At 50.6% G+C, this 142158-nt stretch overlaps 6 protein-coding genes and 1 long non-coding RNA gene across 8 annotated transcripts in view; 3 read left to right on the forward strand and 4 right to left on the reverse strand.

The window, feature by feature from the left end:
* Positions 1-2437: 2437 nt before the first annotated feature.
* On the forward strand, positions 2438-3984 carry LOC140266828 (probable G-protein coupled receptor 132). The gene has a single exon (XM_072361928.1). It carries the CDS (start codon positions 2494-2496, stop codon positions 3571-3573), a length of 1080 nt encoding a protein of 359 aa, XP_072218029.1. The 5' UTR covers positions 2438-2493; the 3' UTR covers positions 3574-3984.
* A 6411-nt stretch (positions 3985-10395) lies between these two features.
* Positions 10396-49500, reverse strand: cdc42bpb (CDC42 binding protein kinase beta (DMPK-like)). 2 transcript variants are annotated; one of them, XM_072362042.1, is made up of 38 exons: positions 48799-49500; positions 46179-46270; positions 44563-44646; positions 44385-44480; positions 44160-44308; positions 43565-43658; positions 43279-43479; positions 42874-43122; positions 42573-42798; positions 42392-42499; positions 42172-42305; positions 41856-42098; positions 33039-33149; positions 32606-32850; positions 29278-29383; positions 29076-29200; positions 28895-29000; positions 26473-26621; positions 26302-26399; positions 25824-25906; positions 24673-24763; positions 24538-24593; positions 24278-24383; positions 23851-23987; positions 23618-23757; positions 23425-23506; positions 23130-23346; positions 22969-23031; positions 19347-19588; positions 18907-19261; positions 18665-18762; positions 18496-18580; positions 18298-18415; positions 15692-15809; positions 15311-15544; positions 13179-13287; positions 13048-13109; positions 10396-11091 (listed from the first exon to the last, which is right to left on the reverse strand). In XM_072362042.1, exons 1-38 carry the CDS (start codon positions 48965-48967, stop codon positions 10969-10971), a joined length of 5304 nt encoding a protein of 1767 aa, XP_072218143.1. In that variant the 5' UTR covers positions 48968-49500; the 3' UTR covers positions 10396-10968. The 2 variants fall into 2 exon arrangements, with proteins under 2 accessions (XP_072218143.1, XP_072218144.1); XM_072362043.1 differs by lacking the exons at positions 10396-11091; positions 13048-13109; positions 13179-13287; ... (2 more) ...; positions 18298-18415; positions 18496-18580 and having other exon boundaries at positions 18683-18762; positions 18883-19261.
* LOC140266961 (uncharacterized) lies at positions 21456-22179 on the reverse strand. The gene is made up of 3 exons (XR_011907181.1): positions 22108-22179; positions 21732-21783; positions 21456-21523 (listed from the first exon to the last, which is right to left on the reverse strand). It is a non-coding gene; the product is annotated as an uncharacterized lncRNA (long non-coding RNA).
* Positions 49501-53339: 3839 nt separating the features above from the next.
* LOC140267438 (photoreceptor outer segment membrane glycoprotein 2-like) lies at positions 53340-63216 on the forward strand. Its single transcript, XM_072362709.1, has 3 exons — positions 53340-54041; positions 61579-61825; positions 62906-63216. The coding sequence occupies exons 1-3, from the start codon at positions 53461-53463 to the stop codon at positions 63158-63160; spliced, it is 1083 nt and encodes a 360-aa protein (XP_072218810.1). The 5' UTR covers positions 53340-53460; the 3' UTR covers positions 63161-63216.
* A 22133-nt stretch (positions 63217-85349) lies between these two features.
* Positions 85350-98521, forward strand: LOC140267262 (creatine kinase B-type). Its single transcript, XM_072362480.1, has 8 exons — positions 85350-85448; positions 86449-86647; positions 93721-93875; positions 96133-96265; positions 97390-97561; positions 97634-97757; positions 97869-98058; positions 98130-98521. Exons 2-8 carry the CDS (start codon positions 86455-86457, stop codon positions 98306-98308), a joined length of 1146 nt encoding a protein of 381 aa, XP_072218581.1. The 5' UTR covers positions 85350-85448; positions 86449-86454; the 3' UTR covers positions 98309-98521.
* A 6265-nt stretch (positions 98522-104786) lies between these two features.
* On the reverse strand, positions 104787-122134 carry LOC140266697 (MAP/microtubule affinity-regulating kinase 3-like). Its single transcript, XM_072361772.1, has 18 exons — positions 121606-122134; positions 120917-121096; positions 120787-120840; positions 120660-120708; positions 114539-114604; positions 114394-114464; positions 114259-114315; positions 113661-113795; positions 113449-113550; positions 113187-113306; positions 109173-109272; positions 108984-109096; positions 108797-108911; positions 108528-108721; positions 108352-108449; positions 108010-108279; positions 106631-107008; positions 104787-105249 (listed from the first exon to the last, which is right to left on the reverse strand). The coding sequence occupies exons 1-17, from the start codon at positions 121654-121656 to the stop codon at positions 106639-106641; spliced, it is 2145 nt and encodes a 714-aa protein (XP_072217873.1). The 5' UTR covers positions 121657-122134; the 3' UTR covers positions 104787-105249; positions 106631-106638.
* Positions 122135-127590: 5456 nt separating this feature from the next.
* The window catches only part of tnfaip2a (tumor necrosis factor, alpha-induced protein 2a), a 23100-nt gene continuing 8532 nt past the window's right edge, over positions 127591-142158 (reverse strand). The window contains exons 5-14 of the mRNA XM_072362875.1: positions 140707-140918; positions 139391-139505; positions 138310-138432; positions 138140-138234; positions 137691-137783; positions 137457-137583; positions 136333-136458; positions 136113-136262; positions 135705-135820; positions 127591-128144 (exon numbers count right to left, since the gene is read on the reverse strand). Of these exons, the coding sequence (XP_072218976.1) occupies positions 127955-128144; positions 135705-135820; positions 136113-136262; positions 136333-136458; positions 137457-137583; positions 137691-137783; positions 138140-138234; positions 138310-138432; positions 139391-139505; positions 140707-140918 (1347 nt within the window). The 3' untranslated portion in view covers positions 127591-127954. The remainder of the gene's footprint in view (positions 128145-135704; positions 135821-136112; positions 136263-136332; positions 136459-137456; positions 137584-137690; positions 137784-138139; positions 138235-138309; positions 138433-139390; positions 139506-140706; positions 140919-142158) is intronic.

A 142158-nucleotide genomic window follows, 5' to 3' on the forward strand; every position in this document is an offset into this window, starting at 1 on the left:
ATGAGTAGGAAAGGGATTTCAGACCCTGGTTCAGGGAGGGGGTAGAAATAGAAAAGGCAAAGATAAGTAGGAAAGGGATTTCAGACCCTGGTTCAGGGAGGGGGTAGAAATAGAAGAGGTAAAGATAAGTAGGAAAGGGATTTCAGACCCTGGTTCAGGAGGGGGTAGAAATAGAAAAGGCAAAGATAAGCAGGAAAGGGATTTCAGACCCTGGTTCAGGGAGGGGGTAGAAATAGAAGAGGTAAAGATAAGTAGGAAAGGGATTTCAGACCCTGGTTCAGGGAGGGGGTAGAACTAGAAGAGGTAAAGATAAGTAGGAAAGGGATTTCAGACCCTGGTTCAGGGAGGGGGTAGAAATAGAAGAGGTAATCTTTAATAATAATCTTAATTAAACTGTATTAAATCCAGCTGATTAAAAAAATCTTCCACCCCCACAGGACAGGTAATATTTCCAAAAACCCGTCCACAGGAGTAGCAGCGTCACCCAATACGCCGTCTTTTGAAAAAAGTCTCCTTAACACGTCGTCGTTTCCAGAAATCTCTGATCCAAAACGCACACAGCTGTAAAAATATACTAATGGGCCTATTCTGTCACTCCCAGTGGGAAATAACCCACAGAGCTGTATGTTGGTGGCACCTGACTGCACCCTGTAGGATGTCTAAACTGACCTCCTCACACTGACCACCTGTCTGACTGATGCAAACAGCACCTTCCTTCCCAAAAGGTGCTGCACCTTTCGGCTGTTTTTAAGATGCAGGTCACCGCACAGTTACCGGACCGGGAATGAGTCCTGCAGAACTTAGTGTTTGGACCGAGTTTATGTCGGAGCTCGGTTCTTTCTGATGCCCCCACGGGTTTGAGCAACAGAAATACAACCTGAGTGGTGGTCCGGTACCGCCTGTGAAATGATTAAGTCACGTGACTCACAGAACAATCATTGACAGGTAACAGGACATCACCTGGTTCTGAGTCTGGGCTCCGACCGGTACCTGACAGTCTGAAACCATCACCTTCAGTCCAACAGCTCAGATCTGGTGACCGCGGGATCAATCAGAGGCTGCGCATGCTCAGTTCTATGTGAACGCCGATCAGATCAGTATTGATCATCAGCTCTCTGTTCCGGATCAATTAACGGATGAATTTAACAGGAACATAAATAAATGATGCCGGGAGTCACGTGACTGGCGCCGCTTAGAAGGAGGCGGCGTCACATCAGATCAGTCAGCATCCGCACGAGGACGGAGACGGACGATGCGCGAGACCGTGGTGAGTTTTTACCTGTACGGAAAACAGTTCTGTGTATGTGTGTGTTCTAGAGAAAATATAAACTATACAATCTATCTGCTGCACGTGCCTTTATGGCACTTTTTATCTGAAATGCATCCGGTAATTATGCCTCAGTCGTACTGAAGGCTGATCAATATGATTGATTTCCATCCTGAAACAATCAGTCAGTGAGGATGAAGAGGAGAACAGGAACATTTACTACAGAACTGATCCAAAGTACTTGTTGGTCTGATGGCTGCTGTTAACTCATCAATAATCACATAAATTGATCTCTGATTATTTTTTAATTGCTAAGAGTTTGATTAAATTATTTTTTCGATTCAGTTTATTTATAAAGTGCCAAATCAAAACAAATGTCATCTCAGGACACTTCAATAATACAGTCCAATTCAAGCCAATTAGAGTCAATCATAATCATAATCCAATCAAATCAAATTAATTAAATTCCAAATGAGTCAAACTCATTCATTCAGAGCCAATTTAAAACAGTTTCACAGCTCAGGAAACCAGCAGATTGCACTGAAACTTCTCTCTGACCCAATCCCCGTCCTGAGCTGTGGAGAGAAAAAACTCCCTTTAACAGAAAGAAACCTCCATCAGAACCAGAACCAGGAAGGGTCCATCTGCCTGGACCAGCTGGGGCTGAGAGGACAGGAAAGAGGGGACAACAAGCAGCGTAACACCAGGCCAGAGACACCTGCTGAGAGGACAGGAAAGAGGGGACAACATTCGTTCTTCAGCTGAAATCAGTCAGAACGTCTCCAGACTTCCTACTGAGCTGCATACATGCTGTCCCCGTCTGTTTTTATCTCTGAGCTCACAAATGATTTCAGTCTCAGACAGAAGTTTCAACTGAATTCTGATAAAAACTGAACTCTGAATCAACTTCCTGTTCGACATCCTCACCTCACACGTCTGACACGTTTTCAACAGGAAGCAGAAAAACCTGGCTTGAGTTTTACAGAACTCGAACCACAGAAGTTTTAGTGCATGAGGAAACAGTTTCAGTTCTCACTCAGTCCTCAGCACCTCAGCATCTGAGGATGGAGACATTTAAGACTTAATTCCCAGATTTGAAACTAAAAAATGATCAAAAACAGCTTCAGACCTTTTCTCTTTGTTTTTCTTCCCCTACAGACTCTTATCTGATTTCTGATTGGCTCTCCATACCAGCAGCCTCTGATCCTCTGAACTGATTGGCCGTCATGCTGCCGGTTACGGGGGCGGTCTCCCCGATGGCCAACCAGAGTTGGCTGGTGTGCAAGCCGCTGTACGATGAGGGTCGGCTGCCACTGATGCTGCTTTACAGCGCTGTGCTGATTGTTGGCTTTCCCGCCAACCTGCTGACCGTGTTCCTCACCTGGCTGCAGGTGCGCAGGAAGAATGTTCTGGGCGTGTACCTGTGGGGCCTGTCGCTGTGTGACCTGACCTACTTGTGCACGCTGCCGCTGTGGGCGGACTACGTGGGCCGAGGTCACTGCTGGCGGTGGAGTTCGGGCGCTTGCAAACTGACAGGCTTTATCTTCTTCACCAACATGTATATCAGCATCTTCTTGCTTTGCTGCGTCTCCTGGGACCGCTACATGGCCGTGGCGTACAGCCTGGAGGTGCGTGGCTTGCGGCGACAGCGCCATGCTGCACTCCTCGTGGTCGCCATTGTCATTGTGGTAGCTGTCGGCCACATCCCTGTCTTCACCATGAAGGAGGGCGACACTGCCGACGGCTTGCGGCGCTGCTTTGAACCGAGTCAGAGCAACGCCACGGTGGCAGGCTTCAACTACGCCCGCTTCACCATTGGCTTCCTGCTGCCGCTGCTGCTGCTGGTGGTGACCAACCGCCGCGTCCTGGCAAACGTTCAGCGCAGCACAGGCCTGCAGCACAGTCAGAAGCTCCGGGTGAGGCGGCTGGTGGTGGCGGTAGTGCTGCTGTTCCTGGTCTGCTTTGCCCCATACCACCTGATCCTGCTGGTCCGAGCCATCGTCTTCCACCTGCCGTACCGGGATGGCACCACCTGCTTGTTTGAGACGACCTTGTACACCCCCTACACCATCTCCCTCGGCCTGTCCACCGTCAACAGCGCCATCAACCCCATCCTCTACGTCCTGTCCAGCAAGAACATCCGCAAGGAGCTGCGCCAAGGACTAGAGCAAGTATGTGGTCAGGCCCGGCCCACGCCACCGTCCAATACCAGCCAGAACCAGATCCAGGCCTCCGACAAGTCCATGGAGCTGAACACCCAGGCCGAGACCAACAAACGGGCAACAGGAACAGCAGCAGAGACCTGAGAGAGCTCAAATACTGCAATACTGGACCCAGCTGGACCACCGAGTCCAGAGGCAGAAACCTGGAGTATGGAGGAGACTCTGCTGGATCCTACTGGATCTACTATCCACTGGATCCTATTCTGGTTTAAAAGACATTGAGTCATTAAAATATTATTTATTTTTCATTGAGAATCAGGACCAGAACCAAGACAGAAAGATGTTTGAGCACAACAAACAAAAACAAAAGGTTTGTGATGTTTGAATGAACTCAAACAGTTTTATTTCAGAACCACTTTTTTCAGTCACTGATGTTTGTTGTTATTTGTCGTTTATTATTTACGGACTAAAATGAGCACAAACAACTTTCAGCTACAATGAACTGTGTGATGACTGAATACAAACAGTTTACTGTAAATAAGTGAACAACTGAGTAAATAAACAACGGCAACATGAAAACATTTGTTACAGTTCTTTGAGTCTCTGAGGTAAACAGCCTGGATCAGAACCTTCCAGAAAACATCTGGATTACGTGTCATCAGACATAAAACTTGATGAAGCTGAAAGCAGTGATTCAGTCGGTGAATAAAGCACAGAGGCAGCCTCCATTCAGCCGTGTTTATTCTGGAAGATTTCATCTTAAAGTAAAACAACATTTACTTAAGAAACACGACATCAGAACTGCAGCTGATTCTGTGCTGAAGTTCAGGAGAAGTTGTCACTCACACCTGCAGTTTAACACGTTCTGTAGTTTGAAGTTTTTATCTAATTCTTATAAAAGAATAAAGACAGTGAACATGTAAACAAAGACAGAGAAGTGATGCTAAACATATGAAGAAGAAACAGCTGAACAGACTCGTGTTTTAGTTCTGCCATTAATAACTTCAGAAGCTTTAAGCGCTAATTAGAGACCAAAACCTTCAACTCTAGAAACCTTTGGAACCCCCTCCTAATCCTAGCAGTGGTTCGGTCCGCTTTGCAGGTTCTCATGGGGGTAACCCCTAACCCTACCCTACCCTAACCCTACCCTACCCTACCCTAACCCTACCCTACCCCTACCCCTACCCTACCCTACCCCTACCCTACCCTACCCCTACCCCTACCCTACCCCTACCCTACCCTACCCCTACCCTACCCTACCCTAACCCTAACCCTAACCCTAACCCCTACCCTAACACTAACCCTAACCCTACCCTACCCCTACCCTACCCTACCACTAACCCTAACCCTAGCCTACCCTACCCTAACACTAACCCTACCCTACCCCTACCCTACCCTACCCTACCCCACTGTACCTCTAAAATGGGACATTTGAAACATTAACATCTCATTTTGATAAACTAAGTTGGAAAACAACATGTCTGCCTCCAATTTGACTTGATCCAAACAACAAATGCTCCTCAGCTGTTCTAGAGTTCAGTAAACAGAAGATTTAATGAGCTTAAAACATAATCTGATGCTTTATTAAATCATAGTGATCTGCCTTTCAGAGACATGAATAAGGATCAAAAAGGGGTGCACGGAGATGCTGTCGTGTCGTGAGATTCTGTGAGACTATCGGCAGAATCAAAAACGGTGCAATTCTAATCTAGCAATCAAATCAGCAAGTTAATAACTTCCCCAGCTTTACCTTATTTTATCTTTATCTTACTTTAGTTGAAATGAATATAGTTTCAGAAAAAAAAGTGCCTTATCTTGAACACACTGAAGCATATCGCAGAAAGTCTGGACAGCCAAACGGATTACATTGAAAAGTGTTCTGACAGGATCATCATGGGGAAAACCAACCAAACCCTGTCTGCCAGTAAAACAACCTCAAGCTCCAAATGAAGTCGCAATGAAGAGTCACCCAGAGCGACGTCTCCAACTAGCAATGGTTCAACGGACATTCTGATGTTAATCGAGAAGACATTATCCTGTTTCAATGCCCGTTTGTCTCTAGTAGAAATTGTACATAGGGAGTTTCAGGCATTACAGGAGTCGTTGGGAGAAAGAAAGAAATGGGAACAAATGATGTGTCTTTGTGACAGGCTGCGTCTTATTGCAAGACGTATTGCATCACTTCCTGTTGCTTTGTGTGTGCACTGTGACATTTCTCGCTCCTCTTGAACTACTAATAATCATCTTATTTCACCCTATAATTTACACATCTTGCATAGTTAACTCTATCCCATACTTGTTATATTCTAACGCTCACTCTTACAGATATTTAGTTTTTATTTTTCACTTTTTAGCGGTGTGTCTGGTTCTCTAGCTTAGCATGGCTACCAGTTCTCTTCCTCTATCTCCTGCTTTCACCTGCTCCGTGTGTCAGCTGTTTAGTTACTCCTCTGCCTCCTTTAGTGATAATGGTACATGGAACAAATGTAGTCTTTCTGTAGTTTTGGAGGCAAGGTTATCTGAATTGGAAGCTCGGCTCTGCACTGTTGAAAACCACCCGAAAGCGAGCCAGGCCCCTTTAGTCAGTGCGGAGCCACCTAGCGTAGCTCGCTCTGTTAGCCGTCCCCGAGCAGATCCCGAGCAGCCGGGACTTAAGAGCGGCTGGGTGACTGTCAGGAAGAGGAGTCATAGTCCTAAAGTCAAGCCCGTGGTTCACCATCAACCTGTCCACGTTTCAAATAGATTTTCCACTCAGCGACACACCCGCTGAGGACAAAACCCTGGTAATTGGCAGCTCTATAGTCAGAAACGTGGCATTAGCGACACCAGCGACCATAGTCAAATGCATTCCAGGGGCCAGAGCGGGCGACATAGAATCCTATTTAAAACTGCTGGCTAAGGATAAGCGGAAATACGGTAAAATAGTTATTCATGTCGGCGGTAATGACACCCGGTTACGCCAATCGGAGGTCACTAAAATTAATGTTGCATCGGTGTGTAATTTTGCCAAAACAATGTGGGACTCCGTAGTTTTCTCTGGACCCCTGCCAAATCTGACCAGTGATGACATGTTTAGCCGCATGTCCTCATTCAATCGCTGGTTGTCTAGATGGTGTCCAGCAAACAACGTGGGCTACATAGATAATTGGCAATCTTTCTGGAGAAAACCTGGTCTGATGAGGAGAGACGGCATCCATCCCACTTTGGAAGGAGCGGCTCTCATTTCTAGAAATATGGACGAATTTATTAGTCATCCAAAAACATGACAACCCAGGGTTGAGACCAGGATGCAGAGTTGTAGTCTTACACACTTCTCTGCGGCTTCCCACCTGATGCTGCCCCCCCCAAAAACCACATCATGACTGTCTGCTCCCACACCACCCAAATTAAATATATCAATCAACACAAGAGGAGAAAATAAACTATTAAATGTGGTTTGCTGAATATTAGATCTCTCCCTTTGAAGTCTCTGTTAGTGAATGATTTGATCTGTGATCATCATATTGATATATTTTGTCTTACAGAAACCTGGCTGCAGCAGGAGGATCATGTTAGCATTAATGAATCAACTCCCTCTGACTATTTAAATGTTCATGTCCCTAGAACCACAGGCAGAGGAGGAGGAGTGGCAGCTATCTTCAGATCAGGGTTACTTATCAGTCCTAGACCCAAGATTAGTTTTAGCTCTTTTGAATCTCTGATTCTCAGTTTTTCCCAAAGTGGAAATCACAAAAACCTCTTGTGTTTGTTGTTGTGTATCGTCCACCTGGCCCTTATTCTGAGTTTCTGTCTGAATTCTCAGAGTTTTTATCCCAGTTAGTGCTGAGTACAGATAAAGTCATTGTAGTGGGTGACTTTAATATTCATGTAGATGTTGAAAATGACAGCCTAAATATTAACTTTAATTCTATATTAGACTCTATTGGATTTTCTCAAAGTGTTCACAGACCTACTCACTGCCTTAATCATACCCTTGACCTTTGACTTATGGCATTGAGAGTGAACAGTTAACAGTGTTCCCTCATAACTCTGTCTTGTCTGACCATTTTTTAATAACTTTTGAATTTACATTACTTGACTACACGGTTTCTGAGAAGAATTCTACATATAGAAGGTGTCTGTCAGAGAATGCTGTAACCAGATTTAAAGAGTTGATTTCATCATCCTTTTCTTCACTGCCATGTGCTGATATGACAGAGGACGGCTACCTAAATTTTACTCCAGTAGAACTTGACTCTCTTGTTGACAGCACTATAGCTTCAATGCGTACAACACTGGACAATGTTGCCCCTCTGAAAAGGAAGGTAATCAGTCAGAAGAGGTTGGCTCCTTGGTATAATTCACAGCTGCTTTAAAGCAGACTGCAAGAAAGCTGGAGAGACAGTGGCGTTCCTCTAATTTAGAAGAGTCTCAATTAGTCTGGAAAGATAGTTTAATAACGTATAAGAAAGCCCTTCGTAAAGCTAGAACTGCTTATTATTCATCATTGATAGAAGAGAATAAGAATAATCCCAGGTTTCTTTTCAGCACTGTTGCCAGGCTGACAAAGAGTCCGAGCTCTGCTGAGCCATGTATTCCTTTAACTCTCAGCAGTGATGATTTCATGAGATTCTTCATCAATAAAATTGTTTCTATCAGAGAGAAGATTGATGGAATCCTTCCCATTATTATCACTGATGTATCATCAAGTAGAGCAGCTTTAGAAGTATCTTTAGAACCTGATTTGTATTTAGACAGCTTCTGCCCAGTTGATCTCTCTGAGCTAACAACAGCAATAGTCTCTTCTAAACCATCAACTTGTATTTTAGACCCAATCCCAACCAGACTGTTCAAGGAGGTTTTCCCCTTAATCAATACTTCCATATTGGATCTGATCAATCGGTCTTTGTTGACAGGATATGTACCTCAGACTTTTAAGGTTGCTGTAATTAAACCTTTACTTAAAAAACCTACTCTTGATTCAGAAGTGTTGGCTAATTATCGACCTATATCCAATCTTTGTGATCATTTCCATAGAAATAATCTGAAGAGTTTCAGTCAGGATTCAGAGTGCATCATAGCACAGAAACAGCACTGGTGAAAGTTACCAATGATCTCCTCTTAGCCTCTGATAGCGGACTTGTTTCTTGTCCTGTTGGATCTCAGTGCTGCATTTGATACGATCGATCACAGCATTCTGTTACAGAGACTTGAACATGTTATTGGGATTAAAGGAACTGCATTAGGCTGGTTTAAGTCATATTTATCTGATAGATTCCAGTTTGTTCTTGTAAATGAAGAATCTTCCTCACACATTGGAGTAAGTCATGGAGTTCCTCAGGGTTCTGTGCTCGGACCGATTCTTTTTACTTTATACATGCTTCCATTAGGTAACATTATCAGACAGCAGGGCATAAAGTTCTATTGCTATGCTGATGATACTCAGCTGTACTTATCTATGAAACCAGATGAAACCAACAGGTTGGTCAGACTACAAGCCTGTCTTAAAGACATAAAGACCTGGATGAGTCAGAACTGTCTGCATCTAAATTCAGACAAACTGAAGTTGTTCTCTTCGGACCTGAGCGCTTCAGGGAGAAACTGTCCTGTTATAGAGTTACTCTAGATGGTATTTCCTTGGCTTCTAGTCCTACAGAGAGGAACCTTGGAGTTATTTCTGACCAGGATCTTTGACTCGCATATAAAACAGGGTTCTCGGAACTGGCTCTTTCTGGGCGACACAGCTTCAAAAACCTTTGTCTTTCATACTGTGAGCAGCTTCCTGTGTGGTTATCTGCAGCTGAACCGTTTCTCGCGTTAAATGCAGGTTAAGATTGAAATGTCTCAGTTTAAATACAGACAGGAAGTGAGTAAATCATCACCCACAGAGAGATAAAGACAGAGTGGTTAAATAGTCAGAAACAACCCTCCCATAACCTTTACTGAAAAACATCCTGAGGTTAAAGTCAGATGGAGAAAAACTGCTTCAGCACTCAGCTGTGATTTGGGTCTGAAACTCCAGATGTTCAGTAAATCTTCTCCAGAAACAGCTGCAGATGCTTCATCTGGTGGATCTGATCATGTTGTTACAGGAAGGTTATCTGAGATTATATAGAATATTACTTTATTATCAGAGTTTGGAAGTGAAAAATGAAGATAAAAAGGTAAATATAGTGCAGTCACATGCCAAAGGTTCTGAAAACGCTGTCGGACCGGGCCCCGAAGGTTCTGAACACACTGTTGGGAGTTTGTGTTTCAGTTCCTTTAAATCTCAACTTTCCATTTCCGTGTTGAACTGATTTGAACCTGATTGGAGGAAATAAAGATGCAGAGAAGCGGCGCTCAGAGGAAGTTCAACATCTCCAACAGACTCTGACCCCATTCCTGCTGCACTCTGATTGGCTCTGCTGTTGCTACGCTCCGATGCGGACGCTCTGATTGGCCAAGTCAGTGTCACCACCAGACAGCTCGTGAATAATTAACTTGCCTGTCAGTCGTGTCTGAGGACTGAATGAATCATTTATCATGGCACTGAATTAAATATGACAAAAACAGAAGCATCCGACTCGCTGATGATGTCCCATTGTCACCATAGCAACAAGGAATGTAGCAGTTTCACCTGTTCTTACCTCATGTATGTGTGGAGGCTGCATCCGGATCACCTGTGCAGGTGAGAGGCAGAAACCTTCTGCTCCCAGTCCATAAATCTGATATTCACTTTATATTTATAAATCCAATTCACTCAGATTCAACCAGAACCAGCTTCCAGAGCAATCCAGAAGTTCTAATTTAAGAACTAGAAGCAACTAATTATCTGCAGGATCCGAAGTCCCATTCACCCTGACCCACTCACTAATACTGAGACTCCTGTTTTATTTCATGGCACCGTCTGAGTTTCCTCATTTTGATGTTTTTATTTCCTTCTTCGATGGAAAGCAACGTGCCGCTCAGCTTTGGACACATTTTCTAGAGTGACTGAGGCTCAGGTTTTCTTTAGGTTGGTTTATTTGGGTTTTGGCTGCTAACAGTTTATCGTTACAAAGATTCTTTAACCGGTGATTCTGGAAGAAGCCAAAGCAGTAGTGTTCAGGTGTGACACCCCTAATCTGCCCCTGGGGGCAGGCTGAGGGGGGCAAGAGAAAAGATCATGACTGACGAAATCAAAGATTTTTCTCTACAACAACCATGATGATGATGTGCAACTTCAACAAACTTTAAAATTATTTAATACAGTGTTTTTTCTTCAGAGTGAGACCTCGCGTCTTAGCCTCAGTTAGCACAGTGGCTAATACACGCTAAAGCTTAACAGGAAGTTATTCAATACAGATGAAGAAGAAGAACAGGAAGCGACTGGTCCCACGGCCAATCCAGATAAGATCAAAGGTCAACCAATGGCCATCAGCAGGGGTTAAAACCAGGGGGCGGGGCTTCCCAGCAGGTAAAATCCAACAAAATAAAAGCAGCAGGAATCTCAGGCTCACCCCGCCACAATAAAATCCACAAAGTAAAAGCTAAACTCTGATTGGTTCAAAGGGACACAGTCAGGTGTGGGGGCGGGGCTCAGGGCTCAGAGTCCAGACCGTCCAGGGTGAGCTGGCTGCGGTGGGGGGAGTTGGGGCTGGGGGGGCTGCTGGGGTTGGAGCTGTTGGAGGGGGTCGAATGTTTGGTGGAGTCCGAGTCCGGCTGGGGGGGGGGGACACATGCAGAGAGAGAGAGAGATCAATACATCCTTCTGACTGACAGCAGGGCTGCAGGTGAGTGTGTGAGTGTGTGTGAGAGTGAGTGTGTGTGTGTGTGTGTGAGAGTGAGTGTGAGTGTGTGTGTGTGAGAGTGAGTGTGTGTGTGTGTGTGTGAGAGTGAGTGTGTGTGTGTGAGAGAGTGAGTGTGAGAGAGTGAGTGTGAGTGTGAGAGTGAGTGTGTGAGAGTGAGTGTGTGTGTGAGAGAGTGAGTGTGTGTGTGTGTGAGAGAGTGAGTGTGAGAGAGTGAGTGTGAGTGTGTGAGAGTGAGTGAGTGTGTGTGTGAGAGAGTGAGTGTGAGAGAGTGAGTGTGAGTGTGTGTGAGAGAGTGAGTGTGTGTGTGAGAGAGTGAGTGTGAGTGTGTGTGAGAGAGTGAGTGTGAGAAAGTGAGTGTGAGTGTGTGTGAGAGAGTGAGTGTGAGTGTGTGAGAGTGAGTGTGTGAGAGTGAGTGTGTGAGAGTGAGTGTGTGTGTGTGAGAGAGTGAGTGTGAGAGAGTGAGTGTGAGAGAGTGAGTGTGAGAGAGTGAGTGTGAGAGAGTGAGTGTGTGTGTGAGAGAGTGAGTGTGAGAGAGTGAGTGAGTGTGTGTGTGAGAGAGTGAGTGTGAGAGAGTGTGTGTGAGAGAGTGAGTGTGAGAGAGTGAGTGTGAGAGTGTGTGTGAGAGTGAGTGTGAGTGAGTGTGTGTGTGTGAGAGTGAGTGTGTGAGAGTGAGTGTGTGTGTGTGAGAGAGTGAGTGTGAGTGTGTGTGAGAGAGTGAGTGTGTGTGTGAGAGTGAGTGTGTGAGAGTGAGTGAGTGTGTGTGTGAGAGAGTGAGTGTGAGAGAGTGAGTGTGTGAGAGTGAGTGAGTGTGAGTGTGTGAGAGTGTGTGTGTGTGAGAGTGAGTGAGTGAGAGAGTGAGTGTGAGTGTGTGAGAGTGTGTGAGTGAGAGAGTGAGTGTGAGTGTGTGTGTGTGAGAGTGAGTGAGTGTGTGTGTGAGTGTGTGTGTGTGAGAGTGAGTGAGTGTGTGTGTGAGTGTGTGTGTGTGTGAGAGTGTGTGAGTGTGTGTGTGTGAGAGTGAGTGTGTGTGTGAGTGAGAGTGTGTGAGAGTGAGTGTGTGTGTGTGAGAGTGTGTGAGAGTGAGTGTGTGTGTGTGTGAGAGTGAGTGTGTGTGAGAGAGTGAGTGTGTGTGTGTGAGAGTGAGTGAGTGTGTGTGTGTGAGAGTGAGTGTGTGTGTGAGTGAGAGTGTGTGAGAGTGAGTGTGTGTGTGTGAGAGTGTGTGTGAGTGTGTGTGTGTGTGTGAGAGTGAGTGTGTGTGTGAGAGTGAGTGTGTGTGTGTGTGAGAGTGTGTGAGAGTGTGTGAGAGTGAGTGTGTGTGTGTGAGAGTGTGAGAGTGTGTGTGAGAGTGAGTGTGTGTGTGTGTGTGAGAGTGTGTGAGAGTGAGTGTGTGTGTGTGAGAGTGTGTGAGTGTGTGTGAGAGTGTGTGAGTGTGTGTGTGTGTGTGTGAGAGTGAGTGTGTGTGTGTGTGTGTGAGAGTGAGTGTGTGTGTGTGTGAGAGTGAGTGTGTGTGTGAGAGTGAGTGTGTGTGTGTGTGAGAGTGTGTGAGAGTGAGTGTGTGTGTGTGAGAGTGTGTGAGTGTGAGAGTGAGTGTGTGTGTGTGTGAGAGACTGAGTGTGTGTGTGTGTGCGAGTGTGTGTGTGTGTGTGAGAGTGTGTGAGTGTGTGTGTGAGAGTGAGTGTGTGTGTGTGTGAGAGAGTGAGTGTGTGTGTGTGTGTGTGTGTGTGTGTGAGTGTGTGAGTGTGTGTGTGTGTGTGTGAGAGTGAGTGTGTGTGTGTGTGAGAGTGAGTGTGTGTGTGTGTGAGAGTGAGTGTGTGTGTGTGTGAGAGTGAGTGTGTGTGTGTGTGAGAGTGTGCACGTGTGTGTGCATTACCTCTCGGTCCGGGTCCTGATCCGGTTCACAGGTGCTGCGGGTAGAGGCTCCGCCCCCAAAATCTGAGCAAATAAACACAGATGAACTCTCAGCTCATGCAGATGGACACATCCAGACAGGTGTGTGTTTACCTGAGGCTGTGCGAGTGATATGAGACTTGCTCCGCTGTTGCCGGGATATGCTGGACAATGGGCGGGGCTTATCTTTAACAGAGTCATCCTGAGGGGAGGGCATCACACTCTGCACACGCACAAACACACAGGAAGCAGGTTACAGACTGACCAAAACATCACTGTGTTCAGCTGCCTTTATGAGGACCGCTCTCAGGTTCTCGCTGGAAGCAACCGATTGGCTGAGGATTATGGGCTTAAATTTGTCTCAAAAATAACTGCAAACGCACAGAGGTGCTCTGCAAATATGCCTCAAGTTTTGCTACCCACAAAAAAACTTGTGTATTTTCCATTTGTAAAACAAAAAGCTGTTTGTGAATCCTGACTCAGCATTTTGGATCAGCAATCACATGTTGGCATTTTTGAGACATTCTTTAATGGCTTGAGATTCACAAACTATCCAGGAGATGGCGCTGTTGCTCACGGATGCATCTGAGGCTCGGCTGAAGAACTACGAAGAAAGAAGATGGCAGATCAGCAGTAACAGAACTTTGAGTTTCGTGGTTCAGAGGCTGCTTCTCCCCCAGAGCAGGACCAGCAGGACCCCTGAGGGGGGGGCAACAGAGGGACTGTAGGACAGGGCCCTGAAAACCTGCAATGATCATCCATCCATCCATCCATCCATCCATCCATCCATCCATCCATCAATCCATCCATCATCCATCATCCATCCATCAATCATCCATCCATCCTCCATCATCCATCCATCCATCCATCCATCCATCATCCATCCTCTATCCATCTATCCTCCATCCATCCATCCATCATCCATCCATCCATCCATCATCCATCCATCCTCTATTCATCCATCATCCATCCATCCATCCATCCATCCATCAATCCATCCATCATCCATCATCCATCCATCCATCCATCAATCATCCATCCATCCATCCATCATCCATCCATCCATCATCCATCCATCCATCCATCATCCATCCATCCATCATCCATCCATCCATCATCCATCCATCCATCATCCATCCATCCATCCATCCATCCATCCATCAATCCATCCATCAATCCATCCATCATCCATCCATCCATCCATCCATCATCCATCATCCATCCATCCATCATCCATCCATCCATCCATCATCCATCCATCCATCATCCATCCATCCATCATCCATCCATCCATCCATCCATCCATCCATCAATCCATCCATCAATCCATCCATCATCCATCCATCCATCCATCCATCATCCATCATCCATCCATCAATCCATCCATCCATCATCCATCCATCCATCCATCATCCATCATCCATCCATCCATCCATCATCCATCAATCATCATCCATCCATCCATCAATCATCCATCCATCCATCCATCATCCATCATCCATCCATCCATCCATCATCCATCCATCCATCCATCCATCCATCCATCCATCCATCCATCCATCAATCATCATCCATCCATCCATCCATCCATCATCCATCCATCCATCCATCCATCATCCATCCATCCATCATCCATCCATCCATCATCCATCCATCTTCCATCCATCCATCCATCCATCATCCATCCATCATCCATCTATCCATCATCCATCCATCCATCATCCATCCATCCATCCATCTTCCATCCATCCATCCATCCATCATCCATCCATCATCCATCTATCCATCATCCATCCATCCATCCATCCATCCATCCATCCATATAGGACATTTGTATTTGTGGATAGCAAAACTCGAGGCGTATTTGCAGTTATTTTTGAGACAAATTTAAGCCCAGAGAGGATGAACAACCTCAGAAAGACATGTGAGAGTGAGGCGCCCCCTGGTGGCGTCTAAAGACATCATCGTTACTGAACTTCAGGAAACAACCGACAGATCAATCAGCAGGCGGTAATCAATACCAGTTAGCCAACATTAAAAGGAGAATGAAGAGCAGATTTATTGATCAGTCGATCAGCAGCAACTGTTAATCCATCAACACCCGATGAACATGTTCTTCCTCAATCTAATAATCGATTGATCGATCAATAAACCATGTGGTTGCGTTCAAGTCATATGTGAGGTCTGACCTGCAGTCATGTGACCTGATCAGCTGACCACTGAGAGGAGGAAAAGAGAGAGCCTACCCTTCCCAGAGAGGAGATGGAGGGAGAGGAGGAGGAAGAGGAGGAGGAAGGCTGCAGGAGGCTCTGCTGGGAGGAGGAAGAGGAGGCGTCTTTCTGCAAGAAGGCGCCGGCCGACGCCGACGTCATGTGATAGACGTGCTCAAAGTTGGAGGGGGGGGAGATGAGGGTGTGACGGGAGGAGGAGGAGGAGGGAGAGGGGGACGGGGAGGGTGAGAGGGAGGTGAGGTCACAAACCTGAACATCAGGGAGGAAGAGGAAGGGTGAGGAAAGAGTGACAGGGGGAGAGAAGAGAGGAGTCAGTGTGATGACCAGAGCTGTCCGGGGGAGGAGGGGGAGGAGGACATGCCGGCAGGAGGAGGAGGAGCAGGGAGGAAGGGTTACCAGAGGGAGGTCCATCAGGACCTGCATGCCGTCTCCTGGTCCCATGTGGGCCACGTGGTTGAAGTTGGTCGGGTTAGAAATCATCTTGGACCTGAGCTCCGGGTCCCTCAGCATCTCCCTGACGACACAAACAACAGGATATAATGGGAAATGTGTTATTTACATCAACAAATCTAACTAATAAATTCTGCTGCCGCATTCTGCCGAGTCAGTGCCGCATTCTGCCGAGTCAGTGGCGCATTCTGCCGAGTCAGTGCCGCATTCTGCCGAGTCAGTGCCGCATTCTGCCGAGTCAGTGCCGCATTCTGCCGAGTCAGTGCCGCATTCTGCCGAGTCAGTGCCGCATTCTGCCGAGTCAGTGTCGCATTCTGCCGAGTCAGTGCCGCATTCTGCCGAGTCAGTGCCGCATTCTGCCGAGTCAGTGTCGCATTCTGCCGAGTCAGTGCCGCATTCTGCCGAGTCAGTGCCGCATTCTGCAGAGTCAGTGGCGCATTCTGCCGAGTCAGTGGCGCATTCTGCCGAGTCAGTGGCGCATTCTGCCGAGTCAGTGCCGCATTCTGCCGAGTCAGTGCCGCATTCTGCCGAGTCAGTGTCGCATTCTGCCGAGTCAGTGCCGCATTCTGCCGAGTCAGTGGCGCATTCTGCCGAGTCAGTGCCGCATTCTGCCGAGTCAGTGCCGCATTCTGCCGAGTCAGTGCCGCATTCTGCCGAGTCAGTGGCGCATTCTGCCGAGTCAGTGGCGCATTCTGCCGAGTCAGTGCTACATTCTGCCGAGTCAGTGCTACATTCTGCCGAGTCAGTGCTACATTCTGCCGAGTCAGTGCCGCATTCTGCCGAGTCAGTGGCGCATTCTGCCGAGTCAGTGGCGCATTCTGCCGAGTCAGTGGCGCATTCTGCCGAGTCAGTGGCGCATTCTGCCGAGTCAGTGGCGCATTCTGCCGAGTCAGTGCCGCATTCTGCCGAGTCAGTGCCGCATTCTGCCGAGTCAGTGTCGCATTCTGCCGAGTCAGTGCCGCATTCTGCCGAGTCAGTGGCGCATTCTGCCGAGTCAGTGGCGCATTCTGCAGAGTCAGTGGCGCATTCTGCAGAGTCAGTGGCGCATTCTGCAGAGTCAGTGCCGCATTCTGCCGAGTCAGTGCCGCATTCTGCCGAGTCAGTGTCGCATTCTGCCGAGTCAGTGCCGCATTCTGCCGAGTCAGTGCCGCATTCTGCAGAGTCAGTGGCGCATTCTGCCGAGTCAGTGGCGCATTCTGCCGAGTCAGTGGCGCATTCTGCCGAGTCAGTGGCGCATTCTGCCGAGTCAGTGGCGCATTCTGCCGAGTCAGTGCCGCATTCTGCCGAGTCAGTGCTACATTCTGCCGAGTCAGTGCTACATTCTGCCGAGTCAGTGCTGCATTCTGCCGAGTCAGTGCCGCATTCTGCCGAGTCAGTGGCGCATTCTGCCGAGTCAGTGGCGCATTCTGCCGAGTCAGTGGCGCATTCTGCCGAGTCAGTGGCGCATTCTGCCGAGTCAGTGGCGCATTCTGCCGAGTCAGTGCCGCATTCTGCCGAGTCAGTGTCGCATTCTGCCGAGTCAGTGCCGCATTCTGCCGAGTCAGTGGCGCATTCTGCAGAGTCAGTGGCGCATTCTGCAGAGTCAGTGCCGCATTCTGCCGAGTCAGTGCCGCATTCTGCCGAGTCAGTGTCGCATTCTGCCGAGTCAGTGCCGCATTCTGCCGAGTCAGTGCCGCATTCTGCCGAGTCAGTGGCGCATTCTGCAGAGTCAGTGGCGCATTCTGCCGAGTCAGTGGCGCATTCTGCCGAGTCAGTGGCGCATTCTGCCGAGTCAGTGCCGCATTCTGCCGAGTCAGTGCCGCATTCTGCCGAGTCAGTGTCGCATTCTGCCGAGTCAGTGCCGCATTCTGCCGAGTCAGTGCCGCATTCTGCCGAGTCAGTGCCGCATTCTGCCGAGTCAGTGCCGCATTCTGCAGAGTCAGTGCCGCATTCTGCCGAGTCAGTGCCGCATTCTGCAGAGTCAGTGCCGCATTCTGCAGAGTCAGTGGCGCATTCTGCCGAGTCAGTGTCGCATTCTGCCGAGTCAGTGCCGCATTCTGCCGAGTCAGTGCCGCATTCTGCCGAGTCAGTGCCACATTCTGCCGAGTCAGTGCCGCATTCTGCTGAGTCAGTGCCGCATTCTGCCGAGTCAGTGGCGCATTCTGCCGAGTCAGTGCCGCATTCTGCCGAGTCAGTGCCGCATTCTGCCGAGTCAGTGCCGCATTCTGCTGAGTCAGTGCCGCATTCTGCTGAGTCAGTGCCGCATTCTGCTGAGTCAGTGGCGCATTCTGCCGAGTCAGTGCTACATTCTGCTGAGTCAGTGCTACATTCTGCTGAGTCAGTGCTACATTCTGCTGAGTCAGTGCCGCATTCTGCTGAGTCAGTGCCGCATTCTGCTGAGTCAGTGCTACATTCTGCTGAGTCAGTGCTACATTCTGCTGAATCAGTGCTACATTCTGCCGAGTCAGTGCTACATTCTGCCGAGTCAGTGCTACATTCTGCTGAGTCAGTGCTACATTCTGCTGAGTCAGTGCTACATTCTGCCGAGTCAGTGCTACATTCTGCTGAGTCACCTCCTCTGCTGTAGTCGCTCTTCTTCAGGAACTTTGAAGAGAAACTTCCTTTTGCTGCGAGTTCGAACCATCAGCTTCCTGCTGTGGTCCGACGTCTCTGGGATGGTGAGGTCACCCTCTGATGACACATAGGTGTTAGTTTCTGCGTTTAGGTACGTCTGAGGGTCAGGTGTATTTGTGGGTAAGGTGTGAAGTTACCTGATGAGGTGTTGCTGAAGTAAATCAAACGAGGAGGTTCTGAACTCAGCAGGTTTAGAGTCCCTTCGATATTCAGAGGTCTGATCTGAGGACAGGTGACAACATCACAGCTTTTCAGAAAGTTCTAAACCTTGATTGGCTGTTTCTGAGCTGAGCTGTGATAGGTTACCTTGCAGAGCGAGATAGTCTGGACCCACTCTGAGGAATGAGAATCAAACACATCAACCCCATACTCGCTGTAGACCGTCAGGTGAGAGGAATTAGAACCTGACGAGAAAACGACAGATGAGAAACCGGCCCATTACAGCTGTCTGACCACATCTGATAACCTGTCTGACCTCACCTGTCGACCTATCTGACTTCACCTGAGAACCTGTCTACACCCACCCTAACATGAAGTAATACACCTACAGCATGCGAGTGGCGTGGCAGGCCACATCAGCTCCTGGGTCCGGGACCGTCGGCCCTGACCGTCCACGTAGACACCGAGCTGGCTAAAGCAGAGCAGCAGCTCGTTGCACCCGACCTCCAGGGCGTGCAGGGCGTCCGTCGGCTGTTGGGACAGGAAGGCCAACGACGGGTCGGCCGGGCTCACCAGGCTGATGGGGGACGACTCCCCCTGCAGGGCCAGCAGGGCGAAACCGGAGGGGTAGCCGACACACAACCGGTCCCGGACCATCCCCAACCACTGCACCCCACCCGGGGCCTGCACCTCCCACAACTTCTTATGGTGGGGTTTCGCTCGAGAGATTTCATAGCAAAGGACCTGAGGGCCAGACAGAACACCAACATTATGACAGTATCAGATCAGAACCACAGGTCTGATGCAGACGAGCCGTCTGTTCTCTGACCTGACGTTTGACGGCAGCCAGCAGGCAGGCGGGGCCTCCGGGTCGGAGCACACCTGTGGTCAGAGCTTGGCAGCCTTTAGTTTCCGCCAGCTTGATGTCAAAGGAGGACTCTGCGCCCTCCAGAACCCCCCAGGGCTGAAGGTGCACATGGCGGTTCCGACCGCACAGCAGGGCCACGATCTTCTCTTTCGGAATCAGGTCAATCTGATACACCTTCTTACTGTCAGCAGCCCGAACGATCACTGCATGGGGGGAAGGCGGGGTCAGTACAACAAGTTCACCTGTCTGTCTGCACATACGTCTACCCGTCTGTCTGTCTGCACATACGTCTACCCGTCTGTCTGTCTGTACGTCTACCTGTCTGTCTGCACATACGTCCACCTGTCTGCCCATATGTCCACCCGTCTGTCTGTCCATACGTCCACCCGTCTGTCTGCCCATACGTCCACCTGTCCGTCTGCCCATACGTCCACCCGTCTGTCTGCCCATACGTCCACCTGTCTGTCTGCCCATACGTCCACCCGTCTGTCTGTCCATACGTCCACCTGTCTGTCTGCCCATACGTCCACCTGTCTGTCTGCCCATACGTCCACCCGTCTGTCTGCCCATACGTCCACCCGTCTGTCTGCCCATACGTCCACCTGTCTGCCCATATGTCCACCCGTCTGTCTGCCCATACGTCCACCTGTCTGTCTGCCCATACGTCCACCTGTCTGCCCATACGTCCACCCGTCTGTCTGCCCATACGTCCACCTGTCTGTCTGCCCATACGTCCACCCGTCTGTCTGTCCATACGTCCACCTGTCTGTCTGCCCATACGTCCACCTGTCTGTCTGCCCATACGTCCACCCGTCTGTCTGCCCATACGTCCACCCGTCTGTCTGCCCATACGTCCACCCGTCTGTCTGCCCATACGTCCACCTGTCTGTCTGCCCATATGTCCACCCGTCTGTCTGCCCATACGTCCACCTGTCTGCCCATATGTCCACCCGTCTGTCTGCCCATACGTCCACCTGTCTGTCTGCCCATACGTCCACCTGTCTGCCCATACGTCCACCCGTCTGTCTGCCCATACGTCCACCTGTCTGTCTGCCCATACGTCCACCCGTCTGTCTGCCCATACGTCCACCTGTCTGCCCATATGTCCACCCGTCTGTCTGCCCATACGTCCACCTGTCTGTCTGCCCATACGTCTACCCGTCTGTCTGCCCATACGTCCACCTGTCTGCCCATATGTCCACCCGTCTGTCTGCCCATACGTCCACCTGTCTGCCCATATGTCCACCCGTCTGTCTGCCCATACGTCCACCTGTCTGCCCATATGTCCACCCGTCTGTCTGCCCATACGTCCACCTGTCTGTCTGCCCATACGTCCACCCGTCTGTCTGCCCATACGTCCACCCGTCTGTCTGCCCATACGTCCACCCGTCTGTCTGCCCATACGTCCACCCGTCTGTCTGCCCATATGTCTACCCGTCTGTCTGCCCATACGTCCACCTGTCTGCCCATATGTCCACCCGTCTGTCTGCCCATACGTCCACCTGTCTGCCCATATGTCCACCCGTCTGTCTGCCCATACGTCCACCTGTCTGCCCATATGTCCACCCGTCTGTCTGCCCATACGTCCACCTGTCTGTCTGCCCATACGTCCACCTGTCTGTCTGCCCATACGTCCACCCGTCTGTCTGCCCATACGTCCACCCGTCTGTCTGCCCATACGTCCACCCGTCTGTCTGCCCATACGTCCACCCGTCTGTCTGCCCATACGTCCACCTGTCTGCCCATATGTCCACCCGTCTGTCTGCCCATACGTCCACCTGTCTTTCTGCCCATACGTCCACCTGTCTGCCCATATGTCCACCCGTCTGTCTGCCCATACGTCCACCCGTCTGTCTGCCCATACGTCCACCTGTCTGTCTGCCCATACGTCCACCTGTCTGTCTGCCCATACGTCCACCCGTCTGTCTGCCCATACGTCCACCTGTCTGCCCATATGTCCACCCGTCTGTCTGCCCATACGTCCACCTGTCTGTCTGCCCATACGTCTACCCGTCTGTCTGCCCATATGTCCACCCGTCTGTCTGCCCATACGTCCACTTGTCTGTCTGCCCATATGTCCACCTGTCTGTCTGCCCATACGTCCACCTGTCTGTCTGTCCATACGTCCACCTGTCTGTCTGCCCATACGTCCACCTGTCTGTCTGCCCATACGTCCACCTGTCTGTCTGCCCATACGTCCACCTGTCTGTCTGCCCATACGTCCATCTGTCTGTCTGCCCATACGTCCACCTGTCTGTCTGCCCATACGTCCACCTGTCTGTCTGCCCATACGTCCACCTGTCTGTCTGCCCATATGTCCACCTGTCTGTCTGCCCATACGTCCACCCGTCTGTCTGTCCATACGTCCACCTGTCTGTCTGCCCATACGTCTACCCGTCTGTCTGTCCATACGTCCACCTGTCTGTCTGCCCATACGTCCACCTGTCTGTCTGCCCATACGTCCACCTGTCTGTCTGCCCATATGTCCACCTGTCTGTCTGCCCATACGTCCACCTGTCTTTCTGCCCATACGTCCACCTGTCTGCCCATATGTCCACCCGTCTGTCTGCCCATACGTCCACCCGTCTGTCTGCCCATACGTCCACCTGTCTGTCTGCCCATACGTCCACCTGTCTGTCTGCCCATACGTCCACCCGTCTGTCTGCCCATACGTCCACCTGTCTGCCCATATGTCCACCCGTCTGTCTGCCCATACGTCCACCTGTCTGTCTGCCCATACGTCTACCCGTCTGTCTGCCCATATGTCCACCCGTCTGTCTGCCCATACGTCCACTTGTCTGTCTGCCCATATGTCCACCTGTCTGTCTGCCCATACGTCCACCTGTCTGTCTGTCCATACGTCCACCTGTCTGTCTGCCCATACGTCCACCTGTCTGTCTGCCCATACGTCCACCTGTCTGTCTGCCCATACGTCCACCTGTCTGTCTGTCCATACGTCCACCTGTCTGTCTGCCCATACGTCCACCTGTCTGTCTGCCCATACGTCCACCTGTCTGTCTGCCCATACGTCTACCCGTCTGTCTGTCCATACGTCCACCTGTCTGTCTGCCCATACGTCCACCTGTCTGTCTGCCCATACGTCCACCTGTCTGTCTGCCCATATGTCCACCTGTCTGTCTGCCCATACGTCCACCTGTCTGTCTGCCCATACGTCCACCTGTCTGTCTGCCCATACGTCCATCTGTCTGTCTGCCCATACGTCCACCTGTCTGTCTGCCCATACGTCTACCCGTCTGTCTGCCCATATGTCCACCTGTCTGTCTGCCCATACGTCCACCTGTCTGTCTGCCCATACGTCCACCTGTCTGTCTGCCCATATGTCCACCTGTCTGTCTGCCCATACGTCCACCTGTCTGTCTGCCCATACGTCCACCTGTCTGTCTGCCCATACGTCCATCTGTCTGTCTGCCCATACGTCCACCTGTCTGTCTACCCGTCTGTCTGCCCATATGTCCACCCGTCTGTCTGCCCATACGTCCACCTGTCTGTCTGCCCATACGTCCACCCGTCTGTCTGCCCATACGTCCACCTGTCTGTCCTTAAATGTCCAGCTGGTTCTCACCGTCTCTGGTCACCTCAACCACAAACAACCCGTCTTCTGTTCCCAGGACGATCCTCTCTCGATCTGCAGAGAAACGATCAAATTACTTGTGAATCAGATTAAACTGATCAATAATCAGAATATTGATGATCCTTCTCAGAACTGGATCCATTTTTACGGACCCAGCACGGCGGCGGACAGTGTGGTCTTGATGATGGGCAGTGAGGCGTCGTAGGCCTCGTGCAGAAGGTGGACCTGCTGGCTCTTCAGCTGATTCTTGGTCAGGATGCTCTGCAGACCCTCCAGGATCCTGACCCACTTCCTCTTCTCCGCCTCGCTCTCAGCCAGAACCAGTAGGGATACGGAGGAGAGCTGCGAGATCAGCTGCGAGGACGTCACCTGATCACAACAACAACAACAGTCAGGACGGAGGCAGCCGGTCAGATGGCGGTGGTTCGGAGAAGTGGGGTCTCCTACCCTGAAGATGCAGGGGATGTCCTTCCTGGTGGCGTGGATGACATCAGACGCCAACACAGAGCTGACAGTCAAGTCTTCGTCTCTGAAACACGGTTTGTTCACATTAATACAAAGAGTTGGGTCATGCTGACCCATGTGGTGGTTCTGGGAACCTGTGTTGCCCTGATCAGAACCAGTAGGTCTGTGGGGTTACCTGAGGTCGAGGACCAGGCTGGCCGCCACACCTGGCTGCGTGGACTTTCCCTCCAGGATGTCGTAGAGAAACAGTTTACAATCCGAGACCACGGCGAACGCTCGCTGCCAGCCCTTCTTCACGCCGCTGGGCTTCGGGACCTGGACCCAAACCAGTTTTTATATTTTCATGTTATTCAGAAAAGAAGGATTTGTCTGCGCGGCAGCAGGACCGGGTCGGGTCAGCGGTCTCACCCTGACGTAGCCCTTGTAGGCGGTGCCGATGCCCCTCTGGACGTCGATACCCTGCGGTCTCTTGGTCTGCTCCACTGGGATTGGACAGACCAGGGGGGCGTGGTCTTTACAGGTCACGTGACAGATGAAGGAGCACGCTGAGGACAGACAGAACCAGACACAACCCTCATGATCAAACCTCTGCTGGGTGAGGTTCTCCTGTTCCTGCAGCTCCACAGACCGGCCCTAACCGGTCTCACCTGTTCAGGTGGTCCTAACAAAGACCGGGTCAGCAACTCTGGCCCGATATGGATACTCAGCTTAGAACTGGTTCAGCAGCGGATCCATCCGAGGAACCTCCAGGTTCATGGTGTTCTGTGTGCGCCGTTAGAGGTGAAACGCCTACTGGGAGGTAGGCGATGACATCACCAGGTGAGCAGAGACTTACCTTCACAGGCGTATCCCTGCCGGCTGAGGCCCACCATCAGGGAGGTGCAGTGGGTGCACTGAGTGGGGCTGGAGAACGTCCTGATGCTCAGGTGGTGGGCTTTGGGCTGTCAACACACAGGGGACGTTATTATCGGTACAGGTGAGAACCGGACGACCAACAGGAAGTAAAACAAAGTACGGAAACAGGTATTTCAGGTAAATCTGACTTCCAGGGAACACAAACTACTGATGAAGAGCAGAGGATCGGCGGTGGCGTACCTTTGGCGCGGTCAGCAGGGAGCTCTGGAAGATGGGGGAGGGGCTTTCAGGGACTGCTTTAGCTTCCTGTTGACCCAAACAGAACTGGCTCAGCTCGGGAAACAAACACTTCTGTAAACACGTGCGTAAACAAACAAAACAAACAACTGACTTCCTGTTCAGAGATGGACGAGGGTGAGGGGGGCGTGGTCTCAGATTTCAGAGGGGTGGAGTCAATGTCTGAAGTCTGCAGGGGGAGATACACAATATTAGTGTTTCAATCAATAAACGATCGATTGATTAATGAATAAAACACACGACAGCTGCAGTATTATTACTATAGTCCTCCTGCAGTATTTAGCCTTCACAGATACTAATGAAGACTGGGGGGCGAAGGGGGCGAAGGGGGCATTCTCCATGAGTGGGAGGAGTTTTCTGAGGCCAGGGTCACCAGAGGTGGGCGTGGCCTGAGGTCTTCCCTCTCATTGGACAGATACAGGAAATCATTCCTGCCACATGCCATCACACCGTTTAATGAAAGCTCGGCTCGTTATTCTCTTTAGTTTCAGATTTATTCCCTGTTGAACAAACTGCTCATTTATACAATAACTGCTGCTGGGACCCTTTAAAACTGCTCATTTATACAATAACTGCTGCTGGGACCCTTTAAAACTGCTCATTTATACAATAACTGCTGCTGGGACCCTTTAAAACTGCTCATTTATACAATAACTGCTGCTGGGACCCTTTAAAACTGCTCATTTATACAATAACTGCTGCTGGGACACTTTAAAACTGCTCATTTATACAATAACTGCTGCTGGGACACATTTTATTGTCTATAGACAATATTTTTACTTGAATCTTATTCGTAATAAAAGGTTGAATTGTACATTTGGTTAATACTACTACTTAATAGTATTTGCTTTGTGCTTTCGTATCCATTTCACTGGGTGTAAATGCTGCTACTGTAAAGTATTTCCCAGTTTGGGATGAAGAAAGTGCTTCTACCTCTATTCTACTCTTCTAGTACGAAGCTAACAGCTATGATGGAGGTCAGACCGGACAGCTACAGGGCAGGTACACTAAGGATGTGAAGTACAGGGGTGCTGAGGATTGTGGGTAACCTGGCAGGTGAACTTACTTCTTCCCAGAGGGCGAGCAGTGAGGAGGCGGAGCAAACCGACGCCTCAACGTTACAAAGAGAAACAAGCAACAATGACTTGAGACACTCAACACCTGCAGCTGTGTGACATCATCATGTAACCTGCTGTGATTGGTCAGTGAGGGAAGGACAGGTGACTCACTCTGAAGGTGAGGTCTGGAGCCAGAGGGGACGTGTTGAAGTACTCAAAGATGGAGTCCTGGAAGTCTGGCAGCTTCAGACCTGCTGAGGCACAGAAGGTTAAACATAGAACGGCGTTTTGGTTGGTTAGTTAGAAGCTGTTTAAATGGGTAACAATTCATTTACTTTTATGGGTTATTTTTGCAATGGGGGGGGGGGGGGGGGGACCAATTCATGTACACTTAATCATTTGGACCAATCACCAACAGAAGGTTCCCCCGTTCTGAGAGAAGTTCTATGAACTATCACAGGGTTAAAAGAAGCTCCCACAGTTCCCAGTAACAAATGTAACCAGATAAAAGCTCCAGAATAACGTCGTCCATCTTCAGCTTCACGGATCGCCTCGGCCTGCCTTTTGGCTTCACACCAGTTCCCACCTGACGCACGGCGCTGAGACTGTAGGCGGAGCTAAAGTCAGGTGGGCTGACAGGAGGCCTCACCTCTGTCGGAGTGGGAGCGGCTCTCATCCATCTCCTTCTTCAAATGGTCCATCTGCTCGGCCACCTCCCTGCTCCTCTCCTCCGACTCCTTCAGCTTACTGCGGACAGACAGAGGAAGGTGAGCACTGACACACAGGTGAGGGGCCGCCGTGCCTCGGTGTGACCGCTGACCTCTCCAGGTTAATGTTGAAAGCCTTGACTTTACGCAGCTCCTCCTGCACCAGCTGCTTGGCTCTGATCTCAGCATCCAGAGCCGACTGCAGCTCCAGACGAGCCGACATGTCCAACTTCTGACTGCGACGCACCTTCCACAGCGGGTCCTGCGTGGGGAGAACAGGGAACATCCTGTGTTAGGTTGGCCTCTGAAAGGGAACCCCGCCCACTTCATGGTGCAGGTTACCGTGGAAACGACCAGGTGGACCCATCAGCCAATCAGAGCAGCCAATGAGCCTTTCAGTGGCAGAGCATGTAATGTGATGTCATGATATGCCTGATGCTGGATGACATCATGAAATGACACCACCTGCCCTGATGACATCATGAAATGACACCACCTGCCCTGATGACATCATGAAATGACACCACCTGCCCTGATGACATCATGAAATGACACCACCTGCCCTGATGCAGGATGAAATGACACCACCTGCCCTGATGCAGGATGACATCATGAAATGACACCACCTGCCCTGATGACATCATGAAATGACACCACCTGCCCTGATGACATCATGAAATGACACCACCTGCCCTGATGCAGGATGACATCATGAAATGACACCACCTGCCCTGATGCAGGATGACATCATGAAATGACACCACCTGCCCTGATGCAGGAACAGACGCCCGAGTGCTTTCCAGTCAAGAGCCAACAAGGGACCTCCGGCCTGTCCAAAGGAAACTTTCCTAAGGATGCTCCAACAGCCTGAAGGACGCTAAAATCTTCACTCCGACCTCAAAGGACCTGAGTTAGAGGAGTGCCTGCCTTTCTGTCCTGACCGTAGATGACCTGCAGAGTGAAACCAGCAATGGACCCCTGACCCATGTGTGACCCCTGACCCATGTGTGAGCCCTGACCCATGTGTGACCCCTGACCCATGTGTGACCCCTGACCCATGTGTGACCCCTGACCCATGTGTGAGCCCTGACCCATGTGTGACCCCTGACCCATGTGTGACCCCTGACCCATGTGTGACCCCTGACCCATGTGTGACCCCCTGACCCATGTGTGACCCCCGACCCATGTGTGACCCCCGACCCATGTGTGACCCCTGACCCATGTGTGACCCCTGACCCATGTGTGACCCCCTGACCCATGTGTGACCCCCGACCCATGTGTGACCCCCGACCCATGTGTGACCCCTGACCCATGTGTGACCCCTGACCCATGTGTGACCCCTGACCCATGTGTGACCCCCTGACCCATGTGTGACCCCTGACCCATGTGTGACCCCCTGACCCATGTGTGAGCCCTGACCCATGTGTGACCCCTGACCCATGTGTGACCCCCTGACCCATGTGTGACCCCCGACCCATGTGTGACCCCTGACCCATGTGTGACCCCTGACCCATGTGTGACCCCCTGACCCATGTGTGACCCCTGACCCATGTGTGAGCGTCCCTGAAGAGTCAGGAGCAGGAAGCTCCACTTTGGGTTAGTGGCGTCGCATCCACCTTCTGAGAGAAACCCACTCATGGCTCACATTGATACGGTGCTGTCAATAAGACCTTTAGAGACCCCCTGAACTGGAGGACCCCTAAAAAACCCTTTTAGGACCAATTGTCCTTAAAGTCCATCTGACTTTTGGATCACTCTAAAAAAAACACTGAAACACCCTTTGAAGAAACTGAAAAGCTAAAAATATAAAAAATCTGACTCTGTCACGGACCCCAGAACACCCTGACATTATTACCTCCACTCAGCTTATCCCTAAAATACTGCGGCCAACTACCTTCAGTTTCCAAAAACCCAACAATCCCTTCAAGGACTCCAGGGTTGTTACGGCCATCTGATACAGACCATCAACAACGACCTCCTGAAAGAGCTCCAGAACATTAAAATTCTTCCTTGTTCCAGTTTAACAACAACCCTGATAAGAAGGTGAGCTGGACTTTTACAATGACTGGCCAACATGCAAGCTTTTTAAACCCACCCAGGACGAGGCAAGTCGGTCCTTATTGGCTGGAAGTGGGGACAAAAGAACTCACCCTCCTGTCTCCACCAATAGGAGGCCTGGGCTTCTTAGGCCACTCCTGACTCAGGCTGAGACAGCAGGTTAAAAAGAACAATCAACACTCAGATACACACTAAAGCACTAGTTCTGATGCAGCCCAGTCACAGCTTCAATAAACATTAGCGTCTCCTTGGATACGAACAAATCTGAACAGGTGGAGATGTTTACCTTTAGAAAAGGCCGTCAAACAAACCTCCTTCACAATAACAAGGAAACCATCAGTTCCATCTAACCAGGTAAGACAACACCTGACACGTAGGTCACATGACATCCCTCAAACAGAACACTAGACTGTGACTCTCCGGCTGGCCTGGAGTTCAGCACCTGTGGGCTGGTTTGGTTCTGTATGGGTTCGTTACCAGAGGTCTGGTTCCCAGGCTGGAGCTGCGCAGGGTCTCCAGCTCCTCGGTCATCTTCGTGGCCAGAGCCTGCAGGTAGCCTCGGGCGTCCTTCTCGTCACTGACCCTGAACAGACGCGGCACCATTAAACATCCAGCGCCCCCTGATGGCCAAGCGCTGCCGGTCCGATAAGCCACTCACCACTGGATGATCTCTGCGATCTGAGCCTCCCAGTGGGCCACGCTCTCCTTCTTAGAAGACAGGTCCTGGAGGTCGTCCTCCAGCTGCCGGTTCTGGGCAGTCAGGTTGTCCACAAATGAACATAACTAGAAAAGAAGGAGACGGTATCAGGCAGGTATGAAGTAAAAGCACTTTTAAGATGGTCCAGAACCGCAGTGCTCACCTTGTCCGTCTCCGCCGTCAGTTTACGGTTTTCCTCTGTCAGAAGGTTCTTCTCTCGTTCGTGTTTGTCCTTCTGAGCAGCAACAGCTTCCTCCATCTCAGATTGCCTGCAGGGACACACACCTGGGTCAGAACCGATCACACCTGGGTCAGGACCGACTACACCTGGGTCAGAACCGATCACACCTGGGTCAGGACGGACTACACCTGGGTCAGGACCGACTACACCTGGGTCAGGACCGACTACACCTGGGTCAGGACCGACTACACCTGGGTCAGGACCGACTACACCTGGGTCAGGACCGACTACACATGGGTCAGGACCGACTACACCTGGGTCAGGACCGATCACACCTGGGTCAGGACCGATCACACCTGGGTCAGGACCGATCACACCTGGGTCAGGACCGACTACACCTGGGTCAGGACCGATCACACCTGGGTCAGGACCGACTACACCTGGGTCAGGACCGACTACACCTGGGTCAGGACCGATCACACCTGGGTCAGGACCGACCACACCTGGGTCAGGACCGACCACACCTGGGTCAGGACCGACCACACCTGGGTCAGGACCGATCACACCTGGGTCAGGACCGATCACACCTGGGTCAGGACCGACTACACATGGGTCAGGACCGACTACACCTGGGTCAGGACCGATCACACCTGGGTCAGGACCGATCACACCTGGGTCAGGACCGATCACACCTGGGTCAGGACCGACTACACCTGGGTCAGGACCGATCACACCTGGGTCAGGACCGACTACACCTGGGTCAGGACCGACTACACCTGGGTCAGGACCGATCACACCTGGGTCAGGACCGACCACACCTGGGTCAGGACCGACCACACCTGGGTCAGGACCGACCACACCTGGGTCAGGACCGATCACACCTGGGTCAGGACCGATCACACCTGGGTCAGGACCGACTACACCTGGGTCAGGACCGATCACACCTGGGTCAGGACCGACTACACCTGGGTCAGGACCGATTACACCTGGGTCAGGACCGACTACACCTGGGTCAGGACCGATCACACCTGGGTCAGGACCGACTACACCTGGGTCAGGACCGATCACAGGACTGATCACACCTGGGTCAGGACTGATCACACCTGGGTCAGGACCGATCACACCTGGGTCAGGACCGATTACACCTGGGTCAGGACCGATCACACATGGGTCAGGACCGACTACACCTGGGTCAGGACCGATCACACCTGGGTCAGGACCGATCACACCTGGGTCAGGACCGACTACACCTGGGTCAGGACCGACCACACCTGGGTCAGGACCGACTACACCTGGGTCAGGACCGATCACACCTGGGTCAGGACGGACTACACCTGGGTCAGGACCGACTACACCTGGGTCAGGACCGACTACACCTGGGTCAGGACCGATCACACCTGGGTCAGGACCGATCACACCTGGGTCAGGACCGATCACACCTGGGTCAGGACCGACTACACCTGGGTCAGGACCGATCACACCTGGGTCAGGACCGACTACACCTGGGTCAGGACCGACTACACCTGGGTCAGGACTGATCACACCTGGGTCAGGACCGACTACACCTGGGTCAGGACCGACTACACCTGGGTCAGGACCGATCACACCTGGGTCAGGACCGATCACACCTGGGTCAGGACCGACTACACCTGGGTCAGGACCGACTACACCTGGGTCAGGACTGATCACACCTGGGTCAGGACTGATCACACCTGGGTCAGGACCGACAACACCTGGGTCAGGACCGATCACACCTGGGTCAGGACCGACTACACCTGGGTCAGGACCGACTACACCTGGGTCAGGACTGACTACACCTGGGTCAGGACCGACTACGCCTGGGTCAGGACCGACAACACCTGGGTCAGGACCGACTACGCCTGGGTCAGGACCGACTACGCCTGGGTCAGGACTGATCACACCTGGGTCAGGACTGATCACACCTGGGTCAGGACCGACTACGCCTGGGTCAGGACCGACTACGCCTGGGTCAGGACCGATCACACCTGGGTCAGGACCGATCACACCTGGGTCAGGACCGATCACACCTGGGTCAGGACCGACTACACCTGGGTCAGGACCGACTACAACTGGGTCAGGACCGATCACACCTGGGTCAGGACTGATCACACCTGGGTCAGGACCGACTAGGCCTGGGTCAGGACCGACTACGCCTGGGTCAGGACCAATCACACCTGGGTCAGGACTGATCACACCTGGGTCAGGACCGACTACACCTGGGTCAGGACTGACTACACCTGGGTCAGGACTGATCACACCTGGGTCAGGACCGACTACGCCTGGGTCAGGACCGATTACACCTGGGTCAGGACTGATCACACCTGGGTCAGGACCGACTACACCTGGGTCAGGACCAATCACACCTGGGTCTGGACTGATTAAACCTGGTTCTGGACGGATTAAACCTGGTTCTGGACTGATTAAACCTGGTTCTGGACGGATTAAACCTGGTTCTGGACGGATTAAACCTGGTTCTGGACTCACCGGTCCCTCTGATTAAACCTGGTTCTGGACGGATTAAACCTGGTTCTGGACTGATTAAACCTGGTTCTGGACGGATTAAACCTGGTTCTGGACGGATTAAACCTGGTTCTGGACTCACCGGTCCCTCTGATTAAACCTGGTTCTGGACGGATTAAACCTGGTTCTGGACGGATTAAACCTGGTTCTGGACGGATTAAACCTGGTTCTGGACTCACCGGTCCCTCTGATTAAACCTGGTTCTGGACGGATTAAACCTGGTTCTGGACGGATTAAACCTGGTTCTGGACTGATTAAACCTGGTTCTGGTCGGATTAAACCCGGTTCTGGACGGATTAAACCTGGTTCTGGACGGATTAAACCTGGTTCTGGACTCACCGGTCCCTCTGATTAAACCTGGTTCTGGACGGATTAAACCCGGTTCTGGACGGATTAAACCTGGTTCTGGACTGATTAAACTTGGTTCTGGACTGATTAAACCTGGTTCTGGACGGATTAAACCTGGTTCTGGACTCACCGGTCCCTCTGATTAAACCTGGTTCTGGACGGATTAAACCTGGTTCTGGACTGATTAAACCTGGTTCTGGACGGATTAAACCTGGTTCTGGACTCACCGGTCCCTCTGATTAAACCTGGTTCTGGACGGATTAAACCTGGTTCTGGACTGATTAAACCTGGTTCTGGACGGATTAAACCTGGTTCTGGACTCACCGGTCCCTCTGATTAAACCTGGTTCTGGACGGATTAAACCTGGTTCTGGACTGATTAAACCTGGTTCTGGACGGATTAAACCCGGTTCTGGACTCACCGGTCCCTCTTGGCCTTGTCCAGCTTGTCCCGGAGCTGCAGGAGCTCCTTGTTGGAGGCGAGCTGCGCCCCTTCGGACTCCTGCAGGTCTTTGCGAAGGTTCTTGATTTCGGTGGAGTGGGCCAGGTCCCTCCTCAGCAGCTCCTCCTCATAGAACAGAACTTTCTTATCAAGCTCCGCCTTCAGGCGAGAGAGCTCCTGCTGAGACTCCGCCCCCTCAGCTGCAGCTCCCCGACCCTGCTGAGACTGGGAGCAGAATCAGGACGACTTCAACCAGGAAGCCAGGTGTGAGGAGGGCCCTCGGCCGGGTTCAGTCCAACTCGGCCAGGTTCAGTCATTTTTGGTAAGACAAGCTTTGTGTTTCTTTCTGTTGGATATAAATGAGTCTTGCAAAGAACAAACAGAATGAAACCTAAAAACTAGTTGCCTCTCACCTTCAGGCTCTGCAGCTCCGTCTCCAGCTGTTTGGAATAGACCTCGCTGTTCTCCCTTAGCTTCCTTTCCTTCGATGCCTCTGCTGTGGCTTCATCCAGCTGGGCCTCAAGCTGTCAAACACAAAAGCCTCGTATCGTGAAAGGCTTTTACCTCCGTCCTGCTACGCTACCACCGACCGACCCGAGAACGGGCCCCCAACCACCGACCGACCCGAGAACGGGCCCCCAACCACCGACCGACCCGAGAACGGGCCCCCGCCCACCGACCGACCCGAGAACGGGCCCCCAACCACCGACCGACCCGAGAACGGGCCCCCAACCACCGACCGTCCCGAGAACGGGCCCCCGCCCACCGACCGACCCGGGGCCGAGAACGGGCCCCCGCCCACCGACCGACCCGAGAACGGGCCCCCAACCACCGACCGACCCGAGAACGGGCCCCCGCACACCGACCGACCCGAGAACGGGCCCCCAACCACCGACCGACCCGAGAACGGGCCCCCAACCACCGACCGAGAACGGGCCCCCAACCACCGACCGAGAACGGGCCCCCGCACACCGACCGAGGCCGAGAACGGGCCCCCGCACACCGACCGAGGCCGAGAACGGGCCCCCGCACACCGACCGAGGCAGAGAACGGGCCCCCAACCACGGACCGACCGAGAACGGGCCCCCGCACACCGACCGACCCGAGAACGGGCCCCCAACCACCGACCGACCCGGGGCCGAGAACGGGCCCCCGCCCACCGACCGACCCGAGAACGGGCCCCCGCCCACCGACCGACCCGAGAACGGGCCCCCGCACACCGACCGACCCGAGAACGGGCCCCCAACCACCGACCGACCCGAGAACGGGCCCCCAACCACCGACCGAGAACGGGCCCCCCGCACACGGACCGACCCGAGAACGGGCCCCCGCACACCGACCGAGGCCGAGAACGGGCCCCCGCACACGGACCGACCCGAGAACGGGCCCCCGCACACCGACCGAGGCCGAGAACGGGCCCCCAACCACCGACCGACCCGGGGCCGAGAACGGGCCCCCGCCCACCGACCGACCCGAGAACGGGCCCCCGCCCACCGACCGACCCGAGAACGGGCCCCCGCACACCGACCGAGAACGGGCCCCCGCACACGGACCGACCCGAGAACGGGCCCCCGCACACCGACCGAGGCCGAGGCCGAGAACGGGCCCCCGCACACCGACCCGAGGCCGAGAACGGGCCCCCGCACACCGACCGAGGCAGAGAACGGGCCCCCGCACACCGACCGAGGCAGAGAACGGGCCCCCCACCGACCTACCGACCCGAGAACGGGCCCCCGCACACCGACCCGAGGCCGAGAACGGGCCCCCGCACACCGACCGAGGCAGAGAACGGGCCCCCCAACCACCCACCGACCCGAGAACGGGCCCCCGCACACCGACCGACCCGAGAACGGGCCCCCGCACACCGACCGAGGCAGAGAACGGGCCCCCAACCACCGACCGACCCGAGAACGGGCCCCCGCACACTGACCGACCCGAGAACGGGCCCCCGCACACTGACCGACCCGAGAACGGGCCCCCGCACACTGACCGACCCGAGAACGGGCCCCCGCACACCGACCGACCCGAGAACGGGCCCCCGCACACCGACCGACCCGAGAACGGGCCCCCAACCACCCACCGACCCGAGAACGGGCCCCCGCACACCGACCGACCCGAGAACGGGCCCCCGCACACCGACCGACCCGAGAACGGGCCCCCGCACACCGACCGACCCGAGAACGGGCCCCCGCACACCGACCGAGAACGGGCCCCCGCACACCGACCGACCCGAGAACGGGCCCCCCGCCCACCGACCGACCCGAGAACGGGCCCCCGCACACCGACCGACCCGAGAACGGGCCCCCGCACACTGACCGACCCGAGAACGGGCCCCCGCACACTGACCGACCCGAGAACCGACTACACCTGGGTCAGGACCGATCACACCTGGGTCAGGACCGATCACACCTGGGTCAGGACCGATCACACCTGGGTCAGGACCGACTACACCTGGGTCAGGACCGATCACACCTGGGTCAGGACCGACTACACCTGGGTCAGGACCGACTACACCTGGGTCAGGACTGATCACACCTGGGTCAGGACCGACTACACCTGGGTCAGGACCGACTACACCTGGGTCAGGACCGATCACACCTGGGTCAGGACCGATCACACCTGGGTCAGGACCGACTACACCTGGGTCAGGACCGACTACACCTGGGTCAGGACTGATCACACCTGGGTCAGGACTGATCACACCTGGGTCAGGACTGATCACACCTGGGTCAGGACCGACAACACCTGGGTCAGGACCGATCACACCTGGGTCAGGACCGACTACACCTGGGTCAGGACCGACTACACCTGGGTCAGGACCGACTACGCCTGGGTCAGGACCGACAACACCTGGGTCAGGACCGACTACGCCTGGGTCAGGACCGACTACGCCTGGGTCAGGACTGATCACACCTGGGTCAGGACTGATCACACCTGGGTCAGGACCGACTACGCCTGGGTCAGGACCGACTACGCCTGGGTCAGGACCGATCACACCTGGGTCAGGACCGATCACACCTGGGTCAGGACCGATCACACCTGGGTCAGGACCGACTACACCTGGGTCAGGACCGACTACAACTGGGTCAGGACCGATCACACCTGGGTCAGGACTGATCACACCTGGGTCAGGACCGACTAGGCCTGGGTCAGGACCGACTACGCCTGGGTCAGGACCAATCACACCTGGGTCAGGACTGATCACACCTGGGTCAGGACCGACTACACCTGGGTCAGGACTGACTACACCTGGGTCAGGACTGATCACACCTGGGTCAGGACCGACTACGCCTGGGTCAGGACCGATTACACCTGGGTCAGGACTGATCACACCTGGGTCAGGACCGACTACACCTGGGTCAGGACCAATCACACCTGGGTCTGGACTGATTAAACCTGGTTCTGGACTGATTAAACCTGGTTCTGGACGGATTAAACCTGGTTCTGGACGGATTAAACCTGGTTCTGGACTCACCGGTCCCTCTGATTAAACCTGGTTCTGGACGGATTAAACCTGGTTCTGGACTGATTAAACCTGGTTCTGGACGGATTAAACCTGGTTCTGGACGGATTAAACCTGGTTCTGGACTCACCGGTCCCTCTGATTAAACCTGGTTCTGGACGGATTAAACCTGGTTCTGGACGGATTAAACCTGGTTCTGGACGGATTAAACCTGGTTCTGGACTCACCGGTCCCTCTGATTAAACCTGGTTCTGGACGGATTAAACCTGGTTCTGGACGGATTAAACCTGGTTCTGGACTGATTAAACCTGGTTCTGGTCGGATTAAACCCGGTTCTGGACGGATTAAACCTGGTTCTGGACGGATTAAACCTGGTTCTGGACTCACCGGTCCCTCTGATTAAACCTGGTTCTGGACGGATTAAACCCGGTTCTGGACGGATTAAACCTGGTTCTGGACTGATTAAACTTGGTTCTGGACTGATTAAACCTGGTTCTGGACGGATTAAACCTGGTTCTGGACTCACCGGTCCCTCTGATTAAACCTGGTTCTGGACGGATTAAACCTGGCCCCCAACCACCGACCGTCCCGAGAACGGGCCCCCGCCCACCGACCGACCCGGGGCCGAGAACGGGCCCCCGCCCACCGACCGACCCGAGAACGGGCCCCCAACCACCGACCGACCCGAGAACGGGCCCCCGCACACCGACCGACCCGAGAACGGGCCCCCAACCACCGACCGACCCGAGAACGGGCCCCCGCCCACCGACCGACCCGAGAACGGGCCCCCAACCACCGACCGACCCGAGAACGGGCCCCCAACCACCGACCGTCCCGAGAACGGGCCCCCAACCACCGACCGACCCGAGAACGGGCCCCCAACCACCGACCGAGAACGGGCCCCCAACCACCGACCGACCCGAGAACGGGCCCCCGCACACCGACCGAGAACGGGCCCCCAACCACCGACCGACCCGAGAACGGGCCCCCAACCACCGACCGACCCGAGAACGGGCCCCCAACCACCGACCGAGAACGGGCCCCCAACCACCGACCGAGAACGGGCCCCCGCACACCGACCGAGGCCGAGAACGGGCCCCCGCACACCGACCGAGGCCGAGAACGGGCCCCCGCACACCGACCGAGGCAGAGAACGGGCCCCCAACCACGGACCGACCGAGAACGGGCCCCCGCACACCGACCGACCCGAGAACGGGCCCCCAACCACCGACCGACCCGGGGCCGAGAACGGGCCCCCGCCCACCGACCGACCCGAGAACGGGCCCCCGCCCACCGACCGACCCGAGAACGGGCCCCCGCACACCGACCGACCCGAGAACGGGCCCCCAACCACCGACCGACCCGAGAACGGGCCCCCAACCACCGACCGAGAACGGGCCCCCGCACACGGACCGACCCGAGAACGGGCCCCCGCACACCGACCGAGGCCGAGAACGGGCCCCCGCACACGGACCGACCCGAGAACGGGCCCCCGCACACCGACCGAGGCCGAGAACGGGCCCCCAACCACCGACCGACCCGGGGCCGAGAACGGGCCCCCGCCCACCGACCGACCCGAGAACGGGCCCCCGCCCACCGACCGACCCGAGAACGGGCCCCCGCACACCGACCGAGAACGGGCCCCCGCACACGGACCGACCCGAGAACGGGCCCCCGCACACCGACCGAGGCCGAGAACGGGCCCCCAACCACCGACCGACCCGAGAACGGGCCCCCAACCACCGACCGAGAACGGGCCCCCGCACACGGACCGACCCGAGAACGGGCCCCCGCACACGGACCGACCCGAGAACGGGCCCCCGCACACCGACCGAGGCCGAGAACGGGCCCCCGCACACCGACCGAGGCAGAGAACGGGCCCCCAACCACGGACCGACCGAGAACGGGCCCCCAACCACCGACCGACCCGGGGCCGAGAACGGGCCCCCCGCCCACCGACCGACCCGAGAACGGGCCCCCCGCACACCGACCGACCCGAGAACGGGCCCCCGCACACCGACCGACCCGAGAACGGGCCCCCGCACACCGACCGAGAACGGGCCCCCGCACACCGACCGACCCGAGAACGGGCCCCCGCCCACCGACCGACCCGAGAACGGGCCCCCGCACACCGACCGACCCGAGAACGGGCCCCCGCACACCGACCGACCCGAGAACGGGCCCCCGCACACCGACCCGAGGCCGAGAACGGGCCCCCGCACACCGACCGAGGCCGAGGCCGAGAACGGGCCCCCGCACACCGACCCGAGGCCGAGAACGGGCCCCCGCACACCGACCGAGGCAGAGAACGGGCCCCCGCACACCGACCGAGGCAGAGAACGGGCCCCCAACCACCCACCGACCCGAGAACGGGCCCCCGCACACTGACCGACCCGAGAACGGGCCCCCGCACACCGACCCGAGGCCGAGAACGGGCCCCCGCACACCGACCGAGGCAGAGAACGGGCCCCCAACCACCCACCGACCCGAGAACGGGCCCCCGCACACCGACCGACCCGAGAACGGGCCCCCGCACACCGACCGAGGCAGAGAACGGGCCCCCAACCACCGACCGACCCGAGAACGGGCCCCCGCACACTGACCGACCCGAGAACGGGCCCCCGCACACTGACCGACCCGAGAACGGGCCCCCGCACACCGACCGACCCGAGAACGGGCCCCCGCACACCGACCGACCCGAGAACGGGCCCCCAACCACCCACCGACCCGAGAACGGGCCCCCGCACACCGACCGACCCGAGAACGGGCCCCCGCACACCGACCGACCCGAGAACGGGCCCCCGCACACCGACCGACCCGAGAACGGGCCCCCGCACACCGACCGAGAACGGGCCCCCGCACACCGACCGAGAACGGGCCCCCGCACACCGACCCGAGGCCGAGAACGGGCCCCCGCACACCGACCGAGGCAGAGAACGGGCCCCCGCACACCGACCGAGGCAGAGAACGGGCCCCCAACCACCCACCGACCCGAGAACGGGCCCCCGCACACTGACCGACCCGAGAACGGGCCCCCGCACACCGACCCGAGGCCGAGAACGGGCCCCCGCACACCGACCGAGGCAGAGAACGGGCCCCCAACCACCCACCGACCCGAGAACGGGCCCCCGCACACCGACCGACCCGAGAACGGGCCCCCGCACACCGACCGAGGCAGAGAACGGGCCCCCAACCACCGACCGACCCGAGAACGGGCCCCCGCACACTGACCGACCCGAGAACGGGCCCCCGCACACTGACCGACCCGAGAACGGGCCCCCGCACACTGACCGACCCGAGAACGGGCCCCCGCACACCGACCGACCCGAGAACGGGCCCCCGCACACCGACCGACCCGAGAACGGGCCCCCAACCACCCACCGACCCGAGAACGGGCCCCCGCACACCGACCGACCCGAGAACGGGCCCCCGCACACCGACCGACCCGAGAACGGGCCCCCGCACACCGACCGACCCGAGAACGGGCCCCCGCACACCGACCGAGAACGGGCCCCCGCACACCGACCGACCCGAGAACGGGCCCCCGCCCACCGACCGACCCGAGAACGGGCCCCCGCACACCGACCGACCCGAGAACGGGCCCCCGCACACTGACCGACCCGAGAACGGGCCCCCGCACACTGACCGACCCGAGAACGGGCCCCCGCACACCGACCGACCCGAGAACGGGCCCCCGCACACCGACCGAGGCCGAGAACGGGCCCCCGCACACCGACCGACCCGAGAACGGGCCCCCGCACACCGACCGACCCGAGAACGGGCCCCCAACCACCGACCGACCCGAGAACGGGCCCCCCACCGACCAACCGACCCGAGAACGGGCCCCCGCACACCGACCGAGGCAGAGAACGGGCCCCCAACCACCCACCGACCCGAGAACGGGCCCCCGCACACCGACCGACCCGAGAACGGGCCCCCGCACACCGACCGACCCGAGAACGGGCCCCCGCACACCGACCGACCAGAGAACGGGCCCCCGCACACCGACCGACCCGAGAACGGGCCCCCGCACACCGACCGACCCGAGAACGGGCCCCCAACCACCGACCGACCCGAGAACGGGCCCCCCACCGACCAACCGACCCGAGAACGGGCCCCCGCACACCGACCGAGGCAGAGAACGGGCCCCCAACCACCCACCGACCCGAGAACGGGCCCCCGCACACCGACCGACCCGAGAACGGGCCCCCGCACACCGACCGACCAGAGAACGGGCCCCCACACACCGACCGACCCGAGAACGGGCCCCCGCACACCGACCGAGGCAGAGAACGGGCCCCCGCACACCGACCGACCCGAGAACGGGCCCCCGCACACCAACCGACCCGAGAACGGGCCCCCGCACACCGACCGAGGCAGAGAACGGGCCCCCGCACACCGACCCGAGAACGGGCCCCCGCACACCGACCCGAGAACGGGCCCCCGCACACCGACCGACCAGAGAACGGGCCCCCGCAAACCGACCGACCCGAGAACGGGCCCCCGCACACCGACCGACCCGAGAACGGGCCCCCAACCACCGACCGACCCGAGAACGGGCCCCCGCACACCGACCGACCCGAGAACGGGCCCCCGCACACCGACCGACCCGAGAACGGGCCCCCGCACACCGACCGACCCGAGAACGGGCCCCCGCACACCGACCCGAGGCCGAGAACGGGCCCCCGCACACCGACCGAGGCCGAGGCCGAGAACGGGCCCCCGCACACCGACCCGAGGCCGAGAACGGGCCCCCGCACACCGACCGAGGCCGAGGCCGAGAACGGGCCCCCGCACACCGACCGAGGCAGAGAACGGGCCCCCCACCGACCAACCGACCCGAGAACGGGCCCCCGCACACCGACCCGAGGCCGAGAACGGGCCCCCAACCACCCACCGACCCGAGAACGGGCCCCCGCACACCGACCGACCCGAGAACGGGCCCCCGCACACCGACCGAGGCAGAGAACGGGCCCCCAACCACCCACCGACCCGAGAACGGGCCCCCGCACACCGACCGACCCGAGAACGGGCCCCCGCACACCGACCGAGGCAGAGAACGGGCCCCCAACCACCGACCGACCCGAGAACGGGCCCCCGCACACTGACCGACCCGAGAACGGGCCCCCGCACACTGACCGACCCGAGAACGGGCCCCCGCACACCGACCGAGGCAGAGAACGGGCCCCCAACCACCGACCGACCCGAGAACGGGCCCCCGCACACCGACCGACCCGAGAACGGGCCCCCGCACATGTGGATAAAATGACAAAAAAAAAACATGAAAAACATAAAATTAAGATCGAATTCATTCTCATGCAGAACCGAGAATTTGTCCTCCGCTTTTAGCCCATCCAGGTTGGCACCTGCTGACCCAAATGCACAGAGTCATGCTGTCAGTTTCACCAACCTTTCCTTTCATCTCAGATCATGTTTAATCTGCAGCCTGTTGGAACCTGTATTTAACTTTAAGGGTTAAATATGCGTCATAATCAATAACACCGATCAGTCCATCGTGTTGCTATGGTAACACACGGAATCAGAAAAATACCTGCATTACATTAAAGTCTATTTGAGCTTAAAGGCAGAAGTTTCCTGGATAAAGGAGTAAGCTGCGCTGACCCCTGCTGGCCAACAGGTGAACTGTTTCCAGCAGAAGCTCCAAACCTTACTGACAGCAAGCGTTAAAGACTCGAAGCGTTCCTAACGGCTTTCTAAGAGTTATTTACTCTTGCTGCGACCGTATTTTCACGCCCCCCCTCCTGACCTCCTTGCGGTTCTTCTCGGTCTTGCGGATTTCCTGCCTCATGGCGTCCATCTTCTGCAGGAGCGCGTCCATCTCCTCCTCTTTGTCCCGCAGCTGGCGACCCAGACGCTGCTTGGAGGAGCGGAGTTCGGCCATCCTCTCCGACAGCTCTGAGGACTCCTGCAGGGCCAGCTTCCTCTGAGAGTGCGCCTCCTTCAGCTCCTTCGTCTGACTCCTCAGGCGCTCCAGAGAGTCAGAAAGCTGCTGCTCACAGGAGGAGGAAGATCAGAGCTCCGCCTCAGGCTCCAGGCTCGGGGTCACAACCTGCTGATGTTACCTTGTGGACTTCGTCCTTCTCCTGCCGCAGCGTCTTCACCTGCCTCTCCAGCGTCTTCAGCTTGGAGGCGGAGCTCTCGTAGTCCTGCCTGAGGGTCACCGCCTCCTCCAGCTGGTGCTCCAGCCTGTCAGAGTCTGTGACATCACAGGGTGGGTCTCATGAATGCCATGCTGTTAAACATCTGCACGCCTATGTGTGCTGGTTCTGATCAACCTCTGACCTGCCAGCTTCTTCTTCAGCCGCTCGATCTCCTCGTTCAGCTTCTTGATCTCTTTGTCCCGGGTCAGAGTTCCTCCCCGAGCCGGCGCCGCCAGGGCCAGGGTGGACTCTGTTTGAGACACAACACGGTTAGGGGGAAGACCCCAGCGGCAGAACCCCAACCGCCAAGATCTGGGCCTCACCCTGCAGCCTGCGGTTCAGCTCCTGCTTCTCCTGCTCCAGGCGCCGGATCCTCCTCTCGAACGCCTCCACCTCCTGCCCCCCCGCCGCCTCCTCCTGTCCAACCCCCGGCGCCACCCGGCTGATGAAGCAGCGGTCTGAGAAGCAGCTATCAGTGGTGAAGGTGAAGCCGACGAACGGGAGGTGCTGGCCGGTGAAGCCCGTGTGAGACACCGGAGGTCCAATGTCCTGCAGGGAACGCCACATCAGATCACCGTAACACTGAGACACACCCGCTGCACGCCAAAGGGTGCCGATCCTCACCGGGTTCTTCAGAACATCGTCATCCACGTCGAAGTTGGAGGTGTCGGTGGGCGAGGACACGTCAGGGATGTAGGGCGCCTCTGTGGACCGGATGTTGTCCCAGTCGATCCCGCTGAAGAACGGGTGGCTCTTGAAGTCGGAGATCCCGTTGAGCCCGAGTCGGCGCTCCCTGGAGCAGAGCAGGCGCTGGATCAGGTCCTTGGCGTGCTCGGACACGTCGCTCACATGGGCGGGAAACTGGAAGCGATCCTGGAAACAGAGCAGAGGCGAGCGTTCAGACAGGAAGTGGGTGTCCATCCCCTGAGGGTTCTGATTTAGAAAAGAGGAACTGGGTCGAGAGTCTGGAGACGAGCACAGCCTGGAAACAGAAGTAGTCCGATTACTCAGAGAGGAGGCAGCGCTCACCTCGTGGTTCATGATCTTCCCGTAGGTTTCCACCAGTGACTCGGCGTAGAACGGCGTCTCCCCGTACAGCATCTCGTACACGCACACTCCCAGCGACCACCAGTCGCACTCGGGGCCGTAGCGGCCCATGCCGTCTTCCATCGCCTGCAGGATCTCGGGGGAGATGTAGTCTGGGGTCCCCACCGCCACCGAGGACTGCACCTGCAGCGAATGAGCAGAGGAGGCGGAGCTGTGACACACCTGTCCCATCTCGCCTGTTAACCGTTTCTGTGTGTGCGCGCGTTACCGTGCCGTCCTCCATCATCCGGAGACACGAGCCGAAGTCAGCGAGCCGAATATGACCGTTGGCGTCCAGCAGGATGTTGTCTGGTTTGATGTCTCTGAGAAAAACCACAAACAGTGACATCACAGGTGACATCACGGGTGACATCACGGGTGACATCACGGGTGACGTCACGGGTGACATCACCTGTGACATCACAGGTGACATCACAGGTGACACCACAGGTGACATCACGGGTGACATCACGGGTGACATCACAGGTGACGTCACGGGTGACATCACAGGTGACGTCACGGGTGACATCACCTGTGACATCACAGGTGACATCACAGGTGACACCACAGGTGACATCACGGGTGACATCACAGGTGACATCACAGGTGACATCACAGGTGACATCACAGGTGACATCAGTCCTTCCACCTGCATTTAGCAACGTTTTAAATAAAGTTTTCTCTCTTTGAACACGAGGCAGGATGCGACTACATTTCCCAGAAGGCACTGCTCACAAAAACAGCACTTCCTGTCTGAAAGGGCCACCCTGGCAGAACTTCTCACAGTGTGGACCCTGTACACCTTAGCTCAGCCCAGGTGGTACCTGTGGATGTAGTGCTGCAGGTGAATGGAGTGGATGGCCAGAACCATCTCCGCCACGTAGAACCGGGCCATGTCCTCAGGGAGTCGGTCCTCAAACTTACTGAGCAGGGTCAGCAGGTCTCCGCCCACGTAGTAGTCCATCACCAGGTACTGCCAACATAGGGACAGGTGAGGTCAGCAGGGGGACTGAGCCCAAGCAGCAGCAGAACCAGGACCGAGTTCTTACCAGGAAGTTGTCGTCCTGAAAGGCGTAGTGCAGGGTGGTGATCCACTGACTGTCCCCTCTGACCAAGACGTCCCGCTCCTCACGGAAACACGCCGTCTGCACACAGAACACAGCAACATCACGCCTCAGCTACACGCCATCTGCAGCCCGAGGAAGAGGAGGAGGAAGAGCAGCCCACCTCAGCTCGCTTCAGCATCTCCCACTTATTCAGGATCTTCATGGCATAGACCTGCTCCGAGTTCTTCAACTTCACCACGGCGACCTGAGAGAGGGGGTGGGGCATCAACAGGTTAGTTGGTTAGTTAGTGAGAAAGACAGAGCCTGGGTTAGGTAAAATGTTCTTCTTCTTCAGTTTCAGAAATCAGGTTTTTCTTTGGACTTTTCTGAATTAAACTCCATCTTTGGTTCAGGTGATGGGGCCGAGGTTCCATGGTCTCTGGGTGGATGGAGGAGAGCTTCACCCAGCAGGGGTGGAGGAGGATCTTTGTTTTTTACAGTCCTGTTAAAATATAAAATATCTTCTATAGTCTCTTCTTCTGTGAGCTAAGAATAAAACCACCGTCCCTCGCTGCACCCCCAGTTCACTGATGTTCTGATTCTGTGGTTTTCATTCAGAACCAGCAGCAGGGCGGAACCAAACCTATACGGAGGCCTGAAAAGGCCAAAATCCCAAATAAAAGTGTTTCTGAAATAAATTAATTATTGATCCAGGCCCCGCCCCTCATTTGCATAACAAAGTGGAAACAGGAACTCAGACTTTACACCTGGTAGGAATAAATGGATCAATAACAGCTGCTTTTAGATCCCGACCAACCAGAGGCGCGTTCCCACGGTAGGAACCTTCTGCAGTTCCTAGAACCTTTTCAGGGACAGGGACATTTCTTCCCCACATTCGGACTTACAGGAACCAGGAACCAGGGGCCGCGGCCCTCAGGAACCAGGGGCCGCGGCCCTCAGGAACCAGGGGCCACGGCCCTCAGGAACCAGGGGCGGCGGCCCTCAGTTCCTGGAACCAGGGGCCGCGGCCCTCAGTTCCTGGAACCAGGGGCCGCGGCCCTCAGTTCCTGGAACCAGGGGCCGCGGCCCTCAGTTCCTGGAACCATTTCAGCTCCTTCAGGGTCTTTTCTGGGTTCCACAGGAACATGCCGGAGGTGTTTGGTGGCTGTAGCTCCGCCCCTTCTCTGAAATGTTTCCTCATACGACACGGACCCAACCGGCGCCTGTTTAATAAGTTAAACTTCGTCTCCTTTGTCTGCGGCGCTCTGCTCTCCTTCTTCCCTCCATGAAAGGAAGAAGTATGGCCCGCTGCTGGATTCTCCGTCTCCTGACTCTCGCTGTGAGCTCTTCCAGCCTCCATCTTAGACGCCTGATGTGATCGTCCATGATTAATATCACCGCCATGCAGACTCCATGTTAGCTTCTTGTGTTGTTTTCTTCTCTCCTTACTTTAGCGGGTTCTGTTCTGTTGCTGAGCGGCGCTAAAGTAACTCGTCTGTCGGCGGCGGCGTCACATCAGAACATCAGAACCGAGGTCCGGTTGATTCCAGGTCGTCAGAACCGAGGTCCGGTTGATTCCAGGGCGTCAGAACCGAGGTCCGGTTGATTCCAGGGCGTCGGAACCGAGGTCCGGTTGATTCCAGATGTGAAACAACATGCTCAGGTGGGCGCCATGTCACGGCACTTCCTGTTTCATGCTTTAAGAGGGAAGGTGGAAACCAACCTGCAGGTGTGTTACAGACAGAATGACACGTGCACACAGAAGTCAGAGGGGGCGGAGTCAACAGGGAGTCTCACCTCTCCAAAGGCTCCTCGTCCAATCACCTTCAGCATCTCAAAGTCATCTCTGTGCAGCCGCATGTCCTTCACTGTGGTGGTGAAGGGCTTCACTACATGTGCACACACACACACACACACACACACACACACGCACACACACACACAGTCACACACACACGCACACACATGCACACGCACGTTAGCACAAGTTCTGAAACACAAACTGAACATCATGAGAGGCAGGCACTAGGACCCTGGAGACCATCTGTAATTCATCTGATCTGAGACCAGATTTATCTGGGTCACACACACACACACACACACACACAGAGTCACACACACACACAGAGTCACACACACACACAGAGTCACACACACACACACACACACACACACACACACACACACACACACACACACACACACGCCCAGAATAGAAACCCATCGGTGGCCTCCAGAGACTCGGGCCGAACAGAACCTGGATCCAGGAGAATCTGCAGGCTTCTGATGGATCCCTGTCTGCTGTGGTTCTGAACTCCTCAGATCAGATCCAATCAGGGTCCGGATTCAGGATCAGGACCGCTGTGGGTCAGATAATCCTGAACTGGGCAACACCAGAGGACTTGCTCTCAGCAGGTGTGTTCATCCATCACCGTGGTAACAGAAACAGCTGGTTCTGCTCAGCTCTAATCCTGATAATCAGACAGTAAAATCGGTCATCAGAACCTCTGGTATCAGAACCACACTGACCCGATACTGGACCATCAGGACCATCATCCAGGCCACACAAACCAGGACAAACTGGGCCAGCAACAGCCTCCATCTGCACTGCAGCCTGACCCAGAACCACAACCAGGTCCTGGAAAACCTGATCCCAGAATTCCAAACCCAAACTGAAAAGGTCATTTGAATCCCTGGAATTCTTCAGAACCTTGAATCTACTGAGAAGTGAAAGCTGAAACCTCTCCTGGAATCTGCCTGGACCTCATTCAGGGACTCCACCCACAGGCCCTGGCCCTGTTTAAAACCCAAAACCTTCTGCATTACTTCCAGAACCACACCCACTGTGGTGGTCTCTGCCGTTCTGAAAGGCAGCTTCCACCGGTCCCTCCGACCCGCTTTATCAGGATCCTGAACTCTCCTCCGAACCTCCAAAATACCAACAAACAAAGTCCTTGAATCTTCCTGGGAACATCTGGACACCTTTCAAGGACCTGAAAACCTAACAGACTCCCGGTCCTGGACCGATGCAGCCTTTTACCGGACCTTCCAGGTGCGTTGGAAGCTCCTGTGGAGCAACTGCCACCACTCCTGAACCTCGGAACCCGGTTCTTACCCCGCTCCGGGCGGAACCTGTTCCCACCCCGCTCCGGGAGGGGCCCGGTATCTTACTCCGCTCCGGGAGGAACCCGGTATCTTACCCCGCTCCGGGAGGGGCCCGGTTGTCACCCCGCTCCGGGAGGAACCCGGTATCTTACCCCGCTCCGGGAGGAACCCGGTTCTCACCCCGCTCCGGGAGGAACCCGGTATCTTACCCCGCTCCGGGAGGAACCCGGTATCTTACCCCGCTCCGGGAGGAACCCGGTATCTTACCCCACTCTGGGAGGAACCCGGTATCTTACCCCACTCTGGGAGGAACCCGGTATCTTACCCCACTCTGGGAGGAACCCGGTATCTTACCCCACTCCGGGAGGAACCCGGTATCTTACCCCACTCCGGGAGGAACCCGTTCTTACCCCACTCCGGGAGGAACCCGGTTCTCACCCCACTCCGGGAGGAACCCGGTTCTTACCCCACTCTGGGAGGAACCCGGTATCTTACCCCACTCCGGGAGGAACCCGGTATCTTACCCCACTCCGGGAGGAACCCGGTATCTTACCCCACTCCGGGAGGAACCCGGTTCTCACCCCACTCCGGGAGGAACCCGGTTCTTACCCCACTCCGGGAGGAACCCGGTATCTTACCCCACTCCGGGAGGAACCCGGTATCTTACCCCACTCCGGGAGGAACCCGGTTCTCACCCCACTCCGGGAGGAACCCGGTGCTTACCCCACTCCGGGTGGAACCCGGTTCTTACCCCACTCCGGGAGGAACCCGGTTCTCACCCCACTCCGGGAGGAACCCGGTTCTTACCCCACTCTGGGAGGAACCCGGTTCTCACCCCACTCCGGGAGGAACCCGGTTCTTACCCCACTCTGGGAGGAACCCGGTTCTTACCCCACTCTGGGAGGAACCCGGTATCTTACCCCACTCCGGGAGGAACCCGGTATCTTACCCCACTCCGGGAGGAACCCGGTTCTCACCCCACTCCGGGAGGAACCCGGTTCTTACCCCACTCTGGGAGGAACCCGGTTCTTACCCCACTCTGGGAGGAACCCGGTTCTTACCCCACTCTGGGAGGAACCCGGTATCTCACCCCACTCTGGGAGGAACCCGGTATCTCACCCCACTCTGGGAGGAACCCGGTATCTCACCCCACTCCGGGAGGAACCCGTTCTTACCCCACTCCGGGAGGAACCCGGTATCTTACCCCACTCCAGGCGGAACCCGTTCTTACCCCACTCCGGGAGGAACCCGTTCTTACCCCACTCCAGGCGGAACCCGTTCTTACCCCACTCCAGGCGGAACCCGTTCTTACCCCACTCCAGGAAGTCGGTGACGTGCTTCTCCCTCTTCAGCGGGCAGTTGGAGCACTCCGAGTACAGGCAGAGCAGCAGGTCCAGCAGCGCCTCCACGCTCAGGCAGCCCGCCGCCCTCTGCCCCAGCAGCAGCTCCTCCAGCCGCTTCAGCCGCTCCTGAGCCGACATCCTGCCGGGGATCTCCGTCCGCTGTCCGCTTGGTGTCCCACCGCCGCTCCGTCCGAGTGCGCGCTGCCGCCGGGTCTCCGCTTCCTGCCGAGAGTGCTAGCAGCAGCTAGCCTGTTAGCTCCGGGTGGACATTCCCGACATTTTGGGGCTCCGGGCGTCGGTCAGTCGCTGAGTGTCCGCCGGTTACCGTCGCTGCGTCGCGTCGTGAGCCGAACAGCCTGCGGGCCCGCGTCGTTCTGCCCTCCGCATCGGTTTTAATCCGGTAAATCTGGACTTTCCTCTCGGAAATCGGGACGTCGGGAACAGCGTCGCCTCTCAGGTTGGCCGCTGCTGTTTCATGTCCGCCGCTCGGAGTATCGGCCCGGGAACGAGTCCGGGAGCTTCGGTTTCGACTCGGCTGGACTCAAAATGTCCGTCAGCACCGGGAGGCCGCGCACCGAGGGATTACGAGCGGTTTTTGGGTCAGTTAGAGGCGGCTGCCGGTGTGCCTGCTCGGTGGGAATATGGCTGAATCCAGGTCGGATAACCCAAAACAAGTTCAAGAACCTAAATCCCGCTTCCTGTTACTTAAGTTTCACAATAAAGGTCACATCAGGATGGTTCCGAACCTGAAATGGACTCTACTGTCAAATACGTCAGAATCCGGGAACATGATCAAAAAGGAAAAAAAACCAGCAAGATAAATAGAATAAGAATAAACAAACAAAACCCGCAAAATAAACAAATAACAGAAAAATAAACACAAACAAATTCAGAAGAAAAAAGCAGCCACAAATAAAGCAAGAGTTTGTTCTCATTGATCAGCCTTGGGTTCATGATCGATAAGATTCAGACTTCTTCACGTGCACTGGACACATTTTTGGACGTTGATGGAAAAACAACCGAAACCAGAAGCTAAGACGCTTTTATTCTGAAGGATTCCGGAAGCGAGAAGCTGCAGCTGAGCGCTCACTTGATGCACCTGTGTCTCTCCCTGAGGAAACCCGAGGCCCCGCCTTCCTGCACTGGAAACGCTCCGGATACATGACGTCATTGCGTAATTGACCATAGACTGTGTATATGTCTCTGTGATTGACAGGAGCTGGGAGAGACTGGTACGCCCCGCCCTTTCTGACGTCAGCGTGTGACGTTATCAGAAACTCAATAAACAGAGCATTGTTGTTGTTATTGTTGTTCCGAACAGGAAAGTAAACAAAGCGATATGGACCAATCAATTGTTTATGAAGATTGGCTAATATTGATTATAGATTGTGAAGATGTGTTTATGATAATTCAAAATGTTTTTTTACAAATGCTCTGAAACTCGTTTATTTTTTCCTCTGGTGGTTCTAGTTTATGTTTACGCATTTAGCAGATGCTTTTATCCAAAGCTACTAATAAATGAGGAAATAACATTACAGCTAACTTTTATAAAATTAATGTTCAGAATCCTTTTGGCTGTTCTTTAATTTGGTTAAACTTATTAAATCCTACTTTAGAAATGGTTTTGATTGTAGTTTACCGTTAGCGAGTTGTTAGCTCCGGCGCTAACGACTCACGAGTTCGTTTCCATTCCCACTTTAGCTCGCTGCTAGCTCGCTGCTAGCTGACATCCATCCTTTATCATCCATGAAGGGAAACGAATGTGCGACTTTTCATGTAAACTGGACAGTTTGAGGTGAGCTCAGATCATGCCAGCGGTCTCTTCTTATAGCAGCCGACCACTTATTCCGCCGCTCTACGTCCTTTGGGATGGAATAAAACTGCATTTCGGGGTTTCTTTCACTGCTATCACAGCCAACAGCACAACATCTTTCAGATAACATACATTTTTCTGATTTTCCTCCGACTCCACTTGTTCTGGTAACTCAACGCTGTAACCCGTGACCTTTGACCTGAGTGCTGCGGGCGGAGCGAAAATACAGAGACGTCATGTGGTCCTGATGAATAAAGGAAAATATATTAAAAGTTGCTCAGAACTATTGATCAACAAGCAGTTTGTTGTCTGGTTCTCCTCTTCATGATGCTCCAACATCTGCAGCAGGAGCCAGAAAAGCAGCTGAAACTCATCTGCCCACAGAACCCGTGTCCACTGTCTTTCTGTCCCTCTGAGATGAGCTGGAGTCCAGAGAACTGGGCCGTGGTTCTGCTCAGAGCTGATATATGGCTTCCTCCTGGTGTGATGCAGCTTCAGCTCACATTTCTGGATGCAGCCGTGGACTGTGTTGAGTGGAAATGCTTTTCCCAGCTCCTCCTGAGCCCATGTGGCTGTATGGATCATGGTGGCCTGACGGTTTCTCCTGCAGTGCTGCCTGAGGGCTCCGAGCTCATCCAACAGGGCTTTCTGTCCTTGGCCTTTCCACACTGAGACTTCCCCAGACTCCCTGAATCTGTTCCCAATATTCTGCTCTGTAGATGCTGAAAGACCAAAGTTCTTTCCAGTCTGACTCTGAGGAATATTTCCTGAACTTATTGATGATTCTCTGATGGAGTTTGGCACAAAGCGGTGAGCCACGACCCATCCTTGTTGGAGAGGCTGAACCTTTGGTGGAAGCTGCTTTTATACCCAATCCTGACACCCTCACCTGTCAGCAGGTAACCTGCTGCTTGGAGAAGCTCCAGAAGCTGTTTCTGTAGATTCTATAAACTTTCTGTCTTTATTTGGCTCCAGAACAGCTTTTACTGAGTGTTGCTGCATCAGGTTCTACTTTTGTTTTGGGTTCTGCTGGTCGGAGAATACTCTGAACATCATTTCTTTGTTTCAGTTAAATCAAACTAACAGATTTAAGTTTTTGTTGGAACATCAGACCTGAAATCTGATTAATCATTGATGCATCTTAACTTAATTTGAACTGATATGAATATCAGATAAATGTAATTCATGCATTTACTTCTGGTTCTGGTTCTGACTGCAGGAACTGATGAACCCATTTGTTTGAAGAGTGTGACCACCAGAGGGCGCTGGAGGACCAGCAGCTTCACTGATGGAGAGGAGATGCTTCACGCTGCATCCTGCTGCTGTTTTAGCACTAAAAACCCACAGAGGCTGCATCATTATTGCATCTCACCTGAAAAGCAAGACTCTGAGATGCTGGATCTGAACACCCCACCAAAGAGAATATTCTTCAGTTTACAGAGAGCCCTCTCGGGTTCCTGGTTCTAATCCCGGTTGGTTCTGTCTGTGTGGAGTCTGCATGTTCTCCCCGTGTCTGCACGGGTTCTCCGGTTCTCCGGTTCCTCCCACCATCCAAAAACATGCTGTCAGGTTACCTGGTGACTCTGGGAGTGAGTGTGGTTGACCTGTGCAGGTGAGCCCCGCTGGGATAGGCTCCAGCCCCCCTGTGGTATAGAAGATGGATGGATGGATATTCATCATGCTTTTTAACAGAGGATTGAGCACTTTTTGCAGTATTTTGGCTCATGTTTGCACGTTAAATGTTTTCACAGCAAAGCTTTTAGGTTTTGCTCCAGTGACAATAATCAGAAGCATGTAGTGAGAGAGTATTACACAAGATGTGCAAAGTATGACTATTTTACAATGAAAATATAAAGAATCTGAGGATGAAATGTGGGCCTGAAAGCATCAATAATCTGATTAATGATGCATGAATGATTAAAACTGCTGCTCTCAGGTGAGTCTAAAGTGAGGCCTCCTGATGACGCTCCTTCAGCCGCTCGGAGCTTACAACAAGGCTGATTAGCTGTAAGGAGATTACAGGTGCATGATGGGACGTTAACAGCCTCAGAGCTGCATCGTTCGCTTGGTGGAGTCCTGCTGACAGGCGGTCGGAGCGAAGTCTGACGGATGAGATCCTCGGCTCAGGTGATGTTGGAATAAGTGAACTGAGCAGAAAATGGAGACATTTGTATGATTCTGATCCTCCGACATGTCCTGTGACTGATGTCATCAGCGTGTGATGTCATCAGCCGCAGTTTAAACTTTCTTGCCTGTCTCACATGGCGCCTGTGGAGCGACTGAAATACCTCATTAAGCTGATTACGGCTGCCTGCTCTTCTTCCTCCTTTAGATGAAGGCCGCGCTGAAGGTGGATCTCTGAGCCGTGTGTCTGAGATCCAAACCGGAGCAGCCGGGTTCTGAGGTTCTGTCAGGTTCTGAGGTTCTGTACGTCTCCACGGGCTTGGTGCTGAGGAAAAGGAAGCCTGACCTTTAACCTCTCTGCTAACACAGCATATAAAGCAGTGAGCTGTTCTCTTCTTTACAAACGGAATCACGTGACCGCGGTGCTGCCCGACAGGACTTTTGGATGCGGATCCTTTCGTAGAACAAACTTCTGGCAGCCAGACGGAAATGACCATCTGATTTCTTACTCATGGATCAATCATTTTGATTTCCTGGAGGAAACTAACATTCAGACTTCCTGTTCAGGCGGGGGTGCTCATGGTTGGGTGCAGATGTTTGTCACCTAGTGGTAGTGAGAGGTACTGCACCATGAGGTCCAGTTTTTGACCGTGGCCTCCTCCTCGTGGATGTGCGGCGCTGTGACAGTGAAGCCATGGCAGTCGGTAAGGTGACCTTCACCAAGGCAGAGAGGGAGAAGCTGGCTGAGGTCCTCTGGCTGCTCAACTGGATCTCCGTGGTGACTGGCGCCATCCTCTTTGGCCTGGGGTTGTTCCTCAAAGTGGAGATCCAGAAATGGCAGGAGGTGATGTCAGAGCAGGGGGTCCTCTACGTGCCACACATGCTGATCACCACGGGCCTGGCCGCCTGCGGCATCAACTTCCTGGGCGCCAAGATCTGCCTGGACTGTGCCGACACGAACAAGTTCCTGCGCTGGAAGCTGGCGATGATGCCGTACGTCGTCTGCACCTTCTTCTTCACGGCCTGCGTCCTGGCGGGGGCGCTCATGTGCTACGGCATCCGCAGCCAGCTGGAGGAGTCCCTGTTCCTGGGCCTGAGAAACACCATGAGCCACTACAAGGACACGGACATGCCGGGCCGCTGCTACCTGAAGAGGACGCTGGACATGCTTCAGATCCAGTTCCAGTGCTGCGGGAACAGCGGCTATCGGGACTGGTTCCAGGTCCAGTGGATCAGCAGCCGCTACCTGGATATGACCAGCAGTTCTGTAGTAGAGTAAGTGGAGCTGAAGTGTTGGTTCTGGTCAGTCCTGCTGAACAGCAGGAAGGTGTTTGGTAGAAGTTCTACTCTGATCACCTTAAAGCAGCTGAAACAGACAAAAACTTCCAGCCAAACTAAAAAAAACTGCAGAAATCTACAACCTCAAAGCTTCATTTGACTCACAGGAACACAGTTTCCTGTTGTGTTTATGTGTCTTTAACACAGATTCTGTACTGGAATCATCTGTCAGAGTAGGAACTGTTGGTGAAGTTTCACAGACAGGAAACAGCTGATTTTCAGATTGAGGCCACTGGTCCACTGCAGGTAAGTCTGGCAGATACAGAGATCAAAGGATTAACCAGCAGGGTTCATCTCAGGAAGAAATGACTCAATATAACCCGTTTATACTCAGCTGTATGTTCATAAAAACTGTCAGTTATATATAGCAAAACAGTGAATTATCTTTATAAGGTTATCAGAACACGATGAAAGCAGCTGCTCCTCAGCAGGTGTTAAAACTCAGTGAATCCAACCTCAGGTGAACATATTACACTGTCTCATTATTTATGGGACGCAAACTGAGACTAAACACAGAAGCATTGTGTGAAACTAAGTGAACCCTTCCTGCTCCCACAGGAACTAAGTAGCAGCCAGCAGCTGCTGATCAATGCTCTGATTAACTGATCAACGCTCTGATGAACTGATCAATGCTCTGATTAACTGATCAATGCTCTGATTAACTGATCGATGCTCTGATTAACTGATCAATGCTCTGATTAACTGATCGATGCTCTGATTAACTGATCAATGCTCTGATTAACTGATCGATGCTCTGATTAACTGATCAAAGCTCTGATTAACTGATCAATGCTCTGATTAACTGATCAATGCTCTGATTCACTGATCAATGCTCTGATTAACTGATCAATGCTCTGATTAACTGATCAATGCTCTGATTAACTGATCAATGCTCTGATTCACTGATCCTCAGTGTGAGCAGCTCTATAAAAGCAGGAGTTCTGTCAGTTTAACACGATGCCAACACCAGCAATGATCTGAGAGAAGCAGCTGCTGCTGCCCATCAGTCTGGGAAGGGTTATAAGGCCATTTCCAGACTATCTGGAGTCCATCATTCTACAGAGAGAAAGATTATTCACAAGTGGAAAACATTCAGGACAGCTGTCAATCTTCCCAGGAGTGGACGTCCCAGCAAGTTCACCCCAAGGTGAAGAAGCCCAGAGCTACATCTCAGACTCTACAGGCCTCAGTTAGCATGCTAAAGGTTAAAGGTCACCCCAAGGTGAAAAAGCCCAGAGCTACATCTCAGACTCTACAGGCCTCAGTTAGCATGTTAAAGGTTAAAGGTCACCCCAAAGTGAAAAAGCCCAGAGCTACATCTCAGACTCTACAGGCCTCAGTTAGCATGTTAAAGGTTAAAGGTCACCCCAAGGTGAAAAAGCCCAGAGCTACATCTCAGACTCCACAGGCCTCAGTTAGCATGTTAAAGGTTAAAGTTCACCCCAAGGGGAAAAAGCCCAGAGCTACATCTCAGACTCTACAGGCCTCAGTTAGCATGCTAAAGGTTAAAGGTCACCCCAAGGTGAAGAAGCCCAGAGCTACATCTCAGACTCTACAGGCCTCAGTTAGCATGTTAAAGGTTAAAGTTCACCCCAAGGTGAAAAAGCCCAGAGCTACATCTCAGACTCTACAGGCCTCAGCTAGCATGTTAAAGGTTAAAGGTCACCCCAAAGTGAAAAAGCCCAGAGCTACATCTCAGACTCTACAGGCCTCAGTTAGCATGTTAAAGGTTAAAGGTCACCCCAAGGTGAAAAAGCCAAGAGCTACATCTCAGACTCCACAGGCCTCAGTTAGCATGTTAAAGGTTAAAGTTCACCCCAAGGGGAAAAAGCCCAGAGCTACATCTCAGACTCTACAGGCCTCAGTTAGCATGCTAAAGGTTAAAGGTCACCCCAAGGTGAAGAAGCCCAGAGCTACATCTCAGACTCTACAGGCCTCAGTTAGCATGTTAAAGGTTAAAGTTCACCCCAAGGTGAAAAAGCCCAGAGCTACATCTCAGACTCTACAGGCCTCAGTTAGCATGTTAAAGGTTAAAGGTCACCCCAAGGGGAAAAAGCCCAGAGCTACATCTCAGACTCTACAGGCCTCAGTTAGCATGCTAAAGGTTAAAGGTCACCCCAAGGTGAAGAAGCCCAGAGCTACATCTCAGACTCTACAGGCCTCAGTTAGCATGTTAAAGGTTAAAGTTCACCCCAAGGTGAAAAAGCCCAGAGCTACATCTCAGACTCCACAGGCCTCAGTTAGCATGTTAAAGGTTAAAGTTCACCCCAAGGTGAAAAAGCCCAGAGCTACATCTCAGACTCTACAGGCCTCAGTTAGCATGTTAAAGGTTAAAGTTCACCCCAAGGTGAAAAAGCCCAGAGCTACATCTCAGACTCCACAGGCCTCAGTTAGCATGTTAAAGGTTAAAGTTCACCCCAAGGTGAAAAAGCCCAGAGCTACATCTCAGACTCCACAGGCCTCAGTTAGCATGCTAAAGGTTAAAGGTCACCCCAAGGTGAAGAAGCCCAGAGCTACATCTCAGACTCTACAGGCCTCAATTAGCATGTTAAAGGTTAAAGTTCACCCCAAGGTGAAAAAGCCCAGAGCTACATCTCAGACTCTACAGGCCTCAGTTAGCATGCTAAAGGTTAAAGGTCACCCCAAGGTGAAGAAGCCCAGAGCTACATCTCAGACTCTACAGGCCTCAGTTAGCATGTTAAAGGTTAAAGTTCACCCCAAGGTGAAAAAGCCCAGAGCTACATCTCAGACTCCACAGGCCTCAGTTAGCATGTTAAAGGTTAAAGTTCACCCCAAGGTGAAAAAGCCCAGAGCTACATCTCAGACTCCACAGGCCTCAGTTAGCATGTTAAAGGTTAAAGTTCACCCCAAGGTGAAAAAGCCCAGAGCTACATCTCAGACTCCACAGGCCTCAGTTAGCATGTTAAAGGTTAAAGTTCACCCCAAGGTGAAAAAGCCCAGAGCTACATCTCAGACTCCACAGGCCTCAGTTAGCATGTTAAAGGTTAAAGTTCACCCCAAGGTGAAAAAGCCCAAAGCTACATCTCAGACTCCACAGGCCTCAGTTAGCATGCTAAAGGTTAAAGGTCACCCCAAGGTGAAGAAGCCCAGAGCTACATCTCAGACTCTACAGGCCTCAATTAGCATGTTAAAGGTTAAAGTTCACCCCAAGGTGAAAAAGCCCAGAGCTACATCTCAGACTCTACAGGCCTCAGTTAGCATGCTAAAGGTTAAAGGTCACCCCAAGGTGAAGAAGCCCAGAGCTACATCTCAGACTCTACAGGCCTCAGTTAGCATGCTAAAGGTTAAAGGTCACCCCAAGGTGAAGAAGCCCAGAGCTACATCTCAGACTCCACAGGCCTCAGTTAGCATGCTAAAGGTTAAAGGTCACCCCAAGGTGAAAAAGCCCAGAGCTACATCTCAGACTCTACAGGCCTCAGTTAGCATGTCAAAGGTTAAAGGTCATACATCTCAGACTCTACAGGCCTCAGTTAGCATGTTAAAGGTCAAAGGTCACCCCAAGGTGAAAAAGCCCAGAGCTACATCTCAGACTCTACAGGCCTCAGTTAGCATGTTAAAGGTTAAAGGTCACCCCAAGGTGAAGAAGCCCAGAGCTACATCTCAGACTCTACAGGCCTCAGTTAGTATGTTAAAGGTTAAAGGTCACCCCAGGGTGAAAAAGCCCAGAGCTACATCTCAGACTCTACAGGCCTCAGTTAGCATGTTAAAGGTTAAAGGTCACCCCAAGGTGAAGAAGCCCAGAGCTACATCTCAGACTCTACAGGCCTCAGTTAGCATGTTAAAGGTTAAAGGTCACCCCAAGGTGAAGAAGCCCAGAGCTACATCTCAGACTCTACAGGCCTCAGTTAGCATGTTAAAGGTTAAAGGTCACCCCAAGGTGAAAAAGCCCAGAGCTACATCTCAGACTCTACAGGCCTCAGTTAGCATGTTAAAGGTCAAAGGTCACCCCAAGGTGAAAAAGCCCAGAGCTACATCTCAGACTCTACAGGCCTCAGTTAGCATGTTAAAGGTTAAAGGTCATGACAGCACAGTTAGAAAAAGACTGAACAATGATGGCTTGTTTGGAAGGGCTGCAGGAGAAAGCCTCTTCTCTCTAAAAAGAACATGGCAGCACAGCTTAGGTTTGCAAAGCTGCATCTGAACAAAGCTCAAGACTTCTGGAACAATGTCCTTTGGACAGACCAGAGCAAAGTGGAGATGGCTGCTGGATCAGGGGTTCACTTAGTTTGTCACTTTTGTTGGACTCAGTTTTTAATAAAGCCATCAGTCCAGTCTGAATCTGAATTCTTCTGATTTTTGCTGTGTTCAGAAGGGTTCCTAACCCTAACTCTAACCCTTCATAAGGGTTCCTAACCCTAACTCTAACCCTTCATAAGGGTTCCTAACCCTAACTCTAACCCTTCAGAACAGTTACTAACTCTTACCCTAACCCGAGACACAGGGTTCGGGTTCCAGCTGCAGAGCCCACAGTGGAACCCTGAGACTGCTGTGACAAAGGAAGCAGAGCGTCTTCAGGACTTCAGCCACAGACTGACTCACAGACTGACCCACAGACTGACTCACAGACTGACTCACAGACTGACCCACAGACTGACTCACAGACTGACTCACAGACTGACTCACAGACTGACCCACAGACTGACCCACAGACTGACTCACAGACTGACTCACAGACTGACTCACAGACTGACTCACAGACTCACAGACTGACCCACAGACTGACCCACAGACTGACTCACAGACTGACCCACAGACTGACCCACAGACTGACTCACAGACTGACTCACAGACTGACCCACAGACTGACCCACAGACTGACTCACAGACTGACCCACAGACTGACCCACAGACTGACCCACAGACTGACTCACAGACTGACCCACAGACTGACCCACAGACTGACTCACAGACTGACCCACAGACTGACTCACAGACTGACCCACAGACTGACCCACAGACTGACTCACAGACTGACCCACAGACTGACCTACAGACTGACTCACAGACTGACCCACAGACTGACTCACAGACTCACAGACTGACTCACAGACTGACCCACAGACTGACCCACAGACTGACCCACAGACTGACTCACAGACTGACTCACAGACTGACCCACAGACTGACCCACAGACTGACTCACAGACTGACTCACGGACTGACTCACAGACTGACCCACAGACTGACTCACAGACTGACCCATAGACTGACTCACAGACTGACCTACAGACTGACCCACAGACTGACCCACAGACTGACTCACAGACTGACCCTTAGACTGACTCACAGACTGACTCACAGACTGACTCACATACTGACCCACAGACTGACTCACAGACTGACTCAGACTGACCCACAGACTGACTCACAGACTGACTCACAGACTGACCCATAGACTGACTCACAGACTGACCCACAGACTGACCCACAGACTGACTCACAGACTGACCCACAGACTGACTCACAGACTGACCCACAGACTGACCCATAGACTGACTCACAGACTGACCCACAGACTGACCCACAGACTGACTCACAGACTGACCCACAGACTGACTCACAGACTGACCCACAGACTGACCCACAGACTGACCCACAGACTGACCCACAGACTGACTCACAGACTGACTCACAGACTGACCCACAGACTGACCGACAGACTGACCCACAGACTGACTCACAGACTGACCCACAGACTAACTCACAGACTGACTCACAGACTGACTCACAGACTGACCCACAGACTGACCCACAGACTGACCCACAGACTGACTCACAGACTGACTCAGACTGACCCACAGACTGACTCACAGACTGACTCACAGACTGACCCACAGACTGACTCACAGACTGACCCACAGACTGACCCACAGACTGACCCACAGACTGACTCACAGACTCACAGACTGACCCACAGACTGACTCACAGACTGACCCACAGACTGACCCACAGACTGACTCACAGACTGACTCACAGACTGACTCACAGACTCACAGACTGACTCACAGACTGACCCACAGACTGACCCACAGACTGACTCACAGACTGACCCACAGACTGACCCACAGACTGACCCACAGACTGACTCACAGACTGACTCACAGACTGACCCATAGACTGACTCACAGACTGACCCACAGACTGACCCACAGACTGACTCACAGACTGACCCACAGACTGACTCACAGACTGACCCACAGACTAACTCACAGACTGACTCACAGACTGACTCACAGACTGACCCACAGACTGACCCACAGACTGACCCACAGACTGACTCACAGACTGACCCACAGACTGACCCACAGGCTGACCCACAGACTGACTCACAGACTGACCCACAGACTGACTCACAGACTGACCCACAGACTGACCCACAGACTGACCCACAGACTGACTCACAGACTGACTCACAGACTCACAGACTGACCCACAGACTGACTCACAGACTGACCCACAGACTGACCCACAGACTGACTCACAGACTGACTCACAGACTGACTCACAGACTCACAGACTGACTCACAGACTGACCCACAGACTGACCCACAGACTGACCCACAGGCTGACCCACAGACTAACTCACAGACTGACTCACAGACTGACTCACAGACTCACAGACTGACCCACAGACTAACTCACAGACTGACTCACAGACTGACCCACAGACTGACCCACAGACTGACTCACAGACTGACCCACAGACTGACTCACAGACTGACTCACAGACTGACCCACAGACTGACTCACAGACTGACCCACAGACTGACCCACAGACTGACTCACAGACTGACCCACAGACTGACTCACAGACTGACCCACAGACTAACTCACAGACTGACTCACAGACTGACTCACAGACTGACTCACAGACTGACCCACAGACTAACTCACAGACTGACCCACAGACTGACTCACAGACTGACCCACAGACTGACCCACAGACTGACTCACAGACTGACTCACAGACTGACTCACAGACTCACAGACTGACTCACAGACTGACCCACAGACTGACCCACAGACTGACCCACAGGCTGACCCACAGACTAACTCACAGACTGACTCACAGACTGACTCACAGACTCACAGACTGACCCACAGACTAACTCACAGACTGACTCACAGACTGACCCACAGACTGACCCACAGACTGACTCACAGACTGACCCACAGACTGACTCACAGACTGACTCACAGACTGACCCACAGACTGACTCACAGACTGACTCACAGACTGACCCACAGACTGACTCACAGACTGACTCACAGACTGACTCACAGACTGACTCACAGACTGACCCACAGACTGACCCACAGACTGACCCACAGACTGACTCACAGACTGACTCACAGACTGACCCACAGGCTGACCCACAGACTGACCTACAGACTGCTCTGCTCACAGCAGCTGCCTAACAGTTGTACTCACAGCCTGCTCCTTCCCTGCAGCCGTCTGAGGAGCAACGTGGAGGGGAAGTATCTGATGGAAGGCGTCCCCTTCAGCTGCTGCAGCACCCTCTCCCCTCGGCCCTGCATCCAGCAGCAGCTCAGCAGCCCCTCGGCGCACTTCAACTACGACGAGCAGAGCCAGCAGCAGAACCTGTGGGGGAGAGGCTGCCGACAGGCGCTGCTGGACCACTACACCGGCATCATGCAGTCCATCGGCCTCACCGTGCTGCTCATCTGGCTCTTTGAGGTACTCGCCACCAAAATACATCTAAGAAACAACCAGTTACAGCTGCCAGTGATAATGATGAGCAGAATATATCAAAAATATATCAGAATATATCAGAATATCAGAAAATACAAGACTGAGCAGCAACATCACGCTCCATTTCACCACATTATTATCCGCAGGAATGAACCCAGCATGGTTGCAGAATGAGTTCTAACTGCAAGAACTGATTTTTCATCACAATTGCTTTGAAATTGATCATATTTTTAAACATAAATGCCTCAGTATAAAGCTGCTCTATCCTCTGTAGTTTTCACTGTTTAAACATCGTTCAATAATAAATGAACATAGTTCTACAGAAATACAATAAGAAGCTTTTCTCTGTGAGTTATGCACAAAAACTGGTTTTAGTCATTTCTCTAATTAACTTAAAACTAGTTTCTCCTTCATATTAATCACAAGTTAACCAGTTTTCAAGTGTAAACGTCTGCTGTTAGAAGTCCAAGAATCCACTCAAACAGCAAGTAACCATGGTAACAGCTGATGTTAACAGAGACAGTAAAGCAGGGGGGGTAATCACCGCTGAAGCCAGGTCATTTCTGGACCTGCTCAGCAGTGTGTTCAGGGTGACTTTGGAGAAATGACTCGATCCTCCTCAGAGTACTGAAGCCCCTCTCTGACTCTGATGGTTGTTTGGGTTCATTTCAGCGTTTCAGTGCTCTGAGGATTGTTCTCCGTCAGCTTCCTGAACAGTGAGTCTAAGATGTTAACCCCACAAACTCCACCTTTCAGTGTGGCTTGCTGGGTCCAGGCGCTGTCTCCTCCAAAGAGAGAGCATGGCTGTTAGCTTGGAGCTGTAACTGAAACCAAGTGACACAAGCGCTATGATTTTGGTGACTGTCCTTTACTTTTATTTCAGCATCTTTTGGTTGATGTGTCCATTAACTCTTTACTTCAAGTTATTCCTCCAAAATCTTTGAAGAAAATGGATGAGAAAGTAAAAAGTCTACTTCTTTACGATGCTTCTAGCATGAGTAGTGGCTCACTTTACCTTTACAGCTATTCAACCATTCCACAGTAACGTTGCTCTTTTCCTGCCAGCTGCTGGTTCTGACCGGGGTCCGATACCTGCAGACGGCCATGGAGAACGTTCTTCGGCTGGGCGATCCAGAGTCAGAGTCGGAGGGTTGGATTCTGGAGAACAGCCTGGCAGAAACAGCCCGCTCCAACTTTAACATAATAAAGAATCTAGGGAAGTGTTACCAGGTGGATGATGACCCAAACATTAACATCCCGACAGCGGCTGGAGAGCAGGAAGTGCCATCCCAGCAGGTCCAGGTCCCGGTGACCTGCTAGCATCCAACCAGAACTCTGATCACAGAGCAGGAAATCCCTCAAGCTGCAGGATGTGGTGTGAAGCCGTCACCTGGGAACTCTGATGGATTTGAAGAAACGTGTTTAAGTTCAGCTGATGGACCACCAAAGGCTTCTGTAAGTTTGGTATTTTGGACAAAATCATGGAGGAGACACATGAAAGGGTCACAAAACCAGATTTCTTCTGGTTTCTAAATTAAATTTCTTCATGACAAAAGGGGCTGAAGTGGGAGCAGTGATTTCCTTCGACACAGAGACGGACAACAGACTAAAACTGCAGTTTGGTGAACAGTTTGAGGAACAGTTTAAGGAACAGTCTGAGGAACAGTTTGAGGAACAGTTTGAGGAACAGTCTGAGGAACAGTCTGAGGAACAGTTTGAGGAACAGTCTGAGGAACAGTTTGAGGAACAGTTTGAGGAACAGTCTGAGGAACAGTTTGAGGAACAGTTTGGCAAAAAGTTTGAGGAGCAAAGGAACAGTCTGAGGAACAGTTTGAGGAACAGTTTGAGGAACAGTCTGAGGAACAGTTTGAGGAACAGTTTGAGGAACAGTTTGAGGAACAGTTTGAGGAACAATCTGAGGAACAGTTTGAGGAACAGTTTGGCAAAAAGTTTGAGGAGCAAAGGAACAGTTTGAGGAACAGTTTGAGGAATAGTTTGAGGAACAGTCTGAGGAACAGTCTGAGGAACAGTCTGAGGAACAGTTTGAGGAGCAAAGGAACAGTCTGAGGAACAGTTTGAGGAACAGTCTGAGGAACAGTCTGAGGAACAGTTTGGCAAAAAGTTTGAGGAGCAAAGGAACAGTTTGAGGAACAGTTTGAGGAACAGTTTGGCAAAAAGTTTGAGGAGCAAAGGAACAGTTTGAGGAACAGTTTGAGGAACAGTTTGGCAAAAAGTTTGAGGAGCAGTTTGAGGAACAGTCTGAGGAACAGGCTGAGGAACAGTTTGAGGAACAGTTTGAGGAACAGTTTGAGGAACAGTTTGACAAAAAGTTTGAGGAGCAAAGGAACAGTTTGAGGAACAGTTTGAGGAACAGTCTGAGGAACAGTCTGAGGAACAGTTTGAGGAACAGTCTGAGGAACAGTTTGAGGAACAGTTTGAGGAATAGTTTGAGGAACAGTCTGAGGAACAGTCTGAGGAACAGTTTGAGGAACAGTTTGAGGAACAGTCTGAGGAGCAGTTTGAGGAACAGTTTGAGGAACAGTTTGGCAAAAAGTTTGAGGAGCAAAGGAACAGTTTGAGGAACAGTTTGAGGAACAGTCTGAGGAACAGTCTGAGGAACAGTCTGAGGAACAGTTTGAGGAACAGTCTGAGGAACAGTTTGAGGAACAGTTTGGCAAAAAGTTTGAGGAGCAAAGGAACAGTTTGAGGAACAGTCTGAGGAACAGTCTGAGGAACAGTTTGAGGAACAGTTTGAGGAACAGTTTGGCAAAAAGTTTGAGGAGCAAAGGAACAGTTTGAGGAACAGTTTGAGGAACAGTCTGAGGAACAGTCTGAGGAACAGTCTGAGGAACAGTTTGAGGAACAGTTTGGCAAAAAGTTTGAGGAGCAAAGGAACAGTTTGAGGAACAGTTTGAGGAACAGTTTGAGGAACAGTCTGAGGAACAGTTTGAGGAACAGTCTGAGGAACAGTTTGAGGAACAGTTTGGCAAAAAGTTTGAGGAGCAAAGGAACAGTTTGAGGAACAGTTTGAGGAACAGTCTGAGGAACAGTTTGAGGAACAGTTTGAGGAACAGTTTGGCAAAAAGTTTGAGGAGCAAAGGAACAGTTTGAGGAACAGTTTGAGGAACAGTCTGAGGAACAGTTTGGCAAAAAGTTTGAGGAGCAAAGGAACAGTTTGAGGAACAGTCTGAGGAACAGTCTGAGGAACAGTTTGAGGAACAGTTTGGCAAAAAGTTTGAGGAGCAAAGGAACAGTTTGAGGAACAGTTTGAGGAACAGTCTGAGGAACAGTTTGAGGAACAGTCTGAGGAACAGTTTGAGGAACAGTTTGGCAAAAAGTTTGAGGAGCAAAGGAACAGTTTGAGGAACAGTTTGAGGAACAGTCTGAGGAACAGTCTGAGGAACAGTTTGAGGAACAGTCTGAGGAACAGTCTGAGGAATAGTTTGAGGAACAGTTTGGCAAAAAGTTTGAGGAGCAAAGGAACAGTTTGAGGAACAGTTTGAGGAACAGTTTGAGGAACAGTCTGAGGAACAGTTTGAGGAACAGTTTGGCAAAAAGTTTGAGGAGCAAAGGAACAGTTTGAGGAACAGTTTGAGGAACAGTCTGAGGAACAGTCTGAGGAACAGTTTGAGGAACAGTTTGGCAAAACGTTTGAGGAGCAAAGGAACAGTTTGAGGAACAGTTTGAGGAACAGTCTGAGGAACAGTCTGAGGAACAGTTTGAGGAACAGTCTGAGGAACAGTCTGAGGAACAGTTTGGCAAAAAGTTTGAGGAGCAAAGGAACAGTTTGAGGAACAGTCCGAGGAACAGTCTGAGGAACAGTTTGAGGAACAGTTTGAGGAACAGTCTGAGGAGCAGTTTGAGGAACAGTTTGAGGAACAGTTTGAGGAACAGTCTGAGGAACAGTTTGAGGAACAGTTTGAGGAACAGTTTGGCAAAAAGTTTGAGGAGCAAAGGAACAGTTTGAGGAACAGTTTGAGGAACAGTCTGAGGAACAGTTTGAGGAACAATTTGAGGAACAGTTTGGCAAAAAGTTTGAGGAGCAAAGGAACAGTTTGAGGAACAGTTTGAGGAACAGTCTGAGGAACAGTTTAAGAAGCAGTTTGAGGAACAGTTTAAGAAGCAGTTTGAGGAACAGTGTAAGAAGTAGTTTGAGGAACAGTGTAAGAAGCAGTTTGAGGAACAGTTTAAGAAGCAGTTTGAGGAACAGTCTGAGGAACAGTCTGAGGAACAGTTTGAGGAACAGTTTGAGGAACAGTCTGAGGAACAGTTTGAGGAACAGTTTAAGGAGCAGTCTGAGGAACAGTTTAAGAAGCAGTTTGAGGAACAGTGTAAGAAGTAGTTTGAGGGACAGTTTGAGGAACAGTCTGAGGAACAGTTTGAGGAACAGTTTAAGGAGCAGTCTGAGTAACAGTTTAAGAAGCAGTTTGAGGAACAGTGTAAGAAGTAGTTTGAGGAACAGTCTGAGGAACAGTCTGAGGAACAGTTTGAGGAACAGTTTGAGGAACAGTCTGAGGAACAGTTTGAGGAACAGTTTAAGGAGCAGTCTGAGGAACAGTTTAAGAAGCAGTTTGAGGAACAGTGTAAGAAGTAGTTTGAGGAACAGTCTGAGGAACAGTCTGAGGAACAGTTTGAGGAACAGTGTGAGGAACAGTGAGGAACAGTCTGAGGAACAGTCTGAGGAACAGTCTAAGGAGCAGTCTGAGGAACAGTTTGAGGAACAGTTTAAGGAGCAGTCTGAGGAACAGTTTAAGAAGCAGTTTGAGGAACAGTGTAAGAAGTAGTTTGAGGAACAGTCTGAGGAACAGTTTGAGGAACAGTCTGAGGAACAGTTTGGCAAAAAGTTTGAGGAGCAAAGGAACAGTTTGAGGAACAGTTTGAGGAACAGTTTGGCAAAAAGTCTGAGGAACAGTTTGAGGAGCAGTTTGAGGAACATGTTTGAGGAACAGTCTGAGGAACAGTTTGAGGAACAGTTTGGCAAAAAGTTTGAGGAGCAAAGGAACAGTTTGAGGAACAGTCTGAGGAACAGTCTGAGGAACAGTTTGGCAAAATGTTTGAGGAACAGTTTGAGGAACAGTTTGGCAAAAAGTCTGAGGAACAGTCTGAGGAACAGTCTGAGGAACAGTCTGAGGAACAGTCTGAGCAACAGTTTGAGGAACAGTTTGAGGAACAGTTTGAGGAGCAAAGGAACAGTCTGAGGAACAGTCTGAGGAATAGTTTGAGGAACAGTTTGAGGAACAGTTTGAGGAACAGTTTGAGGAGCAAAGGAACAGTCTGAGGAACAGTTTGAGGAATAGTTTGAGGAACAGTTTGAGGAATAGTTTGGTGGATAGTTTGTTGAACAGTTTGAGGATCTCCTTTAGGAAACACCGGACCGTCCTTCCTGAGAGAAAGGAGCTCATTCTGTCCCAGAATGCCTTGCAGCTGCAGCTTTTATGGCGGCGCTCCATCGTTTTCCTCCAGTCGTTCTAACTGTGATTCATAAATATGAGGACAGGAGGATGAGCAGCCTGTGACAGCACTATATTTACCTTTTTATCTTTATTTTTCACTTCCAAACTCTGATAATAAAGTAATATTCTACATTATCTCTGATATATGAGAGAAGCTTCCTGTAACAACATGATCAGATCCATCTGCAGCTGTTTCTGGAGAATATTTATTGAACATCTGGAGTTTTACACCCACATCACAGCTGGGTGTCAGAGTGCTGAAGCAGTTTTTCTCCATCTAACTTTAACCATGTGATGTCTTTTAGGAGGAAAAGATGATGGGAGGGTTGCTTTTGACTATATTGACTATTGACAATTATTACCGGACCCTGGGAGTCAAAATTAACTGATAAAGCTGCCAGTAGCCCAACTCTACAATGAGATAAGGTTGGGTAAAGTTATAAAGCAGAACTGACTGAGTTTACAGCACACCATCAGATCCAACATCTGTAAATTATCTGGATTTTATAACAATCTGTAGCAGGACAGGTGTGAACATTCACCTGGTGAGATGGTGAATCCTGGATGCTAACACAGATAGCACAGCAACAACTCAGGGAGGTCAAAGGTCATGACAGTATCTACTGTCTGATAAACTTCTATCATCTTACAGAGAGTACAAAGACGTAAAGAAGGAAGTCAGACCAGATTGATTTTTACTGATTCTCTGTGTTAGAAACATCATGTATACAGATTCATATCAGATAAAAGAGACAAAAACACCAGACTGTGTTCCACTGAACAAGGTTTCAAACAACTGGCTTGAATTTTTAAACCCTCAGTAGGGAGAAAGTAACATATCAGCTGTTAAATATGAAAAAGAAAACAAATGTATGATGAGAACTGGGGTCCGTTCCACAAAGCAGGTTTAGTAAAAACTCTGAGTTTATTAACCCTGAAATGGCAACTCAAACCAGAGAAAGAGGAGTAACTCTAGCCTGGAGAGAGCTAACTTAAACTCTCAGTCAGTTACCGTAGTAACAGACCTGGTTTTTCTCAATAAACCTCGAGTTTCTCTCCGTCTCCGCCCTCTTTCAGCCACACACTTTGATTTCCTCATTCATTCAGTCAGCAGGTTTTGGTGTAGCCCAGTTCTTCTACTTCTGGAAGTCCGTCAGACACTGAAAAAAGGGGGCGACGTTTTTCCCGAACACGTCCTTTAGACAACGATCCCGTGGATGAAGCATTACTGCGCAGATACTTAAATATTGGTCAGGAGATGGTTATCAGACCATCATAGATGAAGTACATTTTTAAACGGCACCATCAGAATCTGTTGGGACAAAAAAAGACGAATAAATGTCATGAAGCTCTGCAGTGGACTGATAAGGAGCCATTCCCTGGAATCAGGTGTGGGGGAGGAGGGAAACATCGAAAGATGCGCTAACTCAACCCAGACTTGACTGATAATGGATCTGTGAACTATAACCGGGCGGCTTTAAGGCAGCAGAGCTGAGTGCAGAAGGAAGGACGGCCTCCTTCTCCTGTGAGGAGCAGAAAGTCATTCTAAAGAAATACGAGGATGGAAAACAAAACCTTAGCGAAAAACCTAACACGGTGGCAGCATCAGAGAGACGCCAAATGGCGTGGAAACGGATTGCGTAAGTTCCACATGTCGTCTACATTTAACGCAGCCGTGCATCCAGTCACTGTCCTGCATATGAATCACATGCAGCACAATTAGTCTGATTCCCCCAGATGTGAAAAGGACTTTGGTGCTGATAAAGAACATCACTTCTTCTGGTAAGTTTTTAATCCCATAACAGCAAAGCTGGAAGCTGATGCCACAGTTGCATCATATTAATACATCAAGCTGTCAGTCTGAGTGAAATCATCCTGATTTTGAGCTGCGTCAGAACTTAGCTCTTAACTCTTCTTTAAAACAAAAATGAGAGCCCTGAATGTACAGAAGCTCGAGGTCTTTCCTACTTAAACAACTAAACCTCCTGTGATGACTCCTTCCTGCTTCGCTCTGCTCCACCAGGCAGAAGGGAAACATGATCAATCTGTAACTTTACAGCCTTCATTTTTACACCTCTGGCAGTTTGCTGTTAACCCCCACGGCTGCAGCTTCACTGTAACACTTCCCCTTTGCACATATTGTATTCAGTTCTGTTATTTCATGTTAGCTTCATTTTATTTTATTTAGTTTAATTTGAATTGAATTTAATTTAGTACTTTCCCTCTTGTTAATAACTGTTTCACAGCAGTTTCCGCCGGGACAAATAAAGCTTCTAGAATCTTCTCATTTACACCTTTTACAGCAAACGTAACGGATCAGATGGTCCTGGATCAATCCTGAAAGTTACCCTGACCTGGAGCAGCTTTGCCCTTCGTAGTAAGTTACCATGGTAACCTAGCTCGCTAAGAATGAATCCAGCTTTGTGGTACCGGAAAGTCAGGGTTAACCCTGAAGTTACCTCGCTAAGCCGGCACTCCTGCTTCGTGATTCAGGCCCCAGGCCAGAGATACCTGCTGAGAGAGAGAAACACAAGTTAATGACAGCAATGATGTCAGAGGGAGGAGAGGTGCATCATGGGAGCTCCCCCAGCAGGCTGGGCCTGTAGCAGCAGAACATGGAGGGAGGAGAGGTGCATCATGGGAGCTGCCCAGCAGGCTGGGCCTATAGCAGCAGAACATGGAGGGAGGAGAGGTGCATCATGGGAGCCCCCCCAGCAGCCTGGGCCTATAGCAGCAGAACATGGAGGGAGGAGAGGTGCATCATGGGAGCTCCCCCAGCAGGCTGGGCCTATAGCAGCAGAACATGGAGGGAGGAGAGGTGCATCATGGGAGCTCCCCCAGCAGGCTGGGCCTATAGCAGCAGAACATGGAGGGAGGAGAGGTGCATCATGGGAGCTCCCCCAGCAGGCTGGGCCTATAGCAGCAGAACATGGAGGGAGGAGAGGTGCATCATGGGAGCTCCCCCAGCAGCCTGGGCCTATAGCAGCAGAACATGGAGGGAGGAGAGGTGCATCATGGGAGCTCCCCCAGCAGGCTGGGCCTATAGCAGCAGAACATGGAGGGAGGAGAGGTGCATCATGGGAGCCCCCCCAGCAGCCTGGGCCTATAGCAGCAGAACATGGAGGGAGGAGAGGTGCATCATGGGAGCTCCCCCAGCAGGCTGGGCCTATAGCAGCAGAACATGGAGGGAGGAGAGGTGCATCATGGGAGCTCCCCCAGCAGGCTGGGCCTATAGCAGCAGAACATGGAGGGAGGAGAGGTGCATCATGGGAGCTCCCCCAGCAGGCTGGGCCTATAGCAGCAGAACATGGAGGGAGGAGAGGTGCATCATGGGAGCTCCCCCAGCAGGCTGGGCCTATAGCAGCAGAACATGGAGGGAGGAGAGGTGCATCATGGGAGCTCCCCCAGCAGGCTGGGCCTATAGCAGCAGAACATGGAGGGAGGAGAGGTGCATCATGGGAGCTCCCCCAGCAGGCTGGGCCTATAGCAGCAGAACATGGAGGGAGGAGAGGTGCATCATGGGAGCCCCCCCAGCAGCCTGGGCCTATAGCAGCAGAACATGGAGGGAGGAGAGGTGCATCATGGGAGCTCCCCCAGCAGGCTGGGCCTATAGCAGCAGAACATGGAGGGAGGAGAGGTGCATCATGGGAGTCCCCCCAGCAGGCTGGGCCTATAGCAGCAGAACATGGAGGGAGGAGAGGTGCATCATGGGAGCCCCCCCCAGCAGGCTGGGCCTATAGCAGCAGAACATGGAGGGAGGAGAGGTGCATCATGGGAGCTCCCCCAGCAGCCTGGGCCTATAGCAGCAGAACATGGAGGGAGGAGAGGTGCATCATGGGGGGTTTACAGCGGCTCTATCGTGTGTTGTTGCTCTTATCAGAGTTTTCAGATCTCAACAATTAAATAAAGGTTTCAGAAAATGAACACGAAGCAGAAGATGTTCCTGTTGGGTTGGGGGGAACAGCTACATTTGGTCTCAGCTGCAGGAGATGGAAAGATGACTGATCTATGCGCCCCTGCAGTTCATTACACTAATCTAACATAAATCAATGCATGAGGATTTATAGAAGATGGATTTAGAAACATTACAGCAGTGATCTCACAATTAAACGCAACAAAAACATGACAAAGTTTCCTTTAAACAGCTGATGCAACGTTTCCCCACCAGAGGGCAGGAGAGACTCACTGAGCCCGGCTCCAACCGCATCTGCTCTGTGTACTTGTACTCTGGTTGAGTATTTGCTGGTAGGGTCTCTGTGTACTTGTACTCTGGTTGAGTATTTGCAGCCCAGCCCTCTGTGTACTTGTACTCTGGTTGAGTATTTGCAAACCGGTCCTCTGTGTACTTGTACTCTGGTTGAGTATTTGCTGGTAGGGTCTCTGTGTACTTGTACTCTGGTTGAGTATTTGCAAACCGGTCCTCTGTGTACTTGTACTCTGGTTGAGTATTTGCTGGTAGGGCCCTCTGTGTACTTGTACTCTGGTTGAGTATTTGCTGGTAGGGTCTCTGTGTACTTGTACTCTGGTTGAGTATTTGCAGCCCGGCCCTCTGTGTACTTGTACTCTGGTTGAGTATTTGCTGGTAGGGCCCTCTGTGTACTTGTACTCTGGTTGAGTATTTGCAAACCGGTCCTCTGTGTACTTGTACTCTGGTTGAGTATTTGCTGGTAGGGCCCTCTGTGTACTTGTACTCTGGTTGAGTATTTGCAGCCCAGGCCTCTGTGTACTTGTACTCTGGTTGAGTATTTGCAGCCCGGCCCTCTGTGTACTTGTACTCTGGTTGAGTATTTGCTGGTAGGGCCCTCTGTGTACTTGTACTCTGGTTGAGTATTTGCAAACCGGTCCTCTGTGTACTTGTACTCTGGTTGAGTATTTGCTGGTAGGGCCCTCTGTGTACTTGTACTCTGGTTGAGTATTTGCAGCCCAGGCCTCTGTGTACTTGTACTCTGGTTGAGTATTTGCTGGTAGGGCCCTCTGTGTACTTGTACTCTGGTTGAGTATTTGCAGCCCAGGCCTCTGTGTACTTGTACTCTGGTTGAGTATTTGCTGGTAGGGCCCTCTGTGTACTTGTACTCTGGTTGAGTATTTGCTGGTAGGGCCCTCTGTGTACTTGTACTCTGGTTGAGTATTTGCTGGTAGGGCCCTCTGTGTACTTGTACTCTGGTTGAGTATTTGCTGGTAGGGCCCTCTGTGTACTTGTACTCTGGTTGAGTATTTGCAAACCGGTCCTCTGTGTACTTGTACTCTGGTTGAGTATTTGCTGGTAGGGTCTCTGTGTACTTGTACTCTGGTTGAGTATTTGCAGCCCAGGCCTCTGTGTACTTGTACTCTGGTTGAGTATTTGCAGCCCGGCCCTCTGTGTACTTGTACTCTGGTTGAGTATTTGCTGGTAGGGCCCTCTGTGTACTTGTACTCTGGTTGAGTATTTGCAAACCGGTCCTCTGTGTACTTGTACTCTGGTTGAGTATTTGCTGGTAGGGCCCTCTGTGTACTTGTACTCTGGTTGAGTATTTGCAGCCCAGGCCTCTGTGTACTTGTACTCTGGTTGAGTATTTGCTGGTAGGGCCCTCTGTGTACTTGTACTCTGGTTGAGTATTTGCAGCCCAGGCCTCTGTGTACTTGTACTCTGGTTGAGTATTTGCTGGTAGGGCCCTCTGTGTACTTGTACTCTGGTTGAGTATTTGCTGGTAGGGCCCTCTGTGTACTTGTACTCTGGTTGAGTATTTGCTGGTAGGGCCCTCTGTGTACTTGTACTCTGGTTGAGTATTTGCAAACCGGTCCTCTGTGTACTTGTACTCTGGTTGAGTATTTGCTGGTAGGGTCTCTGTGTACTTGTACTCTGGTTGAGTATTTGCTGGTAGGGCCCTCTGTGTACTTGTACTCTGGTTGAGTATTTGCAGACCGGTCCTCTGTGTACTTGTACTCTGGTTGAGTATTTGCTGGTAGGGCCCTCTGTGTACTTGTACTCTGGTTGAGTATTTGCAGCCCAGCCCTCTGTGTACTTGTACTCTGGTTGAGTATTTGCAGCCCGGCCTCTGTGTACTTGTACTCTGGTTGAGTATTTGCAGCCCAGGACTCTGTGTACTTGTACTCTGGTTGAGTATTTTATGGTAGGGCCCTCTGTGTACTTGTACTCTGGTTGAGTATTTTATGGTAGGGCCCTCTGTGTACTTGTACTCTGGTTGAGTATTTGCTGGTAGGGCCCTCTGTGTACTTGTACTCTGGTTGAGTATTTGCAGCCCGGCCTCTGTGTACTTGTACTCTGGTTGAGTATTTGCAGCCCGGCCTCTGTGTACTTGTACTTCAGTCATGTAATAAATACACAGTTATTACAGTACATTCCCACACTGTCAGTAGTATTTGAGTATTTGTACTGCAGCCAATCACAGCCCTCTCTGACCTGCAGGGAGACGGTTGTCATGGAGACGGTCATGTGGTGCTCAGTGCCCCAGATTATTCTTCCTCCCCCCACCCTTACCCTATTTATTCCTTTGTTCTCCTCCTCTTCTCCTTCACTTCCTTCTTCTTTCCTACGTCTTGTTTATTCATCCCTTCTTCGTTTTTTTTGTCGTCCTTTTCCATCTTTCTGTCTTCTACCTCATGCTATCCTCTCCTCCCTGTCATCTGTTTTTCTGCCTTCACTTTATTGAATTCCTCCATCTTTCTTCAGTTTGTCCTTGCCCCCCCCACACAGTCTGATGGATCTATCAGACTTTGTTGTGTAAACCCTCCCCGTCTCTCTGGATGGCCGGTCAAATGCCACCAGCTGGTGGGTTGCTGTGGTTACAGGGATTAAACCAGCTCAGGATTTCCTAATCGACTGGGTTCACCTCCTCGTGTCCCATAATGCACCTGTGATGCACTGTTACATAAGAGAGAGCGAGGTTGATCCGAACAGAGCCTGTGATGCTGCTCACGCTATGAGTACTAAAGTGTTTACTGCTGGTATTACTGATGGTCGCCGATCGGACGGCCGCTGTCCCGCCGCCGATCGGACGGCCGCTGTCCCGCCGCCGTTCGGACGGCCGCTGTCCCGCCGCCGATCGGACGGCCGCTGTCCCGCCGCCGATCGGACAGCCGCTGTCCTGACTGATCACAGCTGATCAACACACGGCACGTAGACGAAAGTCCTGGAAACTGACAAACAGGAACTGTCTGCTTTCACTTCCTCAGTAAAACACAGAGTTCCAGACACCCAAACTCAGCGGTTCAGTCTAAATTCTCTTGACATCACCTGCTAAAACAAACCTGCACAGGTGCGCCAGCAGACATTCTACGGCCTGAGGGGACACCTGTGCAGGGACTGGCTGGACCTCCACCCCGACAGGTGATGTCACAACTCTTCCACCTCTCCAGACTCAATGGACCTCATTGAAGAACCGTTCGTACGAACAGATTTGTTCTTAAGTCGTGTGTACAAGATATTTAACAAAATGTGCGCATTCACCAATGTTTTTGTATTCTAAGTTTTCTCTCAGGTACGAACAGAAAGTGATCCACACCTGTCGTAGGATTACTTACTAATGGATTGTATACCTAATCACTTTGAAGCAATCGTAAGATTATAACCCCTAATTATGCTGACATTATTCTGTTATGCTGCAAATATGCAGTTTACTGGAGCCACAACTCCGGAGAGGAACACGCCGATCAAACCCAGTTCCACCACACGTCCAGGTCCTCGCCACCCTTTTGGTGCCTTGGCACCTTGGAACCTTCCAGAGGGAGAGTGGCGACAGATCGGGTGTGTCCCAGTCCTCTGTGAGTCGTGCACTCCCCTTGATCATCAAAGCTCATGAGTTTATCACCCAGGTACATCAAATTCCCTTAAACAAATTTAAATTTAGAGGGACTTCCATGCTTTCGCTGGACTGCCGAACATATACGCATCAAAGCACCTTCCCCCACCGCGTTCCCTGTCCTCAAACGCAAACAGTACGACTCCATCAAATCATATCAGACTCCAAATACAACCTTTTGAATGTCGATGGCCTGGAGGAGCGCACGACTCCTTTGTGCTGGAAAATAGCTCAGTTGGGACGGGTCTTGCGTAAGGCGTGCATAGGGATGGCCGTGTGGTTGGTAAGTGACTTGTCTGATTGTTAATATTCACCATGCTAACTTCAGATCATTTATCTAAAATCCACTCTTTTCTTCAGCTTTAGCCCCCTGACTGTTAGCACCCTTAGTCAGAACTCTGTCATACGCACCCCCGCAGGGTGGAGCGCACTATTGGTGCGTTGAAGGCCAGGTGGATGTGTCTGGATACAGCGGGGGGAGGGGAAACTACTCTATAGCTCAGAGAAGGCGTGACAGATTACTCTGGCATGACCAACGGTCTCCCACTACCTGAATCAGCTCAGAAAGACAACATGCCAGAAGACCCCCCCACCATGGACTGCCCCATCAAAGTGCCGTCATGATGAGGGAGCAACTGATTGTATGGCTTTAAGGCCATCATGCTGTGATTAATTGAAAATAATCAAGAACGTGATTTGAACAGGTTTGGGTTTACATTTTCTTGTTCTGAGAATTTGTCTGAACACATCTGCTATGCATACAAGACTCGTCGCAGATATATTCTCCAGACCTTTTAGAATCTGCCCTTGATTTCTCGGCACTGCGCTGAATACCACTTGTGTGCGTGGGGGACGGCGGGGAGCATCAGATGGTCCCGGCTGTGGTGTTGCATCTAATTGGTCTTCCTCTAAATAAAATGATTGAACATGATTGTTTGACTATTCCTTTCACATATGTAACATTTACACATTGGATCTCTGAAAGCAGAACTTGCATTTCAGAGCCCGTAAAATTACTCTTGTTGCGCCTTGGTGCATTCTCATTAATTAAGGCTTCCTGGCACAGGAGAGAGGAAGCGTAGCTGTGGCGGCCTGTTGCCACTGCAGGTTCTCTCAGAGAGACTCAGAGACAGCGGACGGCTCAACGTATAGTTTATTTAACCCTTTTCACGAATGTGGAGTCGTTCGCAGGCCTTCCCTCCCGGTTCGTGCTGCCGACTCCACTTCAATCTTCTCCCAGCTCCAGCATGCTACTGAGTTTTTAAAGGAGGAGAGTGATTAGACAAGTGACTGCCGGTGCACTAATCACTCACCTAGTCCTGCTCCCCAGAGCTCTCTCCTGCAGCTGATGCACCACTCCCCCTCCACATACCTCCACCGCCTGACTTTGGCCGGGGAGCCGTCCGGCCTAACCTACTGTAGTGTAGTGCCAGATACCAGCGGGTGATCCATGCATTGACATCTTTCATGCGGTGGAGCCACTGGAGGGGAGCATGGTCCGAGCAGAGGGTGAATGGGCGCCCCAGCAAGTAATACCGCAGAGCGCCGACCGCCCACCGGAAGGCCAGGCACTCCCTCTCCACCGTGCTGTACCTGGTCTCCCTCTCGGATAGTTTCTGGCTGATGTAAAGCACTGGGCGGTCAACGCCCCGCACCTGCTGGGACAGAACAGCCCCCAACCCCCTTCCCGATGCATCAGTCTGCAGGACGAATGGGAGAGAGAAGTTAGGTGTGTGGAGAAGAGGCTCCCCACAGAGGGTCTGCTTTACCCTCTCAAGTGACGCCTGGCACTGCTCCGTCCACCGGACCGGATCAGAGGCACCTTTTCAGGTGAGGTCGGTCAAGGGGCTGGTCAGCTCCGCGAAGTTGGGAATAAATCGCCGGTAATATCCGGCCAGCCCCAAAAACCGCCTCACCTCTTTTTTGGTCTTAGGTTTTGGGCAGGCTGCAATCGCTGCTGTCTTGTCTACCTGTGGACGCACCTGCCCGCCGCCCAAGTGGTATCCCAGATACCGTACCTCCCTCCGTCCAATTGCACACTTCTTTGGGTTGGCTGTCACCGCTGAGCACAGCACACATATCCCATGACCCTGACGGCCGTGAGCGCACCCCCAAACACTGCCCCACTAATTTATCAAACCCGGGCCAATCGGTTCCCAAAATCAGGGGGTGTGCCAGGCAGGAGCTAACTGCGGCCTTCACACTATGCTTTTTCCCCTTACAGCGAATTTAAACCGGGACCACGGGGTATCTGTGAATATCCCCATGCACACACCTAATATCCACCCATTCTGCCTCTATCAAAGCCCCAGGTCGAATCAGATTCTGGTGAACTATAGACTGTGTGCAGCCCGAGTCCACCATTGCCTGATGTGTACCCCCCTGAATCCTTACCGGAACGCTGTACGTCCCTCCTGGACCGGGGGAGGGTGCTGGAGGGCCAACAACCCGAATCACCTGTCCGACCTCCATGAGCGGGCACTCGCGGTGAAAATGACCGGGCTGCCCGCACCTCCAACACTCCTGCCCCGCCACCTGAGGGACCCTCTGTGGGTCGGGAGCAGCACTTGTAGCGGCTGGAACCTGGGGTGGAAAGAGAGGGCAGGAAAGGTTAGTGCGGGGGAGAGGAGACGGTCGTGCTGTTGCCAGCTGTTGACAGCCTCCTCCGGGGCGCTGGTGTTGGCCGGCCCAGTGATGCTGGCCGAGCCTCCGGTGTCCGGCCCTGGAAAAAAACGGCCAGATGGTCCTCTGCGAGGGTGATCGCGGTCTCCAGGTCAGTGGGTCGGTGGCAGCGTACCCACTTCGCCGTACCACTCGGCAGCCCCTCCACGAACTGTTCCAGGACAATTTGTCCCAGCATCCTTTGCTCTCCATTTGAGTCCCCTGGCAGCAGCCACCGTGTCGCTGCGTCGGTCAACTGCTGCGCATAGGTGAACGGACGGTCCGTGGGGCCCAGTTTGGTCCTTCTGAACCGGCGGCGATGGTCCTCCGCCGAGTACCCCAGGCGATCCAGGACTGCCCTCTTGACGTCCGCGTACTGGCTTCGAGAGCGAGCAGGAAGGCTCAGTGCCGCCGTTTGGGCGTCCCCAGACAGGAGGGGAAGCAACCGCACGACCCACTCTGCCTCCGGCCAGCTGAACGCCGCCGCCATTGCCTCGAACATCCCCAGAAATGACTGAGGGTCGTCTTCAGGCGTCATCTTATAAAGGCCGACCCCAGCGAGCGAGGGGGTCGGTGCCGCTGCCCCGGCTCGAGCCACCAGTGCTTCCAGCAGCTCCATCTGCCGTTCCGCCTGGCCCTGCAGTGTGGCCAGCTGCTGCCTGCCGAGAGCCGCCTGGTCCTGATTCATCGCCGCGACTCAGAGACAGCGGACGGTTCAACGTATAGTTTATTTAACCCTTTTCACGAATGTGGAGTCGTTGGCAGGCCTTCCCTCCCGGTTCGTGCTGCCGACTCCACTTCAATCTTCTCCCAGCTCCAGCATGCTACTGAGTTTTTAAAGGAGGAGAGTGATTAGACAAGTGACTGCCGGTGTACTAATCACTCACCTAGTCCTGCTCCCCAGAGCTCTCTCCTGCAGCTGATGCACCACGCCCCCTCCACAGTAGCCTTATATGGTGTTATTTAGGGAGTGGAGTATGCAAATTTACTATCCTCATGCACGCACACTTAAATACACACGGGTGGGATTCATCATGTTTCCGCATGTCGTTTACACACCTAACCCTTTCCCAAGTTAAGAGCGTTTGTTGAATCTGACGTGGTGTGTACGAGACCTTCTTATGAAAAAAGTAAGAGAAATTTTGAATAATACCTGGATCAGAAGTCAGGTTTCGATGTGCAGCAGCAAAATAACCTAAAGTCCAGAGCAGGACTGCGAGGACCAGATAAAGAATGTGAGGAGTAGTACTATGAAAACAAAGATTGTGAGAACTAAAATTCTGAGGACTAGTACTGTGAGGACCAACACTGTGAGGACCAACACTGTGAGGACCAACACTGTGAGGACTAGTACTGTGAGGACCAGCACTGTGAGGACCAACACTGTGAGGACCAACACTGTGAGGACTAGTACTCTGAGGACCAACACTGTGAGGACCAGCACTCTGAGGACCAGCACTCTGAGGGCCAGCACTCTGAGGACCAGCACTCTGAGGACCAGCACTCTGAGGGCCAGCACTCTGAGGGCCAGCACTCTGAGGACCAGCACTCTGAGGGCCAGCACTCTGAGGACCAACACTGTGAGGACCAACACTGTGAGGACCAGCAGTGTGAGGACCAGCACTCTGAGGACCAGCACTGTGAGGACCAACACTCTGAGGACCAACACTGTGAGGACCAGCACTGTGAGGACCAACACTGTGAGGACCAACACTGTGAGGACTAGTACTCTGAGGACCAACACTGTGAGGACCAGCACTCTGAGGACCAGCACTGTGAGGACCAGCACTCTGAGGGCCAGCACTCTGAGGGCCAGCACTCTGAGGACCAGCACTCTGAGGGCCAGCACTCTGAGGACCAACACTGTGAGGACCAACACTGTGAGGACCAGCACTGTGAGGACCAACACTCTGAGGACCAGCACTCTGAGGACCAGCACTCTGAGGACCAGCACTCTGAGGACCAACACTGTGAGGACCAGCACTCTGAGGACCAGCACTCTGAGGGCCAGCACTCTGAGGACCAGCACTCTGAGGGCCAGCACTCTGAGGACCAACACTGTGAGGACCAGCACTCTGAGGACCAACACTGTGAGGACCAGCACTGTGAGGACCAACACTCTGAGGACCAGCACTCTGAGGACCAGCACTCTGAGGACCAGCACTCTGAGGACCAGCACTCTGAGGGCCAACACTCTGAGGACCAGCACTCTGAGGGCCAGCACTCTGAGGGCCAGCAGTGTGAGGACCAACACTCTGAGGACCAGCACTCTGAGGACCAGCACTCTGAGGACCAGGACTATCTGGGACCAGAGTTTGAGTGGTGTGGTATCTTGAGATTATCCTGAGCATCTGATCAGTAATCTGCTCTGTGATGTATGTGGATTACCTCGTTAGCCGTCTTAATGACAGCTGTTGAAGGAGAGTTCAGTTCTCTGGAAGCAGCACGAAACACAACTTTCTGTTCAGCAGGGACACGCATGCATGCTGGATGGTTGTGAGATGTGAGGTCAGACATGATCTGAGATTATGGGATATGAACACATCCTCTGATGCAGTTTGATACTCAAAGTAACAGCTAAAAATCTGACATTTTAAATCAAACAATAAAAGTGATTAATGTTTAGCAGAAACAGAGGCATTCAGTCTGCGGCTGCATGCTGAAGATAATAAACCTTCAGAAACACTTTTGTTCTGCTTTCAGGATGAAGAAACCAGATAATTCTCTACCTTTCTTCCTTGCTTCATTTCTTTTTTCATTCATTCCTTCCCTCCTCCCACCCTGGCCAACGCTGTTGGTTGCCTGGTAACGGGGCTTTGGGCACTGGCGTTCAGATGAACGAGGGGACAGTGAATGCTGCACCTGGAGGCGCTGTCAGCAGCTTTTGTTCAAATGCACTAAACTTTATTTCATCTGCAGCTCCCTTCAACCAGACAATGATGTCATCACCACCAAGGAGGAGTAGACAGGTCCAGTCACATGACCCCAGCGCCACGCCACGTGGCGTCAGAGTTTGCTGTTACAGCATCAGCTGGTGGTCTCCTCCCTCCATGACTCAGACAGAGGCACACGGGCCCTTTAAAAAGCTCCCCCTGCTATCGGACATTTTCTTTTCCTCCTTTGTGTTATGTTCAGGGTCTCCTTTGTGTGAGGCGTTCAGTGACCCTGGGCCATGACTGCCTTGCCCCCCCCGGTGAGATGTTGGAGCAGGGAAACAGAGTGTCTCCATAGCAACGGGCAGGAAGAACACTCCGTCCTCGCCACGGTTGGTCATGAATAAATGACCATTTTCGGGGCTTTGGAGATGCTGATGGAGGGTGGAGGAGGGGTGGAGGATCTGGTTTGTATTCAGCTCTCAACACCTGATGGTCCCACTGGTGATGTCAGCACGCCACCGACACACACGCTCTGATGTGCACGCACACACACAATCAGATGGATTAGGCCCCGCCCTCTTTGAACACTCATTTTAATCCTAATTCTCCTCCATCTGCTCCCACAGCCTCTCCGCCTGCCTGAGCCTGCTGCTGCAGCGGTTACCATGGAGATGCCGTGCTCCACCCCCACCTGCAGAAGGTCATGTCAGTGTTGTTTACGTTAGCGAGCGGCTCTGTGATGCAGAAACACCTCCGAACTGACCTGAAGTCACAGCAAGCCTCCAGCCAGAGATGGCGTGGTCACATGATGGGGTTTCACCTTCGATCAGATGACCTGCTGGCAGCCCCCCCCCCTCTATGCTCCTAGCCTTTAAATACGCCACCACTCCTCCTTCTATGCTCCTAGCCTGTTTAAATACGCCACCACTCCCCTTTAAACACCTTCAAGGAGTTTCAGAATCTGCCCTGAAGGAAACCGGCTGCTGTTTTAGAACCAGAACCAGCTTTATTGGTGAGCCATGAGCTCAGATATCTGACTCCAGTTAGCTTCCATCTCTCTGTCCAAGCATGAAAGACAGACTATGGACAAATAATAAAGAGCACAGTGATGTTTGCAGGCAGCAGCAGAGCAAAGATAGTGTCTGATATGTTAGTTAAAGATGTATAAATGTTCTATTCAGTTTCAGAGCTAAAAAAGAAATGTGTTGGATTCAGCTGGTGTGGACACATCTGTGTTTACTGGACTGAATCAGTCTGTTTTATGCTGCCATGTGGAAGAAGAGATGTATCTTAATGAGCCTTTTCTGGTTAAATGAAGGAAATAAAACAAGAATCTGGATCTGAAACCTCCCAGGAAACATGAGCAGAGTGGCTCCAACCAATAAACAAAATGTGGGTCTGAAGCCCTCAGACAGAGTGGAGGACTGAGCTTTACTCTTATGAACAAAGACCTCACTGTTTCATTCACAAATGCTCTCATTTCATATGCAAATAAGGGGGCGGGGCCTGTCTGAGTGAGTCAGAGGTCAGTCTACTGCAGATGCAGATCAGTGTCCCTCTGACATCATCACCAGGATCGCATCAACTGTTGGAAATGATTGAATCTGAAAGTGAACAAGCAGCAGAACTGGAAAAGGTTCATCATTTCCCTGTGATGTGCAGCATACTGAGACTTAGCTATGAACCCAACCAGCTGCTCAGACTACAAGCCTGTCTTAGAGACAGAAAGACCTGGATGAGTCAGAACTTTCTGCTTCTGAACTCAGACAAACTGAAGTTGTTCTCTCTGGACCTGAGCGCTTCAGGGAGAAACTGTCCTGTTACAGAGTTACTCAGATGGTATTTCCCTGGCTTCTGGTCCTACAGAGAGGAGCCTTGGAGTTAGTTCTGACCAGGATCTTCAGCTAGAAGTGGTTGCCAGGTTTGCTGGTACCAGCGGTTTTTACGCATTATGTGACCAGCTCTATTAGCTCCACAGCTACGCTGCTGCAATATGCTGCCTGAAGCTAAACGGGGGCGAGGTCTGGCATCCTGATGAAAAACCAAAACGCAGCGTGGTACGACCCCGTCTTTGTGCTCGGACGGACGCCGACTGTAAAGTGTGTAGAATGCAAGCTGTGGAGGCTTTAATGGGACTGATGGCAGCCGATGTGCTCCTTTTCCCACTGAGTGCTGCTGTTGGTCCCCTGGGGGGGGGGGGGGCCCACTGAGTGTTGCCGAGGACCAGAGGGCCGGAGCACATCACACCACTTTTAAACTCGCTCCATTGGCCCTCCTTACGCTTCAGGTTCAGGTTCTTTTACTCGTTTTCAGAGGTCTTAACAGCCTTCTTATCTATCAGACTTACTTTTACCAGCATTATTATTTTATTATCTTATCTTATTTTAGCAGCCTGCCGGAGAACCTCAGGGCCGCAGACTGTTGATGCTTTTAAAAAGAGGCTCAAGACTCACCTTTTAATCAGGCTTCTATTTGATTTTATTGATTTTCTTTATTCCTTTTAATCAAACTTTTATATGTTCTATATTATTTTAATTATATTTAGTTTAACTATAAGAGCTGAAAAGCATTTTGTTCATTTTACACCTTTTTATCTTATTTTTTTTCAGTTTTTAGCTCCAGTGTTTCCTGGGAGGGGGGGCACTGGGAGCTGCTGTTGGTCCCCTGGGGGGGGGGGGCCCGCTGGGAGCTGCTGTTGGTCCCCTGGGGGGGGGGCACTGGGAGCTGCTGTTGGTCCCCTGGGGGGGGGGGCACTGGGAGCTGCTGGTGGTCCCCTGGGGGGGGCTGTTCTGCTCTGGCCCGGGTGGCTGGGGACTCGGCTCCTTGGTGTGGGGCCTCCTGTCTGATAGGTGCAGTGAGTCTGAGCTTCTGTGTGTTAAATAAATCTAATTTGATTTGACAGAAAAGGTGGATAACGGCCTCCTGGAGCTACCAGAAGGTTTAGTAGGCGCCTACTAGCCCATATAAATGGGACTGATGTCCTTTGAATAGACTGATAACAGTCAAATCGGGGGATTCTTTATTATTCTGTTTGGATTTGAGTTGAACTGAAACTGCAGTTATGATGTTTCAAAGCTCTCCGTTCTTCTGCTGAGGACCACAAACATCACATTAGCAGCACCACGGTACTGGAGGCTGAGCTCAGTGGATCCTCTAACAGAACCTTGTATTTATCTTAATGTCCAACAATTCACTGCTGAATTTCCTGGGTTCTGCAGAGCCCCGATGTTCTGATCCATACTTTTCTGTCCACGACCAGATAGTAGATCCAGTTGATCTAAACACAGACATAACAGACTACAGTTTACTGCCGATATAGATACAAGAAGAATCTGGATCTGATTACAAATGGATCATTTTGGTAGACCTTATCATACTGATTTGGCCTCTGACCTTTGACCCTCTGTTGGATCTGTTGGACCCCAGCAGGACCCAGTGGACCCCAGCAGGATCCAGTGGACCCCAGCAGGACCCAGTGGACCCCAGCAGGATCCAGTGGACCCCAGCAGGACCCAGTGGACCCCAGCAGGACCCAATGGACCCCAGCAGGACCCAGTGGACCCTCTGTTGGACCCCAGCAGGACCCAGTGGACCCCAGCAGGACCCAGTGGACCCCAGCAGGACCCAGTGGACCCTCTGTTGGACCCCAGCAGGACCCAATGGACCCCAGCAGGACCCAGTGGACCCCAGCAGGACCCAGTGGACCCCAGCAGTGGACCCTCTGTTGGATCTGTTGGTATCACTGTGTTTGCAGTCAGTTTTTGACCTGCTTGTGAGGTCACTGCAGGAGTGGGCGGGGCCGAGCAGCCGCCGCTGTGATAAAACCGCTGCTGCGTGATCGGAGGGTTTTAATCCAGCAGATTATACAATCTGCAGTTTATAGGAGGAGTTTATCAGCCGAGTGCGGTAACTACACACAGAGCTACGGCAACAAGCAGGGGACAAAAACAAGCCCCAGGACTGTCAGCTGGTGGGGAAACTCCAACTAACCCACCGCAGCGTCCAGTAACCACAACTCGTCCCGATCAGCAGAGGATCCCTGGAGGTTCTCCACGCAGCCCAACAGATCCCACAGGATCCTCTGCAGGGTAGCATGCAGGCTGAGCTCACTGCTGCGTCCTGCAGATGCTGAATAATTCAGATGCTCTGTCATCCTGCAGCAGCTGATCATGTCCTGTTGCTCCTCTCTCAGAGCTGAGGGACACTTTCAGACTCTGACAGCAAAGGCAAGATCAAAGCTGTTATTATTGATCAGATCATGGGCTCAAAACTAAATGTTGCATCTGATCAATATGTGAGCGGGAGGAGCAGGAACAGGATGTTTCCAGAGGTGGAAAACGTGGCTGCTTCCTCTGATGTGCAGGAGGAGAGTTTCTTCTTTTCTGTTTTTCTCAGAGAGGAGAACGCTCGGGTTGATTCATTAAAACACACGTTTGGTCTTAATGTGAGCAGCGATTGATATGAACCAGAACCAGAACCAGAACCAGAACCAGAACCAGAACCAGAACCAGAACCCCAGTCACACCTGCACTCAGGTGTTTAGCATCGAGGGGAACTTCTGTCATGGACTGGGAGCTGATTCTGTGTCTTTTTGTTTCTTAGATTTTCTTGGATGTTCCTCAGGCTGGAGTGAGGCTGGCAGAGGGGTCACGTGACTCCAAGCAGCCATCTGTCCAATGGAATGAATGGACTGTAAATAGGAGCCAATGGGCGGCAGGGGGGGCGGATATAAAGGCTGAGCGCCGCTGTAATCCGCAGCAGCAGCAGCAGAACCGGACCCACTTCAGACCTCCGAACCGCAGACTGAACCACACCACAGGTAGGAGAATCCTCAGCCCACCAATCACTGATCAATATATGACCGCAGGTGAAGGCGCGCGCTGCAGAGATCAGAGGATGACAGAGTCCGAGAGATGATGAACAAAGGAGCGGGTAGTTTACAGACTGTTTATCAGCTGTTTACTGGTTCTTTACAGGCTGCAGAGCCAGAGACAGCCCGGCTGTGTGCGAGCGCGTGCATGTGGCGACCTTGCAGCTCATCCTGTCTGCAGGTGTTGCGCAGTCACAAACGTCCCTCTGATGCGTCCCCCGAGATTTCCTGACTCAAACTGCAGCTTTGAACAAAAGAACAGGACGAAAACCCCTTAAATAGAATAAAATCACCTGAAATCCAGCGAGGCGTAAATAAAAGCTGATTCTGCGCAAACAAAGCGGCGCTGCGGCCATTTCTGTGCGCAGAATCCATCCGTCGCACACCTCCAACACGCATGCTCACGTGATTATTCTTCTCCGGAGGAGCCGGTTAATCACCGAGCAGCAGCTGGTACTGTGCCGCTTTCAGCCGTCAGAACCGATCCGGGTCTGTTCGGTAAGGGTACTGAAGGTGACCGGGGCGTCGCGCGCACGGTGCTGCAGCCGAGCGGCCTGCTGCTGCGTCACTCCGCGGACTCAAGCGCATCATAATCCTTTGTGTCCCGCTCGCGCGCACACTGATCCCCTCCTCCCCCGGGTCGGACCGAACCGAGTTTCTGCAGAGCTTTGTGCTCTCAGATCGGGTTTAGATCCGGTAGATAGAATAAAACCGGTTCCTTTTAACTCGGTCCAGTTTCGCACAGAAATCTGTAAAAGTGATGAAAATGTTGAATTTTGATCAAACGCGTTGATCCCCGATCATGAAAAGTATTTAAAGATCTTCTTTTTTTATCTCAAAGTCGTTTTTGTTCAGAGACTCATGAGGAGTTGGTCAGGTGAATGTGAGGCAGGTCAGAGGCAGAGAGCCAATCAGAAGGCAGCAGTGTGATGACGTAATCTCCCCTCAGGTCATCATGCCTTTTGGAAACACCCACAACAAGCTGAAGATGAACTACACCGCAGAGCAGGAGTACCCCGACCTCAGCCAGCACAACAACCACATGGCCAAGGTGCTCACGCCCGAGATGTACGCCAACCTGCGCGCCAAGGAGACGCCAAGCGGCTTCACCCTGGACGACATCATCCAGACTGGCATCGACAACCCAGGTAAGGTGTCCCAGAGCAGGTAACCGCAGTCAGGTGACCACGGGTCAGCTGGTGAACTGTGGCAGGTGCTGACTCTGCAGAACTCAGAGCCTGAGCACCGAGGCTCCGATCAGGCCTTAATGCTCAGGTTTGAGCACATAATCACATTTCAGAGGGAACACCAAACGGAACCAAAGCAACAAACATTACGAGGTGCAGGAATGATGCCAGGTGCTCATTACGTCCAGCTTCCTGCGGCAGAGGGTCGGCTCAGCTTCACCCAGACAATGAATCCCGACTTGACCCTACAGAGGTCCCAATGTGACACGTCTGATTTATGAGATCCTGAAGTGGCCCAAACCAGAATCCATGTGATCTGAGCTGTTCACACGAAGCAAAAACTCACCTTTGGACCTGACCTTAACCAGAAACCCAGAACTGGGTCCAAACAGGGGAACCGGGTCTGGGCCAAAGTATCGACTTTACAGTAACGTGGAGTCAGCTGAACACTGAAGACCTCAGAACCAGAACTCGCTGTCAGAGGTTCTACTGAAGGGTCCAAAACACAGACCTCAGAACCAGAACTCGCTGTCAGAGGTTCTACTGAAGGGTCCAAAACACAGACCTCAGAACCAGAACTCGCTGTGGGAGGTCAGAGGTTCTACTGAAGGGTCCAAAGCACAGACCTCAGAACCAGAACTCGCTGTCAGAGGTTCTACTGAAGGGTCCAAAACACAGACCTCAGAACCAGAACTCGCTGTCAGAGGTTCTACTGAAGGGTCCAAAACACAGACCTCAGAACCAGAACTCGCTGTGGGAGGTCAGAGGTTCTACTGAAGGGTCCAAAGCACAGACCTCAGAACCAGAACTCGCTGTGGGAGGTCAGAGGTTCTACTGAAGGGTCCAAAACACAGACCTCAGAACCAGAACTCGCTGTCGGAGGTCAGAGGTTCTACTGAAGGGTCCAAAACACAGACCTCAGAACCAGAACTCGCTGTCGGAGGTCAGAGGTTCTACTGAAGGGTCCAAAACACAGAACTCAGAACCAGAACTCGCTGTCGGAGGTCAGAGGTTCTACTGAAGGGTCCAAAACACAGACCTCAGAACCAGAACTCGCTGTCGGAGGTCAGAGGTTCTACTGAAGGGTCCAAAACACAGACCTCAGAACCAGAACTCGCTGTCGGAGGTCAGAGGTTCTACTGAAGGGTCCAAAACACAGACCTCAGAACCAGAACTCGCTGTCAGAGGTCAGAGGTTCTACTGAAGGGTCCAAAACACAGACCTCAGAACCAGAACTCGCTGTCAGAGGTCAGAGGTTCTACTGAAGGGTCCAAAACACAGACCTCAGAACCAGAACTCGCTGTCAGAGGTTCTACTGAAGGGTCCAAAACACAGACCTCAGAACCAGAACTCGCTGTCAGAGGTCAGAGGTTCTACTGAAGGGTCCAAAACACAGACCTCAGAACCAGAACTCGCTGTCAGAGGTTCTACTGAAGGGTCCAAAACACAGACCTCAGAACCAGAACTCGCTGTCAGAGGTTCTACTGAAGGGTCCAAAACACAGACCTCAGAACCAGAACTCGCTGTCAGAGGTTCTACTGAAGGGTCCAAAACACAGACCTCAGAACCAGAACTCGCTGTGGGAGGTCAGAGGTTCTACTGAAGGGTCCAAAACACAGACCTCAGAACCAGAACTCGCTGTCGGAGGTCAGAGGTTCTACTGAAGGGTCCAAAACACAGACCTCAGAACCAGAACTCGCTGTCAGAGGTTCTACTGAAGGGTCCAAAACACAGACCTCAGAACCAGAACTCGCTGTCAGAGGTTCTACTGAAGGGTCCAAAACACAGACCTCAGAACCAGAACTCGCTGTCAGAGGTTCTACTGAAGGGTCCAAAACACAGACCTCAGAACCAGAACTCGCTATGGGAGGTCAGAGGTTCTACTGAAGGGTCCAAAACACAGACCTCAGAACCAGAACTCGCTGTCAGAGGTTCTACTGAAGGGTCCAAAACACAGACCTCAGAACCAGAACTCGCTGTCAGAGGTTCTACTGAAGGGTCCAAAACACAGACCTCAGAACCAGAACTCGCTGTCGGAGGTCAGAGGTTCTACTGAAGGGTCCAAAACACAGACCTCAGAACCAGAACTCGCTGTGGGAGGTCAGAGGTTCTACTGAAGGGTCCAAAACACAGACCTCAGAACCAGAACTCGCTGTCGGAGGTCAGAGGTTCTACTGAAGGGTCCAAAACATAGACCTCAGAACCAGAACTCGCTGTCAGAGGTTCTACTGAAGGGTCCAAAACACAGAACTCAGAACCAGAACTCGCTGTCAGAGGTTCTACTGAAGGGTCCAAAACACAGACCTCAGAACCAGAACTCGCTGTCAGAGGTTCTACTGAAGGGTCCAAAACACAGACCTCAGAACCAGAACTCGCTGTCAGAGGTTCTACTGAAGGGTCCAAAACACAGACCTCAGAACCAGAACTCGCTGTGGGAGGTCAGAGGTTCTACTGAAGGGTCCAAAACACAGACCTCAGAACCAGAACTCGCTGTCAGAGGTTCTACTGAAGGGTCCAAAACACAGACCTCAGAACCAGAACTCGCTGTCAGAGGTTCTACTGAAGGGTCCAAATCACAGACCTCAGAACCAGAACTCGCTGTCAGAGGTCAGAGGTTCTACTGAAGGGTCCAAAACACAGACCTCAGAACCAGAACTCGCTGTCGGAGGTCAGAGGTTCTACTGAAGGGTCCAAAACACAGACCTCAGAACCAGAACTCGCTGTGGGAGGTCAGAGGTTCTACTGAAGGGTCCAAAACACAGACCTCAGAACCAGAACTCGCTGTCAGAGGTCAGAGGTTCTACTGAAGGGTCCAAAACACAGACCTCAGAACCAGAACTCGCTGTCAGAGGTCAGAGGTTCTACTGAAGGGTCCAAAACACAGACCTCAGAACCAGAACTCGCTGTCAGAGGTTCTACTGAAGGGTCCAAAACACAGACCTCAGAACCAGAACTCGCTGTCAGAGGTTCTACTGAAGGGTCCAAAACACAGACCTCAGAACCAGAACTCGCTGTCAGAGGTTCTACTGAAGGGTCCAAAACACAGACCTCAGAACCAGAACTCGCTGTGGGAGGTCAGAGGTTCTACTGAAGGGTCCAAAACACAGACCTCAGAACCAGAACTCGCTGTCGGAGGTCAGAGGTTCTACTGAAGGGTCCAAAACACAGACCTCAGAACCAGAACTCGCTGTCAGAGGTTCTACTGAAGGGTCCAAAACACAGACCTCAGAACCAGAACTCGCTGTCAGAGGTTCTACTGAAGGGTCCAAAACACAGACCTCAGAACCAGAACTCGCTGTCAGAGGTTCTACTGAAGGGTCCAAAACACAGACCTCAGAACCAGAACTCGCTGTGGGAGGTCAGAGGTTCTACTGAAGGGTCCAAAACACAGACCTCAGAACCAGAACTCGCTGTCAGAGGTTCTACTGAAGGGTCCAAAACACAGACCTCAGAACCAGAACTCGCTGTCAGAGGTTCTACTGAAGGGTCCAAAACACAGACCTCAGAACCAGAACTCGCTGTGAGAGGTTCTACTGAAGGGTCCAAAACACAGACCTCAGAACCAGAACTCGCTGTGGGAGGTCAGAGGTTCTACTGAAGGGTCCAAAACACAGACCTCAGAACCAGAACTCGCTGTCGGAGGTCAGAGGTTCTACTGAAGGGTCCAAAACATAGACCTCAGAACCAGAACTCGCTGTCAGAGGTTCTACTGAAGGGTCCAAAACACAGAACTCAGAACCAGAACTCGCTGTCAGAGGTTCTACTGAAGGGTCCAAAACACAGACCTCAGAACCAGAACTCGCTGTCAGAGGTTCTACTGAAGGGTCCAAAACACAGACCTCAGAACCAGAACTCGCTGTCAGAGGTTCTACTGAAGGGTCCAAAACACAGACCTCAGAACCAGAACTCGCTGTCGGAGGTCAGAGGTTCTACTGAAGTGTCCAAAACACAGACCTCAGAACCAGAACTCGCTGTCGGAGGTCAGAGGTTCTACTGAAGGGTCCAAAACACAGACCTCAGAACCAGAACTCGCTGTGGGAGGTCAGAGGTTCTACTGAAGGGTCCAAAACACAGACCTCAGAACCAGAACTCACTGTCAGAGGTTCTACTGAAGGGTCCAAAACACAGACCTCAGAACCAGAACTCGCTGTCAGAGGTTCTACTGAAGGGTCCAAAACACAGACCTCAGAACCAGAACTCGCTGTCAGAGGTTCTACTGAAGGGTCCAAAACAAAGACCTCAGAACCAGAACTCGCTGTGGGAGGTCAGAGGTTCTACTGAAGGGTCCAAAACACAGACCTCAGAACCAGAACTCGCTGTCAGAGGTTCTATTGAAGGGTCCAAAACACAGAACTCAGAACCAGAACTCGCTGTCGGAGGTCAGAGGTTCTACTGAAGGGTCCAAAACACAGACCTCAGAACCAGAACTCGCTGTGGGAGGTCAGAGGTTCTACTGAAGGGTCCAAAACACAGACCTCAGAACCAGAACTCGCTGTCAGAGGTTCTATTGAAGGGTCCAAAACACAGACCTCAGAACCAGAACTCGCTGTGGGAGGTCAGAGGTTCTACTGAAGGGTCCAAAACACAGACCTCAGAACCAGAACTCGCTGTCAGAGGTTCTATTGAAGGGTCCAAAGCACAGACCTCAGAACCAGAACTCGCTGTGGGAGGTCAGAGGTTCTACTGAAGGGTCCAAAGCACAGACCTCAGAACCAGAACTCGCTGTGGGAGGTCAGAGGTTCTACTGAAGGGTCCAAAACACAGACCTCAGAACCAGAACTCGCTGTCAGAGGTTCTACTGAAGGGTCCAAAACACAGACCTCAGAACCAGAACTCGCTGTGGGAGGTCAGAGGTTCTACTGAAGGGTCCAAAACACAGACCTCAGAACCAGAACTCGCTGTGGGAGGTCAGAGGTTCTATTGAAGGGTCCAAAACACAGAACTCAGAACCAGAACTCGCTGTCGGAGGTCAGAGGTTCTACTGAAGGGTCCAAAACACAGACCTCAGAACCAGAACTCGCTGTCGGAGTTCAGAGGTTCTACTGAAGGGTCCAAAACACAGAACTCAGAACCAGAACTCGCTGTCAGAGGTTCTACTGAAGGGTCCAAAACACAGACCTCAGAACCAGAACTCGCTGTGGGAGGTCAGAGGTTCTACTGAAGGGTCCAAATCACAGACCTCAGAACCAGAACTCGCTGTGGGAGGTCAGAGGTTCTACTGAAGGGTCCAAAACACAGACCTCAGAACCAGAACTCTCTGTGGGAGGTCAGAGGTTCTACTGAAGGGTCCAAAACACAGACCTCAGAACCAGAACTCGCTGTGGGAGGTTCTACTGAAGGGTCCAAAACACAGACCTCAGAACCAGAACTCGCTGTGGGAGGTCAGAGGTTCTACTGAAGGGTCCAAAACACAGACCTCAGAACCAGAACTCGCTGTGGGAGGTCAGAGGTTCTACTGAAGGGTCCAAAACACAGACCTCAGAACCAGAACTCGCTGTGGGAGGTCAGAGGTTCTACTGAAGGGTCCAAAACACAGACCTCAGAACCAGAACTCGCTGTGGGAGGTCAGAGGTTCTACTGAAGGGTCCAAAACACAGACCTCAGAACCAGAACTCGCTGTCGGAGGTTCTACTGAAGGGTCCAAAACACAGACCTCAGAACCAGAACTCGCTGTCAGAGGTTCTACTGAAGGGTCCAAAACACAGACCTCAGAACCAGAACTCGCTGTCGGAGGTCAGAGGTTCTACTGAAGGGTCCAAAACACAGACCTCAGAACCAGAACTCGCTGTCGGAGGTCAGAGGTTCTACTGAAGGGTCCAAAACACAGACCTCAGAACCAGAACTCGCTGTGGGAGGTCAGAGGTTCTACTGAAGGGTCCAAAACACAGACCTCAGAACCAGAACTCGCTGTCGGAGGTTCTACTGAAGGGTCCAAAACACAGACCTCAGAACCAGAACTCGCTGTCAGAGGTTCTACTGAAGGGTCCAAAACACAGACCTCAGAACCAGAACTCGCTGTCAGAGGTTCTACTGAAGGGTCCAAAACACAGACCTCAGAACCAGAACTCGCTGTCAGAGGTTCTACTGAAGGGTCCAAAACACAGACCTCAGAACCAGAACTCGCTGTCGGAGGTCAGAGGTTCTACTGAAGGGTCCAAAACACAGACCTCAGAACCAGAACTCGCTGTCAGAGGTTCTACTGAAGGGTCCAAAACACAGACCTCAGAACCAGAACTCGCTGTGGGAGGTCAGAGGTTCTACTGAAGGGTCCAAAACACAGACCTCAGAACCAGAACTCGCTGTCGGAGGTCAGAGGTTCTACTGAAGGGTCCAAAACACAGACCTCAGAACCAGAACTCGCTGTCAGAGGTTCTACTGAAGGGTCCAAAACACAGACCTCAGAACCAGAACTCGCTGTCAGAGGTTCTACTGAAGGGTCCAAAACACAGACCTCAGAACCAGAACTCGCTGTGGGAGGTCAGAGGTTCTACTGAAGGGTCCAAAACACAGACCTCAGAACCAGAACTCGCTGTCGGAGGTCAGAGGTTCTACTGAAGGGTCCAAAACACAGACCTCAGAACCAGAACTCGCTGTCGGAGGTCAGAGGTTCTACTGAAGGGTCCAAAACACAGACCTCAGAACCAGAACTCGCTGTCGGAGGTCAGAGGTTCAGTCCCCCGCGCCAGTAGCAGCCATTTTGTTTAATTTTGTCCACAGGAAGCAGAAAGAGCAGGACGTGTTCCTTCAGAACTCCTCTTCAGAGTTCACTGAACTCCACACTGACGTCACCTGTTTCCAGGAATCAGCCGTTAATCACTTTCACACAGAGACTTTCTATTCTGGAGATCAGCCTCTGCTCAATAAAAACCTTTAATCCGATTGAGTGGTTAGATAAGGACAATTTCTGCTCCTTAATTCCCCACTTCGTGTCTGATGGCCTGATCCTCACCACATCCAGCCTCAGTTATCAGCTCTGATGAGAAACTTTAACCAACAAACTTTGTCTAGTTTCAGCTCTGATTGTGTCCCCACAGGTCACCCGTTCATCATGACGGTGGGCTGCGTGGCCGGAGACGAAGAGACATACGAGGTGTTCAAGGATCTGTTGGACCCCGTGATCGAGGACCGCCACGGAGGATACAAGCCAACAGACAAACACAAGACGGACCTGAACTCTGACAACCTGCAGGTAAACAACAACAACAACAGACCCAAACAACCTGCAGGTAAACAACAACAGACCCAAACAACCTGCAGGTAAACAACAACAGACCCAAACAACCTGCAGGTAAACAACAACAAACCCAGACAACCTGCAGGTAAACAACAACAACAACAGATCCAAACAACCTGCAGGTAAACAACAACAGACCCAGACAACCTGCAGGTAAACAACAACAGACCCAGACAACCTGCAGGTAAACAACAACAAACCCAGACAACCTGCAGGTAAACAACAACAACAACAGACCCAGACAACCTGCAGGTAAACAACAACAAACCCAGACAACCTGCAGGTAAACAACAACAACAGACCCAGACAACCTGCAGGTAAACAACAACAAACCCAAACCCAAACAACCTGCAGGTAAACAACAACAACAACAGACCCAGACAACCTGCAGGTAAACAACAACAAACCCAGACAACCTGCAGGTAAACAACAACAGACCCAAACAACCTGCAGGTAAACAACAACAGACCCAAACAACCTGCAGGTAAACAACAACAAACCCAGACAACCTGCAGGTAAACAACAACAACAACAGATCCAAACAACCTGCAGGTAAACAACAACAGACCCAGACAACCTGCAGGTAAACAACAACAGACCCAGACAACCTGCAGGTAAACAACAACAAACCCAGACAACCTGCAGGTAAACAACAACAACAACAGACCCAGACAACCTGCAGGTAAACAACAACAAACCCAGACAACCTGCAGGTAAACAACAACAAACCCAAACCCAAACAACCTGCAGGTAAACAACAACAACAACAGACCCAGACAACCTGCAGGTAAACAACAACAAACCCAGACAACCTGCAGGTAAACAACAACAAACCCAGACAACCTGCAGGTAAACAACAACAGACCCAGACAACCTGCAGGTAAACAACAACAAACCCAGGTAACCTGCAGGTAAACAACAACAAACCCAGAAAACCTGCAGGTAAACAACAATAACAGACCCAAACAACCTGCAGGTAAACAACAACAAACCCAGACAACCTGCAGGTAAACAACAACAACAACAGACCCAGACAACCTGCAGGTAAACAACAACAAACCCAGACAACCTGCAGGTAAACAACAATAACAGACCCAGACAACCTGCAGGTAAACAACAACAAACCCAGACAACCTGCAGGTAAACAACAATAACAGACCCAGACAACCTGCAGGTAAACAACAACAACAGACCCAGACAACCTGCAGGTAAACAACAACAGACCCAGACAACCTGCAGGTAAACAACAACAAAACCAGACAACCTGCAGGTAAACAACAATAACAGACCCAAACAACCTGCAGGTAAACAACAACAAACCCAGGTAACCTGCAGGTAAACAACAACAACAGACCCAGACAACCTGCAGGTAAACAACAACAACAGACCCAGACAACCTGCAGGTAAACAACAACAGACCCAAACCCAGACAACCTGCAGGTAAACAACAACAAACCCAGACAACCTGCAGGTAAACAACAACAAACCCAGACAACCTGCAGGTAAACAACAACAAACCCAGGTAACCTGCAGGTAAACAACAACAACAGACCCAGACAACCTGCAGGTAAACAACAACAAACCCAAACAACCTGCAGGTAAACAACAACAGACCCAAACCCAGACAACAACAACGGATCTGAACATCGGGTATATCTCTATACCATAATAAGACACCTGGTTACCCGCTCATTAAGCAGTGACATGTTTACGGTCATCTGAGCGGTGCAGTTAGCACCAGAGGACCAATCAAAGTGTTTGATGAGGAGCCTCTAATTTCCCGTGATTTAAAGCTGCCGGAGTCTGAGGGAACAGCATTAAATCCTCCTGTTTAAGGTGGTTCTCAGACAGATGTTTCCAGGTGTTTGGGCTTCTATTTGTGGTAGTTTATTGGACAGATATGTTGCCAATTACCACAGCTTGGACTCTGGACTCCAGTCTGTTCCTTCCACATCTTCCAAGGAGAACAGGGTCGATCATCAGAACCGGTTTTGGATCAGATTTCTCTCAGATTCGACCCAAATCGAAGTTCAGATCCGACCCAAATCCAAGTTCTTTTATTTGTACAGAGTGACAGAAGGTTAAAGTCTCAGATCTAAAAGTGAGTCCATTTGGTCAGAACCAGGTCTGTCAGCCCTGAGGTCTCCTCCCTATGACCCTGGACCCGTCCGTGGTTCTGACTGACACCAGTTCTCTGCCTGCTGTGTTTCAGGGTGGAGACGACCTGGACCCGAACTATGTCCTGAGCTCTCGGGTCCGGACGGGACGCAGCATCCGTGGCTTCTGCCTGCCGCCGCACTGCAGCCGCGGAGAACGACGCGCCATCGAGCAGCTCTCCATTGAAAGTATGACAACACTGCTTTCTGTGGTTCTGTTACACAGCCGGTTCTGTTTGTGTTCTGCTCTGAAGTCAGTTTATTCAGACAGGAAACTATGTTTCAACCCCTAGTTTCAACCTAGGACGGTTCTCTAAAATGCAGCTTCTTCACAGTTCCACCTGAAGGTGCCGAGACATCAGAAACCCAAACTGTGGTCATGTGATCATTCGCAGAGCTGTTACGAGTCGAAGCTGTGGCAGGCAGCCGGGCCTTTAGCGGTCCAATCAGCATCAGAGACGGACATCACAAAGAGAACAGCTGATCCCAGAACAGTTTGTTTAAAGTGGTTTTATTCGGCTCTGACAGCTGATGAGGACACGTCTTTATTTAGACTTCCCATAATGCCTCAGTGTTTTGTAACTGCGATCTGAGCAGCATCCTGCTGAGACTTTTAATGAGGCCGACGGTCCGTTAGAGAGAAAATCTCTGCTTTCATATTCAAATGAGACGGACTGGGTCAGACTGGAGTGCTGGAGCCTGGCAAGGTGAGACTATGCTGCCCCCTGCTGTCTGATGTAAAACACACCGCCACTCAGACTGGTTTTTACAAACAGGAAACTGCTTCAGGTTTCAGAAAACTGTCTTCATCCCAGATGAGCAGCTCAGTCTGACAGCATTCAGTTCTCCCAGTTTAGCAGCAGATCAGCATCTGACACCCAGCGGCTGCCTCATATGAGCAGACAGTCAGCTGATTAAAAACACAGACCTGCTGTCTGTATTCAGCAGAAGGAAGAATCAGAACAACGGTTTGTTTCCTCAGCTCAGAGCCGCCCTGAGGGCATCAGAATCAGTTTAAACTGCCCGCTGCAGCACAGATGAACCCTGATAAAACTGATTTAAAGGGTTCAGCTTCTCTCTCAAATCAAACTTAAGCTGGAAGTCTGACTGTTTTTTGTCAGAACCCCTCAGAATAGAACCAGGATCTTTTTTCCTCTGGATCATTTGGATCAGGTGGAAGGTTCCTGACCTGTTTTTATGATCTTTGAATTTAAACTGACCGTCCATGAGTGCCTCTGCTCAGGTTCTGCTCAGGTTCTGCTCAGGTTCTGCTCACCTGTGGGTTCTAACGGGGGTTTTTGGGCCTGCTGCAGGTCTGGACTCTCTGGACGGCGACCTGAAGGGGAAGTACTATGCCCTGAAGAACATGACGGAGGAAGAGCAGCAGCAGCTCATTGATGACCACTTCCTGTTCGATAAGCCCGTCTCCCCGCTGCTGCTGGCGTCCGGCATGGCCCGCGACTGGCCCGACGGCCGTGGCATCTGGTCAGTACGACCTCTGCCCTGAGCTGGACTTCCTGTCCCGGTCATTAACCCCCACCTGTCTTCCTCCTGCAGGCACAACGACAACAAGACCTTCCTGGTGTGGGTCAACGAGGAGGATCACCTGCGTGTCATCAGCATGCAGAAGGGCGGGAACATGCGGGAGGTGTTCACCCGCTTCTGCACCGGACTCACCAAGGTGAGCACTACTTTCTGTGGAAGCCGCATCACACCCAACCTCAGTTCCTGTCCCCTCCCCTGGCCGCCTCCCATGCCCTTACTTCCAGTCTCACCTGTGTTTCTCCGGCAGATCGAGGGCTTGTTTAAGGAGCGAGCGCACGAGTTCATGTGGAACGAACACCTGGGCTACGTCCTCACCTGCCCGTCCAACCTGGGCACAGGACTGAGGGCCGGCGTGCACGTCAAACTGCCGAACCTCAGCAAGCATGAGAAGTTCGGGGAGATCCTGAAGAGGCTGCGGCTGCAGAAGAGAGGAACAGGTAGGCTGCTGCCCCCCTAAGCAACAGAGACACACCTGGGCATGTGTCTTCACCTCCTTCCTGTGCCTCAGGTGGCGTGGACACTGCAGCGGTGGGCGGAGTCTTTGACATCTCCAACGCAGACCGCCTGGGCTTCTCAGAGGTGGAGCTGGTGCAGATGGTGGTGGACGGAGTCAAGCTGCTGGTCAACATGGAGAAGCGTCTGGAGGGCGGAGACGCCATCGACGACATGATGCCCGAGCAAAAGTGAACTGTAACCACGACAACCCTGTAACCCGACACTTCCTCACCTGGCCCCGCCCCCTCCCTCACTGTAACCTGTCCGTCCCAACATGGGGCATTTAGAGCCGCTCGGTTAGACTTGAGTCTTCCAACGTGTGAAGGATTTTCTATTTCCTGTCTGCACCTGTTGGACCACCTAACAGCTGAAATACCTAATAAAGTCTCTGTGGCCCAAACTAAACTGCTCACCTGTCATCATTCCCTCACGTTTACCTGGACCCATGAAACCGAATCAGAACCTTCAACGTATGAAGAACCGAGAATCACAAAGAGGATAAAATGCTACAAAAATTACGCTGAATTCTTGGCAGAAATTAATGTTCATTTAACTTCATGTTGATATTGTGATATGTTCAGATCAAATATGAAGATCAAACTCACCTTCAGGTCATCAGTTTTCAGAACTAAAGTCCTCCATCCCGTCCCAGTCCTGTGGGGTTCCTCAGGGCTCTGTTCTGGGCCCACCTCTGTTCCCAGCAGGACCCATTATCACCTGTTAGAGCATCATCTTGCACTGATTCTCTGTGTACAGGTGTGTTCTGAGTGATCAGATCAATTACCTGCTATGTACCGTGTTTCATCACAGCAGCTGATCAGTGAACATCTGTTATGTTACAGAAGTAAAGAAGAAGCTGATAAATGATTATTGATCAGACAGAGCTCAGAATCAGAACATCTCTGCTGACACGCTCACGACTTTAATTAAATTCAATAAAACTTTATTGATCCCTGAAGGTAAATTATATCCCTGCAGTATTAAAGATCAGCTGCTGTTACAGAGAACAAAATAAAATATAAACCAGCTGAAGTGCAGCAGAGAGGAAGGTAGGAACCTTCAGAGGTCTCCATCAGTGGGTTGGGCTGCTGTTTCTGTAGCTTAGCAACAACTCAGCTGATGATGTCACACACAGCGTCAGCAGGTAACTCAGGTGAACTCTCCCAGGATTCCACCATCTGTTGTTAACCAGCTCTGTGATCCTCCTCCTTTACTGTTAGCGCTCTGTCTGCAGTCTCTGTCTGCCCGGATAGTCTTAAAGATGAGCAGAGAGCTGTTAGAGTTGTTCCTGCAGCCAGGTCCAGGATTCCACCATCTGTTGTTAACCAGCTCTGTGATCCTCCTCCTTTACTGTTAGCGCTCTGTCTGCAGTCTCTGTCTGCCCGGATAGTCTTAAAGCTGAGCAGAGAGCTGTTAGAGCTGTTCCTGCAGCCAGGTCTCTGTCTGATATTCCTGCTGTGTCCTCATCAGGGCTCCAAGCTCGTCCATTTTATCCACCAGAGATCTCACATTTCCCCTGATGACTGAAGGAAGAAATGGTTTAAACTTCCTCCTCCTTTTCCTTCGTTTTGTTCCTGCTCTGCATCCCAGACTTCTCCTCTTCAACAATGGGTTTAAGTGATATTTATCTGATAGATTCCAGTTTGTTCTTGGAAATGAAGAATCTTCCTCACACACCAGAGTAAGTCATGGAGTTCCTCAGGGTTCTGTGCTCGGACCAATTCTTTTTACTTTGTACATGCTTCCATTAGGTAACATTATCAGACAGCATGGCATAAAGTTCCATTGTTATGCTGATGATACTCAGCTGAACACAACAGGGTCAGTCTTTTTTTTCATTTCTTATTTTAGAATATTTTATTTTCAATTTTAGTTTTCAAGTCAACAAAATATACATGAAAAACACAAAAAAACAGAAGGATAATAGTAATAAAGAAATAAAAATAATAAAGAAATAAGAATAATAAAAGTGGTCGAGAGGCAGACAAACAGTAAGCATTGAGGCCAAAGAGCCTTTAAATCTGCAACCATCCATCAATGAAGTCGACAATGTGTGACGATCCTCGTTGTTCTTGCATTTTTCTGGTTTAGTTCTGTATTCTGGGTTTCTAGTATGTTTCCTTTAGGTTTCACTTGTCCTTTCCTGTTTCCCTCAGTTCCCTGTCAGTCTCCAGCTCCATCTCCCGTGCTAATTCTCCTGGTGTTTCTTATCAGTAAGAATCCTCTCCTCAGTATTTGGTCTCCTGCTTTGTCGGATCCTCGCCGTAACCCCGCTGTCATTCCCGTGGTCTTCCTTACGATCTTTGTACAGTTGAGTTTTGTTGTTTTCCGTAGGACTTTTCTCGTTCTTTAGTTTTGAGTTTTTTCCAGCTTTGCTGTGATTTTTATTTCCTATAATAAACCCTTTGAGTTTACCGTGTATCTGCATTTCTGCTCCTTCGCCCCCGAACCGTGACACAATGTGTCAATGAATGCCAAATAAGGCCGCTCTCTGGAAAAGTATTACAGCCTTTCCTGAGTGTAGAAGTCATTTTTTCTGAAAGCCATCTTCCTACAGAAAGTTGGGAGTCCAAGGCCAGTGAGAGAAACTTCTTTTGAGCTTTTCCTAATCGTGCCTCTTTGTAATATCTCCTAATATAACCCAGCAGGTCTGTTGGATCTAAGGGAAGATGCACTCCAAGAAGTTTTCTCATGAAAATTAATGCCAGAATGAGTGAAGTTTTGCAGGAATGAATCCTCTTCTATACTACATCTAAAACACAAGCTGGATATCTCAGGTTTATATCTATGCATTTCTGTGGTGTAAGACAGGTTTGATGGAGAAAGTTATAACTTTCTTTACTTTATAGGTCAGCCTGTATCTGGAGTTAATAACAATTCAAACCAGAGCTCTGTACCCATCGTCAAAAAGATCCTCAAAAGACATCAGGAAACTGTCCTCATAGCAGTCCTCCTAATGACGAATCCCTTTCTGGTGCCACATTTCCAGGGTCTTATTATAGGTATTACAGGGTCTTATTATAGGTATTCCATGGTCTTATTATAGGTATTACAGGGTCTTACTATAGGTCAGTGTTTCTCAATTCCGGTCCTCATGACCCACTGCCCTGCATGTTTTCAATGTTTTCGATGTTTCCCTCCTCCACCACACCTGATTCAAATGATCAGCTCGCCATGAAGCTCTGCAGTGACCTGATAAGGAGCCATTAATTCGAATCAGGTGTGGTGGAGGAGGGAAACATCGAAAACATGCAGGGCAGTGGGTCATGAGGACTGGAATTGAGAAACACTGCTATAGGTATTACAGGGTCTTACTATAGGTATTACAGGGTCTTACTATAGGTATTACAGGGTCTTACTATAGGTATTCCAGGGTCTTACTATAGGTATTCCAGGGTCTTACTATAGGTATTACAGGGTCTTACTATAGGTATTACAGCGTCTTACTATAGGTATTACAGCGTCTTACTATAGGTATTACAGGGTCTTACTATAGGTATTCCAGGGTCTTATTATAGGTATTCCAGGGTCTTATTATAGGTATTCCATGGTCTTATTATAGGTATTCCAGGGTCTTATTATAGGTATTCCAGGGTCTTATTATAGGTATTCCATGGTCTTATTATAGGTATTCCAGGGTCTTATTATAGGTATTCCAGGGTCTTATTATAGGTATTCCATGGTCTTATTATAGGTATTCCAGGGTCTTATTATAGGTATTACAGGGTCTTACTATAGGTATTACAGCGTCTTACTATAGGTATTACAGCGTCTTACTATAGGTATTACAGGGTCTTACTATAGGTATTACAGGGTCTTACTATCGGTATTCCAGGGTCTTATTATAGGTATTCCAGGGTCTTATTATAGGTATTCCAGGGTCTTATTATAGGTATTCCAGGGTCTTATTATAGGTATTCCATGGTCTTATTATAGGTATTCCAGGGTCTTATTATAGGTATTCCAGGGTCTTATTATAGGTATTCCAGGGTCTTATTATAGGTATTCCATGGTCTTATTATAGGTATTCCAGGGTCTTATTATAGGTATTCCAGGGTCTTATTATAGGTATTCCAGGGTCTTATTATAGGTATTCCAGGGTCTTATTATAGGTATTCCAGGGTCTTATTATAGGTATTCCATGGTCTTATTATAGGTATTCCAGGGTCTTATTATAGGTATTCCAGGGTCTTATTATAGGTATTCCAGGGTCTTATTATAGGTATTCCATGGTCTTATTATAGGTATTCCAGGGTCTTATTATAGGTATTCCAGGGTCTTATTATAGGTATTCCAGGGTCTTATTATAGGTATTCCATGGTCTTATTATAGGTATTCCAGGGTCTTATTATAGGTATTCCAGGGTCTTATTATAGGTATTCCATGGTCTTATCATAGGTATTCCAGGGTCTTATTATAGGTATTACAGGGTCTTACTATAGGTATTACAGCGTCTTACTATAGGTATTACAGCGTCTTATTATAGGTATTACAGGGTCTTACTATAGGTATTACAGGGTCTTACTATCGGTATTCCAGGGTCTTATTATAGGTATTCCAGGGTCTTATTATAGGTATTCCAGGGTCTTATTATAGGTATTCCAGGGTCTTATTATAGGTATTCCATGGTCTTATTATAGGTATTCCAGGGTCTTATTATAGGTATTCCAGGGTCTTATTATAGGTATTCCAGGGTCTTATTATAGGTATTCCAGGGTCTTATTATAGGTATTCCAGGGTCTTATTATAGGTATTCCATGGTCTTATTATAGGTATTCCATGGTCTTATTATAGGTATTCCAGGGTCTTATTATAGGTATTCCAGGGTCTTATTATAGGTATTCCAGGGTCTTATTATAGGTATTCCAGGGTCTTATTATAGGTATTCCAGGGTCTTATTATAGGTATTCCAGGGTCTTATTATAGGTATTCCATGGTCTTATTATAGGTATTACAGGGTCTTATTATAGGTATTACAGGGTCTTATTATAGGTATTACAGGGTCTTATTATAGGTATTACAGGGTCTTATTATAGGTATTCCAGGGTCTTACTATAGATATTACAGGGTCTTATTATAGGTATTACAGGGTCTTACTATAGGTATTCCAGGGTCTTATTATAGGTATTACAGGGTCTTACTATAGGTATTACAGGGTCTTACTATAGGTATTACAGGGTCTTACTATAGGTATTACAGGGTCTTATTATAGGTATTACAGGGTCTTACTATAGGTATTACAGGGTCTTATTATAGGTATTACAGGGTCTTACTATAGGTATTACAGGGTCTTATTATAGGTATTACAGGGTCTTATTATAGGTATTACAGGGTCTTATTATAGGTATTACAGGGTCTTACTATAGGTATTACAGGGTCTTATTATAGGTATTCCAGGGTCTTACAGGGTCTTATTATAGGTATTCCAGGGTCTTACTATAGGTATTACAGGGTCTTATTATAGGTATTACAGGGTCTTATTATAGGTATTACAGGGTCTTACTATAGGTATTACAGGGTCTTATTATTACTGACATGGGTATGAATTAATTCTGTTTCAATGCTGTTTTAGGTGAAAATAAAACTGAGTTTTCCGGACTTCATGCCAAGTTTTGATGATATGAATCAATACAGGGTTGTCAGTTCTTCTGGAGATGGCTACAGGTGTCCATTTATAGATAAAGTCTGCAAGAATATTTTCTTTAAGAGCACACATTCCAACTGAAACCCAAAGTGGGACATTTCCCCTTTCAAAAAGAAAATAAGTAAGTCTATAATAAATAAGACCCCCCAGTTTATAGTCCCATGTAAGTTTTTCTATTGAGATCCTTGGAGTCTTACCATTCATTCCAAATGAATTCTCTGATATGTTTATTAAGGTTTTTTTTTAAAAACTGGCAGTGGAATCGGTAAGGACTGACAGAGGTACTGGAGCCTTGGTAATATATTCATTTTAATGCAGTTTAGGGTAGTTATATTAACCCTAACCCTCCACCAGATTTACAGTAATAGATACATTTATCCATTTCTGTAAATCCGCTATTATTCAACTAACCAGTGGTTGGAAACCGAGTTTGTACACATTTTTAAGGTTGTTATCCACCATAATTCCAAGGTATCTAATCCCACCTGGAGACCATTTAAACAGGCCTCTTTGCTGATGCTAAAGTCAAAGTTTGAGTGGGAGAATTTCCCTTTTGTCGTATCCAGAAACGGCCCCAAATGTATGCAAAACAGTTTCTATTTACCAAGGGAATCAAATGGATTTGTTAAGTGCAAAATGATACAATCTGCCATAAGACTAATTTTATGTAAGGTCTGGCCACTTTCACACCCTTTATCTCCGAGTCTTGTGTGACGGTCAGAGGTTCGATGGCTATAGCAAGGGTTACCCAGGGGGTGAGGGACACCCGTCTGCTCCATCTACTCAGGGGGAGAGCAGTCAAATCCCAATTTAGATAGAAGCTTGAATAAATAGGGCCACTCAAGCCTATCAAAGGCCTTTCCAGCATCTATACTGGGTTCAGTACCGGAGGTTGCCATGAATAAGATGAAGGAAACTCCACGGTACTGTGGGCAGCGTTTAACTCACCAGTTAGATCGACAGGTTCCCCCGATCAGATCGACCCCCCCCCCGCCTTTCATTTGTGCGATGATGTAATCAATAAATATTGATCAGAGCGGTTCATGACAGGAGGCTGAGCTGCATTCAGGTGTTTAATGAGACAGGTGAGCCTGGTGTTCTGATAACATCAGGCTGCTCACATGTACAAAATCAACATGAAATCAAGGTGAGAAACTATTTACATGGACACACACTCACACACACACGCTATCCACCTGACTGCCCATGGAGCTGAGGTGGGCGTGGCCAAAAACACCTGCAGGCTCTCTGCAACAGTTCCTGTGAAACAACACTGGACTCCAAGTCCGAAGATGCTTTGCACCAAGTCCACGCTTCCAGGGCTGATGTGTAGCTGTCCCTGCTGAGCTGGAAGGGAAACCCCATACACACAAACACAGAGAGACGAGCAGGTGGTGTCATCAATTGCCAATAATCAATGAGGAGTGTCCAATCAGATGAAGTTCTAACAGCAGAAATTAAACCTCTGATCCATCAGTCCACCTGACAGCTGCAACCAAGCAGAGACCAGAGATCAGTCACATTTATGAACTGAACGTCTTTCTGTCGTGGTCACGGCGGGAATTAAGGAGACCCCTGTACCCGTTATACCCGTCTGCCTCCACCTGTACCCGTCGTACCCGTCTGTCTCCACATGTACCCGTCGTACCCGTCTGTCTCCACCTGTACCCGTCTGTCTCCACATGTACCCGTCGTACCCGTCTGTCTCCACCTGTACCCGTCTGTCTCCACATGTACCCGTCGTACCCGTCTGTCTCCACCTGTACCCGTCATACTCGTCTGCCTCCCCCTGTACCCGTCATACTCGTCTGCCTCCACCTGTACCCGTCATACTCATCTCTGTCTCCACCTGTACCCGTCGTACCCGTCATACTCGTCTGTCTCCACCTGTACCCGTCATACTCGTCTCTGTCTCTAACTGTACCCGTCATACCTGTCTCTGCCTCCACCTGTACCCGTCGTACCCGTCTGTCTCCACCTGTACCCGTCATACCTGTCTCTGTCTCCACCTGTACCTGTCATACCCGTCTGTCTCCACCTGTACCCGTCATACCCATCTGTCTCCACCTGTACCCGTCATACTCGTCTCTGTCTCCACCTGTACCCGTCGTACCCGTCTGTCTCCACCTGTACCCGTCATACCCGTCTGCCTCCACCTGTACCCGTCATACTCGTCTGCCTCCACCTGTACCCGTCATACTCGTCTCTGTCTCTAACTGTACCCGTCATACCTGTCTCTGTCTCCACCTGTACCCGTCATACCCGTCTGTCTCCACCTGTACCCGTCATACCCGTCTGTCTCCACCTGTACCCGTCATACTCGTCTCTGTCTCCACCTGTACCCGTCATACTCGTCTCTGTCTCCACCTGTACCCGTCGTACCCGTCTGTCTCCACCTGTACCCGTCATACCCGTCTGCCTCCACCTGTACCCGTCATACTCGTCTGCCTCCACCTGTACCCGTCATACTCGTCTCTGTCTCTAACTGTACCCGTCATACCTGTCTCTGTCTCCACCTGTACCTGTCATACCCGTCTGTCTCCACCTGTACCCGTCATACCCGTCTGTCTCCACCTGTACCCGTCATACTCGTCTCTGTCTCCACCTGTACCCGTCATACTCGTCTCTGTCTCCACCTGTACCCGTCATACCCATCTGTCTCCACCTGTACCCGTCATACTCGTCTCTGTCTCCACCTGTACCCGTCATACCCATCTGTCTCCACCTGTACCCGTCATACTCGTCTCTGTCTCCACCTGTACCCGTCATACCCATCTGTCTCCACCTGTACCCGTCATACCCGTCTGTCTCCACCTGTACCCGTCATACTCGTCTCTGTCTCCACCTGTCACAGAGACAAGCAGATGTACCTGTTCGTCTACAGCTTAAGCTCGTTGGCGATCTTGGAAGCGATGTTCTTGAAGGCGATGGATGTTCCTGAAATGCGTTTGAAGCGGACGCCGTTGAGGGAGAGGCGGGGCAGTTTGCACACCTCCATCTCCCATTGGACGAGGCTGTCGGCGTGTCCGTCTCCGTGGACGCAGAGCAGCAGGAAACGCTCGCGCTGCTCGTAGTCACAGTTGTTGGCGTCCAGCACCTTCCTGATCTCCCTCATCATGTCCAGAGGCTCCATGGAGGACGTGGTCTTCATGCTCCAGGTGAACCTGAGGGATCGCGGCTTAACTTCCTTCAGGTGAGAAGCAGCAGGAGACGCAGGTTCCTCCCTCTGGTCAGACGCCACATTACGGCTGCGGAGAGATGGGATACACAGGTGTCAGGGCGCAGTTACCTCACAAAGTGGTGATTGAAAGCACCTTAACTGTCAGTCTGCTGAACACTGCTCTCTGATTGGACTTCCTGCTCACACCTATCCAATTCACCTGGACTCCTCCTGTGTGTCATTACTCTCCACCTCTGACACGAGGAAGGCAGAAAGGAAAGGTAAAGGAGGAAGGAAGGAAGGAAGGAAGGCAGAAAGGAAATGGAAAAGGAGGAAGGAAGGAAGGCAGAAAGGAAATGGAAAAGGAGGAAGGAAGGAAGGAAGGAAGGAAGGAAGGAAGGAAGGAAGGAAGGAAGGAAGGAAGGAAGGAAGGAAGGAAGGAAGGAAGGAAGGAAGGATAGGAGGAAAAGAAGAAGGGAAGGAAGGAAGGAAGGAAGGAAGGATAGGAGGAAAAGAAGAAGGGAAGGAAGGAAGGAAGGAAGGAAGGAAGGAAGGAAGGAAGGAAGGAAGGAAGGAAGGAAGGAAGGAAACACCGGGAGCTACAAAAACCCTTTTGACATCTGAAATGAAGATAACACTGAATATATAGTTTTTACCTTTATGTATAAAATCGTGTTGCATCTCTGAATCAATGAGCTGCGACAGAAAACAAAACATTATGTACTCTACCTGTACCTAAATTATCCACCTGCAGCAAATCTATCCAGACATTTTTTCAGCAAAGGCTGAGTGTTTATTCTGGAAATGATGTCATTTTTTGATGTTTTCTCAGCACATATTAAGTAGACTTATCCAGTAGCCTTAAATGTTCCATTTTCTTCAGAAACTTTTCTTTTCTTGGATTTATCCAAGATAGGCCCACCGGGGGTGCCTCCATATTTAGAATTAAATTAAAAAGACTAACAAACCAAAATAAAATGAAATAAAATTAGAGCCTCGTTACTAAGTCACAGGGAGCCGCAGCAGAGGGATGAAAGAGCCGCTGGTCTAAGGAAACTACAGCTCCCATGATGCTCTGCTCTGGCGTACCTGCGTGTGAGTTTGGAGGTGAGTTTGGAGAACAGGTTGGTGGAGCCTCTGGCCTGTGATTGGGAGAGGGGCGTGGCGTCATGTGACAGGCTGGGCGAAGCCGGCGGGCCGTTGTAGGTAGCGGTGCGTCTGTCTCGGAGCTGTCCTCCGTGAAAGGTGCTGCGGCTCGCCGTCCCCCGAGGAAATCGCAGTCGGTCGGGAGGCGTGGCTCCGCTGCTGATGCTGTGCGTGGAGGCTCCACCCACAGCATGCTGAGTGGGCGTGGCTGAGCTGAGGGAAGGGACGGGGAGGTTACATGTCTGAGTGTCAGAGCGGGAGAAGAGGACAGCAGGTGGACCCTACCTGTTCTCCTTGCCGTTGTGGACCGCAGAGGTCTGGTCTGTGGCGCTCCGCTCGTTGCACACATATGTGTTCCTCCTCGTCATGTTGGACGCTGCCGCCTGCAACAAACACACTCTGTGATTGCCTGCTGGAAACCCCGCCTCTCAGATGCATTCACCTGCAAGGCAGGTACTCACAGGTGGCGTGGCTGATGTCTTCCTGCGCTCAGGGATGTCGCTCACATTGGGGTTGTGGGCGTTGCCGAGCAGCGGGCTGGGACCCTCTGATGGACTGGACCTCCTGTTCTGACCTCCCCTCTCCTGCTTGGCCTCGCCCTCTGCCACCACCCCTGCTGGACTCTTCCTGGGGGGAGGAGCAGCTGAAGGACACACTGTGGAGCGGAGGAGAGGATGCGGTTAGTAGCTCAGATGCGTTTTGTGTAGCTGGTTCTGGTTCTGGAGCATACCTTGGTCACTGTACCTCCTCTGTTTGGAGGAGGAGCGTGGAGTGGGCAGGTGAGCAGGAGACTGGCTGCTGCCGGATGGACGGTCTTTGAGCAGAGAGGACGTGTCGCCCTCCACCTGAACAACAGACACCTGTTAGCGCTGCAGAGTCTGAGCGCCTCACCTGTGGTTATCATGGTTACCCCTCACCTCAGCCGCCTCACGGCCCAGCAGCAGGTAGGTAGCGGTGATGTCATCGTACTTCATTTTGGCAAGTGAATCGTTGATCTTGTCTCTGGAGTATCCCATCCCCACCATCAGGTCTGACCACAAACATCAACAAACAAATCAATACACCTGTTAATAAATTTGTTATTACACACCAACAGATGTGTGTACCTATCCTGCTCTGGTCTCCGATGTCCACCTCTGGCTCTACAAACGGTTTCAGATCCTCTTCATCATTGCCGATATTGATCCAGCGATCCTTCATGATTTGCTGAAGACAAAGACACAGGTAACTGTCAGCTAACTTCCAGGTAATGTTCAGATAACTGTCAGCTAACTTCCAGGTAATGTTCAGGTAACTGTCAGCTAACTTCCAGGTAATGTTCAGGTAACTGTCAGCTAACTTCCAGGTAATGTTCAGGTAACTGTCAGCTAACTTCCAGGTAATGTTCAGGTAACTGTCAGCTAACTTCCAGGTAATGTTCAGGTAACTGTCAGCTAACTTCCAGGTAATGTTCAGGTAACTGTCAGCTAACTTCCAGGTAATGTTCAGGTAACTGTCAGCTAACTTCCAGGTAATGTTCAGATAACTGTCAGCTAACTTCCAGGTAATGTTCAGGTAACTGTCAGCTAACTTCCAGGTAATGTTCAGATAACTGTCAGCTAACTTCCAGGTAATGTTCAGATAACTGTCAGCTAACTTCCAGGTAATGTTCAGGTAACTGTCAGCTAACTTCCAGGTAATGTTCAGGTAACTGTCAGCTAACTTCCAGGTAATGTTCAGGTAACTGTCAGCTAACTTCCAGGTAATGTTCAGGTAACTGTCAGCTAACTTCCAGGTAATGTTCAGGTAACTGTCAGCTAACTTCCAGGTAATGTTCAGGTAACTGTCAGCTAACTTCCAGGTAATGTTCAGGTAACTGTCAGCTAACTTCCAGGTAATGTTCAGGTAACTGTCAGCTAACTTCCAGGTAATGTTCAGATAACTGTCAGCTAACTTCCAGGTAATGTTCAGGTAACTGTCAGCTAACTTCCAGGTAATGTTCAGGTAACTGTCAGCTAACTTCCAGGTAATGTTCAGGTAACTGTCAGCTAACTTCCAGGTAATGTTCAGGTAACTGTCAGCTAACTTCCAGGTAATGTTCAGGTAACTGTCAGCTAACTTCCAGGTAATGTTCAGGTAACTGTCAGCTAACTTCCAGGTAATGTTCAGGTAACTGTCAGCTAACTTCCAGGTAATGTTCAGATAACTGTCAGCTAACTTCCAGGTAATGTTCAGATAACTGTCAGCTAACTTCCAGGTAATGTTCAGGTAACTGTCAGCTAACTTCCAGGTAATGTTCAGATAACTGTCAGCTAACTTCCAGGTAATGTTCAGATAACTGTCAGCTAACTTCCAGGTAATGTTCAGGTAACTGTCAGCTAACTTCCAGGTAATGTTCAGGTAACTGTCAGCTAACTTCCAGGTAATGTTCAGGTAACTGTCAGCTAACTTCCAGGTAATGTTCAGGTAACTGTCAGCTAACTTCCAGGTAATGTTCAGGTAACTGTCAGCTAACTTCCAGGTAATGTTCAGGTAACTGTCAGCTAACTTCCAGGTAATGTTCAGGTAACTGTCAGCTAACTTCCAGGTAATGTTCAGATAACTGTCAGCTAACTTCCAGGTAATGTTCAGATAACTGTCAGCTAACTTCCAGGTAATGTTCATGTAACTGTCAGCTAACTTCCAGGTAATGTTCAGATAACTGTCAGCTAACTTCCAGGTAATGTTCAGGTAACTGTCAGCTAACTTCCAGGTAATGTTCAGCTAACTTCCAGGTAATGTTCAGGTAACTGTCAGCTAACTTCCAGGTAATGTTCAGATAACTGTCAGCTAACTTCCAGGTAATGTTCAGATAACTGTCAGCTAACTTCCAGGTAATGTTCAGGTAACTGTCAGCTAACTTCCAGGTAATGTTCAGATAACTGTCAGCTAACTTCCAGGTAATGTTCAGATAACTGTCAGCTAACTTCCAGGTAATGTTCAGATAACTGTCAGCTAACTTCCAGGTAATGTTCAGGTAACTGTCAGCTAACTTCCAGGTAATGTTCAGGTAACAGTCAGCTAACTTCCAGGTAATGTTCAGGTAACTGTCAGCTAACTTCCAGGTAATGTTCAGGTAACTGTCTGCTAACTTCCAGGTAATGTTCAGGTAACTGTCAGCTAACTTCCAGGTAATGTTCAGGTAACTGTCAGCTAACTTCCAGGTAATGTTCAGGTAACTGTCAGCTAACTTCCAGGTAATGTTCAGATAACTGTCAGCTAACTTCCAGGTAATGTTCAGATAACTGTCAGCTAACTTCCAGGTAATGTTCAGATAACTGTCAGCTAACTTCCAGGTAATGTTCAGATAACTGTCAGCTAACTTCCAGGTAATGTTCAGGTAACTGTCAGCTAACTTCCAGGTAATGTTCAGGTAACTGTCAGCTAACTTCCAGGTAATGTTCAGGTAACTGTCAGCTAACTTCCAGGTAATGTTCAGATAACTGTCAGCTAACTTCCAGGTAATGTTCAGATAACTGTCAGCTAACTTCCAGGTAATGTTCAGGTAACTGTCAGCTAACTTCCAGGTAATGTTCAGGTAACTGTCAGCTAACTTCCAGGTAATGTTCAGGTAACTGTCAGCTAACTTCCAGGTAATGTTCAGATAACTGTCAGCTAACTTCCAGGTAATGTTCAGGTAACTGACAGCTAACTTCCAGGTAATGTTCAGGTAACTGTCAGCTAACTTCCAAGTAACTGTCAGCTAACTTCCAGGTAATGTTCAGGTAACTGTCAGCTAACTTCCAGGTAATGTTCAGGTAACTGTCAGCTAACTTCCAGGTAATGTTCAGGTAACTGTCAGCTAACTTCCAGGTAATGTTCAGATAACTGTCAGCTAACTTCCAGGTAATGTTCAGATAACTGTCAGCTAACTTCCAGGTAATGTTCAGGTAACTGTCAGCTAACTTCCAGGTAATGTTCAGGTAACTGTCAGCTAACTTCCAGGTAATGTTCAGGTAACTGTCAGCTAACTTCCAGGTAATGTTCAGGTAACTGTCAGCTAACTTCCAGGTAATGTTCAGGTAACTGTCAGCTAACTTCCAGGTAATGTTCAGGTAACTGTCAGCTAACTTCCAGGTAATGTTCAGATAACTGTCAGCTAACTTCCAGGTAATGTTCAGGTAACTGTCAGCTAACTTCCAGGTAATGTTCAGGTAACTGTCAGCTAACTTCCAGGTAATGTTCAGATAACTGTCAGCTAACTTCCAGGTAATGTTCAGATAACTGTCAGCTAACTTCCAGGTAATGTTCAGGTAACTGACAGCTAACTTCCAGGTAATGTTCAGGTAACTGTCAGCTAACTTCCAAGTAACTGTTAGCTAACGTTCAGGTAACTGAACTGAATTATTCTCCCGTTTCAGCCCTAAATTTCGGCGCGCTACTTGTCCTGCACCGTTGGTCCAACCGGGATAAAAAGCACATCCCCACGTGCGCAGCTATTGGGAATAGTGTGCTTGTATTTTTCTCTCATTACTCAAACGGAATTCTGGAAAAATGAGAAAAACTGGGAATTTTGCCCCTATGTAAATGCATTGAAAATCATGAGGAATGCACATAATGGGACAAAAACAGCCCTATTCGGGGGCCTCATAACTCAGCCATACTGTATCACGGAGGCAACATTCAAAGTTTAAACAGAACAGGAAAGACTCAACTCTAACTAAACTAAAGGGTTTGTTGATAGATTGCATAGCTTTGACACAATGGCACTTTATGTTTTAGGAAAAATCCGGACTCCTCTCACTCTAATTTGACAAGCTTGAAATGAATAACAAAATTACTCGAACAAATGCCTCTCACATCCAAAATATCTGCCTCACCGAGACACATTTTTACTGCAAAACAGCACAACCTGTTCTCCTCTGTGTCTCTGGCTCAGAGGCCATCTGTGCGCTTTCCCTTCTTCATGATGCCTAAAGCAGGCAGGTTTCGCCTTAGCAGCCCAGTATCTCATACTTCACACGGGATTTTAAATGTTTGACTGGCAACGAGCAGGTCTCTCGGGGGGCAGTAGCACCATTGGCACCCATCAAAATTTCTTCATAAATGTTGTAATTCTGTGAATTCAGATCAGAACACATTGCTATGTGAAGGGTTCTGACCTCCAGCGTTCCTCTCTTCCCCGGGTTCAGCACCAGGAAGCGTTTCAGCAGGTTCTCGCAGTCGGTAGACATGTAGAAGGGGATCCGGTACTTCCCTCGCAGCACCCGCTCTCTGAGCTCCTGACGACACAAACACAGATGTGGGTCACCGGACCATCCTTGGGTCATCTTCTGAACCACACAGCATTCCAGTCTTTGTGCTGAGCTAAGCTAACGCTGCCCTGGATGCAGGGAAAGGTGATCACAGCTGTGAGGGACTCACCTTGAGGTTCTGTCCATCAAAAGGCAGCGACCCACTGACCAGGGTGTAGAGAATCACTCCCAGACTCCACACATCCACCTCTGGACCGTCGTACTTCTTCCCCTGAATGCACACACATGACAGAGTGGAAACAGAGCTGGCTCAGGTGTTTTCAGGTGTAACTCCACCTGAGGAACAGGTTGCTGTACCTGAGACGTGAAGCTTGTTTTTACCTGGAAGAGTTCAGGTGCAGCGTATGGGGGAGAGCCACAGAAAGTGTCCAGTTTCCCACCGACATTGAACTCGTTACTGAAGCCAAAATCTGCGATTTTAATGTTCATGTCGGCATCCAAGAGAAGGTTCTCTGCCTGCAGGAGGAGGAGTGACAGGTCCCTGTCAGCCAATCAGAGGTGGGGTCACCTGGATGGGTTAATGATGCTAGAAGGATCTGACCCTACAGTCCTATAACTGTGCAGGTGATCCCAGAGAGCTGGGGGGGGGTTACTCTGCTACAATGGACCTCTGGTCCAGCAGAACCAGGAAGCCGTACATAAGTCTGACAGTTTTATTAACGTTGGCTGGGCTCTGAGAAGAGACCACTACAACCCTTGAGCCAAACTAACCCTACCTTGGAGCTTCAGGCAGCTCTTAGACCTCTGAGAACACCTGCACAGGTAGATGTGACCTACTGCACTCTGGTGAGTAAATCAGCACCTGGTCTGGGTCCAGCAGAACTCCTCTGAGAGCTGGAGGAGTGTCAGTCTGTTTTTCCTAACTAACTAACTGAGTGTTTACTGTTGCTGGGGTATTCAGGTCAGCTGTAAGAGTTACCTTCAGGTCTCGGTGGACAATGCGTTTCTGATGGCAGTACTGGACCGCAGAGACAATCTGTGGACACACACACACAGGTTGAGTTCTGCCGCCAGGCTTCAAACAGCCGGGTCACTCGGTCCACCTCTGTGTTACCTGTCTAAATTTAGCCCTGGCCTCCTTCTCCTTCATCCTCCCATGAGCTACGAGGTAGTCGAACACTTCACCTGCACACAGAGAGGAGGATCACCTGTTCATGCAGTCCAGGTTTGTGAAAGGTGTGTTTTAACAGGTGACTGACCTCCGCTGGCGTATTCCATCACGAGGTACAGAGTCTTCTCTGTCTCTATCACCTCAAACAGCTTCACTGTGAGACAGGTGAGACAGGTACAGGTGAGACGGGTGAGACAGGTACAGGTGAGACGGGTGAAACGGGTACAGGTGAGAAAAGTACAGGTGAGACGGGTGAAACGGGTACAGGTGAGACGGGTGAAACGGGTACAGGTGAGACAGGTACAGGTGAGACGGGTGAAACGGGTACAGGTGAGACGGGTGAAACGGGTACAGGTGAGACGGGTGAAACAGGTACAGGTGAGACGGGTGAAACGGGTACAGGTGAGACGGGTACAGGTGAGACGGGTGAAACGGGTACAGGTGAGACGGGTGAAACGGGTACAGGTGAGACGGGTGAAACAGGTACAGGTGAGACGGGTGAAACGGGTACAGGTGAGAGAAGTACAGGTGAGACGGGTGAAACAGGTACAGGTGAGACGGGTGAAACGGGTGCAGGTGAGACGGGTACAGGTGAGACGGGTACAGGTGAGACGGGTGAAACGGGTACAGGTGAGATGGGTGAAACGGGTGCAGGTGAGACGGGTGAAAGAGGTACAGGTGAGACGGGTGAAACGGGTGCAGGTGAGACGGGTGAAACAGGTACAGGTGAGACGGGTGAGACGGTACAGGTGAGACGGGTGAAACGGGAACAGGTGAGACGGGTGAAACGGGTACAGGTGAGACAGGTGAAACGGGTACAGGTGAGACGGGTACAGGGGAGACGGGTGAAACGGGTACAGGTGAGACGGGTGAAACGGGTACAGGTGAGACGGGTGAAACGGGTACAGGTGAGACGAGTGCAGGTTAGACGAGTGAGACGGGTGAAACAGGTACAGGTGAGACGGGTGAAACGGGTACAGGTGAGACGGGTACAGGTGAGACGGGTGAAACGGGTACAGGTGAGACGGGTGAAACGGGTACAGGTGAGACGGGTGAAACGGGTACAGGTGAGACAGGTACAGGTGAGACGGGTGAAACGGGTACAGGGGAGACGGGTGAAACGGGTACAGGTGGGACGGGTGAAACGGGTACAGGTGAGACGGGTGAAACGGGTGCAGGTTAGACGAGTGAGACGGGTACAGGTGAGACGGGTGAAACGGGTGCAGGTGAGACGGGTGAGACAGGTACAGGTGAGACGGGTGAAACGGGTACAGGTGAGATGGGTGAAACGGGTACAGGGGAGACGGGTGAAACGGGTACAGGTGAGACGGGTGAAACGGGTACAGGTGAGACGGGTGAGACGGGTGAAACAAGTACAGGTGAGACGGGTACAGGTGAGACGGGTGAAACGGGTACAGGTGAGACGGGTGAAACGGGTACAGGTGAGACGGGTGAAACGGGTACAGGTGAGACGGGTGAAACGGGTACAGGTGAGACGGGTGAAACGGGTGCAGGTGAGACGGGTGAAACGGGTACAGGTGAGACGGGTACAGGTGAGACGGGTGAAACGGGTGCAGGTTAGACGAGTGAGACGGGTACAGGTGAGACGGGTGAAACGGGTGCAGGTGAGACGGGTGAGACAGGTACAGGTGAGACGGGTGAAACGGGTACAGGTGAGATGGGTGAAACGGGTACAGGGGAGACGGGTGAAACGGGTACAGGTGAGACGGGTGAAACGGGTACAGGTGAGACGGGTGAAACGGGTACAGGTGAGACGGGTGAAACGGGTACAGGTGAGACGGGTGAAACGGGTACAGGTTAGACGGGTGAAACGGGTACAGGTGAGACGGGTGAAACGGGTGCAGGTGAGACGGGTGAAACTGGTACAGGTAAGACGGGTGAAACGGGTGCAGGTGAGACGGGTGAGACAAACACAGGTGAGACAGGTACAGGTGAGACGGGTGAGACAGGTACAGGTGAGACGGGTGAGACAGGTACAGGTGAGACGGGTGAGACAGGTACAGGTGAGACGGGTGAGACGGGTACAGGTGAGACGGGTGAAACGGGTACAGGTGAGACGGGTGAAACGGGTACAGGTGAGACGGGTGAAACGGGTACAGGTGAGACGGGTACAGGTGAGACGGGTGAAACGGGTACAGGTGAGACGGGTGAAACAAGTACAGGTGAGACGGGTACAGGTGAGACGGGTGAAACGGGTACAGGTGAGACGGGTGAAACAAGTACAGGTGAGACGGGTACAGGTGAGACGGGTGAAACGGGTACAGGTGAGACGGGTGAAACAAGTACAGGTGAGACGGGTACAGGTGAGACGGGTGAAACGGGTACAGGTGAGACGGGTGAAACGGGTACAGGTGAGACGGGTGAAACGGGTACAGGTGAGACGGGTGAAACGGGTGCAGGTGAGACGGGTGAAACGGGTACAGGTGAGACGGGTACAGGTGAGACGGGTGAAATGGGTACAGGTGAGACGGGTGAAACGGGTACAGGTGAGACGGGTGAAACGGGTGCAGGTGAGACGGGTGAAACGGGTGCAGGTGAGACGGGTGAAACAGGTACAGGTGAGATGGGTACAGGTGAGACGGGTGAAACAGGTACAGGTGAGACGGGTGAAACGGGTACAGGTGAGACGGGTGAAACGGGTGCAGGTGAGACGGGTGAAACAGGTACAGGTGAGACGGGTACAGGTGAGACGGGTGAAACGGGTACAGGTGAGACGGGTGAAACGGGTACAGGTGAGACGGGTGAAACGGGTACAGGTGAGACGGGTACAGGTGAGACGGGTGAAACGGGTACAGGTGAGACGGGTGAAACAAGTACAGGTGAGACGGGTGAAACGGGTACAGGTGAGATGGGTGAAACAGGTACAGGGGAGACGGGTGAAACGGGTGCAGGTGAGACGGGTACAGGTGAGACGGGTGAAACGGGTACAGGTGAGACGGGTACAGGTGAGACGGGTGAAACGGGTACAGGTGAGACGGGTGAAACAAGTACAGGTGAGACGGGTGAAACGGGTACAGGTGAGATGGGTGAAACGGGTGCAGGGGAGACGGGTGAAACGGGTACAGGTGAGACGGGTGAAACGGGTACAGGTGAGACGGGTACAGGTGAGACGGGTGAAACGGGTACAGGTGAGACGGGTGAAACAAGTACAGGTGAGACGGGTACAGGTGAGACGGGTGAAACGGGTACAGGTGAGACGGGTGAAACAAGTACAGGTGAGACGGGTACAGGTGAGACGGGTGAAACGGGTACAGGTGAGACGGGTGAAACGGGTACAGGTGAGACGGGTGAAACGGGTACAGGTGAGACGGGTGAAACGGGTACAGGTGAGACGGGTGAAACGGGTGCAGGTGAGACGGGTACAGGTGAGACGGGTGAAATGGGTACAGGTGAGACGGGTGAAACGGGTACAGGTGAGACGGGTGAAACGGGTGCAGGTGAGACGGGTGAAACGGGTGCAGGTGAGACGGGTGAAACAGGTACAGGTGAGATGGGTACAGGTGAGATGGGTGAAACAGGTACAGGTGAGACGGGTGAAACGGGTACAGGTGAGACGGGTGAAACGGGTGCAGGTGAGACGGGTGAAACAGGTACAGGTGAGACGGGTACAGGTGAGACGGGTGAAACGGGTACAGGTGAGACGGGTGAAACGGGTACAGGTGAGACGGGTGAAACGGGTACAGGTGAGACGGGTACAGGTGAGACGGGTGAAACGGGTACAGGTGAGACGGGTGAAACAAGTACAGGTGAGACGGGTGAAACGGGTACAGGTGAGATGGGTGAAACAGGTACAGGGGAGACGGGTGAAACGGGTGCAGGTGAGACGGGTACAGGTGAGACGGGTGAAACGGGTACAGGTGAGACGGGTACAGGTGAGACGGGTGAAACGGGTACAGGTGAGACGGGTGAAACAAGTACAGGTGAGACGGGTGAAACGGGTACAGGTGAGATGGGTGAAACGGGTGCAGGGGAGACGGGTGAAACGGGTGCAGGTGAGACGGGTACAGGTGAGACGGGTGAAACGGGTACAGGTGAGACGGGTACAGGTGAGACGGGTGAAACGGGTACAGGTGAGACGGGTGAAACAAGTACAAGTGAGACGGGTGAAACGGGTACAGGTGAGATGGGTGAAACAGGTACAGGTGAGACGGGTACAGGTGAGACGGGTGAAACGGGTACAGGTGAGACGGGTGAAACAAGTACAGGTGAGACGGGTGAAACGGGTACAGGTGAGATGGGTGAAACAGGTACAGGTGAGACGGGTGAAACGGGTACAGGTGAGACGGGTGAAACAGGTACAGGGGAGACGGGTGAAACGGGTGCAGGTGAGACGGGTACAGGTGAGACGGGTGAAACGGGTACAGGTGAGACGGGTACAGGTGAGACGGGTACAGGTGAGACGGGTGAAACGGGTACAGGTGAGACGGGTGAAACAGGTACAGGTGAGACGGGTGAAACGGGTACAGGTGAGACGGGTGAAACGGGTACAGGTGAGATGGGTGAAACAGGTACAGGGGAGATGGGTGAAACAGGTACAGGGGAGACGGGTGAAACGGGTGCAGGTGAGACGGGTACAGGTGAGACGGGTGAAACGGGTACAGGTGAGACGGGTACAGGTGAGACGGGTACAGGTGAGACGGGTGAAACGGGTACAGGTGAGACGGGTGAAACGGGTGCAGGTTAGACGAGTGAGACGGGTGAAACAGGTACAGGTGAGACGGGTGAAACAGGTGCAGGTGAGACGGGTGAAACAGGTGCAGGTGAGACGGGTGAAACAGGTGCAGGTGAAACAGGTACAGGTGAGACAGGTGAAACAGGTACAGGTGAGACGGGTGAAACAGGTGCAGGTGAGACGGGTGAAACAGGTGCAGGTGAGACGGGTACAGGTGAGACGGGTGAAACGGGTACAGGTGAGACGGGTACAGGTGAGACGGGTGAAACGGGTACAGGTGAGACGGGTGAAACAAGTACAGGTGAGACGGGTGAAACGGGTACAGGTGAGATGGGTGAAACAGGTACAGGTGAGACGGGTGAAACGGGTACAGGTGAGATGGGTGAAACAGGTACAGGGGAGACGGGTGAAACGGGTGCAGGTGAGACGGGTACAGGTGAGACGGGTGAAACGGGTACAGGTGAGACGGGTACAGGTGAGACGGGTACAGGTGAGACGGGTGAAACGGGTACAGGTGAGACGGGTGAAACAAGTACAGGTGAGACGGGTGAAACGGGTACAGGTGAGACGGGTGAAACGGGTACAGGTGAGATGGGTGAAACAGGTACAGGGGAGACGGGTGAAACGGGTACAGGTGAGACGGGTACAGGTGAGACGGGTGAAACGGGTACAGGTGAGACGGGTGAAACAAGTACAGGTGAGACGGGTGAAACGGGTACAGGTGAGACGGGTGAGACGGGTACAGGTGAGACGGGTGAGACGGGTACAGGTGAGACGGGTGAAACGGGTACAGGTGAGACGGGTACAGGTGAGACGGGTGAAACGGGTACAGGTGAGACGGGTGAAACGGGTGCAGGTTAGACGAGTGAGACGGGTGAAACAGGTACAAGTGAGACGGGTGAAACAGGTGCAGGTGAGACGGGTGAAACAGGTGCAGGTGAGACGGGTGAAACAGGTGCAGGTGAAACAGGTACAGGTGAGACAGGTGAAACAGGTACAGGTGAGACGGGTGAAACAGGTGCAGGTGAGACGGGTGAAACAGGTGCAGGTGAGACAAGTACAGGTGAGACAAGTGAAACAGGTACAGGTGAGACGGGTGAAACAGGTGCAGGTGAGACGGGTGAAACAGGTACAGGTGAGACAGGTGAAACAGGTACAGGTGAGACGGGTGAAACAGGTGCAGGTGAGACGGGTGAAACGGGTGCAGGTTAGACGGGTGAAACGGGTACAGGTAAGACGGGTGAAACGGGTACAGGTGAGACGGGTGAAACGGGTACAGGTGAGACAAGTACAGGTGAGACGGGTGAAACAGGTGCAGGTTAGACGGGTACAGGTGAGACGGGTGAAACAGGTACAGGTGAGACGGGTGAAACAGGTACAGGTGAGACGGGTAAAACAGGTGCAGGTGAGACTCAGCAGAACCAGAACTCGAGTTGTTCTCTTCAGACATTAACCGATGAAGTTATGGGTCGGCCCAACCCAGGTGTTTTCCACCTGGAGTCGGGTCAGTACTCACCAATGTTGGGGTGGTTCAGGACCTTCATGATTCGGACCTCCCTGAAGAGCTGAGACACAGAAACACAGCAGGACGTTAGTCTGATGCTCAGCCCAGTTCTGGCTCAGATCAGGACGGTTCAGCTCACCTTCTGCAGGCTGCTAGGGTTAAGCTGGGTCTTATCGATGATCTTGACGGCCACCTGCCAGAGACACACAGACCCGTTCTCAGTACCTGAGGGCAGATATTTCCCAGCAGCCCCTGCGGCGGCGCCTCACCTCTCGTCCCGTCAGGGCGTGGCGAGCCAGCTTCACTTTGGCAAAATTTCCCTTCCCAATGGTTTTCAGCAGCCGATAGTTCCCCACGTGGGGCGCCTCGTCTCCGGTGCCGTTCTTACAGCGAGCCGAGTGGACGGGGCGCGATGACACCTTGACACGCTCATCTTTCCCTGAGGCATGCTGGGAAACAGACACACAGAACACTGATCAGCAGACATTTAAAGCGACTTTGGACCAGAACCACCCAACAGCACCAACAAGGTTCCTCTGAAATGAGACACCCCCCCGATGACATCACTGACAGGATGTGACCCAGTCAGAGGACTCAATCAGGAGCACCAGACAAAAGGAACCAGCAAAGACCTCTAACAAAACCTACAGAACTTCCATGTGAGAGTCCACAAAAAACAACAAAAGTTCTCCTCAGAACCAGAAACCATCTGGAATCGGATTCAGAACCTGATGGAGAACTGCCAGTACTTTAACCCTCAGACCCTTGAAACTCATAAAAAGCCCGTAATCCAGAACCAGGACAGAAAAACCAGAAACGGGTCCACTCAGACTACTGGAACACCCTGGAAATGTCCAGAATTCAACTGCTGATGGAACTCATCTGGGTTTGGTTCGATGGAAAACTTACTGATTCTTGGTCAGTTCTAAGTAAACAGGAAAAACACGCTCACACGCACCTGTTCGGTGTCCCGCTCGTTGACGGTGGGCAGGGGGGTCCTGGTGGACATGTTACCCGGGTCAATGTGACGGAGGTCCGCACATGAAGCCGCCTGTCCGCCTGAAACACCTGTGGAACTTCACTTTGCTTTTACCTGAGCAGGTCACCACCCGACATCACCGGCCCCGGTCCCAGCTACACGGCCAGTGGGTTATCTGGCCAGGCTCTGCTCGGCACAGCCTCTCTTCCGGCAGTTTTGAACTGACATCGATCCAAACTGAACCGGAGCAACAGTTCCTCTTTGCGGGCTAAGTTAGCCGGTGAGTCCGTTAGCCGCCCAAAATCACCGGCTGGACGTGTTCGTGGAGTAAGAATGAGTCCAGATCTGCCCTGCCGGCCTCTGGCTCGTGTCGGCCCAGTAAGACGGTCCAGGTTCGGTCGGCTCAATAGCGGTCCGATCCGTTCAGCTGCTCTATAGTTACTACTAACACTCTGCTAGCAACCCTGCTAGCCTGAGCCAAGATGGAGGACTAACCCAGCCCAGCGCGCTGACTCGCTGACGTCAGGGATAGCGTGTGATGTGATTGGTTAGTCAGGTCGAGTAGTGTTTTTTGTTGTTGCTAGGGTGACTAGGTGCCTGAAGGTGCCTCCAGTCTGATGGTGTCTCCAGTCTGATGGTGTCTCCAGTCTGATGGTGTCTCCAGTCTGAAGGTGCCTCCAGTCTGATGGTGCCTCCAGTCTGATGGTGCCTCCAGTCTGAAGGTGCCTCCAGTCTGAAGGTGCCTCCAGTCTGAAGGTGCCTCCAGTCTGATGGTGCCTCCAGTCTGATGGTGCCTCCAGTCTGATGGTGTCTCCAGTCTAGTCTGATGGTGCCTCCAGTCTGAAGGTGCCTCCAGTCTGAAGGTGCCTCCAGTCTGAAGGTGCCTCCAGTCTGATGGTGTCTCCAGTCTGATGGTGCCTCCAGTCTGATGGTGCCTCCAGTCTGATGGTGTCTCCAGTCTAGTCTGATGGTGCCTCCAGTCTGAAGGTGCCTCCAGTCTGATGGTGCCTCCAGTCTGAAGGTGCCTCCAGTCTGATGGTGCCTCCAGTCTGATGGTGTCTCCAGTCTGATGGTGTCTCCAGTCTGATGGTGCCTCCAGTCTGATGGTGCCTCCAGTCTGATGGTGCCTTCAGTCTGATGGTGCCTCCAGTCTGATGGTGTCTCCAGTCTAGTCTGATGGTGCCTCCAGTCTGATGGTGTCTCCAGTCTGAAGGTGCCTCCAGTCTGAAGGTGCCTCCAGTCTGATGGTGCCTCCAGTCTGAAGGTGTCTCCAGTCTGAAGGTGCCTCCAGTCTGATGGTGCCTCCAGTCTGATGGTGCCTCCAGTCTGAAGGTGCCTCCAGTCTGATGGTGCCTCCAGTCTGAAGGTGCCTCCAGTCTGAAGGTGTCTCCAGTCTGAAGGTGCCTCCAGTCTGATGGTGCCTCCAGTCTGATGGTGTCTCCAGTCTGAAGGTGCCTCCAGTCTGATGGTGCCTCCAGTCTGAAGGTGCCTCCAGTCTGAAGGTGCCTCCAGTCTGAAGGTGCCTCCAGTCTGAAGGTGCCTCCAGTCTGATGGTGCCTCCAGTCTGAAGGTGCCTCCAGTCTGAAGGTGCCTCCAGTCTGAAGGTGCCTCCAGTCTGATGGTGCCTCCAGTCTGAAGGTGCCTCCAGTCTGAAGGTGTCTCCAGTCTGAAGGTGCCTCCAGTCTGAAGGTGCCTCCAGTCTGATGGTGCCTCCAGTCTGGTCTGATGGTGCCTCCAGTCTGATGGTGCCTTCAGTCTGATGGTGCCTCCAGTCTGGTCTGATGGTGTCTCCAGTCTGATGGTGTCTCCAGTCTGATGGTGTCTCCAGTCTGAAGGTGCCTCCAGTCTGAAGGTGCCTCCAGTCTGAAGGTGCCTCCAGTCTGATGGTGCCTCCAGTCTGAAGGTGTCTCCAGTCTGAAGGTGCCTCCAGTCTGATGGTGCCTCCAGTCTGATGGTGCCTCCAGTCTGAAGGTGCCTCCAGTCTGATGGTGCCTCCAGTCTGAAGGTGCCTCCAGTCTGAAGGTGTCTCCAGTCTGAAGGTGCCTCCAGTCTGATGGTGCCTCCAGTCTGATGGTGTCTCCAGTCTGAAGGTGCCTCCAGTCTGATGGTGCCTCCAGTCTGAAGGTGCCTCCAGTCTGAAGGTGCCTCCAGTCTGAAGGTGCCTCCAGTCTGAAGGTGCCTCCAGTCTGATGGTGCCTCCAGTCTGAAGGTGCCTCCAGTCTGAAGGTGCCTCCAGTCTGAAGGTGCCTCCAGTCTGATGGTGCCTCCAGTCTGAAGGTGCCTCCAGTCTGAAGGTGTCTCCAGTCTGAAGGTGCCTCCAGTCTGAAGGTGCCTCCAGTCTGATGGTGCCTCCAGTCTGGTCTGATGGTGCCTCCAGTCTGATGGTGCCTTCAGTCTGATGGTGCCTCCAGTCTGGTCTGATGGTGTCTCCAGTCTGGTCTGATGGTGCCTTCAGTCCACCACCTCCACTGATCAGTGGGTCACTTCTGCACCAAACCAGCAGAGGGCAACAGAGTCCTACACTCACACAGTTAGTTGTGTTCTGCCTGAAAACACCCTCCTCCAGTCTGATTTGGCTCCAACAGGAGAGATTTTCCAAGAGAAGGCAGAGAGCATCCAACTCTCTCAGATGGAAACTCTCACAGTCTGATGTCTGTTCAAGAATCTGCTGCCAGGAGAAGGAGGGCTGAAGAATTCCTGTTGATTCCTGGAAGAGACGGAGACACTTTTCCTTTCTGATGATTTATACTTCATTCAAAGCTGAACTACACAGATTCACTTCTACAGATTACACACTTCTTGTTTCATGGACATTGTACAACACTGAAAGCGCAGAACTGAACATGTTGAAGGGATCAATCTGCACCAATCAGATCAATCAACTCCATGTTTTCACGGGAGACTCTCCCTGTAACAGTACTTCTGCGAGTGACGAACACTGATTTCATACTTTTTCCCTTCACTCTGCAGCTGGGAATGATTTGGTTATGTGAAAATAGAGATTTTTTTTAATATATCAACACAAAAAAAAAATCTAAATCTGTGTCTGGAAATATTTTGAAAAACTCCTCCTCAGAACCTTCAGGCTCTGTGTCATTTTTAGTTGGCTGTGACTTTGAGACCTTTGATGACTGAAGATGAGCTAAAAACATTTTTGTTTGAGCAAAAAACTGCAGGTCTGTGAAAGAAATAAAGGCTGTTAATTCTACTGTTGGTGTCCTTATTGTCCTGAGCTTTATCAGAAAGGAAAGTTTCAGCCTGATCTTAAAGGTAGAGAGGGTGTCTGCTTCCTGAAGCCAAACTGGCAGCTGGTTCCACAGAGAGGGGCCTGATAACTGAAGGCTCTGCCTCCCATTCTGCTTTTAGGGGCCTGATAACTGAAGGCTCTGCCTCCCATTCTGCTTTTAGGGGCCTGATAACTGAAGGCTCTGCCTCCCATTCTGCTTTTAGGGGCCTGATAACTGAAGGCTCAGCCTCCCATTCTGCTGTTAGGGGCCTGATAACTGAAGGCTCTGCCTCCCATTCTGCTTTTAGGGGCCTGATAACTGAAGGCTCTGCCTCCCATTCTGCTTTTAGGGGCCTGATAACTGAAGGCTCTGCCTCCCATTCTGCTTTTAGGGGCCTGATAACTGAAGGCTCTGCCTCCCATTCTGCTTTTAGGGGCCTGATAACTGAAGGCTCTGCCTCCCATTCTGCTTTTAGGGGCCTGATAACTGAAGGCTCAGCCTCCCATTCTGCTGTTAGGGGCCTGATAACTGAAGGCTCTGCCTCCCATTCTGCTTTTAGGGGCCTGATAACTGAAGGCTCTGCCTCCCATTCTGCTTTTAGGGGCCTGATAACTGAAGGCTCTGCCTCCCATTCTGCTTTTAGGGGCCTGATAACTGAAGGCTCTGCCTCCCATTCTGCTTTTAGGGGCCTGATAACTGAAGGCTCTGCCTCCCATTCTGCTTTTAGGGGCCTGATAACTGAAGGCTCTGCCTCCCATTCTGCTTTTAGGGGCCTGATAACTGAAGGCTCTGCCTCCCATTCTGCTTTTAGGGGCCTGATAACTGAAGGCTCTGCCTCCCATTCTGCTTTTAGGGGCCTGATAACTGAAGGCTCTGCCTCCCATTCTGCTTTTAGGGGCCTGATAACTGAAGGCTCTGCCTCCCATTCTGCTTTTAGGGGCCTGATAACTGAAGGCAATGCCTCCCATTCTGCTTTTAGGGGCCTGATAACTGAAGGCTCTGCCTCCCATTCTGCTGTTAGGGGCCTGATAACTGAAGGCTCTGCCTCCCATTCTGCTTTTAGGGGCCTGATAACTGAAGGCTCTGCCTCCCATTCTGCTTTTAGGGGCCTGATAACTGAAGGCTCTGCCTCCCATTCTGCTTTTAGGGGCCTGATAACTGAAGGCTCTGCCTCCCATTCTGCTTTTAGGGGCCTGATAACTGAAGGCTCTGCCTCCCATTCTGCTTTTAGGGGCCTGATAACTGAAGGCTCTGCCTCCCATTCTGCTTTTAGGGGCCTGATAACTGAAGGCTCTGCCTCCCATTCTGCTTTTAGGGGCCTGATAACTGAAGGCTCTGCCTCCCATTCTGCTTTTAGGGGCCTGATAACTGAAGGCTCTGCCTCCCATTCTGCTTTTAGGGGCCTGATAACTGAAGGCTCTGCCTCCCATTCTGCTATTAGGGGCCTGATAACTGAAGGCTCTGCCTCCCATTCTGCTTTTAGGGGCCTGATAACTGAAGGCTCTGCCTCCCATTCTGCTTTTAGAAACTCTGGGAACCACAAGGAAACCTTCAGCCTGAGAGCAAAGTGCTCTGTTGGGGAAATATCCAACTGTGAGATCTTTAAGATGTGATGGACCTCAGTCATTGGTCAAAGTTCTGCAGCTTTTGTCTGCCTTTGCCTTGATTTCTGAAAGTCTCTACACTCAGGTATCAGTCAGGTCTCCTCCATCGCCTCCAGTTGATGCAAAACTCTGCAGCTCGATTCATTACGAGGCAGAAAAGGGATGAACACATCACCCGTGTGCTTGCCTCCCTGTTGTGTTCTGTATGGATTTTAAAGTCTTACTGCTCACCTTCAAAGTCTTAAATGGCCCCAAAGACATCTGAGACTGACCCGGTATGTTCCCTCCCAACCAGAGATCCACAGATTCCAACCTTTCTATCTGACCCTAACTCACCTCTTCCCTTCTAACTTCAACATTCTGCACAAATAGTTCTGATCATGTTTGTGTACTCCAGCTGAAAGGTTCCCTTTAGTGAAACAGGACCAGTTTTAGCCAGTTGGCACTAAAGGGACTGGGTAGTGTAGAGGTGTGATTTCCACCTTTCATGAACCCACCTGGGTTCAAATCCCCTGCATGAAAGGTTCTGCCTCCAGTAGGGGTCCTTAGACAAGACCCCCTACCAGTGAAAGCTGCTTTGGATAAACATTAACTAACATCAGCTGATGGCAAGGATCAGTAAACTGAAAAGGTCCAGAGATCAGATGGAGACACCTGGTTTAGCATCGATGCCGGCTATCACATCAGACTGAAGTTTCATTAGTTTAACTGGGCAGCTTTACTTTAGCTGTTAGCTTTATTTGCTCCATACTTACCATGTTGGACCTCACATTCTGTGCTTAAGCTAAATGGATTTCGATGGACGTCTTGGATCAGTTAGACTGTGCAGCAGCGCCCCCTGCTGTGAGAAAGCCATCTGCAGTAAGATGCTCAAACATACAGATTTATTACAACTTATAAACGAGAAATCCTTCATTGCCTAAAAATATCTTCGGTTTTCATATAAATGAAGTTTGTGAAATGCTTCTGTGAGATTTACAGGAGGAAGTGGGATGTAAGATCTGCTCTTCTGCGAAAATAAAAACACCCAAAGCTGACGATAACTTAACATTTCAAAAAGAGTTTTGAATCAAATACAGAAGAATTAGAGCAGGTATTAATAAAAGACAAGGTGCTCCATTAAATGAGACTTTTATTGATCTGATGCATAACACTGATCAGCTGACTGCTTCTATAAACACAAACTGAAGCAGCATCAGGACCAGACATACAGCTTTGTTGCTTCAGGGGTCTGAAGGTGTTGCAGGAAGCTGAAGGGATGAGGTGAAATCAGCTTTACAAAGAAAAGGTTCTGCAGGCCGGATCTGCATCTGAACTGTTTCTCGGAGGGTTTATGGCTTCCTCAGATCCTCTGAAACCCGGGTGTCTTCACCGTGGATTTATCCATCAGACTGTTACCATCTGATGCTTATTATAGTGATGAAACGGCAGCATGACAGGTTCAATAACACATTAACTCGCTCTAACATGCTTTGTCTGCTAACATGCTAACAACATTTAGCTCTTGAGCCCCAATCGATTGATTTTATTATTGATCCATTTAACTTTGATCCTTGAAAAGAACGGAGGGCTGTGATTGGTGGAGACATCCAGGAAGCGGTTCTCCTCCACGCTCTGCCGGATGGAACGAACATCAGCAGCTGATAGGCCGGTTTTCAGAGCCAGCAGAGCTGACACATGAGTTCCACTGAGGAGACAAGACAATCAATCAATTAAATCAGTCAATCAAACGATCTGCCAAACAATTACAGAAATCAATCAAACTATCAGCCAAATAATGACAGAAATCAATCAAACTATCTGCCAAATAATTACAGAAATCAATCAAACTATCAGCCAAATAATTACAGAAATCAATCAAACTATCAGCCAAATAATTACAGAAATCAATCAAACTATCAGCCAAATAATTACAGAAATCAATCAAACTATCAGACAAATAATTACAGAAATCAATCAAACTATCAGCCAAATAATTACAGAAATCAATCAAACTATCAGCCAAATAATTACAGAAATCAATCAAACTATCAGACAAATAATTACAGAAATCAATCAAACTATCAGCCAAATAATTACAGAAATCAATCAAACTATCAGCCAAATAATTACAGAAATCAATCAAATGATCTGCCAAATAATTACAGAAATCAATCAAACTATCAGCCAAATAATTACAGAAATCAATCAAACGATCAGCCAAATAATTACAGAAATCAATCAAACTATCAGCCAAATAATTACAGAAATCAATCAAACTATCAGCCAAATAATTACAGAAATCAATCAAACTATCAGCCAAATAATTACAGAAATCAATCAAACGATCTGCCAAATAATTACAGAAATCAATCAAACTATCAGCCAAATAATTACAGAAATCAATCAAACTATCAGCCAAATAATTACAGAAATCAATCAAACGATCTGCCAAATAATTACAGAAATCAATCAAACTATCTGCCAAATAATTACAGAAATCAATCAAACTATCAGCCAAATAATTACAGAAATCAATCAAACGATCTGCCAAATAATTACAGAAATCAATCAAACTATCAGCCAAATAATGACAGAAATCAATCAAACTATCTGCCAAATAATTACAGAAATCAATCAAACTATCAGCCAAATAATTACAGAAATCAATCAAACGATCTGCCAAATAATTACAGAAATCAATCAAACTATCAGCCAAATAATTACAGAAATCAATCAAACTATCAGCCAAATAATTACAGAAATCAATCAAACTATCAGCCAAATAATTACAGAAATCAATCAAACTATCAGCCAAATAATTACAGAAATCAATCAAACTATCAGACAAATAATTACAGAAATCAATCAAACTATCAGCCAAATAATTACAGAAATCAATCAAACTATCAGCCAAATAATTACAGAAATCAATCAAATGATCTGCCAAATAATTACAGAAATCAATCAAACTATCAGCCAAATAATTACAGAAATCAATCAAACTATCAGCCAAATAATTACAGAAATCAATCAAACGATCAGCCAAATAATTACAGAAATCAATCAAACTATCAGCCAAATAATTACAGAAATCAATCAAACTATCAGACAAATAATTACAGAAATCAATCAAACTATCTGCCAAATAATTACAGAAATCAATCAAACTATCTGCCAAATAATTACAGAAATCAATCAAACTATCAGCCAAATAATTACAGAAATCAATCAAACGATCTGCCAAATAATTACAGAAATCAATCAAACTATCAGCCAAATAATTACAGAAATCAATCAAACTATCAGACAAATAATTACAGAAATCAATCAAACTATCTGCCAAATAATTACAGAAATCAATCAAATGATCTGCCAAATAATTACAGAAATCAATCAAATGATCTGCCAAATAATTACAGAAATCAATCAAACTATCTGCCAAATAATTACAGAAATCAATCAAACTATCAGCCAAATAATTACAGAAATCAATCAAACTATCAGCCAAATAATTACAGAAATCAATCAAACTATCTGCCAAATAATTACAGAAATCAATCAAACTATCAGCCAAATAATGACAGAAATCAATCAAACTATCAGCCAAATAATAACAGAAATCAATCAAACTATCAGCCAAATAATTACAGAAATCAATCAAACGATCTGCCAAATAATTACAGAAATCAATCAAACTATCAGCCAAATAATTACAGAAATCAATCAAACTATCAGACAAATAATTACAGAAATCAATCAAACTATCTGCCAAATAATTACAGAAATCAATCAAACTATCAGCCAAATAATTACAGAAATCAATCAAACTAACAGCCAAATAATTACAGAAATCAATCAAACTATCAGACAAATAATTACAGAAATCAATCAAACTATCAGCCAAATAATTACAGAAATCAATCAAACTATCAGCCAAATAATTACAGAAATCAATCAAACTATCAGCCAAATAATTACAGAAATCAATCAAACGATCTGCCAAATAATTACAGAAATCAATCAAACTATCAGACAAATAATTACAGAAATCAATCAAACTATCAGACAAATAATTACAGAAATCAATCAAACTATCTGCCAAATAATTACAGAAATCAATCAAACTATCTGCCAAATAATTACAGAAATCAATCAAACTATCAGCCAAATAATTACAGAAATCAATCAAACGATCTGCCAAATAATTACAGAAATCAATCAAACTATCAGCCAAATAATTACAGAAATCAATCAAACTATCAGCCAAATAATTACAGAAATCAATCAAACTATCAGCCAAATAATTACAGAAATCAATCAAACGATCTGCCAAATAATTACAGAAATCAATCAAACGATCTGCCAAATAATTACAGAAATCAATCAAACTATCAGCCAAATAATTACAGAAATCAATCAAACTATCAGCCAAATAATTACAGAAATCAATCAAACTATCAGCCAAATAATTACAGAAATCAATCAAACTATCAGACAAATAATTACAGAAATCAATCAAACTATCAGACAAATAATTACAGAAATCAATCAAACTATCAGCCAAATAATTACAGAAATCAATCAAACTATCAGACAAATAATTACAGAAATCAATCAAACTAACAGACAAATAATTACAGAAATCAATCAAACTATCAGACAAATAATTACAGAAATCAATCAAACTATCTGCCAAATAATTACAGAAATCAATCAAATGATCTGCCAAATAATTACAGAAATCAATCAAATGATCTGCCAAATAATTACAGAAATCAATCAAACTATCTGCCAAATAATTACAGAAATCAATCAAACTATCAGCCAAATAATTACAGAAATCAATCAAGCTATCAGCCAAATAATTACAGAAATCAATCAAACTATCAGCCAAATAATGACAGAAATCAATCAAACTATCAGCCAAATAATTACAGAAATCAATCAAACTATCAGCCAAATAATTACAGAAATCAATCAAACGATCTGCCAAATAATTACAGAAATCAATCAAACTATCAGCCAAATAATTACAGAAATCAATCAAACTATCAGACAAATAATTACAGAAATCAATCAAACTATCTGCCAAATAATTACAGAAATCAATCAAACTATCAGCCAAATAATTACAGAAATCAATCAAACGATCTGCCAAATAATTACAGAAATCAATCAAACTATCAGCCAAATAATTACAGAAATCAATCAAACTATCAGACAAATAATTACAGAAATCAATCAAACGATCTGCCAAATAATTACAGAAATCAATCAAACTATCTGCCAAATAATTACAGAAATCAATCAAACTATCTGCCAAATAATTACAGAAATCAATCAAACTATCAGCCAAATAATTACAGAAATCAATCAAACGATCTGCCAAATAATTACAGAAATCAATCAAACTATCAGCCAAATAATTACAGAAATCAATCAAACTATCAGCCAAATAATTACAGAAATCAATCAAACTATCAGCCAAATAATTACAGAAATCAATCAAACGATCTGCCAAATAATTACAGAAATCAATCAAACGATCTGCCAAATAATTACAGAAATCAATCAAACTATCAGCCAAATAATTACAGAAATCAATCAAACTATCAGCCAAATAATTACAGAAATCAATCAAACTATCAGCCAAATAATTACAGAAATCAATCAAACTATCAGACAAATAATTACAGAAATCAATCAAACTATCAGACAAATAATTACAGAAATCAATCAAACGATCTGCCAAATAATTACAGAAATCAATCAAACTATCAGCCAAATAATTACAGAAATCAATCAAACTAACAGACAAATAATTACAGAAATCAATCAAACTATCAGCCAAATAATTACAGAAATCAATCAAACTATCAGACAAATAATTACAGAAATCAATCAAACTAACAGACAAATAATTACAGAAATCAATCAAACTATCAGACAAATAATTACAGAAATCAATCAAACTATCTGCCAAATAATTACAGAAATCAATCAAATGATCTGCCAAATAATTACAGAAATCAATCAAACTATCTGCCAAATAATTACAGAAATCAATCAAACTATCAGCCAAATAATTACAGAAATCAATCAAGCTATCAGCCAAATAATTACAGAAATCAATCAAACTATCAGCCAAATAATGACAGAAATCAATCAAACTATCAGCCAAATAATGACAGAAATCAATCAAACTATCAGCCAAATAATTACAGAAATCAATCAAACGATCTGCCAAATAATTACAGAAATCAATCAAACTATCAGCCAAATAATTACAGAAATCAATCAAACTATCAGCCAAATAATTACAGAAATCAATCAAACTATCAGCCAAATAATTACAGAAATCAATCAAACGATCTGCCAAATAATTACAGAAATCAATCAAACGATCTGCCAAATAATTACAGAAATCAATCAAACTATCAGCCAAATAATTACAGAAATCAATCAAACTATCAGCCAAATAATTACAGAAATCAATCAAACTATCAGCCAAATAATTACAGAAATCAATCAAACTATCAGCCAAATAATTACAGAAATCAATCAAACTATCAGACAAATAATTACAGAAATCAATCAAACGATCTGCCAAATAATTACAGAAATCAATCAAACTATCAGCCAAATAATTACAGAAATCAATCAAACTAACAGACAAATAATTACAGAAATCAATCAAACTATCAGCCAAATAATTACAGAAATCAATCAAACTATCAGACAAATAATTACAGAAATCAATCAAACGATCTGCCAAATAATTACAGAAATCAATCAAACTATCAGCCAAATAATTACAGAAATCAATCAAACTATCAGCCAAATAATTACAGAAATCAATCAAACTATCAGCCAAATAATGACAGAAATCAATCAAACTAACAGGTCAATAATGCAGGTTGTGATGTCCACAGCTGTATCAAACATCTGGCGAACAGCTGGTAAAACCTTCTGTAGCTGGAACAGCAGCAGTGAAAGTTTCCTCAGCAACACTTTGTGTTCACATGACTCCTCTCAGTACTTTTCCTCCCACGCCACACAGCTGAACCCCACCCTGCCGCACCCTGTTGTCTCCCATGGCAACCAGGTGTTTCCCACAGCTGATGATACCTGACCCCTCACAGGACTCAATGGAACAGACGGGACACATCAGGTGTGTTACCTGGGCCTGAGAGCGGTCACCAAACTGATAGAACTTATAGATTTCTGTCTGAGCCGCTCTGATCTTTGTCCTCGTGCTACAGGAACCTGCGATGTAACGGGTCCTGTGTGATGTAACGGGTCCTGTGTGATGTAGCGGGTCCTGTGTGATGTAACGGGTCCTGTGTGATGTAACGGGTCCTGTGTGATGTAACGGGTCCTGTGCGAAGTAACGGGTCCTGTGTGAAGTAACGGGTCCTGTGTGATGTAACGGGTCCTGTGTGATGTAACGGGTCCTGTGTGATGTAACGGGTCCTGTGTGATGTAACGGGTCCTGTGTGATGTAACGGGTCCTGTGTGATGTAACGGGTCCTGTGCGATGTAACGGGTCCTGTGTGATGTAACGGGTCCTGTGAGATGTAACGGGTCCTGTGTGATGTAACGGGTCCTGTGAGATGTAACGGGTCCTGTGAGATGTAACGGGTCCTGTGTGATGTAACGGGTCCTGTGTAAAGTAACGGGTCCTGTGTAAAGTAACGGGTCCTGTGTGATGTAACGGGTCCTGTGAGATGTAACGGGTCCTGTGTGATGTAACGGGTCCTGTGAGATGTAACGGGTCCTGTGTGATGTAACGGGTCCTGTGTGATGTAACGGGTCCTGTGTGATGTAACGGGTCCTGTGTGATGTAACGGGTCCTGTGTGATGTAACGGGTCCTGTGAGATGTAACGGGTCCTGTGCGATGTAACGGGTCCTGTGTAAAGTAACGGGTCCTGTGTAAAGTAACGGGTCCTGTGTGATGTAACGGGTCCTGTGTGATGTAACGGGTCCTGTGAGATGTAACGGGTCCTGTGAGATGTAACGGGTCCTGTGTGATGTAACGGGTCCTGTGTGATGTAACGGGTCCTGTGAGATGTAACGGGTCCTGTGAGATGTAACGGGTCCTGTGTGATGTAACGGGTCCTGTGAGATGTAACGGGTCCTGTGAGATGTAACGGGTCCTGTGAGATGTAACGGGTCCTGTGAGATGTAACGGGTCCTGTGTGATGTAACGGGTCCTGTGAGATGTAACGGGTCCTGTGTGATGTAACGGGTCCTGTGAGATGTAACGGGTCCTGTGTGATGTAACGGGTCCTGTGTGATGTAACGGGTCCTGTGAGATGTAACGGGTCCTGTGTAAAGTAACGGGTCCTGTGTGATGTAACGGGTCCTGTGAGATGTAACGGGTCCTGTGAGATGTAACGGGTCCTGTGTGATGTAACGGGTCCTGTGAGATGTAACGGGTCCTGTGTAAAGTAACGGGTCCTGTGTGATGTAACGGGTCCTGTGAGATGTAACGGGTCCTGTGTAAAGTAACGGGTCCTGTGTGATGTAACGGGTCCTGTGAGATGTAACGGGTCCTGTGTGATGTAACGGGTCCTGTGAGATGTAACGGGTCCTGTGAGATGTAACGGGTCCTGTGTGATGTAACGGGTCCTGTGTGATGTAACGGGTCCTGTGAGATGTAACGGGTCCTGTGTAAAGTAACGGGTCCTGTGTGATGTAACGGGTCCTGTGAGATGTAACGGGTCCTGTGAGATGTAACGGGTCCTGTGTGATGTAACGGGTCCTGTGAGATGTAACGGGTCCTGTGTGATGTAACGGGTCCTGTGTGATGTAACGGGTCCTGTGAGATGTAACGGGTCCTGTGTGATGTAACGGGTCCTGTGTGATGTAACGGGTCCTGTGAGATGTAACGGGTCCTGTGAGATGTAACGGGTCCTGTGTGATGTAACGGGTCCTGTGAGATGTAACGGGTCCTGTGAGATGTAACGGGTCCTGTGAGATGTAACGGGTCCTGTGAGATGTAACGGGTCCTGTGTGATGTAACGGGTCCTGTGAGATGTAACGGGTCCTGTGTGATGTAACGGGTCCTGTGAGATGTAACGGGTCCTGTGTGATGTAACGGGTCCTGTGAGATGTAACGGGTCCTGTGAGATGTAACGGGTCCTGTGTGATGTAACGGGTCCTGTGTGATGTAACGGGTCCTGTGAGATGTAACGGGTCCTGTGAGATGTAACGGGTCCTGTGTGAGGTAACGGGTCCTGTGAGATGTAACGGGTGCAGTACCTGAGGTCGGGGAAGGTCCGGGCCAGGCTGACCAGCTCCAGCTGAACACTGGCAGGATCCTGCAGCCGAAGAACCTCAGCAAGGCTGCAGAGCATCGCACAGAGCCAGGAGGAACCCTGAGACAGGACAGGAGCAGGGTCTGTGAAACTAAGTGAACCCCACACAGTGTTTCTGCTGCTGTCTGAAACCAAACTGCAGCAGTGTCTATGAAACTAAGTGAACCCCTGATCAGGCAGCTTGGAGCTTCCTGTGGCTGCAGAACCAGCCCAGATCATCAGCCCTCCACCACCGTGCTTGTCTTACTGCAGTAACTCAGATTAACATGCAACCCGATCAGAAACCAGCTGAATATAAGCAAAGCTAAAACAAGCCTGATTTCGAGCATGCATGAGCCTGAACGTGTCCCACCTCCGCCGTGAAGAAGCAGTCGATCTTTCGAGCATCTTCGACTATCCGCTGAGCTCCGGCCACCTGCTGCTCGCTGTTCTTCATCCTGGTCTTCATCATCTTCTTCACATAGAGGAGCACCACCTCCTGGTGGAGGATGCAGAGCAGGGACTGCAGACGCACAGGGGGTCAGAGGGGCAAGCGTGCAGAAAGGTATGCAGGCATCTCACCTGGGGCTCACCTGTCTGCAGGCAGGTTCCAGCTCCGTCAGGTTGGCCAGCTCTCGGTCCAGAAAGTCGAGCAGCGAGTCCACGACAGGAGAGGAGCCGTTCACCCAGTGGGACGTACACAGCTGAGCCAAACAGGCCTTTAATCAGAGAGAAGAGGGGCTGCAGTCAGCTGTTCCAACACGCATCAGAACCACCAGGGTCTGTTGCTAAAGGTTCTGTTGGGTCACTTCCTGTCAGGGAGCGCCTGCAGAGAGAGGGGAGTCCAAGCTAAGTCCGACTCCACCTAAACGCCTGTCAGTCCCTCAGCTGCTCCGACTGAAACCAGAAGAGCTCCTGAAGAAGAGGAGCTGGAGCAGGAGGCTGGTTCTGGTCCAGTCTACGCTGCCTCCTATCTGACCGGGAGCACTGCAGAAGTCCCTTTCTCCTCCCGTACACCTTTCCTCTCTGGTGAAAATCCTCTGAAGACTTATTCAGAATCAACTCGGCGATGTTTAGCGGTCAAAGCTAAAGTCTGTACTTTGTTCAGAATCAGAACAGGTTCTGCTGCTGTTTTCCTCTCAGGAACCTCCTCTGGTTCTGGTTCTGGTTCTGGTTCTGCCGTCCCCACAAACAGGGCAGCCTCAGTCTGGACTGTTCTCACTGCTGGTTCCATGATGGTGGCCCAGCCGCCCGGTTCTACTCGCACTGATTTCTCTGATTTCACTGATTTCTGACCAAACCAGCCTGGAAGTCATGTTGAATAAAATGACGAAATATTCACTTTTTCTCTTGGAAAACAATCCCTTCATGACTGAACTTTGATGTGACGCTACACCTTCACTTATATATAAGGGAACCTATAGATCAGGTTACAGTTTGTTGGTTTTTGGTTGGCTGGTTGGAACCGAACAGGTGTTTAAGATGAGAGCACCAACGGCTCACCTGGCTCCTTCATCGCTGACCACAGACCCAACCTATCTGTTCAGGTGTTGGTATCTGAGGTATGAAACAGGCTGAATCTGCAATCCTGACTCTGTGGTGTAGAAACACACTTGGACGTGTTGACTTTCTTTACTCTGAGACATGTTTTGATGGTTCTGATGATGAAAAGCAGTTTCAGAGCCCCAGCACCCGAGTACAGACCGTATTTTTGTACCTTCATGCGGTTGCTAAGGGGACCGGTGAAACACCTGTACCCACAATCCCTCAGAGCAGAGAGAGTATCCAGACAGCGGCGTCTCTGCTCCTCGGACAGACTTCCTGTTTGGCCTGTGATGTAATCCCTGAGGACAAGCAGAGGCAGCCAATCAGCAGCAGAGGTTACATGTCCCAGAATGCTTTGGGGCATTACAGAGTGTCAGGTTCTGTGGTGACGCAGGTGTGAACTCACCTGAGCTGCTGCTCACACACCAGCTGAGCTTTCACCACTGAGAGCACATTACTGCGGTTTCCATTCACAAAGTCCTCCAAACGCTTCTGATAGCTGCAACACAAGAAAACTAATGTGGGACAAGAAGATTCCACAGAAATATTCAGAGGCGACAGAGTTTAAACGACACGGATGGATCGGGTTGATTCGCTGTGAAGTCTCTGCAGCTGAAGGGTTAGGGTTCCACTTATTGTTCCACTTATTGCTCCACTTATTGTTCAGTTTCATCTCCTCAGTTGTTTCTACTCAAGCTTGAGAGGTTGTGACAGTTATTAGCAAATAACCAATGAACATCACTGCTAATGCATGAGGTCGTTAATATTCATGGAACAGCAGTGAGCTCAGAGCAGAGCCCTGAGGAACACGGCGCTGACAGAGGGAAGGTGACAGATGATGCAAACGGCGTCTACCTGCAGAGAAAGTTATGCAGGTGAGCTGTGAGCCTCTGGGCTTTGCTCTGGTCTTTGATGGCACAGTTGAACTCAGTAATGGAGCTGTTTACCACCTGAAACACAAACACCCCCATGATTACTACAGCTGGAGTCTGCTGTGTTTAGCCCTTCACCTGTTTGCATCTCACCTGTATGACATCAATGGCCAGCGGACTGAAGAAATAACTGTCGATGAGTTCAGGCATCCTGCCGCTCAGCCAGGCCTCCTCCTCCTTCCTCAGAGCTGTGTTCAGCCACAGCTTCATCTTTTCCTGGAGGGGGAGACAGAAAATAAACCCAATAAAACATGTTTATACAACATTACACCAAAAAAATATGGGATGGTCTGTAAAAGGTAAATGAAAAGAAAACTCAGTGTTTTCCTTTGATTTTTACTTCCTGTCAGTCTGAGCTCAACATGTTTCCTGTTCAGCTTCATTTAATCTGGTAACAAACATCATTTCTACACCTCAGACCTGCAGCATCCCATAAAGTCAGTGAACCTTTTCCCACTTTGTCTCCTTCTGCCAACACTTAAAGCCGTTCTGACTCTGAGGAAACCAGGTGATGCAGAGTTCCAGCTGTTATTTTGTCCCATTCCTCCTTAAACAGGTCTTAAGGTGTGCAGCAGTGCGGGGGGGGGGGTTGTTTCTCTGCTGGGGACAGGTCAGGACTGCAGGCAGCCAGTCCAGCACCCGTACCTCTTCTTCCTCAGCCAGGCCTTTGGACTGTGGCAGAATGTGGTTTTCCATGGTCTGCTTGAACAGTGCTGGGACGTCCCAGGAAAAGATGTGGCCTTGAAGGCAGCATATGTTGCTGTAAAATCTCAGTGAGCTTTTCTGCATTAATGCTGCCGTCACAGAAGTGGAAATGAGCTTTGCCCCCTGATCCAACCCCATACCATCACAGAGCCTGGCTGCAGGGACTGGTTGCTGACAGCAGGCTTCAGTCCTTTACACTGAAACTCCTCCAGGTTCCCTGAATGCTTTAATGATATTCTGCTCTGTAGAGGCAGAAATATGCAGATCCCTTCCAGTCTTTCTCTGAGGAACTTTGTTTTAACACAAACTGGAGCTCCTCTGAACATCTCTGCTGCTCAGCCTGTCATGGAGGCTTATTTACTCTGCCTTCACCTGGTTGAAATAACATTATCTGTAGTGCTGAGCATTCTTCAGGTCAGAGCTCCCAGCAGGCAGAAACACAATCAGACAGCAGGTGGCTGGTTTTCACCTCTCTGTTGGTCAGGTACTGCTCCTCCAGTCGGTTCAAGTCATCCTGCAGCAGCAGAGAACCCAGACAGGCCGTCTTTATCTGTCCATCCAGCTCTTTATGCTTCAGTATCTCACTAAGAGGAGTCAAAACAGACACAAACATCAGTAAACCTGCAGTGAAAGATCTGAGCTTCTGCATTCTCAGGCACATACAGACAAATAAAGGCCAAATAAAAACCAAATAACCCCTAACCCTAACCCTTCCTGCACTTTATTTAGCTTTTCCCTAACCCTAAACCTAAATTAAATTAGTCTTTACCTAGTTCTGCTAATATTTACACACCCGTTATCTACAGTGTGTCATGTTTCATTCTTCTTCTCTTCTTGGTGCCTTCACAGTCTTTCACACCTTTGTTCTGACTCTTTGTACTGTTTGGGATCAGGTTTTTGACCTGGAAACAGACACCTGTCAGGTGTCTTCCCTCTGCCCGAACACCGCATAGACAGGGAAACTGTGTTTAATATTCACACTCACACCTTATTATTCTTTATATGAAGTTGTTTTGGTGCTGCACTGTTGGACCTTTGTTAATTCTAACACTTAGTTCTCATATTTCTTTAGATTTCTTATTGATTTATAGGAAAGGTTCTCTGTGTCTCATCAGCCAGCCTGTGGGCGGCTGTAATGTGATATATCACTGGATCTTATCACATATACTGACTCTACATGTTTTTGTGGACAGATAAGGAGCAATAAAATGGTTTGATCTCTTCTCCTCGTGGTCAGCAAGATCAGAAACCATCAGAGAGTAAAAACAATGAAGAAAAGTCTCTGTAACCAAAGCTGGACATGATTTACAGCTGAGCTCAGTGGAGCTGGTGCATACCATACAAAGTATGAAACATCTGGAAGCTGACGGTGAACAGATGGCAGGCATATGCAGCTGAGAGCGTTCAGTTCTTTACAATCTATGGTTAAAGGGATGAAGTTTGGATCCAAAAGCAGAGCTGCGGCGGCGCTGGACTGCGGTTTTCCTAATGTAATCGGAGCTGTCGCCTGCCCACACAGAGCTATTGTCATGACCTCATGAGACCTCATCTCATGGGCCCATGAGCCATGACAAAAAGGGAGAACTTTAAACTGAAAATGAATCTATAAGAACAACCCAAAACAAAATCACTCTTAGAGGAACCGGCTTAAAATCCAAATAATAACTGGTCAAAGAGGCTGAACACACAAGACAAAGCGAGGCGCTTATACAGAGTAACGGGGAACAGGTGGAAACACTCAGCAGACTATCAGACAGAGTCGGGTTCACCAGGTCTGTGGCTCACCTGGGGTAGTGGTGGTTGACCCAGAACAGCAGGTAGCTGCAGTCGTCCACGTCCAGCCCAGAGGCCGCCAGCTCCGTCAGCCGAGCAGAGAAGGTCTGATGGTAGAGTCCAGCGTAGAGATTCAGGATGTCCATCTGTGCCGGGTAGCAGTCCTTCACCGTCCTCACCACCGTCAGGAGGTCGTCCTTCACACACCTCCCCACAGAGCACACCTGAGCGGCAAATAAACAGCAGAGAAACACCTGAGCAGCAGAGAAACAGCAGAGAAACAGCAGAGAAACAGCAAATAAACAGCAGAGAAACAGCAGATAAACAGCAGATAAACACCTGAGCGGCAGTTAAACAGCCATGTTTCAGAGAGCTGGTCACAGCTGAGCTCAGAGGTGACTCACCTGTCTCTGAGCTCACAGGTGACTCACCTGTCTCTGAGCTCAGAGGTGACTCACCTGTCTCTGAGTTCAGAGGTGACTCACCTGTCTCTGAGTTCAGAGGTGACTCACCTGTCTCTTTACAGCTGAGCTCAGAGGTGACTCACCTGTCTCTGAGCTCAGAGGTGACTCACCTGTCTCTGAGCTCAGAGGTGACTCACCTGTCTCTGAGCTCAGAGGTGACTCACCTGTCTCTGAGCTCAGAGGTGACTCACCTGTCTCTGAGCTCAGAGGTGACTCACCTGTCTCTGAGCTCAGAGGTGACTCACCTGTCTCTTTACAGCTGAGCTCAGAGGTGACTCACCTGTCTCTGAGCTCAGAGGTGACTCACCTGTCTCTGAGCTCAGAGGTGACTCACCTGTCTCTGAGCTCAGAGGTGACTCACCTGTCTCTGAGCTCAGAGGTGACTCACCTGTCTCTGAGCTCAGAGGTGACTCACCTGTCTCTGAGCTCAGAGGTGACTCACCTGTCTCTTTACAGCTGAGCTCAGAGGTGACTCACCTGTCTCTGAGCTCAGAGGTGACTCACCTGTCTCTGAGCTCAGAGGTGACTCACCTGTCTCTGAGCTCAGAGGTGACTCACCTGTCTCTGAGCTCAGAGGTGACTCACCTGTCTCTGAGCTCACAGGTGACTCACCTGTCTCTGAGCTCAGAGGTGACTCACCTGTCTCTGAGCTCAGAGGTGACTCACCTGTCTCTTTACAGCTGAGCTCAGAGGTGACTCACCTGTCTCTGAGCTCACAGGTGACTCACCTGTCTCTGAGCTCAGAGGTGACTCACCTGTCTCTGAGCTCACAGGTGACTCACCTGTCTCTGAGCTCAGAGGTGACTCACCTGTCTCTGAGCTCAGAGGTGACTCACCTGTCTCTGAGCTCAGAGGTGACTCACCTGTCTCTTTACAGCTGAGCTCAGAGGTGACTCACCTGTCTCTTTACAGCTGAGCTCAGAGGTGACTCACCTGTCTCTGAGCTCAGAGGTGACTCACCTGTCTCTGAGCTCAGAGGTGACTCACCTGTCTCTGAGCT

This window comes from Leuresthes tenuis, unplaced genomic scaffold (assembly GCF_036924035.1).
Source record: "Leuresthes tenuis unplaced genomic scaffold, fLeuTen1.0.hap1 SCAF_13, whole genome shotgun sequence".
Lineage (NCBI taxonomy): Eukaryota > Metazoa > Chordata > Actinopteri > Atheriniformes > Atherinopsidae > Leuresthes > Leuresthes tenuis.

What these genes read in the sequence shown, in the direction of transcription:
- LOC140266697 (XM_072361772.1), bottom strand. Translation starts at nt 121,656, where the DNA reads ATGTCCACCAGGACCCCCCTGCCCACCGTCAACGAGCGGGACACCGAA. An exon ending in ACGCCCTGACGGGACGAGAG is followed by an intron (nt 120,841 to 120,916) that starts GTGAGGCGCCGC and finishes TGTCTCTGGCAG; the next exon opens with GTGGCCGTCAAGATCATCGA. An exon ending in TTGATGGACAGAACCTCAAG is followed by an intron (nt 113,307 to 113,448) that starts GTGAGTCCCTCA and finishes TTGTGTCGTCAG; the next exon opens with GAGCTCAGAGAGCGGGTGCT.
- cdc42bpb (XM_072362042.1), bottom strand. Translation starts at nt 48,967, where the DNA reads ATGTCGGCTCAGGAGCGGCTGAAGCGGCTGGAGGAGCTGCTGCTGGGG. An exon ending in GGATGATGGAGGACGGCACG is followed by an intron (nt 43,480 to 43,564) that starts GTAACGCGCGCA and finishes CATTCGCTGCAG; the next exon opens with GTGCAGTCCTCGGTGGCGGT. An exon ending in CCTACAAGGGCTACGTCAGG is followed by an intron (nt 23,758 to 23,850) that starts GTGAGACCGCTG and finishes GTTTGGGTCCAG; the next exon opens with GTCCCGAAGCCCAGCGGCGT.
- LOC140267262 (XM_072362480.1), top strand. Translation starts at nt 86,455, where the DNA reads ATGCCTTTTGGAAACACCCACAACAAGCTGAAGATGAACTACACCGCA. An exon ending in CGAGCAGCTCTCCATTGAAA is followed by an intron (nt 96,266 to 97,389) that starts GTATGACAACAC and finishes GGCCTGCTGCAG; the next exon opens with GTCTGGACTCTCTGGACGGC. An exon ending in GCTGCAGAAGAGAGGAACAG is followed by an intron (nt 98,059 to 98,129) that starts GTAGGCTGCTGC and finishes CCTGTGCCTCAG; the next exon opens with GTGGCGTGGACACTGCAGCG.
- LOC140267438 (XM_072362709.1), top strand. Translation starts at nt 53,461, where the DNA reads ATGGCAGTCGGTAAGGTGACCTTCACCAAGGCAGAGAGGGAGAAGCTG. An exon ending in ACCAGCAGTTCTGTAGTAGA is followed by an intron (nt 54,042 to 61,578) that starts GTAAGTGGAGCT and finishes CCTTCCCTGCAG; the next exon opens with CCGTCTGAGGAGCAACGTGG. An exon ending in TGCTCATCTGGCTCTTTGAG is followed by an intron (nt 61,826 to 62,905) that starts GTACTCGCCACC and finishes TTTTCCTGCCAG; the next exon opens with CTGCTGGTTCTGACCGGGGT.
- LOC140266828 (XM_072361928.1), top strand. Translation starts at nt 2,494, where the DNA reads ATGCTGCCGGTTACGGGGGCGGTCTCCCCGATGGCCAACCAGAGTTGG.